Below are 144179 nucleotides of genomic sequence, written 5' to 3' on the forward strand. Positions count from 1 at the left end.
TTAAAACATGTTATTTTTTAAATTGGATGGAAAATAGTTACCAAAAATTAATAGCTGAAATACTGAGGAGCAGGGAAAAAAAGCCAAAACAAGAGACACACATTTCCTTCTGGGCTGACCCTTCAAATAGCATTCCTTCGATATTTTTGAGAGATGAGAAGCTAAAAAAAGCCATTTTAAATTAAATGGAAAAAATTACTTCATCCTAATTTTCCTTTTCCTCTTTCAAAGCAGCTGAAAGACTGTTAAAAAAAAAAAGTAAGTAAAATAGAAATTTCATATTAAAACATTCATAACATCATGATAAGGATGGTTTGGGTCCTTCAAAAGACTCCACATTTGAACTTGACATTAAAAAACAAACAACTAAAAGAGCCACCTCCTGCCTCTCTTCTACTGGAGCTGGAGTTGAGATCCAGCTCTCTTCCATAGCTCAGTCTGCTTTGTGAGACACTGGCCAACTTCTGCTGCCTTCGTTACATTTTCTGAATACCCTGGTACTTCTTCCTCATCCTCATCCCCTCTCCTGTTGACATCACGCTCCCTGTGCTGTCAGCTGGTGACATTATTCTCCACATCCATGGCAGCAGGTGTAACTCTCCCCTACTGGGTCTCTCCTCCCTCTGAGCTCTTTCCCAGACGCGGGTCTGCCAACACTCTTATCGCGGTTAAAAGAACACCTCCTTATCTTTCACCGCAAACCCCTCCCTACCCCAGCCCTCCTTGCTGTGAATAACGCGCTCGTAAGACACTCAAACTCACAGTCTCCGTGTTGTGTTCAACACCTACATCTCCTTCACACCAAACACTCATATCTGGATTGTTGCCAAATCCTATGGATTCTTGTCTGGAATCTCTCCAAAATCTCCTGCCACCCCTACCCACTAAAGCACCCATCTGTTTCTGAGTTAGCTTATCTCCACCTTTATAAACTTCACCAGCTTTCACAATATTATGCAAGGTCTATTCAAAATCCTGCCTATACAATTCTTCATTTTCTGCAACCTGGTGGTTTCCTTCTGGTTTTCCAGGTTGTCACATTTGCACTTGCTACCCTCAGCAGCTCTGAAGATCTTCACCTTCTCCTTTCTTGCTCCTGCCTCACCTGAAGATGACCAGGGTTGGCCAATTCAGCTCACACCTCACAATCCACAGAGTGGAAAGTGGTCAGATGCTACAGTAATAGATGACATGTAAAAGCACAGGGAAAGATTAAGTTCTCCTTGCTCCTGTGCACCTCCCTTGCCCGGCCTTGCACCCATCCAAAACACACAGGTCTTCTAAAACATGTAGGAGTTAATGCAAAGCTTATATAACACCACAGTCATCACCCAGCTCTTCATCACCACCATTCCCCAGCCTACATCTGATCCTGACCTGGATTCAGATGTGAACGCCATCCCATTTGTCCTGTCTCTCACTCAAAGGCAGATGTGATAAGGAGTACCAAGATTATTTATTAAGAGGCTTTGCATGCCTTTGAGGAAGCTTAAAGAGATAGCGTGTTGAAATGAGTAAATGAATCCCCAGCAAAGAGGGAATAGGTCTGGAAAAGTACAGCAAAATATACCTAGGATTATTTGTGCTGATTTTTTTTTCCACCAACTGGCCAGGTGCCACGTTTTTCTGACTTCAGTGTTCACTTTGCCTGAACTTTAATAGCAAGACTATCTGCCAAATGTACTTATGGGCTTGCTGAGGTGTTCATGGAGGGCAAGTCAGAACTACCTCCCCGCAAGACCTCATGGCCAGATCTCAGGGACACAAGATTGGCTTGTGCAGTCAAGAAACGAGGATGACACCAGGTGACTAAACCTGGTCAGCTAATGCAGAAAGAATGCAAATATGAAGAAACCAAGCCACTGAGCAAAACAAACATGTGAGCAGTCTGTGTGGGATCATTCCAAATAAACATCGATGCAGCAAGTAACAGAAAAAAAATTCCACCAAACTGCTGTAATTTATTGAACCAACACTAGTGGCTGTCAGTTATATCTTATATTTAGGACATATCTTGTTATTCTTAGGTGCATTTTTAGTACCAAAAGTTACTGTAAATGTGTTTCTTTCTACTAACTCTAGATCAAATATGCTAAACTTTCAATGTTGCAGGTTATTTTAATCACCTGCCAGAGCCTTACTGCTTTCTGGGCTCTGAGTGTCATGCTCTGCTCTTCTCTGACTCCCAGTGCAGCCCAGCACAGCAACTGGGAGTTAACTGGCACCTGTGCGTATGTCTCCATGAGGGGGCAAAGAGTCCAGTTCTGACTCTCACAGTTTTACGGGCTGATGAAGTCTAAACCCACATGTTTGTTTAAGGAGTAGAGCTGGCACAATGTGGCTCTGGGATGTGAATCAGGTCTGTTGAGTAAGCAGATATCATTTCCACAGAACTATTGCTCCTCTGGATTCCAGCAGTGCTCCAAGGCTGCTGCCGAGATGGGTGATGGTAAATGCACGTGTTAGGACATCCACACCACCAGCCAGCACGGGCCCAGGCTTGCTGTCAGGAACAGACTTGTCTGCCACCATGCAATGATCAGACATGTTTGAGTGACGTCCCACCTGCAGTTCCACATCCAGCTCTGTGGTCCTCAGCACAGGACACACATGGACCTGCTGGAGAGGGGCCAGAGGAGCCCCAGAAATTATCTGAAGCTGGAACAGCTCTGCTGGGAGGACAGGCTGAGAGAGTTGGGCTGTTCAGCTGGAGAAGAGAAGCTCTGGGGAGACCTGATTGCAACCTTTTCGTACTTAAAAGGAGACAATAAAAAAGATGGGGATGGACTTTTGAGCAGGGCCTGTTGTGATAGGACAAGGGGTGATGGTTTTAAACTAAAGGAGGGGAGATTCAAAGTAGATAAAGGAAGAAATTGTTTACACTGAGGATGGTGAGAGCCTGTCCCAGGTTGGCCAGAGAGGTGGTGGATGAACCATCCCTGGAGACATCCCAGGCCAGGCTGGATGGGGCTCTGAGCAACGTGAGCTGGTGAAGATGTCCCTGCTCATGGCAGGGGTGGCACTGGATGACCTTTGAAGGTCCCTTCCAGCCCAATGCATTCTATGATTTTATATGTGCAGTAAGAGGTCACCTCTGCTGTCTGGGTGCTGTAAAGCCAACCAACCTCTCTTTACCAGGCAATATCCAGGTGCTCCTGCATATGTCATCACCAGATACTCAAGCCTGGCTCCTTCCAAGCACGCCATGGGTGCTGAGACCCAGCTGAAGCCCAGCACACAGCACAGGGGGTGCGCAGAAAGCAGACAGCTTGGGAAGCCTGCAGTGCTTAGGCACTCAGAACTGTATGGACACAAACCTAAGTGGGAGTCATGGTTCCCAGAGCACCAGGCAGAAGAGTCAAACAAAACCTCAAATGGAAACTGAGGTACTGACAGACCAAATGACTTGACCCGTAGCACTTATTTGGATATTGAGACAGCACTAGGAACATAACCTTCGCTCCTTGGTCCTGATTTACACTACTTCATTAAAGCAAAGAGGAAGAGCTGATAGAACAAATTTCCAACAAAAGTGCATTGTTTCTGGGTGAACTGCTCTGAAACAAGCATGGAGGTATTTGCATTGCCGTCTCAGTAGCCCACCTTTGCCACTAAGCCTTTAAGTACACATAGGACTCTTCTCATGCAATCCAAGGCACCAACATCAGTGGAAACCCGTAAGAAAGTAAGGCAACAAAACTTAACTTCCATGTCCTGCAGGAGGAGAAGGACTGAGGGTAATACTGGATGCCCACTACCCCTCAGGATGCTGACAATTTTGTGAGGTTTTGCGGAGCAGCAACAAGATGACTGGGGGTTTGGTTAGATGAAGGAGGGAGGAAAAAAAATACTGAAAGCACTAAATATACGTTGTTTGACCAACTAACACCCAAGGGAAAAGAAAAGAGCTGGTAAGCAGGAGGGAGCTGAGAGCCAAGGAAGAAGCAGGGTCTCCATTGTGAAGAGGTCTCAGCCCTTGCAAGTGAACAATGAGGAACGGCCAATTTCTGCAAGCCATGAGATAACTCAGGTTGAGGGGAAGCTGATGAGCGTAGGCACTACACAAGTAGATGAAATCAAGTCCTTTCTGAAACATTTCCAGCACTAGCTGCACCTGAGCCTTGATTTTCTCCTGCGGTTTTCATTCTCTAGGTGGTCAAAATGCTAAGGCGCTAATTCCTCCCAGGCTTGCAGAGGAAACACTTGATGTAGAGCAAGTGGGTATAAATAGATGTGACAGGACAAAACAGAGAAAAGGGCAAGTGAGGTCATTTAGATGGGAATAATCTTCAAATGAAGCATTTGTGGAAGCCCCTTCTCACAGGTTATTTAAAACTAGACTGGGGAGAAAAAAAAAATGGTGGGGATTTTTGTTTGTTTGGGTTTTTTTTTTAAAGAAAGTAGACTTTAGGGGAGGGAAATGCATTGTGAAGAGATGAAAAGATCTATTGTTCGTCTCTCCAAACTGATGTTTTAATATATTAAAACCACCTAAGCTGTGTAAGTGACAGTTTACACTCGAATGTGCAGTTTGTCCCTCTTTTACATTAATGGGCACAAATTACTACTGGTGACAATTGATAGCAATAAAACTCACCTATTGGGCAATGATTCCTGTTTCTGCAAGGCACAACAGGAAGACAGCAGTGATTACAAAGAAAGGGAAGGGAAGGGAAGGGAAGGGAAGGGAAGGGAAGGGAAGGGAAGGGAAGGGAAGGGAAGGGAAGGGAAGGGAAGGGAAGAGAAGAGAAGAGAAGAGAAGAGAAGAGAAGAGAAGAGAAGAGAAGAGAAGAGAAGAGAAGAGAAGAGAAGAGAAGAGAAGAGAAGAGAAGAGAAGAGAAGAAACAAAAAACAACTATTAAAGCTCCAAAGGAGAGCTGAAGGAGAACCAGTGAAACATGGGAAAACAAAACAAAAAAAAACACCCAATCAAACTAAACAGCAAAAAAAACCAGCAAGAAATGGAAACATTATCTCGTGCCCTCAGAGTTGCTGTAAGGAGCAATTTGAGGGAGTAGAAGATTTAGAAGATAAATACCAATCAATCATGATCACAACCAATAATTCAGAGTGATTATAGACAGGCCAAAAACCTACTGTCATTTCAGATGTTCAAGATTAAACACAAATCTTGGTCTCAATCCTGCAAGAAGAGTCACAGTGATGCAGAAATTCCAAGATCGGGAGCACAACTTCCATGGCAAATAAAACCAGGTGAGTTTTGAGGCAGAGGCAACTGAGTATTTCCAGATTCCTCTCTTCAAAAGCTCAACAAGCTCCTGATAAATTTATATCAGTACTCCCCCTTCCATATTAATTCAGCCCCTTCAGATATGTAGTCCTGATGTTTCCTACCACAATGTGTAAAGACCATAAATGAAAGGCCAGAAGCTATGGGATGAAATTCAGTGCCTCATACTATTCAGAGGGGCAAATCTGATTATCTAAATAGCCCTTATGTCATTAACTATATGAACCTATCTTCAGTCCAAGAAATTAATTCATTTTTTTTTTTAATAGTAATTCACTGATGAGCTGACGAGGGTTAATGACATGAGGCTTGTGTTAGCCAAAAAAACCCCACAAGAACTCCGTTTTAGCTTGGGCTTAGAGAGAGAGAGGTGGTGCCGACAAAATAAAAGTCAATTAAAAACATATATATAAAGGCCTTGTGGGCCACTCAGGTCTTTCAGAGCAAATCAGAACAGAAATTCTGGTTTAGTTTCCCATTCAGATTGTGGTGAAATTCACAGTTTCTCCCATCAAGGACTGGTGTTGGAGTAAACCTGGGACCAGCCTGGCTCGCTGCCTGGGCTTGGGATGGGCAGCAATCCCCTCTCTGTGCACAGGAGCTCATATCTTCTTATGGGCTTGATCCACTCAATCTCCTGCTGTCCCTGAATAGCACCAGAGAATTTAAGTGGCCGCGGCAAGTTATATCAGGAAAACTGGAATCCAACTCGAGTCAGAAAGGAGACCTGTTTGCTTGGGAAATGCCTCAGTAAAGATGGACCCAGAGCCCACTGTAAAGCCCCCCAGGTAAACACAAACCCAGCCTTTGGAAATCTTGCAGGGATAACATCTGCATTGCTCAATAGAGCAAAATACAACCACCAGCTATGGCTTGGTCACATCAGCAACCTCCCCTCCTAAGTATAACTCTTCATTTATCATGGGGACCTGTTTCTTCCATATGAACATCAAACACATCCCAGTGGCCTAGTAAGAAACAAAGCTGTAAGAAAACAGAACAGAGCTACTGAAAGAAAAAAAAGCAATCGATACTAACATCAGACCTCCTGCTGCTGCTCCATCACACCGGCATCACCCTTGTTGCTCCTTTTCCCTGCATCGATTTGCAAGTGTATGGAGGGACAGAGAGAAGCAGAGTCAATTCACCACAGCGAAGGTAATCCAGGTACATGGCTTTGCTCAGGTCAATAATCCATCCCAGGTCAGACCTCCCTTGAGCGCTCACAGCAGAGATCAAAAGCCAGGCAGATAAACCTCCCTATATTTTATGTTTCTCAGCCCTACAAATGGAAGATAAAACACTTCTGCTCACTTGCTGCCTACACAAGGGGATGGGACCCCCAGCTCCCTTCCTAAAGCTTTACATTCTCGCAGCTTTCCCCACTGCCATGTGCTCCTGTGCTCAACTGCTTCTCCAGATTAAAAAAAGAAATAAAATAAATAGGCTCTTCTTCCTGGGGTAGCCACTTTGAATGGGATTAAGATGAGCAGAAAGGAGCTTATAGCTGGGCGCCATCTGCAGTGACGATAATTAACTAATGAGGTTTTAAAGAGTTTTTTTTCTTGTTCCTCATGCGGTTCTGATGACTGAGGAATTTGCATCACTGTGTGCATCACGGCCTCTGCTGCTTCACAAGCCTGACCTAGTGCCTCCTTCTCCTCTGTACACATGTATTCGAGTCACGAGCTTGAACAGAGGGGAAAAGCTGGCTCCTGGTGTCAAAGGCTTTCTTGCCTTTTCTGATCATAAAGCCTGTGACATGCAGTAAATAAATCAGATTAAATGGTTGCAAAGGTCCCTCCCAGACTGGAAACAAAAAAAAACAAACACCAAACCAAAACTCATGAATGGCAAAAAGGAAGACTCAGAATCCAGGACAAAGTTTAACATATTCCATGAGAAGACCTTAAAAGGCACTTATAAATAATAAGGAATTACAAAAATCACAACTCCAGAGTGGTGAGGGGAGACATTATTCCTCATTCACCAGTGGGAAAAGAGGCATCTTCAAATTCTGGTATTTTTTCCCGCAGTCAGGCCAGGTGCAGACCCCAAATGTCCCCATGCCTAGCTCAATTCCTTCACCACAGACCATGCTTCCTTGCCAAAAGACTCAAGTTTTCTCATCTAAAAAGCTTATGCTGAGGCTCCATTCATGCTTCCTTACCTGGGCTTCCTCCGGGTTGGGCTAAGAGCATGTGGAGAAGAGGCTGCAAGGCTGAGTGTCACCCCAGCCTTGTACAGGGACTCAGCACAGCTGGAAACTACCTGATTGAATACGAATGTCTACACCACGGACCCTATGAGATAGCGGCGACGTTACCTGCTCAGCATGCTCCTTGGGGCACAATTCCTTACATGATGTCAAAAACGGTTCAGATGATTCACCCTCAAGAGTACCTCATTCTCTTCGAGGAATAAAAGAAGTACAAGATGTTAGCTCAGATACCAACCTCTACTCCATAGACATCTAGAGCTGCTTGAGGTAGGTGCCTAGTCATACAGTGCATATGAGGATAAGCACTGCCCAAAATCTTTCTTTATCCTGGAGTGAAAACAATTAGCTAACCACAGTGTTGAACAACTACCACCCAAGAATTGCTACTATTCTTTTGGTTGTGATTGGGAATCCTAATTGCAAATGCAGCCTCTGTTATGTTTTACCAAAAAAATCTCCAATGATGCCTGTTCTTCCTCTAAAGTGTGAAGCGCTCTTTTAACAACATCTCATCCCACCTCGGATGCAGATCAGCTTCAGCCCAGCAGTGTGAAAGCCAGCAAATCTCAGAGAGGTTCAATACTCTGTTACAACTGAGCCTAAAAACACTCTGTGGGTGCCCATAAAATATGTCAGATTTGTGCTGAAGAGGGAGCGCCATCCCCCTTGGAAGTTGGTGTTGGTTTTTGTTTTCCTTTTGGAGAGAGGGAAAAGTAGGGAATAGACCTGCAAATTTTGGAGTTTCCCCTGGAGGAAGACAGACACCATCAGGTGGGCTAAACCTTATTACAGACTTTGTTGATCACATCTCATCTAAAAGGAACATCATCCACAAAACACATATAGCAAACTGTCTAAGTTAATGCAATGAATCTCACCGTACACAAGCCGTGGCCATAAATAAGTAGTCCCAGCATTTACTACCTACCTTCAGGTGTTTCTGCTTCTTTTACATGAAAGGAGGCAGGGAGAGACTTCAACCAGCTCTGAATTACCCTTGCAGGTGACTATTACCCTATTGGTGACAGACCAGAGGCTGTTTGCAATGTATTATTCAAAGGCTGTAACTAGAGCAGAATCTAATTCTGTGTGGTTTCAATACTCCAAAAGACAAGGTCACAAGAACAGTGTTGTAAAACGATTTTCTTTTTGGGTGTTGCACCCCAGCCTCCATCCTCACCCTGTCCCATCTGAAACTTAAACCACATCTGCAGTGATGTGCAAGTTGTAGCTGAAAACAGGGCTCGATTTGGACATGTGTGAGGACTCCACATGTTGCAGGCTGTAACTTCAGGCAGGTGTCATGTTAAATCTCTTGAGGGATTGATTGCTGTTTATCATCGTAACAAGGGGAATCTCTCCAGCTTTACCCTGCGCAGTAGCTTCCTAAGTTAAAGCTGCACATGATCAGATTGACCTTATGATGCAGTTCTTGACTGTTCTGTTGTTTTGGTTGGTTGTTTTTTTTCCAAAAGAAGATTACACATTGAGTTGCTCAGAGTCCCAGCACTTTTCTCCTCTGAGATTGTCCTAATAATTAATTGTTTATTATCTTTAATTGCCTATTTTACCTGTAAATCTCCATGCAGCTTCAAGTCATTAATGAAAATGGACTCAGCTGCAGAGGTAGCTGAGGATTTTTTTATTAAGTGTTAAGGGAGAATTCGGAGCGGAAAGGCATTTTGGTTTGAGAAAACTCCTGCTGGAAATGCTTCTCAAATTCAGGGCTGAACCCTAGTCAAGCCTCCAAGGGAGAGAAAACACTCAGAGTGAATAGCTATTAACCCAGATTTAAACCTTTTTAATAAATTAAGAATCACAATGTAGGTCCCAGTTCCACACCACAGTAGCTGTCCTGACCCTGTCTCCTCTCTGAATAAAGAGTCCTATAAGGTCTAGTGCCCAAGAAAAAGCTGCGATCTCATCTGCATTGAGAGGGAGAAAGGCAGATGAAATAGCATGCTGAACCTTACACAGCAGCAGGTCATCCAACAAACACAGAAGTCTGTTTTTCCAGTCCCTCTTCTCCATTAATAAACACATCTTGCCCCACAATGGGAAATCAGGCTGTTTAGCAGACCAGAGAAATTTGTTGTTTGGGAGACAGGGAGAACTGAAGCTCTTTGACTCCCATATAACCCTCCTTATGTTTGGATATTCTTAGCACCTGTTTCTAATCCATTATTTAAAGGTTTTACGCTTAACAGCTGAAATTGTTAAGGGTGTTAGGTGTCACTCAGAAAACCCAAGTACAGTACAATTTGGGTTACTTTGGGCAAATCATTTATTCCCTGTTTATAAAGGAATATTATCCAGCACCTTGTTTCCAGGAGGTGCTGTTCTTCCTCTTAGGTTGTCCTCTGCTCAATAGGGCCTTGTTTTCTTTATACAGCTTTATTTTACATGAAAGGATTTCGGTCCCAGCCACCCAGAGGTATTCATCAACAGGTAATTGTGCTGCACAGCAGAAGAGAATGAGCGTAGACTGCCCTATTTGCTTTGATTATCTTTTACCGCTCTCTATCAGAATAACTCCCAGAACTAATAATGCTCATGGCAGCCCCCATGTATATGGTGATGTCAATATTGTATAATTTTAGACAGACTGTACTTAAGGATTGGTTTGCTCAGGTAATCCCAGCTGTGGATGATCAACCTCTAGGAGGGCTATCAAGCCTAGATGTTATCAGGACTATATGAGGACCTCTGGAGAGTCTAGAAACTCAAGAAATAGAGTTGCAGGCAGATATCTGTCCTAGCTACAGCACGTCCTTCTTTCCCATTGACACTAAATTGATTTATTTCCCAAATCTTCTCTTCTTCCTCACCAAACACACGTTCTGCTCCAACATTGCAGGGTCATTTGAAAAAGTTCTTTGTTCATTCCTGTGAGATACAAAAAGAGACATCTGAAAATCAAACAGACTAGGAAACCCAGACCTGTCCTGAAATGCATCTGTGCAAACTCATTCAATTATCAGGGCCAGTACAAGTGAAAATGAAGTTACTCAATTGGCCTCTGCTCATTTTCTTAAAATGGCTCTGAATTTGCACTACTGGGGGTAGTGGGGCAATTTAGCCTCCAGCATCTGAAGGGTTTGTCACATAATTCAGGAGAGGGACAGAAAAAATTAAATTGTTAAAAGGGCACAGGTAAAGTCAACCACGTTGGATGAAGTTTACTACAAAGGTGTTGAGAAGAACCTTTCTGAACTCAGCTCGTTGGCTTTTCGTGCCATGGCCACAGGCAATGGCCATGTTGCCTTCTGCTCCTCAGTAGCACTAAAAAGACTAGACTCACCAAGGTGGGTAGCGGGGAGGCCAAAACCACAGATCTCAAAATGCCGATTGCCTTGGAGGCATTTGACTGGCAGAACAGTGAGATAGCCTGGCTTGGGTCCGTTACAGAGATAAGAGATGGCTGTGAGATCACCTAGCATCTCCCCAGACCTCACCTTCTGCCTGGGGCCCTCTCTAAGACCAACCCCAGGCTCCTGGTGGGTCTGTGACCACAGTGGGAGGTCTGGGCAGGACCCTCCATCATCATCAGCTCTTCTGGGTGAACCAAAAGGAGAACTGGAGATTTGCTAGGTGTTGCTGTTTTTATCTTATCTTGGCTAGAGTGCAGCTCTGATCTATCTTCACAGGTTCATCTTTTAGCACTGTCCCACGACTGGGCAGAGCCTACCGGCTGATGCATGAGGCGATATCTCTGCCTCAGTCCAACACGCCTGCCCTTACCACACTCTCTGTGAGGTGGGCTCTAAGATTAGGATCTCAGGTGGCCGTTGGGAGGCAGATGAAATGCCACAAGCCTTGCTGGTCTGATAACATTCTTCAAGAAGGAAGATGACAAAGCTAGTAGCAAACTAAGCAATGCCTGTAGTCATTTTCCTGGTCATGAGACCAATTTTCAGAGCTGGCAATGTCCACAGTATTAAATTTCCTGCAAAACAAGGCGAATGCTTCCTAACTGTCTGGGACCAGGGATGGACTTTGACACATGCTTTTCACCCAGTCTGGGACTGGGACTTGCTGGGCCTAGACCAAGGCCAGACTACCATTGCCTATGTTGTGCTGCTGATTAATTTGCCATTCTCAGCATGACCACTTGTCTGGATTCAGAGAGAAGAAAAAGTTGGGACCTAAGAGGAAAGAAAGGAACATGATGAAGAGGCTGGAGAGGGCTGAACCTTGAGGCTGAGCTCAGGGAAGTGGTGGAGTCACCATCCCTGGAGGTGGTTTAGTGACAGTGTTGGGTTAATGGTTGGACTCAATGATCTTGAAGGTCATTTCCAACCAAAATGATTCTATGATTCTATGAAGAGGAAAGCTGGCTATGGTCAGTCTCTCAAGTGTCGGAGGAGGTGTGAAACAGTGCAGAAACGCCTCCACAAGGAAATGTTGCTGCATGCAAACTGGGGGCTCCTTACCCATCCAGCGCCTAAACTTGGCCCCCTTGGAAAAACATTTCGGGGGAGAAATTTGTTTACGGCTCTGGGGCTTGGGATATTTGACACATCCAGTGGAAGTGAGATGGATTTCTCCTGGCTTCACTGAAAAGGGAAATGCCTTAACTCCCCAACACAACAACTTTACACTATGTGACCTGAGATTCAAAATCTGCCCACTGAACTTCTGCTCTTGCCAGATCCTCTGTCTTATTTTTCCTCCCTCTCATTTTGCTTTCCATCTTGACTGTCATATTTGGTTTCACTTTCTTTTCCACTGGAAATAGACACTATTGGGGGTCAATAGTTTTCTAACAGGGCTACAGATCTTGGTTCTGCCTTGCCAAAGCCTATCGCAGAGCCTAAAGGCCCCTCATGACCACCACAGGAGCCACTGCAGGGGGATGGAGTGCCATCTCCTGTGGGAGTTCCCAGGGTGGAAGCCCTTCAACCAAGTTTGAGATATGCAGTGCTGTGCCCACCTGGATGTCATAAAGAAGACAAAAGGAAATGGAGAACTGAGCTTCTATGGTTCAGTATGAGCTGTTTTGCCTATTGTGTCTACCCAGGCAAGGGGAAGCTGCAAGAAGACCAACATCTCAAGACCAGCAGGAGAGGAAATAACCCAAATGGTGCACTTTGGATGCACAGATTTCATCTGAGCATTCAGTGGTTTATTACACTTACAGCATGGTGGCTAGTGGGCCAGATCCAGCCCATAGGCTGGCCTCAGCTTACCCTTTGGGTAAGGTAAAAGGAGATGCCTTTAGGCACAGCCCAGCAGCAAGTCTCCTCCCGTCCATCACAAGTCCCACACCTGGACTCCCTATAACAACACTATCCGACCTCTGCAGCCTGGTTATACCCACGTTCATCTCACATACACTTAAGACCTTTCCAAGGTGTCTAAGCAAGGTGTGTTGCAACCTTTGGGTCTTCCCTGCCAATGGAAAGGCAAAGATGCCTCCAGAGAGGTTTTACATAAGGAGCGTGGGATGGTCAGCTCAAAACCCAGCCATAGCAGGTAGATGTTTTTTCAAAGAGACATGTCTACATCGGGCAGAAAAGTCCATGGTGGCTTGAGACCTGCCGCAGGCTGGGAAAAGCCCAAGAGGGAAGGGTTTGTTAGAGTTGCGGTTGCTGGGGACACCAGGAGCAGTCATGCTCTGCTGCGCTCTGGGCAAAATGTCTGGGAGCGCAGCCCAGCAGAACAAGTCTGGTAGGGTTGCTGGCGTATTCATACCGGTGTGATCGGTATGAAATCATGCCCTCACCCTATACCTCCCAGTGAGCTGCAGAAGAGCTTCCCTGTTTTGTAATAAAGATGACGACATCCATCCATCTCCTGCCAAGAGGGGATCTGAGTGTGGTGGGTGAAGATCCCTGAGCTCCCCTGAGGCTGATGGGCAAGAGGGTGTCCTTCCCACTGCTTCTGCTGGTGCTGGGGAGATGGTGTCCACCCCTACACATGCCGGTGGTTTGCTGCAGCAAGCAACTTAATACACACACACTCACCACATAGAGGTATGTGAGAATTTCCTCCTCTAAGCCTGGCTCAAGATACCACGGTTTAGCTCAGGCAATGTGGTTTTGGGCTCGGGTCTCAACACACTTTCTTTGTGTTTTGTCCCAGCCTTTTCAAAGTATACTTACAACACATCCGAAGGGAAAAGTTACACAAAAAAAATGAGACTTCAGTCTTTGGTATAGCAACAAAAATAAATTACTACTGATTTTACTTCTGTTTTTTATTGCTTTGAACTTACACATGTTCTTGGGCATCAGGTCTAGATACAGATTCTCCATCACAGTAGTATTAAATTAATCTGATTAAAGTTGAAGGAGCTACTGTGGTTTTACACCATTGAAATGAATTCAGAATTCAGCCCTTCACTTGATGCTGAATATTATATTCATGTTGAGCATAGCAATCCAAGCAGGAGTGAGAAATTGGCTCTGCTGGAGGGAGTTTTGCAGAAACCTGGCTCTGTCACTGCTGCAAACCCCAGTGCAGATGGGTTCTGCCCAGTGAACAACAGGAGCCTTCATACTTTTCTTCTTCCCAAGCCCATCTCAATGTGTTAAACCTCTACCCCTGTTGCTGTAGGCATGTTGCTGCCTTACCCAGCTCTGACTCTTCTCTGAGGTGGCCCCATCAACTCTTTAATGAGAGCTGTGAAGATGCTCGATGGGGCATTTTCTACTCACTTCCAACAGTGGAGTCCCCTGAGGATCACCAGGAAGGTTCTGGTAAATATAAGGAGTGAATTAGCCCTAAAGGGTGTCTGAGCTTGTGTATGGATGACCAGACTTGAGTCACTGGCAACTTTGGCTACTACTAAAACTAATGACGAGTCCCTGACATGGTTTCAGCATGCACTTGCACCACTGTCACAAACACTTCCCAGGCATGGCTCAGGAGTTAGCACGGGATCACATTTGAAGGTTAAGGCCCAGAGAATAGACAAGGCACTGTTTGCTTTACAGATATTACAATTAACTTTTTCATGTTGCCTCTGCTGGTTGTGGTTTTGTTGGGTATGAATATATGAGTATCTTGAGGGCTTCACCCTGCATGACCCTCAGTTTGCATTGTCTTAGAGGTTTCAGAGCAGACAAAACCACTCAGTACTTTAGTATTTTGAAGTATCTGCATTGTTATGGCCGTTTATAAACACTATCAGGCAGTTTGTTTCTTTCTTGCCCCTACTTGCTGCCAAGAAGTAAATTAGAGTTAATACTTTCCATGTTTGCGTATGAGATAACAGAGTCACTTCACACTTCTGGGTGTGCCCCATGTGTATTTAGCACAGCTCTGAGCAGCAACGGGCAGTCACCTTTGACTGTGGAGCTCGGTGTGAACTTCCTTAGAGCTTCCCTTACATTCAGGGCTGGGAAGAACACCTGCAGCTGGTGGATTGTCCTGGGCTCTTCACAGCATCACAGAGTGATGCAGTTCAAAAGAGACCTCGGGAGGTCTCTAGTCCAGCTCCTCATTCAAAGAAGTGCAAGTTTGAGGTTAGATCCAACTTCAAAGTCCCAACATATTGCTCAGGGTCATACTCAGCTATGTTTCCCCAACATCTCTGCATACCTCCTCCAATTGTTTATTGTCTCCATGGTGGATTTCCACCCCTAATCCCTAAAGTATACCTGGGATTTCTATGCTTGCAATCAAAGTCCAGTCCCTCTTTTCCTTTCACTGTGGACATGCAAGGGGACTCTACCTTCTCTGTACCCACCTCCCATTAGGTAGTTGAAGACAACAATAAAATCCCTCTTAGACATCTCTGCTTATAGCTGGACAAATCCAGCTCCCTCAGGCTCTGCTGGTAAATCCTGTCCTTTAGCCCCCTAACCATGTTTGTGACCTTCTGCCCAACTACGTCCAGTTTGTCAATCTCTTTCTTGTGGAAAAGACAAAAACTGAAAAGCCCGAAACCATATACAGTATTCTGGATGTGTCTTACAAGTACCAGATACTTCCATACAATAAAGTACTGAGTGTTCTATTACACTATTATGCTCTTATATTACACTCCAGAAGGTGTAATAAGGATTATTCTCCTCTTGGGTTGTGTTTCCATCCATCTCCTTGGAATTTTGAAAATCTTTCTTACTTAAATTGAAGCATATATGGCAGGAATCAGATCTAAGCTAAGAGAAGAGGATGATCCCTGGCTCCTCCATGTCTCCATTGAGGATGAGAAGGAGGGAGCAAGTGATGAGAAAAATGAGCAGCAAAGCCACATCAACACAGTTCAGCAGGAGATATCCATGTATTGGATGGAAAAACAATTATTTGCCTATCTCGTGCACTGGATGGAAAGAGAAGAGGGAAAAGCAGCATGGCACCATGTAGTTATACATTATATGCTGGTTGACTTCCCATATCTCTCATCTTTTTGTAGGTGGTCTGTGTCCACTGCATGCTTGGGGAGAGATAACAGGGTTTTGTGCTGGTTCCAGAGAAAACCTGTTTGCCCATTGGGTTTTTTAGAGTATCTGTGAAATAAAATTAAGATACCACTAATGCATAACTCAACACAGCTGGTGTCTGTGCCCAAATACTTGGACTTTGCCAGGCCCTAAGCATCATATTGAAGGTTCAAGGCAAGTCTAAGGAGAATGTGCTACACTGTCTGGTTTTAGACCCTGCATAGGAAAGCCTGAGAGATTAGGTATTTTGATGCTTACAGAGCTGTTTAATCATAAGATAAAGCACAGCCTGTTCACACAAATCAGGGTGGATCCTGTTTGCATAATGTTGATTTCACAGGTGAATTAATCTCACAGATAACTTGTTTCTACCACATGTTTTATCCATTCAGCACATTCGATAGGGAATCAGATCTCAGTCTGATGAAATTGTTGGAAGGTGGGTTTTGAGAGGAAGGAAGGAGGAAAAGGTAAGTGCGACCAGAAAGCACCTTACTGTATAACTGCTCCTGGTTTTCTAGGTTTAGGCAGAATTTAACCAAAGCTTTATAACTTGAAGGGGATCTTTCTCTCTTTCTTGCTGACCCTTCTAATCAGAGGATGCTTAAAAATAATTCATTCCTAATTTGTTTTGCAAATAAAACAATTTCAATCATGGATCAAACATCCCCCCACCAACCCTCCTGCATTTCTTACCCCATCAATCTTACAGTTTGAGCACCTTCCCTACAAACATACATTCACTCATTACTTTCCCGACCCTATACATGATCACAGCACCAATTTTCAAACATTCCCTTTGAAATCAAAATCTATTCAGGACATCGACTGCTTCTTAACAAATTAATTAAATTTTAATTAAGCGTCACTAAAAAATTAAATTTCCCTTTGCAGTCATCGGGGTCGGGAAAGGCCATGGGGCATTCTGACAAAGTTGCAGCTTTTCCTGGCTTTCAGAGGGGAGGGAGCAATGCTGATTCATTCATAATCAGCCCACTGAATAGTTTAAAGCCCTCTCAATAAGTGCTGCTAACTCCTGCCCCAGGATTCTTTTCCCCTTTTAAGATAGGTACATCCCATTTGTCACCAGCAGGCCAGATGCCATGTACAGACCCATGATCAAAAAACCCCAAATTCTGCTGGTGACACCAGCCCCATAGCCAGGTATTGATCTGGTGGGTCTTCCTGCATCTTTCCTCATCATACCCTGCAGCTGTGGTGATAGAGGAGAACACTGCTTGTGTTCCTGATCCCTTGACCAGTCATCCCAAGGCCTTGAAGTAATTCTTGAATTGTCTTTAGTTTTCCCTTTTCAGTTTCATCGCTGCCTGCCTGAAAAATTATTAGGGGATAATTGTCTGAGGGCCTAATGTCTTTTTTCCTGTATAACTGCACAGAGGATGTAGACTCCCTTTTTACGTATAAACCTACATTTGCAAAAGGTTGGTGTGATAGTCCAACTCTTTGCACAATAATAACCTGTTCCAGTTCATCCTACAGGATCCCTGAAAGACTTTCATGCTTAGGCAAGATAAGATGTTCACAGTCCATTCCTGGTGATCCCACTAACACCATTACAATGGCAGGAGTTATTTGTGACCATCAAGCCTGAAGAAAGTTCATGAGATGTGCCTCCAAATGAGATCAATGGACATCAGGCTCCTACATCCTCGTGAAATTACATTCTCTCAGATATTTCCTATCAAAAAAAGGTGTAATTAATCACCATGTTGGTTTATTCAGCATTGCTTTGCCTCAGTTCCCCAATGGGCTTAGCTGTGCTTTTGCCATGCATTGCTGTGGATCTTCTTTCCTAACCAAATATTTTCATGCTAACAATTTTATCTCCCAGGGCTTGGCCCATTACTTATCCCAAAAGACACTAGTCTCTCCAATTCATTACTGTCACCTTGGAGGAAACTGGTAACAGCATGTGTTCACCAGCTCTGTAGGATTTTGCTGAGAATAATGGATGCTCCCAGTTCCCTTAATGGAGGAATTATCATTCCAGTACTGCAGACAGGTCAGCCCGAGCTCATCAAGGTTAAAGGACCTGGCAAAGGACATGTAGCAATTTGGTGGCAGAAGCAAGACTGTAATTGCAGAGTCATGACTCGCTCCATTGCTAATTACTGCCTGCCATTAACATGGCATGACTGTAGGGTTAGAAGCATATCCCCCATTTCCCTCCAGCCTCCAAACATGTATAGCCTCCACACTTGATTCTTAGAAATATTCCCTAAATCCATAGATATCATTTTGCAGCATGGCTGGAAGGTACAGCCAAAGCAACAATAAATAATTGGGCAATCTGAATTGTTCTCTCAGTTTAGGTTTTCATATTTCTTTCTTCAACAGAAAGCTGCCTTTCTGAGAGAAAAAAATAAATCCCATAAAAGTCTTCATTTTTTAAAATATGAAACGTCTTCTCTGATACAGTTGCACTTTGTTTAATTGAAAACAGTAATCTATTAGTCTTGTATGTTTATTGAAAAAACTAATTTTTAGTCAATAAAAAATTTATTCACTTGAATATAGTAAATGTTTAAGTAGAGAGGACTAAAAGAGGCTTTATCATCATAGAATTATGGAACAGTTTGGGTTGGAAGGGACCTTCCAAGCTCATCTAGTCCAACCCCTGCCATGAGCAGGGACATCTTCACCAGCTCACGTTGCTCAGAGCCCCATCCAGCCTGGCCTGGGATGTCTCCAGGGATGGTTCATCCACCACCTCTCTGGCCAACCTGGGACTTCTTCATGTCTCACCTGAATCTCCCCTCTTTTAGTTTAAAACCATTGGAAGACGTTCCCAGCAGAAATGTTGAGCTGGCTTATGATCATTTGATCTCAAAGGGTCTATAACACAGATGTTCCAGTACTACACTTTTCTCTATTGTCCGTAAACAGAGTCTTCTTCTCAGGCTTTATATCTATCAGAGATAAGATATAAGACCTACCCATTCAGGTTCTTTCCTTCCTCACTAATAACTCCAGTTCTTTAACCTTGTAACATCCTTCAGTGCAGAAATCATCCCCAGTTTATAGGCTGAGAAACAAGGATAAGAGAGGCATGGTCTGATTTGCACAGCATCCCACAGGAGGTGATGGCATGACTAGGAAACAGCACCCAAGAGCTTGGGACTTTCTATCTTTTAAAAACTGAGAGTTTTTGAAAAACTGATGATGAGAACAAAGCCTAATTTGACCAAGGAACTGTTAATTATAGCTAACAGAAATAAATAAATACAGTGCCTGAAAAGAAAAATCTGTTTCCTGTGGATGGTCTAGGGGAGCTTGGATATGGCCATGAAAAATGTTACTTAAAAAAAAAATATGCATCATGTCTTTAAAAAAATAAATCAAACAATCTCACTCTGACTGGGCAGTCATCACTTTTAGTTTTTCTTTATGCATGTAGGCCATTAAAGAGGAAAGAAAAGTGAAAAACTTGTGTAAAGTCACGTTTAAGTGAAACTAACTTAAACCTAGAATTTAAGTTTGTTAAGTTGTTATTTTTTTGTTTGTTTGTTTTTTGGTTTTTTGGGTTTGTTTTTTTTTTGTTTGTGTGTTTGTTTTGTTTTTTCTTTTTTTGTTTTTTTTTTTTTCCCCTTGGAAGGATGTTTTCTGCAAGGAAATCATCAATAGAAAATGTTTGACCAGCTGTACTCTTATCTTTAGATCTGGAAACACATGCAATACATGGAAATCCCCACCTCACTTGAAGTTTCAAGGAGATGACTGGATTTTGTGCTCATACTTCTTTAAATATGAGTAAATGTTTCAGTATTTGCTTTTGTTTGCTATCCATCCACTCGAGTCCAAGGAAAAACACAAGAAAATTTCCCCTTTTACCATTCCAGTGTGTGATCACAGTGCGGGGATCTGCGAAGTCAATGTCTCTTGATTTTTTTGCAGTGCCTTGACCAAGACCTCACTCTTGGCTCCTTCTTTCTTCTTCAGGGAATTTTAATCTGGAGATTAACATCCAGCTTGTAGGAAATAACAGAGATGACTTGGATATATCTCGATACAGAGTGCTCATCAAAGCTCAGTCATTTGCACTGCTGTTAGCATAGTCCTTGCTTTGGTTTTGGCCTGAACCTGCTGGCCCAGGCCCAGACTATCCCCAGCCATAGGTCAGGAGATATCATAGTCCAAGGACCATTGCTGGTAGGATGTTTAGATGCAGCCACCTTGCTCTGGAGAGAGTTTGGTTATATGGACTTCACCAGACCAGAACACTGAGGCAGAGCGTGCTCACTGTTCCTGGTTAATTTTTCTGGACGCAACTATTTGGGTCCATCATGGACTAGATTTCTTTCTCTGAGCTTAATGACTCAAGTGCATCTTCGTCCCATGGAGAAAACTAGCAGAAGGGCTTTGTCCTTTGGTGAATATTATCCTACCAAAACCCTTGTCCATCTGCTTTACCTATCAAAATCCTCTAGGCACAGGTTACTAGGCTGTCCTGGAGAATCCTTAAACAAGAACTGGTTTAATAGTTCTTTTGAAACAGCACCTTCTCATCCTCTCTCCAGCTCATGTAGGATTTGCAGGAAATAAAATAATAACTATAAAGGGAAGGAGAAGACTGAGTTACTTTTTCCAGTTGAGAGATTATAGGTTGATGCTAATAGCTGCAGTTTTTAATTCCAAAACAGACTAGCATAATTGTGCATGTTGATAACTGCAGGACTGTTGTAGGCTCATTTAGGCCTGCATCATTCACTCACCTTTGGGTACACAGCTATGTTTCCTAAAGGAGTTTAGCTGACTAGTCTCCCTGTGGAGCTCATGGAAAAAACTGGCCACCCCTGGAATTAAGAAGAATTAAGAATTAAGAATTCAATTAAGAACTCTCCAATCAGGAGGATCACCCTTGGAAGACCCTGTTTCTCTTCAGTAGGCTGAATCTAAGCCTCAGGAGATGTTAGAATCTAGTACCATGTCTAGCCATCTCCAAAGCCCTCCAGGTCTTCTGGGACAAAGGCTCAGCCTGTGAGCTGAAGCAATAGCCACTCAGGATGAGCATCTTGTGCAATCGTTTTTCAAACATTTCCACCTCTAACAGTTCATGATCTGCCAAAAGATAGCCATGGTGGTAGAGCTGTGCCAGCTTCGAGGTCTGTCTGTCTCCATATGTCCACCCACCAGAGGACAAGGTAGAGGTAGAGACTGAAAAACACCTGTTGGGCACCAAGACCTAAAACTGAACCTACGTGCTGCTTCTGCAAAAGGTGAGGGTGGAGAAGAATATCATCCTGAAGAAGGTATATACAGCACTGGAAAACCCAAGAAAGAAGCTGGATATAGAAGTAAAAAAACTCTGTCCTGGGAGATGCTGTTGGTGCAGCTCTTAGAGTGGATTAAAGGGAATAGAATGGCTCCAGCCCTCTGCCACAAATTCATTCTACGACCTTTCTATCTCTTCATTTTTCACCTAGGAGACTAAGAGTGAGGATGAGATATGGGACTTGTCTTCGATATAGAGATCTCATTTTGTTTGCCATCTAAACCTGTTGAGTTTGGAATTCCTTTGTCCCTCTGGTTTTTTGCCATGCTTTGATAGTGGGAACTAATTTATCTGAGGGTGACTTCTAAATCCCACTCGCTGCACCTCCTGCCTATATCCTACAAGGGGACTGTGGAGAAAAATCCTGCTGGTCTTCCAGCACAACAGTGCTCTGAGCAGGAGTGATGGGTTCAGAAAGTCTGTAAGATTTGGCTTTTCTTCATATAGACTGAACTGGATTGCCACCTCTGGTTTTATTTCATACTCCAGCCATGAAGTGTGGGTAACACTTAGGAAAGAAAAAATCACACATGCAAATTAATAAAAAGAAACCCAAAAAACCCCAGACATACACACACACACATGCAGACCTGCTGCAGCTTGTAGTACAGGTTCTCAGCCCTGGAGCAGATCACTTGGGAAATTTAATTAAACTTTAATGAGGTACTTTGATTGTTGGGCTGTACGCCTAGTGGAATTAATGTACAATGAAGGGGTGTCTCGTCATGCTGCTGGCAATCGCTGGCAAGTTCATGTAGAGCAGAGCATGTCATCTTAAATCACCTTTTGAACTCAGGAAAGCAGCAGGGAAGAGCACCTAGGAAGCTCTAATGGGTCAGTTAATTACAGCAGGTCCTTCACTTGTGAGTCCTGTATATTGAAGAAACTCTGCCTGAGTAATTTTTGGGACTTTTCAGGAGGTTGGGGAATGGAGGACAGGCCAGTAGTGGTAGCATGGGTTTTGGGTTTCTTTATCTTCTTTCCCTTGAGTAGGCACAGTGTGGATTAGAGGGAGCTCTGGCTTGGGAGATCCTGGGAGAGTTGGACGGTGAGCAGAGACCTCCACAGACCCTCCACAGGACCTTGATGCACAGCTACCCAATGGAGATGTAGCTTCTGTTTCAGGTGAAGGGCCTGTTCAAGCCCACCTCAACCACTGGAGAAAGGCTCTTTTGTAATGTAAAGCTGGTTTGGAGAGGGCTATTCAACCTCAGGAGAATCACACCTCCTTCTGCCTCACAGCCAGGTCTCTATTTCAGAAAAGGTCATCACAGATCCCATATGGGATCACAGTATCACAGTATGTTTGGGATTGGAAGGGACCTCAAAAGATCATCCAGTCCAATCCCCCTGCTGGAGCAGGAATGCCCAGGTGAGGTCGCACAGGAACAAGTCCAGGTGGGTTTTGAATGTCTCCAGAGAAGGAGACTCCACAAGCCCCCTGGGCAGCCTGTTTCAGTGTCTGTCACCCTTACTGAGAAGAAGTTTTTTCTCAAATTTAAGTGGAACCTCTTGTGTTCCAGCTTGATCCCATTACCCCTTGTCCTATCATTGTTTGCCACCGAGAAGAGCCTGGCTCCATCCTCATGGCACTCACCCTTTATATATTTATAAACATTAATAAGGTCACCCCTCAGTCTCCTCCAAACTAAAGAGACCCATCTCCCTCAGCCTTTCCTCATAAGGGAGGTGCTCCACTCCCTCAATCATCTTTGTTGCCCTACATCTCCACATGTCCCTTACAACCTCAACATCTTTGTGAGAAGCTGCTGCACCAGGCTGGATTTGACTATCACCCACCCTTGGCTTACACGGTCCCAAAGGGACTGGGACTCTGCCTTCATCAAAGTGTGTTTCCACATAGGAGACCCCTTATGGAAAGGATCCCGTTTTGAAAGGGAGACCTCTCTCTAGGCATCCAGGAAGGTGAGTCCCACATGCTGGGAGGGAAGAGAGTTGCAAGGCTTATGGAGGAGAAACATAGGACAATTCATGTTGGCAGGGACCTCTGGAGATTTCCAGTTCAACCTCTCCCACCATCGCCACTCAAGGCAGGGCCAATTAGAGCAGGTTACTCAGGACCTTGATTAGTTGAGCTTTCACCATTTCCAGGGATAAAGATCCCTGACCACTGTGGGACCTTGTCCTCAGCCTTCCAGAATTTCACTTGCTGCAACTTGTGTTCATTGCATCCTATCCTTTTCCACACACCTCTCACAACAGACTCGTCTCTACAGCCTCCCTTTAGGTAGCTGAAAGCAGCAATAAGATATTCCCTGAGCCTTGTCTTCTTCCACCTGAGCAAACCAGATCACACGCTCTACTCACACATGTGTTTCAAGAGGATTACCAGAAAAAAATAACCTTCTGCTTGGACCTGTGTCAGTTTGCCAGCAAGAAGGAACTGTAAAAGGAGAAGCCTCAACCTTCCTGCATCTGTTTGCTCCTTTAGAGACTGGAAAATTCCTCAAGAGGTGATCAGCAGCAAGGTAGAATCCATGCATGAGATTTTCCAGGCTGAGATCCAGACCACCTTTGGGATCCTGGAGCTGAGACTCCAAAAGAAGACACTAATCTTGAAGCCACCTGTTTAAAGTCAGTCCTAGAGATCCCAGTCCTGCTCTGCGCTCAATCATCAGGAAAATATCCCTACCCAAATCCTCTGGTTTTGCAGTGGGACATAGAGCAAGCAAAAAATAAGGCCCAGAGCCAGGCATCAGGTGAAGAGGGAAAGAATACAGCAGGTGCTGCTTATTGAGGGGCTGCGGTCTAAGTTCGGCCATGAAAATGAGGGAAGATTCAGGCCAGAAATGAGGAAGGAATTGTTGACAATGAGGGTGGTGAGAGCCTGTCCCAGGTTGGCCAGAGAGGTGGTGGCTGAACCATCTCTGGAGACATCCCAGGCCAGGCTGGACGGGGCTCTGAGCAACCTGAGCTGGTGAAGATGTCCCTGCTCATGGCAGGGGTTGGACTAGATGAGCTTTGAAGTTCCCTTCAACCCAGACTATTCCATGATTCTATGCTTCTAAATGATGCCTTTGCTGTGTTGTGCGAGTTGGGAGCCCTGCTACCCTCAGATCTCACAGTGGAGGCAGCTGGGCACGCCTGGGAAGTAAATCCCACCTTGAATCACTGATCAGACTTGCCCAGGTCTCTGCAATCTCTGGGGAGGAACCTGAAAGGCTCGGTTAAATGTTAAATCTTGAATCGATGGATCCAAATCTGCCTGTGAACCTGAAGAGGCCGTGGTCCAGGGTGTGTGTGGGAGAAGTTCACATGTAGTCCTGCAATGAGAGCCTTTCACTGTGTGATCACATCACCAGATCTCCTGTAACTCTAGGTCTCCCGCAACGCCTATCACCTAGAAGGAGCAGAGGTGTTGCACAAACATTCTCCAGCCTGGCGTTTCCTAATCCTGGAGCACTTGACTCCGCAACTGTTCAATGCTTCTTCCATCCTAATGTGTGTGGAAGAGGGAAGAGAGAATGTTTTCTAAGATTGTAAAGAGCCCAACAGACAAATCGACCCAAATCACACACTCCAGCATTACCCAAGGACTCCATCTGCATCTACACTCACAGATTAATATGACCAGGATCAGAAGCACATATGCTTCTCCAGTTATTTGTAACCTGCTCCCTGGTGTGATTTTGGTGAAGGCATGGGTGCAACCAGGACCTGGGTACGGTTCAAGGTGAACAAAGACCAGGGGCCATTCACAGTAGGCTGTTTGGGTGCTGTCATCCTCTTGTTGGAGGCTGAGAGGGTTTAGTGAGAAGGATGGACCAGGGGGGCTCAGAGCTGATCTGTTTATTTTTCTGCATAGATGCAGCCACCTGAGACATCGGGGCCTCTGGAACTACCATGTCACAGGGTTACAGCTGGAGCTGTCATCTGTCCCAGGCCAGCTCTGAAGAGGACACTTGGGACATGCACCTTGCTGAGGTTTTCACTTGTCTGTGCTGGCAGCTGTGGAAAAGGAGACCAGGAGACACTGCTTTCCACAAGCCGTGATTAGTCTGACCTCCATCCTCTGACTTGGCCACTCACAAGCAGCCCAGTCTTTTCTTCTCCACGTTGGGTCATTGGTCCCTCTCCTGTCCATTTTCTTAGCCATCCTCTAAGATCTATCATTCCCATCTGGTCCAGCAGATGCTGGTGCTACTCCTCTCCCTTTCCCAGTTCATTCTTCACTCCAGAAGGTTCCATCCACTATTTCTTTTCTCCTCCATCTTCTGGTTCCTCATCCAATGTCCTCATTCCAGTCATGCTCTGTTCCTTCCCAGCTCTACCCCTCCTTGACAGACCATGGTTGTCACACCCACCTCCTCCTTCCTTGGCTGCTTTCTCCAGCCTCTTTCACCATCTAGTCCTGTCCCCAGCAGCCCAAATCCTTGTCTCCTGTCTCGCCAAGACTGGGTCCACCCACTGTCTTCTCCTCTCAGCACGAGTCACCATTCCCACACCCACCCAATATCTCTTGGTGTCTCCTCCACCCAGTCTCCCCATGAATGACAGCTTAAAGCTGTTGAAACTCCACAACGCCCAAGTCTTCCTCTGCAGGATCTACCCCCAGTGCTTGACAAATATTCCTGAAGTGAATAATGAGCAAATCCAGTCTCAGCACTCCCATGGTAGACTGAGACCTAGAGGGAAAGAATGGAGGTCTCCAGGTTGGAAAAGAGATGACTGAAGGGGTGGGACTTTGTAGGAGGATGTTGGTCTATTCTCCCAAGTAACAAGTGATAGGACAAGAGGAAATGGCCTCAGGTTGCACCAGGTGGGGCTTAGATGGGATATCAGGGAAAAGTTATTCCCTGAAAGGGTTGTCAGGCATTGGAACAGCTGCCCAGGGCAGTGGTGGAGTCGCCATCCCTGGAGGGGTTGGACAGATACATAGATAAGGTTCTTAGGGACATGGTTTGGTGACAGTGTGAGGTTAATGGTTGGACTCTATGATCTTTAGGGTCTCTTCCAACTAAAATTATTCTATGATTCTATTCTACAGTATGATACATGGTTACAAAATCACACATGGCCTGAAGAGAGAAAATAACGAATAAGACAACCAGAGAAATATAGCATCAAAAGAACCTGGCAGGTGGTGGGATCAAAGCAACAGAAGGAGATGGTTCTTCACATTGAGTGGGGATGTGGAGACTGTTAAAATTTTAAACCCACAACTGAGCAAAGGCGCAGAAGAAAACCCCACTGATGGTGGGCCAAGACAGAGAGCTCACAAAGCCCTGAGCTGCAGATGATCTGGGGTGCATTGCTCCGCTTACCCTGTTCTTATATTCCTCTTCAGACAAACTTTCCTTGCTCCATCAGAAACAACATCACGGACTGCATCTGCTTTAAGTATGGCCAGATATGACCTGTGTAGATATATATATGCATATATACATATATATATATGTAATATATCCTCTCTGTGTATATATGTTATAGAGGTAGAATTGGGAATATTGGCCACTCCGGACCAAAGCTCCAGGTGCTCCTGCATTCAGAGACAAATTAGACCTCAGGTCTTTGCTACTCTAGAGTGATCTGAGTGATGACAACCTTTATGGTATCATACGATACTCAAGGAAAGAAGTCTGTCCCTGACAGCAGAGAATCAAACAGCTGGTCCCAAGTCAGGGGTGCTGAGAAGCTTGTTTTAATGGAAGGTTTTCAGCATCCTCCCTGGATTTTGGCTGAGGCCCAAAAGGGCAGTGTGGAGACTTTTCACTTGCTGGGGAAGCAAATCCACGCTTTCCCACCCAAGCTGCAGAAAAAAAATAACAACAATTAAAAAAGGCATTTTGTTTCTGAAAGCAAGAAGATAGGGGATGGCAGGGAAGAAGTATTTTTGGTGCCCTAGCTGGACATGGGGGGTTTGGGTCCTGCCGCCCCTTGGTACCCGATGCTGCCTGCTCCTGGGATGCTGGGAGGGAGCAGCAGGATCATGACTCAGCCCCCACGTGAACAGGTTTCCTTCCTGCACCACCAGCCCAAGCTTCTGATGTTTTGTTCGCTGTGAAGCTCTGGGGGCCAAGCAGGAGCTCCTGGAAATCAAAGGGAAAGAACAACATCTTGGGCTTGCTGAGGCGGGGTGCGTCCCAGCAAGCCAGGGGGGTGGAGGGGATATTTGGGGTGCTGAGGGAAGGGCAGTAGGAAAGATGGTGTGAGTGAATGAGTCAGGTCTCCAACATGAACTTTCTTAACCCCAAACAAGCAGCAATGCTCCTCAGATGCCCTTCAGCTGCTGGCAGAGACCCTCCTGGGCTACCCAAGCTCTGAGGAGGAGGAAGGGAAGGGTCTTCCCCATCTTCCTTTTCTTCTTGTTCAGCCTGGAGAAGAGAAAGCTCCAGAGAGACCTTATTGCTGCCTTCCCATACTCAAAAGAGGCCGATAAGGAAGATGAGGATAGAGTTTTTAACAGGGTCTTCTGTGATAAGACAGGGGTGATGGTTTTAAACTTAAGGAGGGGAGATTCAGGCCAAACATGAGGAAGAAACTTTTGACACTGAGGGTGGTGAGAGCCTGTCCCAGGTTGGCCAGAGAGGTGGTGGATGAACCATCCCTGGAGACATCCCAGGCCAGGCTGGATGGGGCTCTGAGCAACCTGAGCTGGTGAAGATGTCCCTGCTCATGGCAGGGGTTGGACTAGATGAGCTTTGAAGGTCCCTTCCAACCCAAACCATTCTCCAATTCTCAGGGTGTCTTCCATTCCTCCCTCTGCCCCACTGGTTGGAAATGGGACCCTCAGAAGTCCCTCTTGTATTGTAATGGTGGTAAGCAAATGTGGGGAGGCAGATCAGCTCTCATTAACCACCTTGGAAGAAAGATTGCCAGATTTTCTGTGTTACCAGACTTGTCTCTTGATACTCAAGACAAAACTCTCAGTCAGAAGTTTCTCAGTGCTAGGATAAAAAGAAAGTCTGTAGGCTCTCTAATAGTGCCCAGACTCAACCATTTGGCACTGAGGTGAGGCCCCTGGGTCTGTATGGCTGCATCCAAACCAGGTGGCTATGTCCAAACCTTCCCTGGGGATGTCCTTGGCTGCCTCTACCCCAGAGCTGGGAGAGGACTTGCTGACCTGGACTCTGTTGTGCTGGAGATTGTGATAATTTCACTGTGTGGACAGTTGCTATCAAGGGCTGAGGTTCTTCCCCGATGTGGTTGCTTGACCAGTGTGACCTAGTGCAGATCTCTCTGTGTCCTTTCCTGTGTTCAGCGATGACCCTGGACATGTACCAGCCTTCAGGCAGTGCAGAGGTTTTAGCTTGAGCCCTGTGAATGATCCCAGAAGAATGGCAGGAGAGCACAAGCTGCATCTAAGAGAGGAGGGTCCAGCCAGCACTGGATTTGACTTATTTGTTTCAAACAGACGGAAATTGTTCGCTGGCTGTAGATCCTCATTTGTCTCACTCCACATCCACCAACACAACCATTCCCCACTCCCCAGCCATCTGGGCACCACTGGGCTGTTGGACTCAACTCTTCCACCCTCTTCCCTCTTTCAACATCTCTGAGTCCCTGGATGACAGAGAGGGCAGGAGCCAAACGTGGTCCTTAAGCCACAGTGGCCTGAGCTCCTGCCTTGAAGGAGTTCTTCAAAGTCCTGACTGGGAGCTGGATCTCCTCCAGGCGGGCACCACTGGTGGTGTACTGGGCTTGGCCAAGTGGGTTAGCACCAAGGCGACTCTGGAGTAATCATATAATCATTTTGGTTGGAAGAGACCCTAAGGATCATCGAGTCCAACCACTAACTGAACACTGGCACTAACTCATGTCCCTAAGAACCTCATCTATGTGTCTTTTAAACACCTCCAAGGATAGTGACTCCACTACTGCCTTGGGCAGCCTGTTCCAATGCCCAACAGCCTTTTCCAGGAAAAAAAATTCCCAGTATCAAATCTAAACCTCACCTAGAGCAGCTTGAGGCCATTGCCTCTGGTCCTGGTGCTTGTTCCTTGGGAGCAGAGCCCAACCCTGCTGGCTCCAAGCTCCTTTCAGGCAGTTCAGAGATCAGATCTCCCCTCAGCTCCTGTTTTCCAGCTGAACCCCCCAGGTCCCTCAGCCGCTCCCATCACACTTGTGCTCCAGCCCCTTCCCCAGCTCTGTTCCCTTCTATGAACTCTAATCCTGAGCCTGAGCCCAGGGGATTGAGTCTGCACTATGCAGCTCCTCCTGCCTTTGCCCTGGCAATCGCTCACCCCAGCCTAGCAGAGAGAGATTAAACCCAGCCTGCCCAGCCTACCCACAGCACTCCTGCCCTGGGGCCAACCGCATCACCCACCTCCATCTCCTCACCCCTGTTTTCCCATTCCCAGCATTTACCCTCCCGCACGTAGCCCTGGGGGAGCCGGAGGATTGTACACAGAGGGAGAAGTTATTTTTCCTTGACATAAACATCCAAGCCTTTCCTCGGCCCCTTCGCTTGAAACGTGGAGGTAGGACCTGGACTCATAACATCCGGCAGGAGAGGCTGGCCTTATCTGCCAGGAAACACTCAGCTCCGGACACATCCTCCCCTGCTCCCGGCACCCCAAGCAGCTCCCATTGGCAGCAGTGGGCAGGAAACCACTCAGCAGCTTGTCTCATTCCCTCCTCTGGAGAGATGGGAGGGAGTGATCCTGGCCTCCCCGCTGCCCGCAGGAGCCGCCGTGGATCCCCGTGGGGTGCGACGGGGTTTGGAGTTGGGATGGGATGGGGGCAAAGAGAGGTGGAGGGGGGAAGGTGTTTACTGATGAGCAGAAAGAAATTGAGAGGGCAAAAGGGGATTTTGGGGAGTTGGTAGTGTCAAGGGTCTCTCCTAGTCTCTGCCACTGATTTGCAGGGTGACCTTGGTCAAGTCTCCTCGCCTTCTTCTCTGTCTCTACTTCCCTCCCCTGCCTTATGCTTTGAGAGCAGCGGAGGGAAAAAAGCCATCTCCCAGTTAATTTCAGCATCCAGAAGCCTTACATAGGGCAGACATCACTTATGCTGAGGGCAGCATGAGCACTTGGTCCTGTTCAAACTCTTGGTAAGAGACAGTTCGTGTCCCAATATCGAACAGAAAAAGGATGGGAATGAAGAAAGGAAGTATTATCTCAATTTTACAAACAGGGAAACTGAGGCATGGAGCAGCCACATGGCTGCTTGTAATTGGGATCTACCCCTTCCTGATGGCTTTGTGACAAGCAAAGGTGGCCGGTGGAGCGAGGACGAAGAGTAACCACCACTTGCTCAAGGAATACAAAGGAAATGGCTCATCGTGGGAGGACCAGGGCATGACACACACCACAGCTCTTGTCCAGCCCGAATCACAGTGCTATCCGGGAAGGTGACCTCATCCCTGCTCCCACTGCCCAGCACTGTGGCCCACACGGCCATGGGGGCCAAGATCTGGCCAGGGCCACCACCACCATCCACACTCTGGCCACCTCTTGGCAAGGAGACACTCTTGCCCTGGCCCAAGCCGACACCCCTGAGCACGAGCCCAAATGTGGTGTGAGGTCATTTTATTCCTTCCTGCAGCCCTGATTTGATCTTCCTGCTGGTTCCCAGCCTGGGGAAAGCAACCCACAAACCACAAGACTCCTCAGTGTGCACAGAGACAGCCTCAGGCTCGTGGGTTTGGGATGGGAGGGAGGAGAAACATGCCAAGAACTGATGCAGAACAAGCTCTGCTTGGGGTGGAGACCCTCCCAACACCCATAAACCTCCATGACTATCAATTCTCTGCAGGGATGTCCACTTTCCAAGCAAAAAAGGCTCCTTCCCACCCCTGTCAGCCACTTATTTTCTGTCTGGTCTCTGCACCCCAAAAACATGCTGCGGGAGGGGTGGGGAGGCAACCCATAGGGTTGCGTTTTCCATCCACGTGGAGAATTGGCGGATGGCTCCGCTCTTGAATTTCATCTCAGCTGCCGGTGTCCCGGGAGGTGGAAGCCGTCTGCTCCCGGCGCTGGGTGTGTGCCCGGATCCGTCCGGCGAGCCCCGGCTCCCCGGGAGCCCCACCTTGCCTTGGCTGCAGCTCCCAGCGCCCTCGGGGGGCCCCGGCTCCCGGTTGGGGCCTGTAGCTGTGCCTGACGTGCAGGGAACACGGGGACACGCTCCCACCACTCCTCACACAGCACCGGCTTGAGCAAGTGGGGACACGCTCGGCTTGCGGGAGTCTCGGCGCATCCCAACCCAGCGGGTTCCTTGGGACTGGGATGCACAGAAAAAACCCTTTTCCTGGTGAAACCACACTCTGGCCATCGCCAGAAACTCTTGGTGTGGGCTTTGCTTCCGCCAACCCTGAATGGGACTCTGTGTGCAAGAAGGGAGGAGGGGAAGAAGATCGTAGGGTCATGGAATCACAGAACAGTTGGGTTGGAAAGGACATTCAAAGCTCCCCCAGTGCCACCCCTGCCATGAGCAGGGACATCTTCACCAGCTCAGGTTGCTCAGAGCCCCGTCCAGCCTGGCCTGGGATGTCTCCAGGGATGGTTCATCCACCACCTCTCTGGCCAACCTGGGCCAGGCTCTCATCACTCTCATTGTAAACAATTTCTTGGGTGTTGGGCTGTTTCAGTTGATCCCATCACTGCTCAGGGCATGGGGACAAGGAGCAGGAGAGGAAAGAGCAGCCAGTGTCCCAGAGGGGTTGGTGATGATACCCAGAGCTGATCTCATTGGGCGGCCAGAACGGCTGAGCTCTCTGTCTCCTCACCAAGGCAGTTTAAAACCTCATCACGCTGTTCTCAGCTGCTCTGGCAGAAAAGGCAACTTACAGAGAACCTTGAGGTGGGTCCCCACCCAATGCCCTGGGCTGGGTGCCCCTCTAACAAGAGCCTGCTTCGAAAGGAGCAGCCCCTGGATTTGCTGCTTGAAAGGCAGATCCAGGTTTGGACATGCACACTTGTGCCATTCCCTGCTATGGACAATTTCTAATGTGCTTCCAAGAAGTCGTGAGCATCCCATGGGGCACCACAGGGATCATGGGCAGAGCAGGAGGTGGGAGGAGCTGGACTTCTCCAGCCCTGCTCCTGCCCCTGCCCCTGGTGTGGTCCAACGTGAGTCAATGCTGCTGGGCACAGAGACCAAACAGGCTCATGGCACCTTCCTCACTCCAGCCCCATCGGGTTGATTCACAAACCCTCTTGGAGAAGCGACACTGACCCAAATGGGCTAGTGCATCGGCCACCTCGGCACCACACCAACCATCACACCATTGTGCTGTGCTGGTGCAAGAGCCACCACAGGCCACAGTGCTGGGAGGACACTCAAAGGCATCCATTTGGTTCCCCCTAAAAGGGAAACGTGGCCAGGGGTGGGTTTGGATGCTGAGTGATGGGCAAAGGAAGAGGTGACGTGTCTCCAGGAGAGCTATGAGTGGGAGACAAAGGACAACCATAAACACAGGACAAGGGCATGTTAGTGCCTCCCCAGATACTTGCTATAGGCTCCCTGAGTCAGAAATAAGTCATTTATGGAAGGCAAGTCAGCTCAGCTGGGTTGGGTTGCCTTGGGTTGGGTTGAGTGACCTCAGGAGATTCCTTCCAGCCAACACACATAAGTGAGCATCACAAAGTGAACTTGCTCTTCCACTTTTTGGGCCCCAGCAAGAGGACACAGCCTGGGACGACACTGCTTTGGCAGGTGTGCATGGCTCAACCCTGAGGACCACAGGGACACAGCCTAAGGTGATGCCTGGCAAGAGCAGGATTTGATGTTGGTCCACAGGCAACAAGAAGGACTAAGATTTTGTCTTCACTAGTAATGCCTGAAGGCCAGCACCCCACATCCACCTACAAGGCTCCCCAAATTTGACCCACACTCCATTTCTCAGGCCTCATGGCCTTGATGTGCATTTGCACCAAGGACCCTCTACGTGACCCTCACACTGTGGAGCATCTTAAATCAGCACGAACTATGAAAGATGGCCTTAAATGCGAATAAAAACACATTCCAGGCTCTGACGCTCACTTCATAAATAAGCAACGTCATTGGTGCTCATCAAAATAGCAAAGTTCTGCCTACTCTTTACTGTAATATCTACGTAGGACCTGGCGTTAAAAGGACATATTCATGAGAGGGCAAAAGCAGGATCAAGGCCACCAAAGTGACTTGCTGCCCCCAAGACACACCATGAGAAGTGACACTTTTAGAAACCAATCCACAATTTATAAACATAACCACAGATCTTTTTTATTAAAAAAAAAACACAATGGAAGTAGAAAAGTTTGGCTGAAAATACCAACATCAAAAAAAAAAATTAAAAAAATAGCACTCGCACGGGAAATGTTTCTGTTTTGAAAACTTTGTCAATAGTTACAACAATTTAAATCATAAAACAATCATTGTATAAAAACATATTTATTTAAATTAAATATTTTATGCAAACTCATATCTACACTCATTCAAAATGCATAGAGTCACACAAAAGAGATGGAATGCCTTAGCTTAAAAATCTGTGAAGTTGTGGGGCTTTTTAAGTATTATTTGCAATTATTATTAATACATGTTTGGGACTGAAACCAGAAAATCATAGCCACGCTACTAACTAATCATTACCAAGTGCCATATAGTAAACACTAAGATTAATCATGTCATATAAGTGATTTAAAATAAAGCTTCATCTTTATGAAAAGGAAGGGAACTCGAGCAAATACAAAATCCGAGGGGAGGAATAATGGAAGGAATAAATCAATGTACAGCTTTATTACAAGCAATAATATGCCAGAGTTAGAGGAGGCATTGGGCACTGCGGCTCGAAACGGGAAGCGTTCGCCTTCAAAGGATGCTTGATTAAAGAAAAACCAACGTATATCTGCTACATCATCACCTCTTGGCCAAAATGCTCATCCCCAGGACCTGTTCCCAGGGCAGCTCATGTGGTCCCTGGTTTTGGGAGGGCTTTTGATTGGAGGCCAAGGCAATGGAACCCAAACAAGAACCTGCTTTTCCAAGCCCTGATCCTACTCCCCTCCAGAACCGACCACCCTCGGCACTGGCTGCCCCTTTACAGCCCCCACATCCCCAGGGCCAGCCCAGCATCATCCTTGGTGTCCCCTCTGGATGTCCCCTTCAAGGGGCTTTTTCCCTGACCAGGACTTTTTTCTGCAGGATGCTGCCACCCTCCTGGCTCCAAATCAGAGCTGGGGTGCCCCAAAATTTGGGGGGCAGCTCTCCCGCACTCCCAGGCGCATCTCTGCTTTGGAAAAGGAACTTGGCCAAAGGGCTTGGCAAGGGGAAATGCCCCCCAAGCTCCATGCGGAGCAGGACACCCAAGGTTTCACACAGATGACGAGCTGATGACCAAAATCCTTTACCTACGCCACCGAGAAGACTCCACGGCCCTTGCGGTTCGGACTCAGTCACCCTGAGGGACGGTGAGCGATGTCCCCGGGGAGCAACGCCTTGTAATACTGTGTCAGGTCCTTCCTCAGCCGGTCCAGGCGGCCCCGGGTCTAGGAGACACTGTAGTTATTGTAGTAGGTGGCCGTGGCATCAGCGAGGACAGAGATGAGGCTGGTCTCGGAGGTGTGGGAGCCACTGGCCGCCGGGACGTGTCCATTGACCAAGACGTGGTGGTCGCTGTGGCCGGGGTTGTTGAGATACTGGTCGAACTCATTGCGGTCCATCTCCCCCAGGAGCTCAGCTTGGCTCAGCTGGTCCAAGGTGTCAAAGCCGTGGTGGTCGGGTGGTGGGGAGAGCTGGCCCAGGTGGGCATGGAGGCTCGGGGGGTGCAGGGAGGGGAAGGCAGGTGTGTAGTAGCTGGGAGGAGGAGGAGGAGGAAGAGAAGGGCAGCTGGAGGTTGGGGGGATCATGCAGGTGGTGGGTTGCGGCATGGGGCTGAGAGAGTGGTGGTTGCACGAGATGGAGCTGCCCGCGTACTCCGGGGAGTAGGTGGCTCCGGGGAGGTGGGAGCGATGATGCTCATCCGGGCAGGGCGAGGAGAAGAAGCTCTGCTCAGGGTCTATGGCGTCCAGCGGAGACATCTCCGGGGGGGTGGGCAGCCCATAGGGGTAGGTGTCCACGCTGGTGCTGCTGCCACTGCCTGAAGCCTCTCGGTACCCCCGGATGGCCGGCAGCCCTGGGCGAGGGGGGTACTCACCCGGCCCCTCTTTCTCCCCCGCAGCCCGGCCGCAGGTCCGCTTCTCCGGCACCGCGTTTTGGTCCCGGGTCAGGCTGCCCAGCAAAAATCCGGGGTCCACCCGCTTGCAGATCCGCTTGACCTGCTTCTTTCTGCGGGGTCGGTATTTGTAGTTGGGGTAATCTTGCATGTGCTTCACCCGCAGCCGCTCGGCCTCCTCCACGTAGGGACGCTTCTGCGGGAGGCTCAGAGCCTTCCAGGACTTGCCTGAAATGGAGAATGGAACTCCCCTTAGCACCCGTGGAGGCCACATCGGGGGGGAAAAGGAGCTGCCACCCCACGCTTGCAGGCACAAAACCCAAGAGCAAGGTAGGGGCTCCCAATATCTGAGCTGCACCCCACAAACCCACAAGGATGTGGCAGTGGGAGGGTGAAGAAGGGGAGTATTGAAGCCACTGTAGGTCCTCCAGCTCCCCCCATCCCAAATGCCAGGCAGGGTGGATTCAGGGTTAACTGAGCCTTGCTGCGAATAAATCAGGGCAAATAAACTCCCCCAGCTCCACGGCCTGATCTTGCAAAGCCTCTCTGGGATGGAAGGGGGACTGCCAAGGCCATGCCCGGCTGAGCAGGGGGTCAGGACGTGGTGTCCCTGGTTGTGTCCCAGCATGTGTCCTGCTGGGACTTGCACCGGGGTGTTCGGAGACCCAGGTGCCACGACCTGCTTGTCTGAGATACAAAACATCCCCAAGACACAGGACAGAGAAGCAGCAGCGGGGCGGGGGGTTGTAACCCATGGTGAGGCTGCCCCAGGCTGCCCCTCAGGGCAGGGGGAGAAATAAGGACACGGATCAAAGCGTTTGACGCTTTCCCCTTGCCAAAGAGGCAGCAGAAATAACATTGAATAAGCAGAGATGCTGCATGGCAAAGCAGCGAGGAGAAAACCCAAACCACCAAAGAAAATACCGCAAAACTGTCCAGGGAAACAGAAACTTTGGGTAAGAGGCTGGACAGCAAAGATGTGTTGCAATTTGGGCAGCTCTTTCTCAGGCTGCCTGGGCTGGTTTTTTTCAGTTTGCCCTCTTGGTTTGACATTAAAAAAAAAGGGGATTGTGGGGAGGGTGAAATAGTGGATGGGGAGTGGGGAAACAAATGTGTATGCAAAATGGGTCGTGATCTCTGAAAAGAAACAGCAGAAACACCACTACCATCCTACCCACTGCCCGGCTATGCAATGTTGGGGTGGGCTAGTGAGTTTGGGGACCAAGCGGGACGGCAAAGACAGGCCAGGAAAATTTGGGGGTCCCTCCTTGCATTGCATCCAGGGCTCCCTGGCACTGGCAGCCCAGCGCTGCAGGGTTTACATTGAGGGATGGTGGTAGGGTGTACACTGCCTGTCTCCTGGGGTGCGGGACACTACCAGACTTTGCACCCCACAAGCCTGCTGCACGTTGCCAGCGGGTGCTGGAACTAGGCAAGATTTGCACCCCACAGCATGGCCATGTGGGTGCCCACCCCTTGTGTGCTGGACCTGCCTGTATCCCCTGGGGTGGCAGGGGGGATGCACAAAACCCAGGGTGCTGCTGCCAGACCTGGGAAAGGCTTTTAGGGTGGGAGGGAAGATGTATGGCTCCCCATCTCCAGGCAGAGTTTGCACCCCTGGGGCATGGGATCTGGACAGGGTTTGCACCCCCGGGGGTGCATTGGTGCGCACCCCATGGTACTGGATCTAGAGAGGTTTTGGACCCCTGGGATGGCTGGGTAGGTGCACGGGTGCCTAACCCTGGGGTATGTGATCTGAACAGGGTTTGCACCCCATGGGATGCCCGGGTGGGTGCATGGGTGCCCACCCTGGGGTACTGGATCCAGAGAGGTTTTGCACCCCTGGGAATGACCAGGTGGGTGCATGGGTGCCTACCCCAGGGTGTGGGATCCAGACAGGGTTTGCACTCCCAGGAATGGCCGATGGGAGTATGGGTGCCCACCCCTGCGATATGGGATCCGGACAGGGTTAGTACCCCATGGGATGGCCGATGGGTGCATGAGTGTGCACCCCGGAGTACTGGATCTGGACAGGGTTTGCACCCCTAGAGCTGACCAGGTGGGTGTAGGGGTGCCTGCCCCCAGGTACCGAATCTGGTTCACAGACGACGGGGCCACGGGCTGTGGGATCCAGATAGGGTTTGCACCCTGTGGGATGCCCGGGTGGGTGCATGGGTACCCACCCTGGGGTACTGGATCCAGAGAGGTTTTGCACCCCTGGGAATGGCCAGGTGGGTGCATGGGTGCCTACCCCAGGGTGTGGGATCCAGACAGGGTTTGCACCCCGTGGGATGCCCGGGTGGGTGCATGGGTGCCCACCCTGGGCTGTGGGATCCAGACACGGTTTGCACCCCCGGAGCCGCCCGGGTGGCTACACGGGCACTCACCCCCGGGATCCCCCGCCCCCCTCCCCAAACCCTTCACCCCTCCGCTCCTCACCGAGCATCTTGCTGAGCTCCGCGTTGTGCAGGTCGGGGTTCTGCACCGCCAGCCGCTTCCTCTCGTCCTTCGCCCACACCATGAACGCGTTCATGGGCCGGCGGATGCGGCTCTCGGAGCTTTTCTCCCTCGGAGGACAACGCGGGGGTTGCGGCCCCGTTCGCAGCCCCTCGGTCCCGTCCCCCTCCAGCCGCTCCGGCCAGGGGAAGGTGCTGAGCAGCGCAGCCATGGCCCGACCCGGCCCCGCCGCCCCCCCGGCCCCCGCCCCTGCCCGCTGCGCTGCCCTCGGGGTCCCCGCGCAGTCCCAGCCTCTTGCCCGGCCTCCCTCGTATTTATGAGCTCCTTGGAAAAAGCCTCCTCCAATGACACCGAAGGGAACTCCGCTGCTCCTCCTTGTTTGCAAACTCCTCAAGCCCCGGACAGGATGGAGCGGGGAGAAAACTTCTCTCCACCCTCTGCCCGGCACCCCCCCGGTGGGGGGGCAGCACCCCCCAACCTTCTACTTCCCGCCCCCCCCCTCCGCTTTTATTATTATTATTTTTTATTGTTTTGCCCACTGAAAGGGAGCTGGAAATGGCCCGGCCACCCCTGCACAGCCCCGGCTGCCCCCCCACCCCTGCACCTCAAAAACTTCAAAACACAGAGGAACAATGACGGCATGGAGACGTTTCGGGGTGGCCCCAAATTGAAGGTCCCTATAGGGGTTCCCCCCAGCCCTCTCCCCAGGCTTTGGCAAGCTGCAGTGCTTCTGTTTGCAAGGGGAAATCAAGGCACGGGTCCCACAGCAACGTGCCCCTTTCCCTCCGCACCCACTGCTTTAATCACTAGTCCAGCCTGGGCTTTGTCACCCTCTGTGGGTTTTCACCCAGTTACCCTGAATTCTCAGGTCCCCTCGCACGGGAGGGAAACTGGTACCCAGTGAACATGCTTGTCCAGCCTGGTTGGGCTCCTAATTGGGTTTGTTGGGTTCACACGGAGCAGGGGCTGCAACATCCCCAGTCGGTCCCCACTGCTCGCCCTTGGGACGCTCGGACATGGGGGACCTGTCTGATGCTTTACGCTCTTTTCCTTGCTGCTGCGTTTCATGGAGCGCTGCCCCGTCCTGCAAAGCCACCCCAGCCCGATTGGGATGGAAGCCCCACCATCACACAATGACATTCCCAGTTCGGTGCTCACGAAGGCAAGAAAGTCACCCCTAAGAGCTTCCCCCACCTGGGACGAACCATCTCCAGGAAGGCGACGAGACCAAAAATCCCCAGCCAGACCCTTTTGCCCAGCTCATCCCTGCAACCTGCCCCAAGGAATATATTTAGTCGCTGGATTCCTTTATGATTCTGACCCCCTGACATGGGCTGCAGCAGCTTCGCCGTGACTGATGGTGGATTTCCGACCCGCGCTGCCAGAAAGCCGATGGGCCAGGGCACAGCATGGGAAGGCATTTCCTCGGGGCCGGCTGGATGTTGCCCCATCTAACCCATGCACGGAGGGGAAAAACCCAGCGCGGATCCCAAGCCGGGGTGTTTGTGCAGGTCGGCAGCGATTGAACCACGTGCCTGGGTGTTCCTATTGACTCTTGTCAGCTTACAAGTGATGGAGAGCACGGTGTGTAAATGTAAACTTGGCGGGTTCAGGATCCGCCTGGGTTTCCTGGTCTCTCCTGCTTTGCACACAGAGTGGGATCTGATTTTTTGTGGGTTATGGTGATTTGGGGGTCTGGAGAGGTGGAAGCCACCAACTTCACTTGCAGCAGGAGTAGCGACTGCCCTTTTTGAGCTTTGCCCCGGGAACCGAATGAAAACCCTGAGGAAACAACAACATTTTCCAAAGGAACTGATTAAATCTATTAAGCTATTTACAAGTGGGGCTCGATCAGAGCCGCGTTATCTGGGAATACAACAGGAAGGCAACTTCTCTTAAATCTAAAAGGCGCAGGAGGTTTCCTGGTCTTGGGACAGATTTATAAACCCTTTGCACATACACACATGCAGACCGGCACATAGCAACCGGCTTTTATCTGTGTTTTGGAGCTCTTGGGGACGGCTCGTGCTGTCCCGGGCTTTGCACAGCGGGCACCGGTTCCCTCCCAAAGTCCCGTCTCAATGCCTTGAAGTGCCAGGACGGGGCAGGGAGGGAGGATGCCAAACCCTCCATCCTCCTTGGAACAGCTCTCCTGGGTGCATTTTGCAGATGTGGCGTTGCTGCGGAGCTTGGCAGCAAGAGTTTGGAAAGAAAACCCATAACATCCTTTTTTATTATTGTTTTATATATAAATATATATAAATTTCCCTTTAGAAGAGGTTGAAGTGCACAGAAAGAAGAGACGGCGAAGTGGCAAGGTTCTATTTTGAATATGGTGTTACACCCCTCAGTGTTATTTTTTAACTCTCAGCATGCATATAGAATCTTAGAATCACAGAATCATAGAATCACAGGATGGTTTGGGTTGAAGGGACCTCCAAAGCTCATCCAGTGCCACCCCTGCCATGAGCAGGGACATCTGCACCAGCTCAGGTTGCTCAGAGCCCCGTCCAGCCTGGCCTGGGATGTCTCCAGGGATGGTTCATCCACCACCTCTCTGGACAACCTGTTCCATTACTTTACCACCCTCATTGTCAACAATTTCTTCTTCATGTCCGGCCTGAATCTCCCTCCTCTCATTTAAAACCATCACCCCTTGTCCTAGTCCCCAAAAGCAGCATCTTCCCTCTGCACTCTAGTGCTGAGGTAGTTTTGCATCAACCCATCTGTAGTAACTCGTGTATGATGATGCCCTTTGGGGTGAACAAGCACATGGCCTGGATATTATTATTATTATTATTATTATTATTATTATAAAAAAACCCCTAAACCTCTATACCCAAGGCCAAAAAATTTTTGGGAGCAGTAGAAGAGTATATCCCCTCAAGGGAAAAGAAACAGATGAATTCCACTCGAGCCCGGTTACACCAATGTCCACAGTGCGATGTGAGGGATGCAGGGAGGATAAAGCCCTGAGCAGGGACGGGACCTTCATCCACCTCCTGCCTTGGCCACAATGGTTCTGGGAACAACTCACCCACTTTTCCTGGTCCTCAATTTTCCCTCGACATCGTGGGGTAACACGGTTTGATCTCCTCCACGTATCACATGTTTGAATCCATGTGGCTTTTCAGAACCCCCCTGCAGCGAGACTGCGACACCCATAGAGCCACAGGACAAAAATACGGCAAAATATTTCTCATTTGTGCAAACAACGATAATAAACACCTTTCTTTTCCTTTTCCTTTCCTCCCCCCTCTCCTTTAGCACCTGGCATTCTGATTGCATTAGTAAGATGGGTTTCATTCTGCACCCGACACAAAATGCTGGTTAAACCTGTCCTGTAGGAAGCTCGGTGTTACATAAAGGCGGCTGGGGCCATGTGAAAATGCCACCTTTTTAATTGTGACCGTATCAGGGTAATTAGCAGCAGTCTGGAAAAAATTAAAAATCAACAAACAAACCTCATCTATAATTTTTACGCGTTACTTTACTTTACAGGGTTTACCTGTATCTGGGGCACAGGAAGAAGCGGAGCTCTCTCAGGGCTTCCAGAGCAGGGAAATTACAGCTAAAAGCTAAAATAGAGCGAGCAGACAAAGGGTGGAAAAAGCTTTGTTCTCCCCATTTTCACGGACGGGGAACAGCGGCAGCAACTCCCATGGGTCGCGTGGCAGATCCGCGACCGAACCCTCTATAGATGAGACCGTCCCCACTCTTCAAATTCAAACATCCCCTTTCGGCATCGATTCGACATCTGGTGTTTTGCTCGGTTTGTAAACGACGGGTTTATTATCACCCTCCCCTCCATTACTCAAATGTGCAAATCCTAAATTAGCTCGATATTCGCATGTTCTTTAATTATTGATGAAACTCTCGCCTCCCAAGGGCGTTTTTTTGCTGGGGGTTCCCCATGCAAGAGCCGGTGGCTCTTGGTGAAGGAGCAGAACCAACCCAAATCTGTTTCCCCCCCACTACTGGGACCATTTATTTGCTATGAAAAGAAATCACAGCTTTCCCCTTATACACCCCACCACAAATAATGTCAACCAAAACCAATTTTCAGCACATACATTCATGGTGCTGAATGCTTCTGGTCTATTTTTAAAGCGTGGCTTTAAGTCACAAAAACCACATATTTTAGTCCCTTTATGTTACAAAAATAACATGTTTTAGTCCCTTTAGGTTAAAGGGGACTAGCGGAATTTCCCTCTTACACTTTAAAATTTATAAAGAATGGATTAAGATAAGAAAAAAAAACACCTCTGAGTGACTCAGAAGTAGAATTTTAAGTTCTGACTTGCTGAGAAATTGAGCTCTGATTTGGCATTGGAACAATCTTCTGCTTCTGCCACCACAAAAGTTGATTTTTACCACATCCACCAGTCACAGAATCCCAGAATGTCAGGGGTAGGAAGGGCCCTGGAAAGCTCATCCAGTGCAATCCCCCCATGGAGCAGGAACACCCAGATGAGGTTACACAGGAAGGTGTCCAGGCGGGTTGGAATGTCTGCACAGAAGGAGACTCCATAACCCCCTGGGCAGCCTGGGCCAGGCTCTGACACCCTCACCCCCAACAAGTTGCTTCTCAAATTTAAGTGGAACCTCTTGTGTTCCAGTTTGTACCCATTACCCCTTGTCCTGTCACTGGTTGTCACCAGAAGAGCCTGGCTCCATCCTCCTGACACTCCCCCTTTCCATATTGATCCCCAGGAATGAGTCCCCCCTCAGTGTCCTCTTGTCCAGCTCCAGAGCCCCAGCTCCCTCAGCCTTTCCTCACACGGGAGATGCTCCACTCCCTTCAGCATCTTGGTGGCTGCGCTGGACTCTCTCCAGCAGTTCCCTGTCCTGCTGGAACTGAGGGGCCACAACTGGACACAAGATTCCAGGTGTGGTCTCACCAGGGCTTGTCTAAAAGTTTGCTTATACAAGTTTGTTTGTCCCTGCGTGGGACAGGTAAAGACATGTGGTTATTGCCCAAATTCTCTGCGAGCTCTGATCCTTCCTGGGGAATCCTTGACCACAAATTAGATTTAAAACCCTTCTCACAGCTCCAGGAATGAGGAAGAATTATGCGCAGGATCATTACAGATGCTCGAAACCCTCGCGGTGTTTGAGGACATGCTATAATAAGATTTTTTTTTGATGCTACGCGGTGTTTTCCAATAGACTTTGTGTGGTTTTCCTCTCTTTTTGGAGCTTCCTTCCTCCTCCTCGTGCTGGCAGGTCCGGAGGTTTCGTGACGTAAATGGTGCCTTTTGAAGGTGGATGCTTCACGAGCTTCAACCTCTTGTGTTTAAACAGGGGAAAATTAGTTAATTACATTGGTGCATTCGGCTAATTTTCTTCGCCCAGGGCTGATTATTTGAAATAAGTCAGCACCAGAACTACCTTTTGCTTAAAGGAAAATTGCATTAATTGGACATGACGCTGAACTGGATGCGTTTCCTAAATTTCCCAAAGCAGCTGCATCTCAGATACTTCCTAATGGACCAAAACTCACATTGACGTAAGGATACAGGGTTCTGAAATCTTAACAGGTTGCCTTGAAACTTGTACTTGATAGCATCACGCATCTGTGCTTTGAAATAATTGCTGATTTTTGTGTAAAGTCTTGGGAAGAAACTGAAGGAGCAGAGCCTGTTCTGCAGAGTCGGACGCAGCAAGATCAAACACTTAAAGCCATAAAATTCATGTGGACTTTGGTCCGATACTGGTAATAAAAGCAGTTTTCCATGGCCTCTGCTTCCCAGGACACAGTTCTGTGCTCACAAGCACAAAAGTCCATATATATATATATATATACGTATAGGTATATTGCTGTGCACGAAATTGCAACTGCAGCATTGCACTGACTATTTATTTCCAGGCTCAAAGCGAAGAACAACGTGGTACCTGCGACAGATGGAAGGAGCTCACGAGAAACCATCATCTGCATATGGCTCCCAATGCAAAACAGGAGAATTTTCTATGTCGCTGGTGATCCGGAGTGATGAAAACTGATAATATTTTAATATCTACGCCGTGTGTGCATCATTCTCCCTTTGGAAGCGAAAGCAGAGCGGAGGCTCTCATTTCTCTTAGTTTTTAGGTTGCAGGTACATCACTTTGTGCCGCAATGTGTGACTGCGATGGACAAATACATAACACAAACCCTGCTGTTTAGAAGTCTTATATTCACTAAAATGAAACCAAATAATTTCTTTGCGCTTACATGCTGCTATTTGCACCATCTGGGTAATAATGTGATTATTTTTCTTATGCTTTTGGAAAAAAACCTTCTCGCCAACGCAGAGTTTGGTTAAAACTGGACTCAAAACCCACTATAAACCAACCAAACCAAACCAAATCCAAAACTATTATTTCTTTGAAGCACGTTCCTGCTGTTTCAATCATCTATTTCACTAGAGAGTATCTGTTGAGAAGAGCTTTTTGTGGAGTAACGCAAAGTTGAGTTACCACTAACACAGTGAATCGCTTGTTTCAAATTCTAGTCTATTCTGATTATTTTAACCCAATAACCCCTATTCTGCACATGCTCTTTCTCTTTGAGCTTGAGGAACATTAAGACCCTTCATTTCCTGGGATAAAGTGAAATTCCCACTCTTTGTACAAGTAGATTCTCGTCTATCTGTAGCTGATACTGCAGCAAGATTTAAATCTTAGGTACACAGTACTTACCTGTAGTAATGCCATAAATTTAAAGATTTACTCCTGCTTTTCTTTCTTCTGTAACTAGTGTTGGAATGCGGCCAAACACTCATAAGAATTAGCACATAGAAACTCGAGGAAGATTAATAGAGAACAAACAAACAAGCCCAGCAGTATTTGGAGAAAGAAACCCTATTCCTTGACCAGCACCTTTTTAAACCAAAATCCCAGAGGGACTGTAAAGTTTAATTGTTTAAGACTTTAAAATCATTTGAAACAGGCTTTTGCTAGCAAACAAAAATCCCAAATCGAGGTGAAATTAGAAAGGCTGCTTTGAAGGGCAACCACAAAACTTGGGATGCTTTAATGCAATGTGAAAATTGATTTTGCTGTCTTTGTCCACTGATAATTAATTTTCACCCCAAGCACGGAGCTTACTCACAATTGTGTAGGAACCTCATGGTATTCCGTGTATTTTGTTTAAGGAAACCAGGGAACAACCCAGCATCATAATATCTCAATATCTCCAGGTTCCAGTATAAGCTGGGGAATGACCTATTAGAGAGCAGTGTAGGGGAAAGGGACCTGGGGGTCCTGGGGACAGCAGGGTGACCATGAGCCAGCACTGGGCCCTTGTGGCCAGGAAGCCAATGGCACCTGGGGTGGGTTAGAAGGAGGTGGTCAGTAGGTCAGAGAGGTTCTCCTGCCCCTCTGTTCTGCCCTGGGGAGACCACACCTGGAATCTTGTGTCCAGTTGTGGCCCCTCAGCTCCAGCAGGACAGGGAACTGCTGCAGAGAGTCCAGCGCAGCCACCAAGATGCTGCAGGGAGTGGAGCATCTCCCGTGTGAGGAAAGGCTGAGGGAGCTGGGGCTCTGGAGCTGGAGAACAGGAGAACGAGAGGGGACTCATCCATGGGGATCAATATGGAAAGGGGGAGTGTCAGGAGGATGGAGCCAGGCTCTTCTGGTGACAACCAGTGATAGGACAAGGGGTAATGGGTGTAAACTGGAACACAGGAGGTTCCACTTAAATCTGAGAAGAAACTTGTTGGGGGTGAGGGTGTCAGAGCCTGGCCCAGGCTGCCCAGGGGGGTTGTGGAGTCTCCTTCTGTGCAGACATTCCAACCCGCCTGGACACCTTCCTGTGTAACCTCATCTGGGTGTTCCTGCTCCATGGGGGGATTGCACTGGATGAGCTTTCCAGGTCCCTTGAAACCCCTCACATTCTGGGATCCTGTGATCTAATACTTATATAGCACTGAAAAGCGAATGCTATTAATACAAGGGTTAAAAACTACTGGCGTGCAAGCCTGGAACAAAGGGAAAGGCATTTTGTTCTCCTTTACAATCAGGAAAACTAAAGTAGTTTTGCTACAATGAATGAGCATGTCCTGAGGGCAAGAAAGGTGCTTTGCAACCCAAGAAATCTTATAAAGGATGAGTTCAGCTACAATATCTGAAGCCATGTGGACCGTGTTGCTTCAGACTGAGTTTCTCCCACTGGACAATAAACATGGCTTAAAGACATTTTTGCTTAATAACATCTGCATCTTGAGGATGTTTTTCAAACCACGTTAAGCGACTCAACTAAGACAATTGTAACGAAAAAAAGGATCCATTATATTCAGCAGAGCAGGCGAATGGGATGTTTTAGATTTACGCTGATGAAACACAGCCAGGCCTAAAGTCAAACAAGCAGCGAATGGATTTGAACTCTGGATTATGCCACGATAACTGGCTGGTTTTTAGGGTCGTGCTGCCAGTTTTCTGTGGCCAAGACCACATCAGAACCAGACTTGAGGATGGCAAACGCGTCTTCTCACTCCACCATTTCAATTTCAAGCTCCCCCATCAGTTCTTAGCTAAACCTTACGCCAAAACCCATCCTGAATATTCAACCTCTCGTACAAAATTGCTTATGTTAGTGCTGAGCTCCAGCATTACTTATTTCCAGGTTTACAAACAGAAACGAGCTCTGATTTGGTTATAAATCCAAACTGCTGATTTTTCAATGTATAAATGGCAATATTAATGCACCTGACCGGCTCTGCTTTTAAAATCTGTTTGGTCCCCTAATTTCACAGACAACCTTGCTCCATCCAAGCCAACCTTTTGAATTCCCAATGCACTCCTGAAGGTATTTGCCTGGGAACCAAAGATTTAGATACGGTTAATAAAGGCACAATCCCTTTAGCTTTGTCGCAAAGTTACAATTGCTTGTTAGTTAACTACAGGCTAGAAAACAAAGGGAGGTTTTTTATTTCATTCTTTAGCACTGACACTTGGGTGTAAACCCTTAATTACACTCTTTTGGTAAGAAACAACATTTGTTTTAAAGGTAAAAGGAGTTAAATGAAAAAATTACACGACTTTGCAAAAACCAGTGAAAAAATCCATACAGCTTTGCAAAACCCCTCCTGTTGCCATAAGCGGAGCTGGGCTATCAGAAGTGAAAACAATGGTGGTTTTAATAATAAAGGCAATAATAGGGTGACTTTTTATCCCCCTTCTCCCTGGATTGAGACAAACTCAGTCTGTACGAAGCAGCAAAACTTTTGACCACTGAAGCTGATGCTGGCCTGTCACCCTTGAAGTTAAGGCCTGTCACCCTTGAATTTAAGGCCTGTCACCCTTGAAATTAAGCCTTGTATTTAAGCCCAGCCTGTGGTTTAAGCTGAGGGTAGAGCAAGGTCAAGACTAAAACCCAACTTGACACCTGGCTGGTGTGTTTACACAGACTTCTCCCTAACGTGCTAAAGTTTTAAATCATCTCAGAGTCCCAGCTTGACTCTTAACTGGTTAAACATGCTTGCAGTGCTTCTTTTTCTTTCTCTGTGCCCCTTCCACCTGCTCATCTGCCTCCTCTTTTTGCTTTTTGTGTTTCTTCTTATGGCGTTTCTTTTGCTTTGCTTCAGAGTCCTTTAGGCCAAGATCTTCCCCATCAGATATTCCCGTAGAAATGTCTCCATTGCCTATATTTTCATCACAATTAATGCTTTCGCCCTCATGCTGCTCTTTATGTTTCCTTTTCTTCTTCCCTGAGTGACATTCATTTAAAAGAGCATCCAGTTCCGTCTCATTCAAGTTACCTGTCTCAGATTGTTTGGCTTTTGGTTTCTCGCAACGCTCTGTACTCTCCTCCTCATCCCTCTTCTGCTTCTTCTTTTTCTTTTTGACTTTGGTTTTCAGTTCTTCTGAAGGCTCCAGAGCTTCTCCAGCTGTTGGGATAGAACCGTCAACCTCCGTTTCTGTTCCATTCTGGGATTCCTTCAGTTTCGCCATCCGCTTCGCAAAATATTCCTGTACGGTGAGGATGCTTTTCACCGTATTGTAACCGTCTGCAGGCTCAGAGAGGCAGTGATTTCTCTGCTCCTTCTGGGATTTAGGATCCATAATATCCTCCTGCAGGTGAACAAAGAGGAGTGAGAGTCAGAAATAACGGCTTTAAATATAACATTTTTTGTTGTTTTATTTTTTTTTTTTCACACTAAAATGAAATAAATATTAAAAAATAATACAGACGCAGAATCACACAGAATGGACTGGGCTGGAAAAGACCTCAGAGATCATCGAGTCCAGCCCTTGGTCCAACTCCAGTCCATTGACTAGATCATGGCACTAAGTGCCATGGCCAACCTCAGCTGAAAAACCTCCAGGGCCAGTGAGTCCAGCACCTCCCTGGGCAGCCATTTCAATGCCTGACCACTCTCTCTGCACAGAATTGCTTTCTAATCTCCAGCCTCAATTTCCCCTGGCAGAGTTGAAGCCCATGGCCCCTTGTCCTATTGCTGATGCCTGGGAGAAGAGCCCAATCCCCACCTGGCTAGAACTGCCCTTCAGGTAGTTGTAGAGAGTGCTGAGCTCAGCTCTAAGCCTCCTCTTCTCCAGACTAAACAAGCCCAGCTCCCTCAGCCTCTCCCCATAGGGCTTGTGTTCAAGTCCCTTCCCCAGTCTCGTTGCTCTTCTCTGGACCCGCTCCAGCACTTCAATCTCTTTCCTGACCTGAGGGGCCCAGAACTGGACACAACTGGATACGGTGCTTTGAAAATTAATTGTAAAAGTATAGATTTGGGTAGAAGTGAGAGGCACCCTTCAATGCAAAGGACGGCGTAGGTTTAGAGAGGGTGCAGCATGGAAGAGAATACAGAACAAGATGATTCTCCGTTGCTTTGAACTTCTTACTGTTTACCCGCTCCTGTGCAACTCATGCAGATTATGTACAATATAATACTATCACAGTGGGTGTATTACATGCGCTTTGCAAAGGCACATGTCTCTACAAGATAGAAAACAACATGAAAAATAACGCAGAACAATCTATTAGCCTGTGGCATAAAGGAAATCCCATGCCTGGAATATCTCCACAGCAAAGCACAAGAACTGGGTGATATACGGAGCAATCGGGCATTGATGCATCTCTTCCATCTTATCTGATCTTTAGAAATGTTTGTTTCGCAGCTGGTTTACTGTCATTGTGTCCTAGATGTTGTTATTTAAACATGCTCCGTTTGATCATACGTTATCAGATGGCAAAACCAACATCGCAGGTTAGGTCTTACAAGGCTTCCGTGTAGATAAAATAAATAGCTGGTGAACTCCAGCTGCAGGTGAATATCTAGAGAGTCTAGTATCTTGAAAGTAAATATAAAACACAAAGCAAAGTATAGCTCTGGAGCTGGATGTTATGTACGGCACGAAGAGAATTGACTCTGAATAAGCAACAAATGCAACGAGATGAAAATACATAACTTGTTAAATTACCTGTGACTTACAAGATAAACAAGCCAAACAGGCAGCTGAAATTCAGACTCGTTCACAAGGATACCGAGACACTCAAAAAGAACCCTTTGCTTGGCAAAATCATGGAATCACAGAATCATTTCGGTTGGAAGAGACATTGAGTCCAACCATAACCTGACTCTAAAAGTCACAAAAGACCCTTGGAGATGTCCTAAAATTCACATTGCTTTTTCTTGAAAGCCTTGCAGGTAACCAAGCACACCCCCCTCGATGGGAAAAGCTGAGCAGGTGTGAATTGTGTAGAATCTTTACCAACACCTGACCTACAACGGAGATAATCGACAGCAATTACAGTCAAATGTGGCATGACAGATAGACTTCACTTTTTTTCCCATTCATAAATGCACAGATGATAAGAGCATCCATTCTATCCATGGATCTCGTATGTGAATCACAGTGACTATAAAATGCAACTAAAATCAGAGCGGGAATATTTCACACCCTCTTTCACTGGCATAAACTGATGCACAGGGTGAAGGCCGGTGGCAAATGGGGAGATATAAAACCACGTATCTCAACACTTCATAGTTATTGCACGGTGTTGGAGATAAGTGATCTGGTTTCTTCAGGGCAGCGTTACACGTGCTTGCTGAACAGGGGTTTATTAGCGTTTGTGAGTGAGGTTTTGCGGGTCCAACTCCCTGTGCATCCATCACCTTCACTCACATGAGCAGGAACGTAAAAAGTTGTGTCACCAGCGATGCGTGATGAGCACTGATTTCCTCATTCATCTGCTTTCAAGAGAGCTATTCCAGTGGAACGAAAGATTCCACTTGAGATTCCAGTAATGTTTGTGTGGGCACTTATAAAAACGAGGCACTATTCTTGCAGGAATACCTTGTCGTGCACTTTCAGGGTAAGTTTATGAACTAACTCAAATGATTTGCTTTCTGGGAAGAGAAGTCTGCAAAGAAGTGTTGAATATGGGTAAAAAAGTGCATATATCTACACGCATCTATATATATATATATATATATATATGTCATATTTGAAAAGGGAAGTTTGACAAGACAGAATCCACAGAATAAATGGACTGAGCTCTGTTTGTAGTTGCTCTCTTCTTAATAAGACGCACCTCCCAGCCCAAGCGAGCGGTGTTAATGTGGATCAAAAATAGATGCCCTGCTAAAGCAGAGTTAAACAGGTCACTCTCTTCTCCTTTTCTTTCTAACCACAGAAGGATTTTGACACCTCATATCGCAAAATGACAAACAGTCTCCCAGGTTTTCTGGCGCGGATGCAGCCGGAACAGTTTCCCTCCCCACCCCAACATGTAAAATGTACTTGAGACCAGAACACCGATTACCCCCTGGCCAAACAGGAAAGGGTTTTCTCATTCCCTTGGTGACTTCAAGTCCTGACAACTTAATTACTGTAACTGAAGGCAAATATTACTTGAACTCTACACATTTCTTTTATAAAATACATTAAGCGTAAAAAAAAAACCCAACCAACCAACCAACGTTCCTTTGGTTAAGCTGTTCAGAAGGTATGCACGATGCCAGAAAATAAGAACCTTGCTCAGAAAACTCCTTTATTGATAAGAATTTTAATAACCACGGGCCACTGAACACAGAACTAACAGGGCACGGAGACAAGCAAAGAGGTGCCAACCCTAGAAAAACCTTTCAGTTTAGGAAAAGCTTATGTGAAACCATAAATCACCTGGAAAGGTTGTTAAAGGCCAGAAATGTTCCCCCTCCCGGGATGTACCTGTCCCAGTAGCCATGGGAACACCGGTCAACTCTAAACACGAATTTTCTCCAACGTCTCCATGGGCAACAAAGGGCAACAAAGATGCTGAAGGGAGTGGAGCATCTCCCGTGTGAGGAAAGGCTGAGGGAGCTGGGGCTCTGGAGCTGGACAAGAGGACACTGAGGGGGGACTCATTCCTGGGGATCAATATGGAAAGGGGGAGTGTCAGGAGGATGGAGCCAGGCTCTTCTGGTGACAACCAGTGATAGGACAAGGGGCAATGGGTGCAAACTGGAACACAGGAGGTTCCACTTAAATTTGATAAGAAACTTGTTCCCAGTGAGGGTGTCAGAGCCTGGCCCAGGCTGCCCAGGGAGGTTGTGGAGTCTCCTCCTGTGCAGACATTCCAACCCGCCTGGACACCTTCCTGTGTAACCTCATCTGGGTGTTCCTGCTCCATGGGGGGATTGCACTGGATGAGCTTTCCAGGTCCCTTCCAACCCCTGACATTGCGGGATTCTGTGTGATTCTGTGGGAGACTCACAATTTCTGCAACTCCTCCCCTTCTTGCCCCAACATACGCAGATAAAAGCTGCAAAGAAAAATAAGATATACATACTTAAATGGGTACAACTCCTGCAACTTCTGAAAAGCAATTGATTACGCAAGATAAAAGACAGAAAGAAGCATTCCACAGAACTAATAGAAAAGGAAAAATGCAACCATGCTGTGAGTGGTGGGAGGTCTGAAGGTTGAGCTTGCGAGGAGATACGTGTGTCCACACCGCAAGTTCCCAAACTGGTGAGAATATGAAGTTTAAAGGAGTTGGGAATACGGGCCCCCAGGGAATTGGAAGGACGGACACAAGCAAAAGAAAAGGATGGCTTGAAACATGGTGTTAAATGTGGAATGAGTAAGAGGAAATAATAGGAAAATTCAAGGAGAGGCTGGGAAGTGCACAGGAAAAGATGAAGGTCAATTATAGTCAGAAGTTCCCCGTAAATATCATCTGTTTATGTAGTTCGTTAAATGTATGGAAAATAATTTGAAGCACATGAAGTACTGTAAGTACTGTTGTTTGTTAATTTTTTTCTGCCTGCTTTCGTCACTTGGGGCACACAATGCTGATTTAATCGTTCGGTGAGAACACTGAGCTTAGAGAGTGAAATCCTGGTTCCCTCAATTCCTGCAGGATCAGGATGGCACCTCTTCAGGCATCTTCTCCCAGACCACCTTTCAACCACAGTTATTTAATGACCAAAAAAACAGGGGATTACGGTCATTTATGCAGAGAAAACAATTCACATCACATCGTGGAAACAGTTTGGCAGTGGTAGAAGCCTGAAGTGGAAAGTATTTAGACACCTCATGAAACCAAATTAGTCTGAAACCCAAAAATCTTTAGTGATTAAGACATTGGGTTGAAGAACTAAAATCCAAAAAGAAAAACTGCACCTGTCTGTTAATCTGGGAGGAAAAATGAGATATAACCAACCAGCAAAGAAAAAGGTGCCAGTACATCTGGGCAGGAACAACCCCAGGTTCCAGTATAAGTTGGGGAATAACCTAGTAGAGAGCAGCGTAGGGGAAAGGGACCTGGGGGTCCTGGGGACAGCAGGGTGACCATGAGCCAGCACTGGGCCCTTGTGGCCAGGAAGCCAGTGGTACCTGAGGTGGGTTAGAAGGGGGTGGTCAGTAGGTCAGAGAGGTTCTCCTGCCCCTCTGCTCTGCCCTGGGGAGACCACACCTGGAATGTTGTGTCCAGTTGTGGCCCCTCAGTTCCAGCAGGACAGGGAACTGCTGCAGAGAGTCCAGCGCAGCCACCAAGATGCTGCAGGGAGTGGAGCATCTCCCGTGTGAGGAAAGGCTGAGGGAGCTGGGGCTCTGGAGCTGGACAAGAGGACACTGAGGGGGGACTCATTCCTGGGGATCAATATGGAAAGGGGCAGTGTCAGGAGGATGGAGCCAGGCTCTTCTTGGTGACAACCAGTGATAGGACAAGGTGCAATGGGTTCAAACTGGAACACAAAAGGTTCCACTTAAATTTGAGAAGCAACTTGTTGGGGGTGAGGGTGGCAGAGCCTGGCCCAGGCTGCCCAGGGAGGCTGTGGAGTCTCCTTCTGTGCAGACATTCCAACCCGCCTGGACACCTTCCTGTGTAACCTCATCTGGGTGTTCCTGCTCCATGGGGGGATTGCACTGGATGAGCTTTCCAGGGCCCTTCCAACCCCTGACATTCTGGGATTCTGTGATAAACAACAGAAGGACCTTGGTTTAATTCAGTGAAGTTTCCCTCCTCTTCAGACTTAAAGTGCTTATATCTTAGCACTTGAACTTTAGAATAAGGGAATTAAAAAATCCACTATACCGTCTCAGATCCACCACATATGAAGAACAATTACTGAAGTAATTTCACATACCTTTGCTTCCTCATTTGCAAATGAGGGGATACTAATTCATAACCAACTTTGTTAGCTCACATTCACAAAAATGACACAAAAGGAAAAGTACAGAAGGGGTGAGCAGAAAGGCAGAATAAAGCCAAACTCTAATTTCAGTAGAGTCTCCGTTAAATTACAGAAAATGGTCTAGATGAATTAAGCAGAGCCTAAACCTCTAGCCTGAGTTACAAGGCAATCGCGCGATCATCCACAGCTTTAAGATGCAACAACCCCTTTCTGTGGTCTGGCTGAACCACAGTGATTAGTTACTTGCTTGTTGAGAAACCAGAATAATAAGATTAATATAATCCAGTTCTGTTTCTGCTACTTCAGATCCTCACCGCAGAGCCGCGTTGGTTTGACCCCCGTGCAGCACACAAAATGTGATAGGCGACAACTGAGGGCACCCCTGTATCTAAGCCAGGTCTAACTAATGCAGAAAGTCTCAGATTATTCACAAAGAGTCACTCTGGAGTTTTGCAGACACTGACAGAGGTTTTCTTAAGGAGATGACATCTTAAAGTGAAATAAGAGCATAAACATTTAGATTGGGATTAAACAGGCAAGAGAGTGAACAAAGACCTGTAGCACGATGAGTTTAGGCAGGATTAAAATAAATACATGCATAAATAAGGCCATGTACCATCAGTTCTGAAGTCAATCCTGGCACAAGGATGGGTACCCAGAAGGCTGCAATGTTTTAAATTTACCTGATTAAGATTAGTATGCTTACAAAGAACTAATGACAATAAACTTCCAATACAGAAAGGGCTGATCAAAGAGAGAAAGGGACAATTTCCCCTGTTCTTATGATGACCAGATGTGAATTGCCAACATGAAACTTTGTTAGTAGGACAAATCTATCAGTATATATGTGAAGTCTCAACAATCTCAGGGAGTCTTGACCACTGAAAGTAATTTAGACAACTATCAGGAAAGCGTTTGGTAGAGTTAATACTTGTTTGGAATGGAAAATGGACGATCTGGGCTCTAGAAGCATCTTCCAGCCCTCAAATGCTTTAAAAACTTGGAGCTACAATTTGACCTCCTGGTAATAAAAGAGGGTTTAATGGAAGAGATGAAAAGCAGGAACACTAAACCTGGAAAGAGATGGTAAAAATTCAGGTCACCTGCAATTTCCTTCTTTTGTTGACCCCAGTATTCCAACCACCAGGACACCTCACATAAGCGGAGCAAGGTTTAATTTTACTACTATTTATACTGAGTGCCAATATAGCGAGGAATCCACTTATGGGAAATGGCATGAAAATCCTGAATATCTAATACCTGGCTTGGCTATATGACATGATAGCACTTTTAAAAAGAACAAGTTCCAATTACTAGAGAGAAGCGCTTTCCTGTTTGACTCCATTAAAATCTGTGCTAGAATACACTGAAAAACCAGCTGCTATCTTATTAACTATATTAACTATTATATCCCACATGAACTACCAGCTTCACCTCTTACCCAGCAAGGACAAGGAGAGAGGTTAGGAGGTAACTAATGGAAAAGGGACAAGGAAAAGCCTGTTTTAAAAAATCCAACTGTTTCCTCCATGGAATTATGAAGACTCATTTTTGCTACACCTGCCTCCATCTGCAGCTACAAACAAAGGAGCTTCCAATTAAAAATGCCACAGAATTTTATTGTAGTAAATCTCTGCTTAGGATAATTTTGGGGTGATTCACAGAATCACTGATTGGAAGTGACCTCTGGATTTATAGAAACATCCAAAGACGGAGGTTCCACAATCCTTCCTGACACCCCTTCTGATGTGGCATCACATCCTAGTGGGGAAGTTTATCACCAAATACCAGCAGGCAATTCATTCTGCTGCATAGATCTACAGGTGCTTGGTTTTCAAGTACATTTACCTTGTATCTGCTGACTCATTTTTTAATTTCAGTTTCAAATTTCATTTTAAATTCTGAGGTGATGTGTTTCTAAACTGCATTCAAATTCTCCCAGGCTGTCTTGTAATTCTATTTCATATTTTTGCCCAAAGCTCATCCCTCAGCAAGTGACCAATTTTAGCATATTTCTTTATTCTTATAATTCCTACATTACCACTGCTAGCATAGAAAGCCACCATCTCACTTGCTGAATGCGATCTTTAGGTCTCCAAAATGCCGTTTGCTTATCATATGAGTACTTTCACCATCGTATGATGTACTAGATCCCAGCCTAATCCCAACAATGAAACGGGAGCCGTAGAATAAGCCGGGTTTTGCCTTCAGCCCGAAACCAACAGCGTAACAGGAAGCAACAGGGTTGCAAAAGTGCAGCGGATTAAATTTTGGCCAGAGACTTGATTACAAATGATAGTCCTGGGGATTCATTCCAGCTGTCAGGATCCTGGTCGCTCCTACAGTACTAACAGTTACAACACCTGGATTTCTCATGTGGGCTTGGGAACCCTGACACCGCGTCGCATAGAGCACACAAACTTCCTCCTACTGTTCTTACACTTTTCAGGAAAAGAAAGACAACACATTATAGTTTTAGCAAACAAAGGCAGCGAGTAGAATCCACAAGCAGAAGGCAGCCTGTGAAAGGTCAAGGGAGAATAAATACAGCGAGATAACGTGCCAGACTGAAGGCACATAGGGAAAGAGTTAAAAAAAATCAGAGGAGAAAAATCCTTTTCATATCTTGAGAGACACTTCGATATCCTTGTGACATCTCATTTCACTCCAGCTACACTGCTGAGGCCAGCAAAACCTCCATTCCTTCGCATTTCCTTACAAATTACATCTCCGCGTTACGCTGAATATCAACGAAACTAAAGGAAGAGATTTCCCCTAGGATCTCTCTACTGGCACGATGCAGAGATCCAAACACAGTGACTTCATCTTCCCAGAAGCACCTAAATCAATTCTAACCGTCCTTTTCTCACCTTGAATAACAGAGGAAATATGGTCCGGTAAAGCGAGCACGGGACTGGGAAGGTCACGTTTCCCAAGTTCTCTTCCCAGCTACAAAACAGAACCCTGGAGAAGAAGTTATTAATATTCCCTCCAGCTGGACCACAGGCTATCAAAGCGCAAAACACACATTATCAACTATATGAAACTCGCAGCGGGGCTGAGAGTTTCATTAAGTGTTTGTAAAGTGTTTTGAGATCCTTCCAAGAGGTCTCATGGATGTGCAAGGCACTTTGCAAGTACTGAGATAACCTCTGCTCACCTGACACTGCTCTGTGGCTGTGACCCTGAACAGCAGACACATTGTGATTTTTGTCCGTTCTGTGATATATATAATCACAGAATCACAGAGTCCCAGCCTGGCTGGGGTTGAAGGGACCTCTGGAGATGCCCCAGTCCAACCCAGCTGCTCACACAGGGTCACAGAGCAGATCACACAGGTGGGTCCAGGTGGGTTTGAATGTCTCAGAGCAGGAGACTCCACACCCGCTCTGGGCAGCCTGGGCCAGGCTCTGGCACCTCCCAGCAAACAAGTTTCTGCTCATGTTCAGATGGAGCCTCCTGTGTTTCAGTCTGTGCCCGTTGCCCCTCACCCTGGCGTTGGGCACCACTGAACAGAGTCTGGTCCATCCTCTGACACCCACCCTGACATATTGATCCCATTGATCACATCCCTCTCAGCTTCTCTTCTCCAGCTCAACAGCCCCAGCTCTCTCAGTCTCCTCATCACAAAGATGCTCCAGACCCCTCAGCATCTTTGTGTCCCTCCGCTGGACTCTCTCCAGTAATTCCTTGTCCTTCTTCAACTGGGGAGCCCAGAACTGGCTGATCAAATCATCAGGAGATTCTCAAATACAGTATTTTAAAGGAGTGGATGAGATTATAATCAAATGCATAGATGAGGTCCTTAGGGACATGGTTTAGAGGTGGACTTGGCAGCGTGAGGTTACTGGTTGGACTCTGATGATCTTAAAGGTCTTTTCCAACCAAAACGATTCTATGATTCTATGAAATCAGTGCAGACTGGTCTTTTCATCCTGTACCCATACTCTAAATGCCAATGTCTTCCATGTCCAGGACATTCATTCCATAACGTAGGTATGATCCACGCAGCCATAGTGCTGTAAGGCACACTCAGAAGTAATCCAAGTCTTCTCCACATAGTAGTTTACTTCTGTCATGTCATTCCCTGGGCACTTTCATTACCCTTTTTGTAACACGTGGAATAGGCAGCTGCTGCTAATCCTTGATAATCAGGATTCAGAAGACCAAAACCTTGTTGATTCTTGAGTTCAGGATTTCTTCCTACACCCCACAGCTACAGAATAAACTGTATGGACTACATGAGAAGTACCAAGTGGGCTTGGCCAGCCAAATTGTGAACACAAAGGTATTAATTAAACAAGGGCTCTGAAGATTTAAGATGCTGAGATAAGACACTGAGAGCAAGGATGCAATAAAAATCATGGGAAGTACCCAGAGAAGAGAAAGCAGTACTGGTAGAAAATCTAAGAGCAAGCACAGTCAGCATCATAACTTGGCTTCTGGTGGAGGAAACTACATGTTTGAAATCTGAAAATAACACCTGCCTATATAAAACATCACTTCCCTCTCTTTTCTAATAATAAAACCAGAAAAATGTATCTGTGTCTAAATAAAGTGCTTCTAGGAGCATGTGAAGCAGATAATTTAAATGGCCAAATCTTCGCTTCTTTCCCCTTCCCCTTAGAAAACGCTTCTCAGAAGGAAAATACACACTCGAAACTCTTCCGCTTCTCTGCTCGGAGAGGGGGAGATGCAAGAGAGCCGACCCACGTATCAAAACCCAGCCAGACCTCCGTGCGAGGGCACAGACGTTTCCTGTTTTTCAGCACGAGCAGCGGCCGAGGAGCTGCCGAGAAACACCTTCTTGTGTCACTTTTTAGTCACTTATTTGTTAAGCTGTGCCTTCATCACAACCCGGTTCCTTTTCTCTAAGCAGGTGCGAAGAAGCAGTCGCAGCGCAGGAAAATGAATCAGAACGCTGTGATTTAGAGGAGCGTGGACCATAAATACAAGCGGAGAACTCTTGCCTGAAAGCACGAAAACTAAAAGACAAATGCAGAAAAACAAGGACAAACAGCAAGAATGAGAACTGAAATATGAAACACAACTGCACCGAGGTGTATGCACGTTTTTTTCCTTCTCTCACATTTATGAGGGTGTGAAGAAAAGAGTTTTTCTGAGGAAATGGTTCTGTTTTTCAAGGAGTATCACTCCTCTAGTGTACTTATGGATCTTGCTCTTGTTTTCAAGAATTCACATAGTACAGCCCTGCAACTATAAGCAAAACCGGCACAATTTCCCTGCAGCCTTTTCATAAATTTCTGCGTTTTTTCTTTATTGCTCCCGTTAGTTTTGGTGCTTCCCTCGCACAACTATTCTGATAAGTCAACTCCTCAGATTAATTCAAATTAGCACTCATTCCCTCCCTTACAAACCAATCCGACTCTTCTACACTACGTTTCACAGAATCACACCGAATCACAGAATGGACTGGGTTGGAAAAACCTCAGAGATGATCAAGTCCAACCCTTGGTCCAACTCCAGTCCATTGACTAGATCATGGCACTAAGTGCCATGTCCAGTCTCAGTTTGTGCTCTGCATTGGGGAGGCCACACCTGGAGCATTGTGTTCAGTTCTGGGCCCCTCAGCTCAGGAAAGAGATTGAAGTGCTGGAGCGGGTCCAGAGAAGAGCAACGAGACTGGGGAAGGGACTTGAACACAAGCCCTATGGGGAGAGGCTGAGGGAGCTGGGCTTGGTTAGTCTGGAGAAGAGGAGGCTTAGAGGGGAGCTCAGCACTCTCTAGAACTACCTGAAGGGCAGTTCTAGCCAGGTGGGGATTGGGCTCTTCTCCCAGGCAGTCAGCAATAGGACAAGGGGCCATGGGCTTCAACTCTGCCAGGGGAAATTGAGGCTGGAGATTCAAAAGAAATTCTTCACGGTGAGAGCGGTCAGGCATTGGAATGGCTGCCCAGGGAGGTGGTAGACGTTTCATAACACTATTCCATTTTCAAACACAGACGTAAGTGTTTAACTAACCATATTGCCCATGTCTTACCTTACCCTTTAACTCTCTGATATATGTACCATCCTGCCCTTGTTCTGTCCATCATTTTATTGTAAGGTCTCTGGGGAAGCAATTAGCCCACATGTGAGCACTACATAACATAATTAACAAATAATAACCACTGAGAAATGTAGGCCAAAAAAGCGAAGTTATCAGAGCAACATTTCTGCAGAGACTTGTATTGTTCTGTACTCACTTGCAGCGTTCGCTTCCAAGTTCCTGGAGGCACATTTTACACTCCAAGCCGCAAAAAAGCAAAGGTGAACACTGTGCTTTAAAGAAGACATAAGATGTTCTGACTTTATTTGGATTTACAGGCTTTGCTATTTTTTTCCTCATTCATTAACGCTACCAGTAGTAGCTGCAGTCAAGGAATTCCAGAATTCAAGGTGAAAAGCTTAGAATTTGGTTCTAAACGAATTTTGGCAACAAAAGTATTGAAGGAAGGAAAGACAAGATGACTGTAACCATGAGCAAGATGCAACACAAACTTTGTACGTGACATCATTTGGTGTGGAAAAGATTACTTGAGGATGCAAGGACAGAACCGCCGTTGTTGGGTATCCATCCCCATGCTCCACAGCAGCTGCAGGGAATGGCAGCAGTTGTTGCTGTCCCAACAGAGGAAGAATAAAAACTCCTTCTTATTTCAGCAGGAAGCAAAATATTTCCCGTTCTTGAGGCTTCCTACTGTAGGACGGGTATTTCACATTTGCTAGAGAGTGTAGACTTGAGTATCCCTTCAATGCTGCCTCTATCCCCTTGATACTGAGAAATAAGTCTGGTAGTTAAGGTGGCAAAGCAATTAGACAAAGGTTTCTAATTAGGCTGAAGCAGACTTTCCACTCCATGGGGACCTGGGGAGCTAAGGAAGGATGAAAGAAGGGAAGAAAAGGAGAAAAGCATCAGTTTGCAGTGGTTATTGGAGTGAAGAAAGTTGACACTTGGGATGTACAGAGGAGGAATAATGTTCAGGAAAGAAGAGGGCGAAAGTATGTGATAAAATACTAGAACAGGTTGGCCAGAGAGGTGGTGGATGAACCATCCCTGGAGTCATTGCAGGCCAGGCTGGACGGGGCTCTGAGCAACCTGAGCTGGTGAAGATGTCCCTGCTCATGGCAGGGGTGGCACTGGAGGAGCTTTGATGGTCCCTTCAACCCAAACTGTTCTATGATTCTATGATCTCCACATTTCTCATCCTTGAGTGTGTTAGCAATGGAGACCATCCTCTGAAATACTGATTTTAGATGCAGCAATAGCCGTTTTTATCTCGAAACACAAAATTAAAGTGGTTCCCACTAAGGACATGGCAGGGAACAGAACATTTCGGCCACAAAGCAGGTGGAAAACCTGTCATCAAGCTGTTGTCACTACACTGTGGACAATCTCTGGAGACAACAAGTGCCAACATGACCCATGCAGCCTTATAGCCTGAGCAAGACAGGGCATGTATTCCATGACCTGTAACAAAGCTGCTGGCTTTGCATGGTCAGTTTGTGAAATCTTTAATCTTTGGCAGAACTTTGGCTCTATCAACCTGCAAAACAACTCATCTGTTTTAACCTATGTAAGTAAGCCATTTGAGAAGAGAATAGCTTAGATCAGCATGTATGAGATCTACCTTACCAATGCTTCAATGCCAAAGAGAATCTTAATTATCCAAGTGAAGAAGGCAGATCTTGGGCTTCACAACCTATAGACAGCCATATGATGTTGAGACAGTTTGAACCCTCACAGTCAGGGTCTTATCTCAGCGTTTCTGCTCATAGGCAACCCAGCTCTGATCTCGCAAGCATTAAAGGTGAAAACACCTTGTTAATTTGTGTTTCACATCCGTATCTATCCAGACTGCTCTTAGCTTTGTATCACTTCCCTCCCCTGAGATTCAAGAGCCTCACTCTCCACCTTCAAAACCCTCCTCAGACTTAATTTCCTTTGGCTTGCTTTCCATAGTTGACCTTTGTGGTTTTGCTCTGCTTTTCTTGCCTCCCTTTGACCCTTTGACTTCTGCACCTTGCAAACCATCACCTTCATTTCACACTCTTCTTTGCTGTTTCCCAACCTCCTTTTTTCTTTTTGGTGATGGTTGCTACTATAATTTTGACCTGAATGAGTTTTAAAGAGACACGTGTCTTTCATTATGCTAAGTATTAGCTTTATGGTACTGTATAAAGATTTAGCGGTAATATAAAAAAATGACAATGAGAAAATCCCTGCGCCTGTAATTCCAAATAGATTTCCTAGGATTTTATAATTAACACTTTGTGTAATGCCCTGCGGGGAGTGAAGTGCTCTATGGTTGCCCAGTGAACCACACAAAACACATAATCTGTGCCTTGCAGGTTAAAGCTACGAGTGGGTACAAAACAATACAAATAATTGCCAGGTAGGCAATCCTGCAGGCAGCGTGAGTGTTCCAAGCCAGAATGTCTCCTGGCACGGGAGTTTTCCAAAGGAGCAGGAATGGGATGCTCATCACAGCTTAACAGCAAACTGCTCCAGGAATAAGCAGAACAATGAAGACTCCGAAGGAAATGTCAGATTAAAGACCAATTTGTTCCCAATGTCTCACTCGCTCCTAATACTCTGTCTACAGCTAAGTAAAGGTGCAAACCAGAGTCGCTGTCTACAGTCCCTGTGCTGCGTCGTGGGAAGCTGTTCCGGAGAGAAACGGTGCTGGTTGGGATGTCAAATCCCTAGTGGAAGGCTGGGAGTAGTTCACCCAGATGTCCTGAGCGTACTGAAGCAGAAAGAAACCAGACCATAGAATCATTTTGGTTGGAAGAGACCTTTACGATCATTGAGTCCAACCATTAACCTCACACTGTCAAGCCTAACAATGTCCCCGAAACCTACTCTATGCATCTTTTAAACCCCTCCAGGGATGGTGACTCCAGCACTGCCCTGGGCAGCCTGTTCCAATGCCCCACAGCCCTTTGGGGAAGAAATTGTTGCCCACATCCAACCTCAATCTCCCCTGGTGCAACTTGAGGCCGTTTCCTCTGCTCCTGGCGCTTGTTCCTGGGGAGCAGAGCCCGACCCCCCTGGCTCCAAGCTCCTTTCAGGCAGTTCAGAGATCAGAAGGTCTCCCCTCAGCTCCTGTTCTCCAGCTGAACCCCCCAGGTCCCTCAGCCGCTCCATCACACTTGTGCTCCAGTCCCTCACCAGCTCCATTCCCTTCTCTCCACTCGCTCCAGCACCTCAAGGCCTTTCTTGCCCTCAAGGGCCCAAAACTGCCCCCAGGGTTTGAGGTTTGGCCTCCCCAGGTCCCAGCACAGGGACGGTCACTGCCCTGGGCCTGCTGGCCACACCAGTGCTGGTACCAGCCATGATACTGGTGGCCTCTTGGCCACCTGGGCACACACTGGCTCATATCCAGGACACCCCCAGGTCTTTTTCCGCCGGGCAGCTTTCCAGCCACTCTTCCTCAAGACGACAGCACAGAAATTCCTGCTTTACATTGACTAAGAGGTTGTAAAGAGGAAAAAAGACTCCTCCCCAGCAGACCTGAGCGGTCTAGCATTTCACAATAGCCCAGAAGCTTTGAAAGATTTCGCTTGGCCCCAGTTACACTCAAACAATCCACGCTTAAAAGCTGCTTTCTGCTTTTGCTTTACCTCCTTTCAGTCAATGTCCCCGCTGCCCTGCTCCCCTTTCATGAGGCGAGCCCTGTGCTAATCCCTCCTGCTACCTGCAAAGGCTGGGAGGTCCCAGCCCCACCACCGCGTCTCAAATCTCAGCCGTGACTCAGCAGTGCCAGCTCAGGTTTATTTCTTCCCTTCGTTACCACACGCTTAATGCCATAAGAAAAGCAGCAGGGTGGAGCCACGGAGTTTTTCAATAAGGCATTCCAAGCACAGATGAAGGTCAAGGCTACTCCAAGATCTGAGCTCTTTTTTTCGTTTAAAGAAGGATGGTTGTAGTAATTCTCAAGCAAAGCAACTTGGCTTCCTGTGGTTTTGCATCTTGTGGCTGGATGACCCCGTATCTAACGAGGTGCAAGTTCTGACAGAGGTTGTTCCTGTGGTTACGGCATTTGCAACGGTTTGCTCTGCGTGGATTCTCTGATGTCTAATAATACAGTTGAGCCCAGCTGGGCAAACAATTTGTCTTTCCTTTTTATGCGACCATTTATTTTCACAAAGAGTAGGACCTTCATATTTGCAAGGCTGCTGTCTGCCCATGTAATGTGGTGGATATTAGTTAAAGAGAATCAGAGAATCATAAAATATCCTGAGTTGGAAGGGACCCACAAGGATCATTGAGTACAACTCCTGTCCCTGCACAGCACAACCCCAAAATTCACACCATGCTGTGGCATTGTCCAGCTGACAAATATAAAGTAATGCACTTGGGTGAAAGATAAATTAACTTGAAATAGTATAAAAATTAGGAAGTCAGGACATATTTTGGCAGTGCATCCATTAAAAAGACATTCCATATAACGCTGATTAAAGAAGTCCAAAATTCCCAGAAGTGAAGTGTGACAGGCTCGATGAGGAACAGGCAAACAATAGTGATAGGATAAACCACCACTAAAGACGATTTAGAGTAACTGGTTGATTTTGTGCTGAAGCAGATGAGAAGCTGCCACAGAGTCTGTTCCACCACCTTTGCCACTGGGGAAATCACCTCTGGAAAAGGGGCAACACAGAAATGGAAGTGGTGAGGGTAAGGTGCAGATGGCAACCATTAACGCGACTATTTTTGCAGCAATCAACACCTCTTGAAGAAAAAAGTCTAAGTCATAGGTGGTAAGAAGCCAACACATCACTGAAGAGGAGGAATTGTTCAATTATTATGCTGGGTATGAGCATTGCAAACGCAGGCACCAACATCCATGTTACAACCTGTTATCAACCGCAGCATGTTGAAGGGATTAAAAGCCAACATTGCACCACCATTCCTCCTAAAATCCTGTGCCAGGCCAGGGTCTTCCAATTTCTCAGCTTAAATATCCCTGGAGTTGCAACATCAGACCAACTTTGTTCCTAATGAAAGACGCGATTCAGTTCCTTTCAAGGAGCTACGCCGTATAATGTTGATTAAAGCGCAAACTGCCCCCCAAATTTAAAGCAGAGGGAAAAAGAATACAAAGTGAGGCGTAAAAGAAGATGGGAGTCGAGGGGAGAATCAAAGCAGAGAATTCACCAGGAGGTAGAGATTTTTATCAAAGTGATTGGTTCATTAGGCAGAAAATTTGACTGTGCATTAACACTGTGCTGTAGTGTTTTTTGTTAGTGAGTTCTTCAGGGCAGACACCTCTGTCTTTATACTTGTAAAACACCAATTAGTATCTTGGGCAGACTACAAACAAATCAACATTAAAACAAAGCGGAGAAATAGAACCATTTGTATATCTTGTTATGCCTGGAGTCACTAGGACAGATTTAACTCTCTGGAGAGAGACCATATTCTCTTTAATAGTCTTGCCCATGTGTGCAGCACGTCTCTGGTAGTTAAAAAGCACAAACTTTTGATTTATCTCTCTGCTTCAGTTGAGAAAGAGTTCACCATAGGATGCCGCTCTGGGAGTTCTTATTACACTTTTTGTGTACATGTATTTAAGCTGGTTTAAAATTCCTAAGAGTCTACCTGCAGAAGCAGAGTCCTCTGCAAGCTGCAAAGCCCACCCAGGACCCTGTTAAATATTGCACGAGTCAGCCCTGTAGCATCACTGCTTTCCCAACATGAACCTCAGGGTGCTTATGCACATCTTCCAAAGGGAGATGGGCACACTTGGGAGTTTAAAGACAGCAGGAATGGTACTGGAGGACTATATAGGATGGAAGAAGCCAGCTCTGGCTCAGTCTTTACCATATGGTGGAACTGGGAAGGGTCCTGGGCACAAACCATCTCCAAAGGTGCTAAGAGGGTGGTTTGTCTTGGGGAGATTTTGAAGCACAGCCTGGAAGATGACATGATGTCATCTACATGATATGTAGATGACACAGGAGGGAAAAGGAGTACCAAACTATATGACAGACTGCAACAGGTTGTCCAGAGAGGTGGTGGCTGAACCATCCCTGGAGACATCCCAGGCCAGGCTGGATGGGGTTCTGAGCAACCTTAGCTGGTGAAGATGTCCCTGCTCATGGCAGGGGTGGCACTGAGGGAGCTTGGAAGGTCCCTTCCAACCCAAATTATTCTATGATATTAGCAAAAGTATACATGGAAACTCAAGAGAACTTCACCCAAAGCCACAGCAAGCTTCCCTTTCAACCTGCCCTACCCAACCCCGCATCTTCCCCCATGTCCCACACACAATTTCTGAAGCAGAAAAGTCATTTAATATTGTCTATCTCCTTCAAATATCTCCAGAGGAAAGGTCAGGCAGGAAAAATCCATTGGTTTAGGGTCATGATAATGGTTCAGATCCTGTATTACAAAATCAGAGTCTGAGCCTTCTCCTCATTCACACTAAGGGCTGGCCAGGTTGTACTTACTTTAAGTAGAAAGATGGTAATTTAGACTTCTAATGGAAAAAACCTGAAAATATGCCAGTCACATCTCTGTCTGGCATGCCAGAAGCTACTAAAACCCTCACCAAGGCTAAAAAAGTAGGAATGTGCAATTTGGGGTTTACGATTCCTAGAGCAACCTTAATACCAAAGGTTGGAAAAGAACAGCAACCTTATCTCCATGTTCTGCTCGCCATGGTACAGAAGTAATGATCCTAAGTAGTGGCAACAGAGATTCTTTTTTAAGAGTTGGAAAAGCTTTCGTATGTTTAGTCAAGCACACAACAGGCTCTGAAGAGTTTGTGGGGTTCATGTAAGAGAGACTATTTAGTGCTTTATAAAAACCACATCTGTCAAGACTCATGCGAGCTGAGCTGATCCTTCTTAGAGAAAAGGTGATGGATTTGATGAGCTCTTAGAGTCCTTTCCAAACCTACCTCCTATGAAAAGAAACCTAATGCACAGAAACACAGAAGAGAAGAATTAATAACTGCATCCTACGAGTGGAAAATGGACCTTGTCCTGAGAAGCTCTGGTGGACACCAGCTTGGTAACAGAAAAGGGGGAGATTTCACAGAATCACACAGAATCCCAGAATGTCAGGGGTTGGAAGGGACCTGGAAAGCTCATCCAGTGCAATCCCCCCATGGAGCAGGAACACCCAGATGAGGTTACACAGGAAGGTGTCCAGGCGGGTTGGAATGTCTGCAGAGAAGGAGACTCCACAACCCCCCTGGGCAGCCTGAGCCAGGCTCTGACACCCTCACCGGGAACAAGTTTCTTCTCATATTTAAGTGGAACCTCCTGTGTTCCAGTTTGAACCCATTACCCCTTGTCCTGTCATTGGTTGTCACCGAGAAGAGCCTGGCTCCATCCTCCTGACACTCATCCTTTATATATCTGTAACCATTAATGAGGTCACCCCTCAGTCTCCTCTTCTCCAAGCTAAAGAGACCAAGATCTCAGGATTTAGAGATCTCAGGAAAGAGTTAAATCTTCAAAACAGGCAATATCTGCATTTTGAAAGAATTTGGCCACCAGAGCAACACTTACAAGAAGCTGCTGCCAATGTTAACATCAGAAGGCAGATACTGACAGGTTTTTTTGCCCAGTCAGATGCCAGTATTGACACTCATTTAGACAAGCCAGTACAAACACGTATAAAAAGGACATTTTCTATAGCAACGGCTTCTCAAGTAACTAAGGAATTCACCGACAAGTCATGAAACCTCTGGCGGGCGGGTGGAAGGAGCTGGGGTGAAGCTTCCCAAATGTCCTGGGGCACGGAAAAGCTGATGCGACTCACGTAACAACGGTTCCTACCGAAGCCTGAGGAGCTTGAGAGATGAGTGACAGCCTCCCCGAGCCCTGCAATAACGCAACAGGAATTCTTGAAACCCAGTAACGTGTCCTTTCCGAGGGTGGCCAAGTGATGTGGAGGATGGGTAATAAATTAACAGTTGCAGGTCCGGCTTCTCATGGAAGAAATTTATGCGGAAACAACGCTAATTGAATTTTTCTTTACACCAGAAAGCAAACGCCATGTTTCCTTACACAAGAGTTACTGACCAGCTGTTAAAACTGGAAGCAATAAATAGTATCCTTTCCACGTGAAAGCCTCAAAATGCTTTGTCAGTGTGAGACCTGAACAGGACCAAACTATTGTGAAAAAGGGAGTCTTGCAAAGAAATACAAGTAACAAAGGTGTGGGTGTAATTACCGTCCAAATTTCTGGCTCTGCATTTTATGCCCCAGCTCATAGCACATACTGTGCTAGTGCAGAAAGTAAAACTGATTCAGAGAGAGGAAGCTGAGCTAATTCTGCAAAGTGCAGGGGAAGGGTGAGCTGTGCACGAGGTGCGGCGTGTTCCTTGCAGACTGGCATCTCCACGCCCCGTGCTCAGACCAGTTTTCCTTTCTTGAAGAAAAAGTGGCGTGGGTCTAAGATTGGAGCTGCTCTGCTTCTCAGAAGACCAGCCTCAGCGTCCCTATATTTGGATTTTCCATCCAAAACTCTCAAAATTCACGCCTGGTTTGAAGGCAGAAGGAAAAACTTAGTCTCAAGAAACGCAATCTGGTCTCAGATTCGCAGCACTTCAGGAAAAGATTCTGTAACTTTCGCCAGCAGTTGGGGTTTTGTCTTTAAAGCAGAGTGAAAATAGTGTGAAACCTGGAGAGCTGAGAGCCGTGTGAGGAAGACGTGAAGGGTTCCACAATGATTTTTTAAATAGCAGAAGAGAAGGTCTGGATAGGTAGCTGACAGTCCGCTGTAGATGACACATTAGCCAACTCTACCGGGTACAATTTGCATCTGATTCATGGGGACTGGAAGAGAACTAGAAAGTTGAGATTATAATTAGATTAATCATATGACTCTAGGGATCCCATTCATCCTGCTGCTGAACGGTCCTAGAGCTGCGTTGTACGATCTGAGCTGCATTTGGGAAGTTATTTGAGGTCTGCTGGGACAGAAACATCTGATGGGAAGGAGGGAACAGATAAAAATTTGCTAGTTTTCCAATCAAAGTTACGTGACCATGAGCTGAGATTAAGGACTGTAGTAAAGCTCAAGTTCCAGACTAGGGATGAAAAGCGTTGAGATTTAATGCTAATAATTCATATGGCTCTTGCATTTAGCAGGAGGAACCATTCTGCATCCTGAAACAAAGGGAAAGAATGAGATCATACCTATTTCTTCAGCCTCGGTGAGGTCTCCACGTTAACACATGAAACGGATGAGGAGCCTCAAGTTAGCAAGGCACACCAATGTCATCGCAATAAATAAATGTTCGAATAATAAGGCTGATGTGGCAGCACAGCACACTGCTGTCAAACCCGGGTGAACCGCATTAGTCCCCGGATCCTTGGGTCACTGAAGACCTGGCACCATGCTTACCTGGACGTAGACTTCAAGGCACAGCCACTATATAAAGTGCTGCGTTGCCAGGTTAATTAGCAGAGAAATACACTTGCAAAGTTTCTCTCCCACTGCGATCTTCTGTGTTGAACTTGGCATTATCGTGGAGTTCTTGGGCTGTTCTACCAGTGGGGACACCAAGGCCCGGAAAGCAGCAAAACAGTTTGCCCCAAACTGTAAAGCATCAATATTTGATGTGGGGGCTCCTGGTTTTGTACCCGGATTTGTAGCCCTGGGCTTTGGCCACTGTTTTTTTCCGCATGTGGCCAGAGGAAGAGCTGCGAGCCGGGGCTTCTTGTGCTCATCTTAATGGCAAAAATTAGGAATGAAATCTAACTATGGAGTGTAACAGAAATGAGCTGGTTTCATCAATTCATAACTATGTTTATATTTTTCCAAGAACTGGTTACTAACCTAGAGTGACAGCCCAGATCCTGGCTAAGATCCTGGTGGTAGGTCCTCTTTGCTCTAATTCACATTCCCTTTGACTTAGACCCTTCATTTCTAGGTCACATCAAGACAATACATAAAAGAAAACCTCTGATCTTTGTCTGTAAAGACAATCTGTCTAAATAATAACCGCTTCTTTGAGGACCAGTTTTGCCTGACCTTTGTTTCAAATCTGATAGCACAACCCTGAGTTTTGTAAAACCCTCTTAGAAAAAATGGTTATTTTATTTTATTTTTAAAGCTTAATTTACTTTCTGGTAGAAGTCTAAACAAACAATTAGGAGCCATGATGAATTTATGCCCTTTATAAAAAACCAAACCAAAACAAAACCCAAAACCACACAACACTACAATGACTAGAGCGATGTCAATTGACCCAGCAGTTATCAGAAATGTGCTTATTTCTATTTTCTGGCACAAAACCAGCTTTCTAAACAGCCAGTGACCCACTTTCACCTAGTTGGCCTCTGAAGTTGAGAGAAGATTCATACCCTGTAGACGTTTAGGGCTGTGTTTGAAGTCCCTGCTGTCAGGAGATGGTCAGTTTACGTCTCCTGTCCTAGGACAGGAAAAGGATGCACTCTCAGCTCCATGTGTTGCGGCGAGATAAGCGCAAAGATTTCTGTCCTACGCTCTTATCAGCTTTTCCTGCTGCTCTCCAGAACAGACACCACCAAGACTGGCAGTAAAAATTCAACTTGCTTAAGCAAAAGGAAAGAAAAGACTCATGTGTTTCTCATAACTGTAAGCCAAAAGGTTGAAGTTTTGGGAAGAAAATCATGTTGGGGGTTTTTGGGAGCACAGAAAACTGCCTAAAATCTTCTGTATCCTCAGTATAAACTGATCTTCTCTGACACATTCAGGATGACTTGCAGTTTAAACCATATCTCACTAGTTAAATACAAGTCTTTACTACATGAAAGACACAGATATTCCCCTTGCAAATAAAACCAATTAGCTGGCAAAAGAACATTGCTTGCATATGGAAATTATGTCAATAACAATTTTTCCTCCATGGTTCCCTTTGCTTTTCATTCTCTCTCTGCTGCTCCCTCGTCCTCTCACGTTACTTCTGTCCTTCCACCTCAGTTTCTTAGCATGTAGGACCTTGGTTTATCTCTTACCTTTCCATCACCTGTCCACATATGACTTAATTTATGGGTGCCTCGGTCTCCACCCTGTATAAAACTGGTGTCACTTCTTGTCAAAACATTGTCTTCCACACGTGAGATGGACTCAACCTCACAGCAGCACATCGGTCCAATAAAGGCATTTCACAAAGTTATTTTTCTCACCTTGTGGAAGACTCGGTTGAGCTTCCCAAATTCTCCTCAAACTTTAATCTGGTGGGTGAGCAGCACTGTCAGGATCCTACATCCAAGCCTATATATACATATATATATATATATATATAGATATAGATATATATATATATGTTGTGGTTTTCACATCTGACACCTTCCAGGGATGGTGCAAACAGCCTGTGCAGTACAGGTCCAGGAATCCAGGACACCACCACAGGATCACAGGATGGTTTGGGTTGAAGGGACGTTCAAAGCTCATCCAGCATCACCCCTGCCATGAGCAGGGACATCTTCACCAGCTCAGGTTGCTCAGAGCCCCGTGCAGCCTGGCCTGGGATGTCTTCAGGGATGGGGCCACTGGTTTTACACCAACCACTCAAGTGACACCAAATTGTGTTGACTTTCATCACCCCAAGCGGAAGTTTAGGGATTGGAAGGGACCCCAAAATATCATGTAGATAAATATCCCAAGTGTCCCTTCAACACATCAACACTGTTTTAGGAGGCATCCTCAACTAAGACTTGAACATATGGGTGATAAATAAACCTTCCAGATAGAAACCAAGTTCCCAGTCTCTCTACAAAGCCCCATTTTCACCTACCAGTGTATATAAAACCAAACACCATTTGGCATATAGACAGATATCGTAGCCACAGGGTATATTTTAGGAACATCAGCCCTTCCCCAATCCTCAATAAACATGATTAAATGTATAAAATGATGACTGCTCACTATCTATTATTGCCTTTCTGCAACACCAAACCCCAACCCATTCCTGCACACAGAAAGGAAATAAAACAGAATGGTCATTTAAACAATTGTAGCAAATACACCACACTAAATTGCAGCAGCTATTAAATACACATCATAAAGTCACGGGGCACCACAAGAACCCCATTGAGTAGTTCAAGACTCCTGACTTCTAGACTCACTTCTGCCAGTGATTTCTTGTAGGAAAATGTATTTTAAGTACAGTTTAAAAGAACAATCCAGCTTCATTTTTAAAAGCACACGTATTAACCTTCCAGGTGACTTAAAGACCTACCTATGGATCTCTACAGAAGAACATCTGGAGCTTTAAAATGAGCACAAGCCACTGAAGCTATAATCCATCTATTGGTTCTTTGGTCTAAGCAGGACTTTCCTGTTAAGTAAACAAAGAAGCTTCTAAAATGTTGCTTTTCAAGTTAATAAGACATTTTACCTTCAAACTTGACTCAATATCCTCATTGAAGTGAAAAAAATAGTATTTCCCCACATCCATAGAACCCAAAAACGTAGTTTGCTACTCTTACTGCTATTGAAGTTTAAAAATGGAGATATTGATACATTAGAATTTTTCTAAGTCACTCTGACATTTCTCTTTAAGTTCTATTACAATAAAGAAAAAATCACTCCCTTGAATCCCATGCAATAATAAGAAAATATGGAAAAGATTGATGATTGATCCTTGGGCAGGACAAGAACTACAGCGATAGCATCAAAAATGTCAAATACTGTAATGAAACAAGTATTTTAAGACCCTAATCACACGAAACCAGCAGCATTGTGGATAAAACAACCTATGTGTGTATGTGTCCGGGTGTGTTTATCCCTAGATATCAGACAGAACAGGAAAGGAAGAGCAGCAACACTTGTCCAGCAAATCCTCTCAAAGCAAACACAGCCAGGACAAATTTAGCAGCTTTACTTAGCTGAAATATCAAAGGCAGCGTTGACTGTAACAGCAACCAGGTCTCAAGAACGGCAAAATAAACTCAGACAAGTCTCAGGAGGAAAACGCCGATCGGAGACTGGATATTGTTAAGCACTGCTGTTTTGGTTAAGCGAGGTCCTTTCTGACACAACTAAGATAGTCTTGTCAAAGAACAACAAAAAAAGAAAAGCAAAATAATAATTAAAAAGAGACAGACAACAGCCTTTTCGGGGGGAATCTGGTTTGGTCAAGCGTGGCTTTGAGCTGGTGGCTGAAGAAATAGAACTCGGAATGAACTTCCTAAACCATTTCTTTTTAATCTCCTTTGGAAAAGCACTACAGGGCCTTTTAAAAATTTCTGTAGTCTGATGGGCAACTTCTTGATCAAAGCAAAAGTCTCAAACACATCTGACAAAGATTTTCTGAAAGTAACAAAAAATAAGGCATTTCATGCTCAATTCAGAAGAAAGTTTCCCTAGCAGAAACTAGGCTATTTGAATGTAGTTTTTTTTCCCAAAAAGGAGGTTTCCATCAAATAAAATGAGCCAGATGTGACAAATTTTAATAAACTCTCTCTTAAAGACATACAGGTTACATACCCATTAGCTTAAAGAATCACAGAATCCCAGAATGTCAGGGATCAGAAGGGACCTGGAAAGCTCATCCAGTGCAATCCCCCCATGGAGCAGGAACACCCAGATGAGGTTACACAGGAAGGTGTCCAGGCGGGTTGGAATGTCTGCACAGAAGGAGACTCCACAACCCCCCTGGGCAGCCTGGGCCAGGCTCTGACACCCTCACCCCCAACAAGTTGCTTCTCATATTTAAGTGGAACCTTTTGTGTTCCAGTTTGAACCCATTGTCCCTTGTCCTATCACTGGTTGCACTGAGAAGAGCCTGGCTCCATCCTCCTGACACTCCCCCTTTCCATATTGATCCCCAGGAATGAGTCCCCCCTCAGTGTCCTCTTGTCCAGCTGAAGAGCCCCAGCTCCCTCAGCCTTTCCTCACACGGGAGATGCTCCACTCCCTGCAGCATCTTGATGGCTGTGCTGGACTCTCTGCAGCAGTTCCCTGTCCTGCTGGAACTGAGGGGCCACAACTGGACACAAGATTCCAGGTGTGGTCTCCCCAGGGCAGAGTAGAGGGGCAGGAGAACCTCTCTGACCTACTGACCACCCCCCTTACATACATACAGTTTACACACCCATTACCTTAAAAGATATACAGTTTACACACCCATCACCTGGATATGATACCAGTGTGCTGATACAACAGTTTGAATTTTCTATACAGTGTGATTTGCTAACATTACACTGAAGAGGATTTACCCTGGACTCCAAAAAAACATCCATATCTCTTCTTCTACAGTAACCGTAATCTCAAACTTACGCTCAGAAATAGTGCGCGTTTAGATAGAAGCGGCCAAAATAAATGAAGAAACAGAATTCTGAACTTGGTTAGCAGCATGTCTTGAGGCTGCTGCTCCTTCACCTGGGGAAGTCTACCTTGAGGATTTAGTAGAAGCAATAAAGCATGTGTGTCAACAGGATCTATACCATCCAATGGATAAAACTGGCTTCGGAATTCACCCGCGGAGTGCCAAACACCCGCTGTCTAAATATTCAGATATTTAAGTGATGTCAAGCAATTTCCCTTGGCTTAAAGTAATGCCAGCAGACAGACACTCTGACGCCAAGAGAGGATGATGGCGAGATAGTGCGTCCCTCTCATTTTCACAAGAACTCGAGGGAACGGCTCTCCTATCTTTTGCAGAATTAATCAAGATAAGTTAATGTGTGATAACATGTATCTTGAAGCGTTCCGAAGGGAAGAAAACCTGAGCAGCTTCTGGCTCTCCAAGATTGACTGTAACAGCTCTCCAAGAAACAAAACGCTTTCCTTTTTTGCCCTGATCTACCCCCAAAACTGAGTTCATAGTGTAGAGTCAGAAATGTTGAGGATGAAAGTAGGTGTGTCATAGGAATGCGACATGATGGAGAAGCATCTCGTAATATAAAAGCATCAAAATGTTATTGATGCTTTTGCACCCTGACCTGTAAATATTCCTCCTACTGTTACTCTTAAAACACAGCACAATAAATAAATGGTTTCTGCGTACACAAACATGAAAGCTTTGAGATATTTTAGAGGGGTCTGAACTATATTTTATTGGTATGTTACAAATGCGAGGCATTTTATATGAAACGCAAAAGTCCGAAACTATTGGAACTTGTGGGGAAGGTGGGAAACTGGAAAAAGGCTTCGGTAGCAATCACATAAACTGGGGCATAAAGAAACTACAATCTCTGTGCACACAAAAGCACAAGTTTACCAAGAGATGATATTTGGACGATATTCTTTTTACTCCTCTGAAAGCTCTTTTCGTGAAAAGAGAAGGAAAAAACGAGCTCGGCTTCTACTCGCTGTGTAACCAAGACGTTCGCAAGCTGGTTTGTTAGACATGGGGAGGTGGGTGATTGCAAAACCCCCCGTGCAATCCATTCCCTTTGCGCTCAGCTGACGGGGACGAGTCGCTGCACGCAGGCACAATTCCCCACAGCGGTCGGTGCCTAATTAAAAAGCTAACTGAAACAGTAAAATGAGGGTTTGTAAGATAATATGGTTTTGCTTACTTCAATATAAAACTACTTTGGTCCCTCTCTCCACCTCCCAGCTGCCAAACACTTGGAGGTGAGATAGTCTGCAGGATATTTCTCTCCAAGGGGTTTGTGGTCCTTTGATTAAGAGCTTGAGAAGCACGTCCCTCCCCAGCGTAACACAGCAATTAACACAGTTCTGAGCCGGCTATCAGTGTCTAAAGACTGTGGGATCTGCGTAGCTTTATTCATCACAAATGAGGCACTTTGCAGATTCAAGTCTCCCAGCCACATGACAGTAACTAACGCACCAGGAATCGCATGCCGGCAAGCAAATATCTGCACCGAACGCTTTGAAGTGTTCACAGGGAATTCCCAATGAGCGCAATGAATTAGATCTAATTAATAAACCATGCTAGCAAGACATATTTGTGCTTGCGATCACTTGTAGGCACACACAGGCATGGACGTGGTGGCAGGGAACCACCAGGCATGTGTACATTATACACAATATAGAGCTAGATAGCTAAAGGCATCTAAAAGCGTTATCTAGTCTACATTAAACACAAGGACGTAATATATGGAGAGTTAGATAGCCAAAGGTGTCTACAAATATTATCCAGTGTATCTAGAGAAAACACTATTTGAATAGAAAGCTCTCATGCTCCATTTTCTCACCTGCACCGTTCACAAGGTGACATATATAAGAAGCATCCCTGATGGCATGGATTAATAGAGCAACTTCAGAGGATGAGTTTCCAGCCAGGTATTTATGTCACTTCCCATTGTGAGTGAGCTGACTGCATTTATATGAGAAGCTGTAACCCAAAAAAAGGCAGAAGTGTCAATGCATCAAAAAATGAAATAAGAAAAAAACCCAAATTTGTCTGTTTTGCGTGCAGACATGTTGGATACGGAATAGGCTTCTAAATGAAAGGTGGTTTGACAAGTATGTTTCCCTGAGGAATAATTTGCCCCTCTAATGAAAAAAATAACTTCTCACTGTACAGTCATGAATAATATCTCCTGAAATAATGCCTATCTCTTTAATCCAGGAATATATGGCACAATAAAAAAAAACCATTCCTATGTATAATGAATGAAAAACAAAGTAGCAGGGCTGACATCAAAAACTCTCTCTTCTTCGGTACTTCAGAGTTATTCTCACCAGAGATTCATAGTGAAAATTCTTAGTCTTCCAGCTCCAGGTGTATAATCCTGAGTTTTGAAACCTTTATTAGAGAGAGACAGTTTTCAGAGGTGAACACTAAACAGTCACAGAAGTCTATGGAGGGTTTACTATAACTCATATTCACAAGAATATTTAGGTGGCCAACCCTTTCAGCACCTTTCTATTTTTGCATCCCAACAGCATTCTAACTACGTAGCAACACGTTGTGTTTTGCACAGGACCCCCCCCATGCACTGAGCAGGATTTCTGCAGAGATGAATCCCAAGTTTGCAGTAAAGCAAGCTGCATTCTTCCCAGAGAGTACTGGTCAATGGCACAATGTATGGATGGACACCGGTGACAAATGGTGTCTCTCAGGGGTGTATATTGGGACCAGCACTGTTTTACTATCTTCATCAGTGACACACACAGTGGGATCGAGTGCTCCCTCAACAAGCTTGCAGATGACACCAAGCTGAGCGGTTCAGTTGACACGCCTGAGGGACGGGATCCAGCCAGAGGGACCTGGACAAGCTCGAGAAGTGAGGCCATGTGAACATCATGAGGTTCAACAAGGCCAAGTGCAAGGTCCTGCACCTGGGTTGGGGCAATCCCGGTACCAGTACAGGCTGGGGATGAAGGGATGGAGAGCAGCCGCCAGGACAAGGATGTGGGATGCTGGGGGGTTAAAGATTGGATATGAGCCGGCAATGTGCGCTTGCAGCCCAGAAGGTAAATCGTATCTTGGGCAGGATCACAAGGAACGTGAGCAGCAGGCTGAGGTTGGTGATTCTGCCCCTCTGCTCCGCTCTGGTGAGACCCCCCTGCAGTGCTGGTCCAGCTCTGGGTCCTCAGCACAGACACACATGGAGCTGCTGGAGAGGGGCCAGAGGAGCCACAGAAATGATCCGAGGCTGGAACAGCTCTGCTGGGGGACAGGCTGAGAGAGTTGGGGTGTTCTGAAAGGAGCTTGGAGCCGGGGGGGGTCGGGCTCTGCTCCCCAGGAACAAGCGCCAGGAGCAGAGGAAACGGCCTCAAGTTGCGCCAGGGGAGGTTGAGGTTGGATGTGGGGAACAATTTCTTCCCCAAAGGGCTGTGGGGCATTGGAACAGGCTGCCCAGGGCAGTGCTGGAGTCACCATCCCTGGAGGGGTTAAAAGGCGTTTAGACGAGGTTCTCAGGGACATAGGGCAGTGCTGGCGTTGGGTTATGGTTGGACTCGATGATCCTGAGGGTCTCTTCCAACTAAAATGATTCTATGGTTCTATGGTTCAGCTGGAGAAGAGAAGCTCCGGGGAGACCTTAGTGCGGCCTTTCTGGACTTAAAAGGGGCCGATAAGAAAGATGGAGACAGACTTTTTAGCAGGGCCTGTTGTGATGGGACAACAGGTGATGGTTTTAAACTAAAGGAGGAAGATTCAGGCCAGACATGAGGAGGAAATTGTCTGTGCTGAGGGTGGTGAGAGCCTGGCCCAGGTTGGCCAAGAGATGGTGGATGAACCATCCCTGGAGACATCCCAGGCCAGGCTGGACGGGGCTCTGAGCAACCTGAGCTGGTGAAGATGTCCCTGCTCATGGCAGAGGGGGCACTGGATGAGCTTGGAAGGTCCCCTCCCACTAAAACTGTTCTATAATTCTACAGGACCACATCTCATCTGGAGCAAAACGCATAGGCCCAAATGAACAAGGGTCTTGTAATTAAATTAGCTGAATGCTGACCTGAAAAATCAATGTTACTTTGGCTTTGGCCACAGCACATACTGATCAGAAGTCATGTCTTTAGTTTCTGCTTCTCTTTTTACAAGTGCCTATCAAAAACCTCAAGCTGAAAAGCATTCAGAGCTTTTCTTAAGAGCAGTAGTACTGTGAACACTGCAACTCTACCATTTGAAGCAACAACAAAAAACCAAACTGAGGTCTCAGGTATCCCAAGCTGCAAACCTAAAATCAAGTAGACATCTGTACTGCATGATACAAAATGGGGCAGCTGCACCCAAATTACTTCCTAAGATCCCGATATGTGCTAGTTTCCTAAAACAGGACGGAGTATTGTATGCAACCATCGTTTGGTCAAGGACTGTGCTCCCAGTTTAAGAGCACAGAGAACTGGAGGCCAGTAAACAGGCTGGTACCCCAGTCTTGTAAGTTCAAAAATACAGGTTTTGAACTTTATTGCCCATCAGAAGGTTGGGGTTGTATCCTCTCCATCTCATAGCAACACTGTGAGAACTCAGGTAAGGGGGAATTCTCCTTGCTCAGCAAACTCCTCCAGATTTTGACTCATTAATACCTCAGGATATAACAAACTGTCCTCTACAAGTACCTGATCTCTTCCCCTGACCATGGACAAAACGCTGAAAAGAAAGGATGTAGATTCTACAAATGATGTGGAAAGCCAGAAAGAATATCCATAATTCTGCCTTCTGAGCAGCATTTGAATTGTATGTAGTAAATAAAGACCAAGGCCACACCTTAAATGAAAACAAAATACTGAATAGTTGTTCATTGTGTGAGCGCTATTTCCAGATAAACGAACAGCACATAATTATGCAATTAACAATTACGATTATCTAAATAATCTCATTGTAGAACTGGAGCGAGTCAAGTTCCGCGATCCATCTCAGATTCAGCATTTCTAGGTTTTCAGTACTTACACAAATACCTATTTGAACCAGGTTAGTATTTGAACTAAGTTTCTCCATTGAGAAATGATATTATATAGGATGAAATAAAGGTCTCTAGGAGAGGCAGTCGGATCCACTTCAACCCACGCAGGCTATGGGCAAAGCCAACTCATATCCACTCAGCACCAGCCCAAACTCTGTCTGCGAAAACAGGCAACCCCAACCTTATGTAAACACAGGCATGAAATTCAGTTGACAACTTCAACATTCCTTGTGTGACATTCACACGTGTCCTACATCTTGGGGAAAAAAATCCCCCAAATTTATGGATTTTTAGTTTTTAATTCAAGTGCTGTCAAGACAGCCCAGTGAAATACACGGGGACTTCTTAGAGAATCCACTGTCAAACCTTTGCCATAAACACTGAGGAGCAACATCATCTCCCCCACATAATTTTCAAACACAGTGATTATCAGACCAGGCAGTAACTGGGAAACATTTTGGAATTCTGTGTACATTCAAAACTCCAATGTATGCTTACTAAAAACTAACAAAACAAATATATATATATATGTATATATATATTGGATTGTTTGACTCTTTTCACTGTGAAGCTCAAGTATTTCAAACACACAGAGACTAAGAATGCTGCTAAATACCAACACAATATTTTATCTGCACTGAAATTCAAGAAGCCGTCTTATATATGTTATGTTAAAGCAGTAATGGTTTTTACAAGTAGATATTTCATTGTTTGCCTTATGCGTGGATTCTTTTTGTCAAATGCCCCTTCAAGAGTTTCCTAAAGACAATTAGATTTTTAGTCTTATGGCCTTCGCTTCGGAATGGCCAAAACCCAACATTTCTTCCACATCGAGCCAGCTATTCCTCCAGGCGATGACATTACCTCAGAACCATCCAGACAGGTGCTGAAATCAGTGTTGTAGGGCTTGCAAAACAGAAAGTCACTTCCCACTCAGACGGTTAAAACCTGTTTGTAGCCTGTTGGGCTCCTCAAAGCAACTGGATGCTCCAATAGTTTTGGCAATAGACGTTCCCAATTTCACCGGGGTTAACCAGAACGAGATTAGACCACATTCCTGTTAGCCAGTCTACGCTTGTGTAATCTCGGCTGAAGGCAAAACCACCTCTGCAGCTGAAGGTAAAACCACCTGCAGCGAAAAGAGCAGCTCAATGAATAGATCTCCAGAGAATGGCAGCCCAGGGAATAGAGAGTTCAAGGTCATCGGCTTCATACTTTGTTTCAATTTTAGAGATGATTTCCACTATCGAGCATTTGTGGCTTTTAGTCTCTACTGCAGTAGGGAAACTCTCAGTTGCTGGAAGGAAGCTTTTGTATTTGTATTTTTTATTGCAATAAGATCCTGGCAATGGAATTCATCCATTCATCCATCCATCCATTCATCCATCCATCCATCCATCCATCCATCCATCCATCCATCCATGAAAATGCAACTGGCTACAGTTGCAAGAAAACCACTCGCACCTTTGAACAGCTCAGTGGTTTGTTCACACATGATCAGGAGTAACAGGCAAAGCGGGAGAATAAGCTATTCCTTTTCATTTCATGAGGAAGAAGAATTAAAACTATATTAAAATGCTTCGAAAACACTCAAGGATGGTTTAAACAAGAATTAGGGGCAATCCTCCAACTTCTGGAAGCTGATCTCCCTCCAACCAGAGAACAGGTGCCTGACAGGTATCGACTCTAGTAATCTCTTGAACAGAAAGCTAACCAGTAGTATTAGAATAACATATAGCAAACCCTATTGATACTTTTAAATGTGCCTTTTTGCTTATGTATTTGCAAGATGATTAAACAGCTTGGGTCCATTCCAGCTGGTTATAGGGTGGGGGCAGAGTATACAGCTCTATCCATCACAAACCTTTTAGTAATTTTAAAAAACACTATGAAAAAGATAGTTCTAGTTAAAGCGAGAACCACCAGCTTTCAAAACAATTACTTTCAAAAGGCTTTTCTTGGTTTAGAAGCCACAGTCTCGTGTTACGAACTCTGAATCAGTCTCACATCTACATTCTCTCAAGCATCTTCCATTCAGGGAAGTTCAGGCAATTAAACCATCCTGCCTCAGTTTCCCTGACTGGAGAGAACGGGGATCTACATTACTGGGATATTAAAGAGTTAATTAGGTAACGCTTCGTGCAACACAGCTTCACTGTTTCTACAAGTCTCCATTAACACCTAATTAATAAATCTCTGATGAGCTGTTTCTTAGAGAGCTGGTACACCACGCAAATCTTTACCAAGCAGTTATGATGTCCCTGTTGCCCCTGGGTGAGGATATATAGTGATTTTTCTGGCTGCCTTTAAGCTGTCATTCATCTCTTCCCCCCCAACCCCCACTAAAAAAGTTTATTTACTAAACTTTGGAGCATTTGGTACAAAGCAAAAACCAGCAAGCTACATCAAAGCCGCCCTATTATCACTCCCTAGTGAACTGTGAAAATATAAATTCAAAGCTGACAAGCTAGTTAGACTTTTAACTAAAATCGGAGTGCAATTAACTTTAACCATGCCACTCCACTACTGTATTTCTGGCACCGACTTGGAGAAGTGGCCCAAATTCTTCTGAGAAACAGAACAGAATAGAAAGACCATTTATCTAGTGTATTTATTCAGGGCAAACCTCCTCCTCGGTGTCAAGCAGGGAACGTAGCGTTGCTGACTGACTGGCAGTGATAAAGGAGCTGGTATCATTTTCAAATGAGTAGCGTGTCCTGCTTTCCCAAATGTTAGAGAAAAGTGAATAATATGCCCTCCTAAATAAGAACTGGCTACCGATTCAGAGATGCACACTGGGGAAAAGGCGCCTATAAATTGCTGGACATATAGAACTATTGCCTTAAAGTTTAAAGGTATTTTTGTTTGCAAAACTTAAGGAAAGTAATTGAGAAAGACGGAGAAAAGGATCATTTGTTTACAGTAAAGTTAGGAAATGGCATTAATTTACAGAATAATCTGTGTACACGTTGTCCCTTCCAAGGTTCCTTGAGGTCCTGTACACTTTTTGTGTACTGAATCATTTTAGTAGCACTAAATCCATAAGACAGAAACTGTTACAAACATACTGCCTTACCTAAGCATCCAGATGGAAAGGAAACTAATATAAAGCTTTTATATATTTGCAATATATGTATATAAACCAAGAGCTATGTACCCAAAGCTCAAACCATTCCAAATATTTATATTTTAGAACGGTAGCTTTAAATCTGGAGGCCAAAATCATCATATTCAATGGAAAGAGGTGACCCTCAGATGCACAGGTCATACCTTAAGTGGGTTAAATGGCCCTTCTCTGGTGCTTTTCTCTTCCCCTGCTTCTTACATGTTACATCACTATATTTAACCTCTCAGCTAGGATTAATCTCCCTCTACTTTAGGCATCGAGCTTAACTCTGAAACAATTGGAGAATGTTGTCTTGACTCCATCATTATCAGCAGATCTCCACAGCAACAAGATACCCTGAAGGACGAAACAAGAAAGCGAAGTGGGTACTTCTTGCATGACGCCCTGAAGATGATTGTGTGTCAGGGCCCTTAAGTGGTGACAAACTCATGTTTTCTTTCAAGGACGTCAGACCCAACAAGAGAGAAAATTCTCCTACCAGCCTGACAATACAGGTTCGAGAAATAACGCTTACTAATTAGGACAAGAGAGTTTTGATGTTGGGAAAATAAGTACAAAAACTACTTATAGGTATCACAACAAAATTTAATATCTTGTTGCCTGACATCAAGATAATTTTGCCTAGTTACCAACCTCACAAAATTCCTCTGATAGTGCTACTGGTTCCCATCCCTTCAGCCATCCTTGCCATGTTCCCTTGCTCTTTCTTTCAAGAAATCACCTGGATTTTCCGACTTTGCCCCACAACAGCCCAAGGGCTTTGACAGGTGAGCACTGGCAAATCTTGCAGTTGAAGATGTCATGAAACCCAGCTCAGCACATCTCTTTGCTGAAGGCTGCTGTTGTCTCTACATAGCAAAATCAGCACTGAAGAATATATATAGCTGGAAATAGGTCAATCTAGTGCAAACCTACCTTGCCGATATGTTATATCGCACTGTATACTAGTGGCTGGGCACATATATGCTGTTTTTCTTCAGCTGACTGTAGCAGGGCAGGTTCCTAGGAACAGAAACATCTTAGATGCCCATAAATTTACCCAAGCTGCTCTGTGCTCAGGTGAAGAGCATTTTGTTCCACTAACACACAAAAGGCTGAGGGAGCTGGGGCTCTGGAGCTGGACAAGAGGACACTGAGGGGGGACTCATTCCTGGGGATCAATATGGAAAGGGGGAGTGTCAGGAGGATGGAGCCAGGCTCTTCTCAGTGACAACCAGTGACAGGACAAGGGGCAATGGGTTCAAACTGGAACACAGGAGGTTCCACTTAAATTTGAGAAGAAACTTGTTCCCAGTGAGGGTGGCAGAGCCTGGCCCAGGCTGCCCAGGGAGGTTGTGGAGTCTCCTTCTCTGCAGACATTCCAACCCGCCTGGACACCTTCCTGTGTAACCTCATCTGGGTGTTCCTGCTCCAGGGGGGGATTGCACTGGATGAGCTTTCCAAGTCCCTTCCCATCCCTGACATTCTGGGATTCTGTTTAAGTTCACTCATGGTGTGAACTGTGGGTTGTCCTGTGCAGGGACAGGAGTTGGACTTGATGATCCTTGTCGGTCCTTCCAACTCAGGACACTCTATGATTCTAAAGAAAGAAACTTCAGGGCTAACTGAACTTTAAAGTCTGTGATTTCAACAGTATCTGCAATAGCCCTGCAAGGCTTTAGATATTCTCAAGCCTGTGGGGATGCTAGGCTTTGAGGTACTGAAGGCATCTGGGACCAGATGGGTTTTACAACCCATATTCCACCACCCAGGGACAGCTCAGGGGGTTAAAGCAGAAGGACAGCATCACCGCTACACTGGAAGATTCCCAGAAAGCAAGCGCAAGCCATGACTGGGCACGAAGCCCTTTATTGTTATCAGTGTTTTCCTAAAGTCAGTTGCCAGGAGCGACAAACCTCTGTTTTCTAGTAGCAAGTGTTAAAATCAGAATACCCAGACTTTTGTGGCTGAAGAGCAAAGGGCTACAGCGATGGGCGTCTCTTGGAGACGCCCATTTCCCTACGACAACGGAGGGAAAAAGGAACGGGCCATATTTTGTGCCTTTGGATGCGATCCATCGCAGTTGCTACACACAGCATTCCTTCGCCGTTTGGTAACTGAGAAACACAAGGCTTATTAAAAAGGAAAAAGAGAAAACAACCCTGCAGCGCTCTGGTTGGTAAGAGGAGGTCTGTAATGAATGGATGTCGGAGAATCAGCAGCCCAAATGATACATTAAGTACTAGCTGTCAAAACAAGGGTTGCTGCCTCACTGACCAGCAGCAAACATTTATACAAACACTCCTGCAGGTAGACGGTTCTTCCCTTTTCTGCTTGATCTCAACTTTTCAAGATTCACAGATCTGCAGGTTTACAAACACTCAACCTCAGCTGTGCAAGTAACTTGGTTCCCTGGAAAAAAACTCCCTCCTCCCATCCAGATTTTATGTAAACAGCCTGGCTTTTGCACAGGTTTCAGAAAAGCCAGAGAAAGTCACGCTTCAGGAAGCTCCGAAAGTTTAATTAAGTTACAATGTCTTAAAACCACAAAATAGCTTTTATAGGCGATATGGTTGTAAAGTTCAAAAGGTAAACAGAGAAGCACATACCGTACACTGGACAAGGGGAGGTTCCAGTATAAGTTGGGGAATGACCTATTAGTGAGCAGCGTAGGGCAATGGGACCTGGGGGTCCTGGTGGACAGCAGGGTGACCATGAGCCAGCACTGGGCCCTTGTGGCCAGGAAGCCAATGGTACCTGGGGTGGGTTAGAAGGGGGTGGTCAGTAGGTCAGAGAGGTTCTCCTGCCCCTCTGCTCTGCCCTGGGGAGACCACACCTGGAATCTTGTGTCCAGTTGTGGCCCCTCAGTTCCAGCAGGACAGGGAACTGCTGCAGAGAGTCCAGCGCAGCCACCAAGATGCTGCAGGGAGTGGAGCATCTCCCGTGTGAGGAAAGGCTGAGGGAGCTGGGGCTCTGGAGCTGGACAAGAGGACACTGAGGGGGGGACTCATTCCTGGAGATCAATATGGAAAGGGGGAGTGTCAGGAGGATGGAGCCAAGCTCTTCTCGGTGACAACCAGTGACAGGACAAGGGGCAATGGGTTCAAACTGGAACACAGGAGGTTCCACTTAAATCTGAGAAGCAACTTGTTGGGGGTGAGGGTGGCAGAGCCTGGCCCAGGCTGCCCAGGGAGGTTGTGGAGTCTCCTTCTGTGCAGACATTCCAACCTGCCTGGACACCTTCCTGTGTAACCTCATCTGGGTGTTCCTGCTCCATGGGGGGATTGCACTGGATGAGCTTTCTGAGGTCCCTTCCAACCCCTGACATTCTGGGATTCTGTGATGATTTTAAACTAAAAGAGGGGAGATTCAAGTGAGACATGAGGAAGAAATTGTTGACAATGAGGGTGGTAAAGTAATTGAACAGGTTGGCCAGAGAGGTGGTGGATGAACAGTCCCTGGAGACATCCCAGGCCAGGCTGGACGGGGCTCTGAGCAACCTGAGCTGGTGAAGATGTCCCTGCTCATGGCAGGGGTCGCACTGGATGAGCTTGGAACATCCCTTCCAACCCAAACCATCCTATGATTCTACACTTGCAACAGCTACTCTGTTTCTCCAGAAATAATCAGAGAAACTGAAAGTGTACGATATACTTTGCACTTCAACATTCTCACTTATAACATAAATATTTCAATGGGCTTCAAAAAGAACAACACACTTTACTCAAATTAGGTTAACACCTCCTACATGGGCCACCTGAGTCATTCCCGGATTTACTGATTGCGAAACTGGGATGTGGAGAAGTAATTTGACCCAATGTGTGAATAGGACAGCAGTGAAAGGGAAGAAAAGAGCCCTGAGTGCAGGTTTGCTGCTCCTCACCTGAGCCACATTCTCCTGTGAGGTGATATCCCCTACAGACAAACCACACGGCCAAATCCAAAGGGGCTGGGAGACGGGGGTTTAAAAGCAGCGATTAAGAGAAGGCTTAACACGGCGTAAGTTAAAACAGGGACATTTTCGCCTTCTGACTTTATAGCGTGCAAGTTAAAACAAAAACTTCCTCTTCCAGCCGTTTGCTGACGTGTGAGATTACGCAATTTTCTCTCATCACCTCCAAGTTTGGCCGAGGGTTCTCACTGCTTGTGAGATGAAATGTGAATGGATGCCCAGAGCTTTCAGCATTAGCACAGTCACTGATATTAAGAAGCTGAAATTAGGTCACTTTGGCCAACATCGAATCCCTCCCCACAGAACACATTCTCCTGCCCCTCTGCTCTGCCCTGGGGAGACCACATCTGGAATCTTGTGTCCAGTTGTGGCCCCTCAGTTCCAGCAGGACAGGGAACTGCTGCAGAGAGTCCAGCGCAGCCACCAAGATGCTGCAGGGAGTGGAGCATCTCCCGTGTGAGGAAAGGCTGAGGGAGCTGGGGCTCTGGAGCTGGACAAGAGGACACTGAGGGGGGACTCATTCCTGGGGATCAATATGGAAAGGGGGAGTGTCAGGAGGATGGAGCCAGGCTCTGCTGGTGACAACCAGTGATAGGACAAGGGGCAATGGGTACAAACTGGAACAGAAAAGGTTCCACTTAAATTTGAGAAGAACCTTGTTGGGGGTGAGGGTGTCAGAGCCTGGCCCAGGCTGCCCAGGGGGGTTGTGGAGTCTCCTTCTGTGCAGACATTCCAACCCGCCTGGACACCTTCCTGTGTAACCTCATCTGGGTGTTCCTGCTCCATGGGGGGATTGCACTGGATGAGCTTTCCAGGTCCCTTCCAACCCCTGACATTCTGGGATTCTGGGATTCTGTGAATGTTTTTGGGTAGAAGCAAACCTGAGAACTGGATAACCCAACATTCGTGTTTCATTACATCACTGCCCCAGATTCAAGCCGAGTAGCACCAAAAGTTTATATAAGCAGAATATTACAGTGGTCTTCATGAAACAATTTTGAGTTTTAAATTGATATCGTTACTGAACAGACTGACAACATAGAAAAAGGAAGATGTTTAGAAAACTTAATAACCCACTGGGCTAAATGTATTGTTTATTAACCCATTAAGGACTTGATACTGGGATGAGCTGAGCCAGGCAAGTAATAAAGATTTAAAGCCCTGAGATTATTTGAGAATTGTTGGAGGAAACAGCTTTTGCATGAACGCGGCAGCAGGGACATATAGAGTTAGCAGCCCCCCCATATTCTGTGCATCAAAGCAGAATTCAGGACAATGTCTTTGCTGCGACACTTTCTATACTCAATTCCATAGTGTCTTAATACATTAATATTTGCATTAGTCCTGCTTTTCAGAGGATTTTACAGTTATTTACTGGATGGCACCTAAACCGAGGAAGTGTTCCATTCCCTTGGAGTGTTTGGTACAGATTAAGGTGCTTTTTGAATAGAGTTAAGTGTTAAAGGAGTAGATGAGAGGTGGGAGGATCAACGCAAAAGTCCTGCTTAATTACTTATGCTGTTCCCCTTTTTCTCCATGAAACATATGAACCATATTCATATGAGACATCACAGACATACACAAAGGCTTAACTGAAATAATAACTAAAACTGATGACTTTTCCCCTCATCTAAGATTTTCACTCCATTAAAAGATATAGTGGTCTCATGAACAATAACAAAAAGCACCTACAAGCTTGTACTTGACCACAAGACATTTGTAGTAATTCCTACTTTTCTAACTGCAAATATTCCTAGCAAAACATACAAGTTGACTATTTGAAATGAAAATAACTTTTTAGAAGTGTTCCATAGAAAATTGATGGTATTTTCTGTGAACTAGAAAGCATTTCCTAATCAGCATTAGCATTTGACTAATTTGCTGCACTCCAGTAGCTTTCTTCTACTCCCAAGCTTATAGAAATTTCTTTGCATAAAAAACATTGAGAATAAATAATTTTCTTTCAAGTATTGAAGGACTGAGTGACATTTAAATTCTTCAAAATTCTGGAAAACAGGATTTTAGGGCAGACAATATTTTTGATCTTCTCTTCAGTTGTTAAAAACCAACCTGAAACATGCAGGTGACATTGGATTGAGCCTGAGCTGGGTTCGATTCTGCTGCTGCCAACATGTCCCAGCACTCGGAAGGAATCAGCTCATGGTGAGAACAGAGCAGGTTTCAAATGAATCCCAGCAAAACAGAAATAATAAGGAAGAACTAAATGATTAGAAGTCGTCGGCCCTGTGGATAGTCACATTTCTCACTCTCTGTCCCCTCTGCTATCCCATGTCAAATCAACCCTGGTCTTGTCTTTTTCATAGGACCTTAAAGATCAGCGTAACAGAATATTAGTGCTTAACTTCGGCTGGGTTAAGTGAGAGCTGGTGACCAAAACAGCCCTGGTCAACCTTGATTCTGAAGGACACGAGCATCTTCTACCAGCAAGTTAAAACGTATCTAAGTAGAAACTTCTGGAGGTCCATCGCAGACTTCTACGGAAATTAATTAGCATGAACAGCGGCATCATCTGCTCCAAAGCCAGAGCACACTTCAACTTGTTCTCACTAATACCCACTGGGTTCATATTACCGAGCCTCTGCCAAATCAAAACACTTGAGTGCACAACCCATTTCCCCCCCGAGGAGAGAAAGAACAAATTATGCACAACAGATAGACGTCACATCCCTTAATCCAGTGCGGGGAAGAGTTCAGACACTGTTACATGCCCAGAAACTTCAGAATTGGTACCCAAACGCTTTCCAATTCCGCAAAACTCAGGGTTGCTTGAGCTCCCTTCCATTCTCTTTTCTTCTTTCTATTCATCCTTAATATGAAATCTGAGGTCCTTTCCCAAAAGCGTTCTGTGAGGTAGATCAGCAAGCCACCACCATCATCATCATCATCATCATCATCATCATCACTGAGATCCGGGCAACTGAAGGATCATTTTAAAGATGCTGCTGAAGCAACCAGAGCGTGGAAGGTACCTACTATCCCACTGCATGATCATTTTCTCCATCATACTCTTCCTTTTTTCTTAACTGAGGGATACAGGCACTTATTAGCAGATGGTCAAATTAGTGATATTAGTCAGCAGGTCACACAGACCTATACATAAATATATATATGGTAACAACACAATCATTCAAAGGAAACACACTAATAGTTTGCACAGTCTTCACTCTGTAGAACAGGGGCGTCAAACTCATTTTCACCGGGGGCTGCATAAGCATTGTGGTTGCCTTCAAAGGGCCGAATGTCATTTTGGGATTGTACAAATGTAGGAGTTCTAAAATCACAATCCTAAAATGACATTCGGCCCTTTGAAGGCAACCGTGAGGCTGATGCGGCCCCCAGTGAAAATGAGTTTGACACCCATGTGCAGATGTAGGGAAGAAGAGACAATGAATTTCTTGACCTTGTCTTATTACTTTGAGAAAAATCAAATGAGCCCAAATTAACTTCAAATTGCCAAACTTTTCAAATACATCAGGCAGCTGAAGGGACGGCAGAGAGAGGAGTGAGTGCCTCATCTTCTCCCAAGGTTACCTTGATGGGGAAGTTTACCATTAAGTCGCACTCCAGCAACAGGTATTTCTCCTGATTTGAGAGGGGAAAAAAAGCAAATGCTTACAGCTAAAGAAAGACCAATTCAGAAGAGAAGTCAAAATACAGGACCAGAGGTGGAAATGCTCGTTTCTTTGATTTTAAGCGCTTTCTCAAGCTGAATCATTTATTTCGCCCCAACTTCTGTTTTGCTTACAGAATCACAGAATCGACTGGGCTGGAAAAGACCTCAGAGATCATTGAGTCCAACCCTTGGTCCAACTCTAGTCCGTTTATTAGATCATGGCACTAAGTGCCATGTCCAATCTGAGTTTAAAAACCTCCAGGGCCGGTGAGTCCACCACCTCCCTGGGCAGCCATTCCAATGCCTGACCACTCTCTCTGCACAGAATTGCTTTCTAATAGCCAGCCTCAATTTCCCCTGGCAGAGTTGAAGCCCATGGCCCCTTGTCCTATTGCTGACTGCCTGGGAGAAGAGCCCAATCCCCACCTGGCTAGAACTGCCCTTCAGGTAGTTCTAGAGAGTGCTGAGCTCAGCTCTGAGCCTCCTCTTCTCCAGACTAAACAAGCCCAGCTCCCTCAGCCTCTCCCCATAGGTCTTATGTTCAAGTCCCTTCACTAGTCATGTTGCTTACCCCATCTGAACCAAGCAGCAGTTTCATAATCAGTTTGATGAGCCAAAATCAGAAGACACCTGTCACGGAGGCACCCCGAGGTTAGTTTAAGAAACAACAGGGTCCAAAACAACTTTTATTAAACCGGTGAGAAACAGGGTTTTAGCACTCCAGAAGTGACTTGAATACAGGTTCGGATATCAGTTGAGGAAAATTATTAAGGGGTAGCAACTAATACAACAGGAGGTCCACAGTGTGCACGAACATGGCTTCACCCAAAACAATGCTGGAGCCGTCCCTGAGTCCGGAAAGAGTCCACACTTGCCTGAGCATGGTGTGGGGTTATTTTAAAGGGATATACGTACTCATAGTGAGTATGGAAAGTGTACACTCGCAATTCTGCGAGGGTAAATTTACAATACACTCATAATCCTGTAAGGAGAAATATATGTGCAAGTGTGCACGGAATATTACACGAGCTTATGTGGAAGCACGGGAGGAAAATACACTCGTGATTACGCGAGGATTCATTTATACATGTGCTCGTATTGTGCACAGAAAATATAAATACACGTGCAAATGTGCACAGAAAGTAGATACACTGGCAATCCTGCGAGGGTTGATTTTACTCACACACGTGGCAGCAGGGCAAGCGGAGTCTCTGTCCTGGGTGGGGGGCAGTGGCGCCTGGCGGCAGCGACTCAACTCATAACTCCAAGAGGTCGCGCACAAGGGGCACGTTTTGACGAGAGTCCCGTTTTTTATAGGCTGATCAGATCTGACTGTAGGCATTCCAGAAGCTTCTCTGCACCCCCACCCTGGCTGTGGGTGCTCCTGAAGCTTCCAAACATCCCCCACACTGGCCAGTGGCTCCCTGGTTTCTCAGCACTCCCTTCTCCTAATGGCCCTGGCCAGGGGGCTCTGGGGTCAAACAAAAGAAGCTGTTGGCCTCAAGTAGCAGAGAGAGAGATGTGTCTACTCCTTCCACATCGAAGGAGGGAGGGGGGTTTGCATTCTGCCACAACACCTTTGGAGAAAGGTTAGACACTCTTACATAACTAAAACTGAGGAATAATAAGACTGTGCTATGAGCATCCAGGACCATCATCTGGGCACTGTGCTCCACCAGCAGAAGGTAAAACCAGGGACAGAAGGGCAGGTAATAGCCTACGAGATCAGCTCATCATCAAGAACTTGCCCACCTGGCTTTAAATACCAACAGGAAACCACCTGCTTGGTTCACACTTCCATCTACAAATCCTGTTATGACAGGATCAAAAAAAATGGACTTTTTCTTGTTTTGTACTGGATTTTTTTTTTTTAAAGAAAGGTCTTTGATCACACAAATATTTTTAAAAGGAAAAATAAAACAAAGCCGTCCTATAAAAGCACAGGCCCGTGACAGGGGTTGTTTGGGAGGAAGGGATTACATATGACAAAAATAAGGTTAAATTTATTCTCTAGTACTCAAACCCATATTCTTAGGTACTGGCATGATACTTTCCCACAGTATGCACACAGTTAAAGAAAAATAACCCACAGGATTTGTTTTGTGCACCCGGTTAAGCAGCTACACCAAGCATCATTGTTTTACCGTTCCTTACATGGTTACTCTGCTTTAACTTTTATTTACACACCCCATGTATAAGAGTTGTTGAGGATCACATTTTTATGCAATTTAATTCGAGTTGGATTTCACCCCCCTTTTATTTTTCACAGAATCCCAGCATGTCAGGGGTTGGAAGGGCCCTGGAAAGCTCATCCAGTGCAATCCCCCCATGGAGCAGGAACACCCAGATGAGGTTACACAGGAAGGTGTCCAGGCGGGTTGGAATGTCTGCACAGAAGGAGACTCCACAGCCTCCCTGGGCAGCCTGGGCCAGGCTCTGACACCCTCACCCCCAACAAGTTGCTTCTCAAATTTCAGTGGAACCTCCTGTGTTCCAGTTTGCACCCATTGCCCCTTGTCCTGTCACTGGTTGTCACCAGAAGAGCCTGGCTCCATCCTCCTGACACTCCCCCTTTCCATCTTGATCCCCATGAGTGAGTCCCCCCTCAGTGTCCTCTTGTCCAGCTCCAGAGCCCCAGCTCCCTCAGCCTTTCCTCACACGGGAGATGCTCCACTCCCTCCAGCATCTTGGTGGCTGCGCTGGACTCTCTCCAGCAGTTCCCTGTCCTGCTGGAACTGAGGGGCCACAACTGGACACAAGATTCCAGGTGTGGTCTCCCCAGGGCAGAGCAGAGGGGCAGGAGAACCTCTCTGACCTACTGACCACCCCCTTCTAACCCACCTCAGGTACCATTGGCCTTCCTGGCCACAAGGGCCCAGTGCTGGCTCATGGTCACCCTGCTGTCCCCAGGACCCCCAGGTCCCTTTCCCCTACGCTGCTCTCTAACTTTAAATTCTCAGTGAAGAATCCCATTGGGGATCCACCTTTTGAGGATAAGGTGTTATACAGCACACAGGTGACAAAATTCAGTACATAGATGCTAAAAGCCTGTACTGAATCAGACGAGATGAAATCTTTTCCCAACATGGACCTGCATGTTCATGTATCTTCTTCCATTATTTAATTAGACTGATTTATGGATGTCAGCTTTTCTCATGCAGGGCCTAAGGACCAAATATGAAAGTCTCAGTATGTTCAAATGATTAGAGACCTACTCAATCTCAACACAAACCATGACAATGATTTCTACACCCTTGTGGAGGAAGACACCCTTGAGGATTTTGATTTTCCCCAATTCATAAAACAGAAGAACTAAAAACCTTAAGTCCTGTTTGGGCTTTTCCTCTTAAAAACTTCCACAACCTAAAAACTCCCACAATGCAAAAAGCAAGGGCAGCAAAAATACGCCTCCAAAAAAAAATGCAGTGCAGCTTTCACACAAAGTGTAGTTAAAAAATGACTAAGTTTTCTTGATATATGAATTTGTGGGCAAACCATTTATCAATGACCTGCTTACCTGCGCAGCAGAGTCCCTCAAGCCGAGGGCCATGTCATTCCCCTTTGACTGATTAATTAGCCAATCAAGGGATATTTTTCACCGCGAGGCACGATGGTTTATTCCAACTAACGCACGGTCTCTAATGGTAACACATTAAAGCCAACTCGGCTCTTTAAGCCTATCGAAGTGACCAAAAGGGAAGGAGAGAAGATAAATCAAAAGAGCCCTCCTCAGTTTTGTTTCTGCTCCTAACAACACCCCCAAGGAACTAACACTGGAGGAAAGACCATTCTCCAATGAAACGAGAAGTAAAAGCTCAATTTCTTCCAGATGAGGAGCCATCTCTTCCTCTCCCTCTCTCTGCTGATGCCTCAACAGCAATAATTTATCCTCGAGTTGATTAACAAGGCGCTTATAGAATAGGCAAGAAAACATCGATACTTTGCTCTTCCTCCTTTTATCAAGAGCGCCACTAGGACACTGTGCTGGGTAAAGTGATTTTTAGCGGTTCTCCTGGAATAATCTTCTCTGCATCGAGAAGCATTAAAAATATGGCCTGAATTAACATCTTAACACCTAATGCATTGTTTTTCTGACTTGACTTAGATGGTGTTACAAGCTACCAGCTCAGAACAACAGGATTTTTAGATCCACTTCTCACTAGTCCGTGCTGCTAGATTTGCTCTACCTGTACCACTTGTGTAAGCTGGAGATGCATTTAGCCCTTGAGTTATATTGTCATCCCCCTTAGGTGTCACCAACCTGTCCCAGTTGTCCCTCAAGCACAGGCAAAGGCCTCACAGTGGTAACTCCTGCCAGAATCTGTGTTATGGTTTGTTTCTGTCATCTGTTTTGGGTTTTTGCATGTGTTTTGGCTGTTAAGAGTCCAAAGAGCAAAACTGGAGAGGCCAAAGAATGAACTGAAGTATTACAGAAGCAGTAAAAAGCCCTGGCGAATGGTAATTTTAATATATTTAATTCAAAAGGTAAGAAAAAACAAAACAGCAGGCGAGCACACAAACTTAATGTATCCTCTAATACTGATGCTACAGAACACAGCGAGCTCCCATTGAAGTCAAGGAGAACTAAGCCACTCTAAGCTGAGTTTTACCATTCTCTAGATCACGAGTCTAAAAATCCATAGCAAGTCAGTCATGCTGGTCAACAGAGCAGTGAAGTAAAGGGTGACGGAAACTTTTCTAGTGAGAAGCAGGTTCCTGGGGATACCAAATGCATAAAAAGCACCATTATATTGTCTTGCAGAATGTGCCACTAGGTCACCAGCCAGTAAAAAAACTTAAAAACACTTTCAAAATGCAGCCTTCCCACGAACTGAATAGCTCAGGAGGGTTGAGCAGTAATCACATGAATGCAGCTTTTGCACTGAAACAGAATATACTTGGAGTATAACTTTTTGGATAGGATACACCTCACTGTTATATGTCCCTTATGATTAGGGAGGAAAGAGGCACCTATTTCTACAAAGGGTTTGGCTTTATACATCTCCACTATCTTTGGAGACAGTGAATGCATCTGTTTGGCACTTGTGCCCAGATCTTCTACCAATAAAGCTGGGTGGGACTAAATGCCACCTTTCGTTTTCATTTGCTTTGATTCTTGGTAAAACTTACATTCACTCTTCCCAATAACACACAAGACATTACATGAGTCTGTGCTGAAAGGGACAAGTCATATATAGGAATAAGCAATCCGCTGTTCTAAGTTTTAACCCCAAATCTGACAAACTCTGTAGACTGGAAATAATTATAATACCTAGGCACAAGATACTCAGTGCCTTTAAATGCAATTACTTTCTCTGACAATAAATGTATAATAAAAAAAGAAGGAAATATGTTATAGATACCATCTTGGTGTTTTCCTGCTGCCTTCCTCTGGAACACACTGACTACAATTACATTTTTACACTGATTTCTTAAGGAAGCAAAGTTTCCACAATCATTCTGCACAGACACTTGTGTACATCATGCACTCCAGCAACTTTTTAATCCATCCTCAGAGAACCTGAGAGGTTTCAAAGATATTAAGACTCTAAAATATTTCACGAAAACAAGCAGCTGGACAGAGAAGGCCAACAGATCAGCGTGCACATGGACAGGGATTTCAGCACAAGTTCATCACCTTTAGTCACACAGTGACAGGTTCCAGTATAAGTTGGGGAATGACCTGTTGGAGAGCAGTGTAGGGGAAAGGGACCTGGGGGTCCTGGGGACAGCAGGGTGACCATGAGCCAGCACTGGGCCCTTGTGGCCAGGAAGGCCAATGGTACCTGGGGTGGGTTAGAAGGGGGTGGTCAGTAGGTCAGAGAGGTTCTCCTGCCCCTCTGCTCTGCCCTGGGGAGACCATACCTGGAATGTTGTGTCCAGTTGTGGCCCCTCAGTTCCAGCAGGACAGGGAACTGCTGCAGAGAGTCCAGCGCAGCCACCAAGATGCTGAAGGGAGTGGAGCATCTCCCGTGTGAGGAAAGGCTGAGGGAGCTGGGGCTCTGGAGCTGGACAAGAGGACACTGAGGGGGGACTCATTCCTGGGGATCAAGATGGAAAGGGGGAGTGTCAGGAGGATGGAGCCAGGCTCTTCTGGTGACAACCAGTGATAGGACAAGGGGCAATGGGTGCAAACTGGAACACAGGAGGTTCCACTTAAATTTGAGAAGCAACTTGTTGGGGGTGAGGGTGTCAGAGCCTGGCCCAGGCTGCCCAGGGGGGTTGTGGAGTCTCCTTCTGTGCAGACATTCCAACCCGCCTGGACACCTTCCTGTGTAACCTCATCTGGGTGTTCCTGCTCCATGGGGGGATTGCACTGGATGAGCCTTCCAGGGCCCTTCCAACCCCTGACATTCTGGGATTCTGTGACTTGTTAGACACACAATGAGATGTTTTACTTAAATCAATCCATCTTTGCCCACTCCAATGGCTTTAAAAGTGTTCAATTTATTTCTTTTCCTTGCCGTCCCTTGCTAAGGAGCTGGGATTTCCCTTAGGAGACTCTTCACTGTCCCGCTGACATCACGGCGAGGAAGCCTGTCAAAGAGTCAGCTCGTGTCTTCCTTTTCCTAATTGAAGTTCTCACCCCCAGCACCACTCTTGGCTTTTGCCTGCCCTGATTACTATCCCTTCCCTTCCTCTGTTCCTCCCTCCCCCGACCCCCAGATATTTATAGGCAGAGAGGTCACCTTTTTCTGCAACTTTTCTGAGATGAACGTCTCCAGTTCCTCCACTCTCTCCTTCTAGGACATGCCCTCTAACCCTGTCGCCCATTTTACTAAATCCTTTTGGACGCTCTCCAGGTTTTTGATGTCCTTTTTTCTGTTCTGCTTCTTGGTCCCAAATACCTCACGCTGACTGCAGTCTCCAAAGCAGAACCGTGAAAAAAACCCCAAACAAGTTAATTTTTAACTCATTTTTCTCTTCTGCAGTTTTTTGTTCCCTGACCGTGCCAAAAAAAAATAGGAAATAAATCTGTGCAATAGAAGCTTTTGTCACAAGTAAAAAAACCCAGACTAAACTTATAAATCGCCTAAAAGTCACAACTGTGAAACCCACAGACGTGAATATGATGATTGGTATTTTGAAGAGAGAAAGTTGAGGTGAAGGGAGTGACATCGGTTTACCCGGAGCTTTGGTGAAGCCACGGCAGAGTCAGGCTTTAATGGATTTTCAGTCCTGTCCCTTAAGATTAGCCAACATGCTTTTCTGATAAGTGCTGGGAAATGTAAGTCAGTTGAGGAAGTTCTGCAAAATGTGTCAGAAGACAATTTCCTGATTTAAAAAAAAAGAAACATAAAGTGAAAAAGCAACAAGGGCGGATAGTTACATTTCTAATGACTAACGCGGAAGAAATCGCTACTAACTTGAGACGTTCGGGCTACTTGGATTAGGTGGTTTAAGGGAACTTACGCAGGTTTACATCCAAATTGCAAAAATTTGGAGGAAGCAGATTACTCTTGAGCACAAGCCCTATGGGGAGAGGCTGAGGGAGCTGGGCTTGTTTAGTCTGGAGAAGAGGAGGCTTAGAGCTGAGCTCAGCACTCTCTAGAACTACCTGAAGGGCAGTTCTAGCCAGGTGGGGATTGGGCTCTTCTCCCAGGCATCAGCAATAGGACAAGGGGCCATGGGCTTCAGCTCTGCCAGGGGAAATTGAGGCTGGCTATTAGAAAGCAATTCTGTGCAGAGACAGTGGTCAGGCATTGGAATGGCTGCCCAGGGAGGTGGTGGACTCACCGGCCCTGGAGGTTTTTCAACTGAGATTGGCCATGGCACTTAGTGCCATGATCTAGTCAATGGACTGGAGTTGGACCAAGGGTTGGACTTGATCATCTCTGAGTTCTTTTCCAACCCAGTCCATTCTGTGATTCTGTGATACTCATCAAAAGGCCTGAGACATGGAAGCGAGATGGATGCAAAACATTCTCTGCATCTCAAACAGAGTCATTACAAACGCGCCGGCAAATCAGAATGACTCCCCCAGCCCCCAAAGCGAAATCAGTGCCAGAACTATGTTGTTCAGTGAGCAAGTTGGGACTGTCTGTAACTCATTCCCAAATCCTCAGTCTCACTCAGGAGCATTTTCTCCAGTGATAAGGCTTCATCAGGAAACACAGCTGGATGGAGGAAGGAAATTCTGAGAAGCAAAAAAAAAATAATAAAAAATAAAATAGTGGGGGTTCCAGGAAGTTCAACCAGATAGGAACTAATGGAATTTGTTTTTCTGTCTCCCCAGCTCCCAGTGTTCCTAAGCAAGTGCGAAAATCACAGGGAAAGTCTGGTAGATCTTACCCTGCAAAACAGGTCCTCAGTGCAGGTCTCCAGAGAGGATCATAATTACAATTCAATATTTTCGATCGCTTACTCTCCCTGGGAAAAAACTGCAGACGTTTTCAATTTAGGTCCATTCTGAAGCTCGCCTATTGTTTTCTTCTCCCCCAGTTTTTTGAATTGTATTTATTTTTTAAACAAAGGTCCCTGTGTAGTTTATTAAGGAGGTTTTAGTTGGACACTTGATTTATCAAAAATAAGTTGAAGAAAAAAAAAAAGTACTATTATGTTTAACATTCGGGGCAGTTAAAGGTTGCGAGTGCCTATGATTAGTAACACATATCCCAGAACCATTAAAACAATAGATTAAAGCAGTATCTTGGTCTTATTTCTTCTAGAGAAACTCCTTCAGACCCTGCAAGCAGCATTTCCTCCCATATCCTTTGCAATTCCACTCTTCTGCAATCTTTACAATCCTCTAGGCAACTCCCTCTTCCTTTGATAAGGTAGATAATCCAAATTTCAACATCCTCACTTACCGTAGTAGTGTCAGTGTGAAACAAGAGAAAAGACCCATTAGCCAGGGCTGTCCTAGGCTACCGAGACAGTTTAAAAGTGAGTCTGAGATCAGCTCTGCAGTTAAGACAGCTCAGACTAAGGTAGCACAAAACATCTCCTGCCAAAGGCAGGTCAAGATCACAAAGCGATTACTAATAACCACACTAGAAAAGACTGAACACGACTAATTGGAACAGTGTCTCTTTGACATATCTGATTTGTTGAGACACCATTTATTACGGCAGCAGTTCAGAGGCGACGTATTTTTGACAAGTTCTCCAGAAGAGCCAGGATTATCTTATTGGTCCAGAGACCATGTCACTTGGTTTGAGCCCTTCCACTAGTTTCCATTTGACCATAAGCATAGGTGGAGTTTCCTGGGTTTTGCTTTTTCCTCCCCTCCTCTAATCTTAAGATCTTTGTGCCTTCCAGATGTTCTTTAAGAACAGTTTGGTATAATAGCAACCAACCAGCCAGCCATAGCACGACAGTGCCAATGAGCATCCACATAATAACCACTGCCAGTGTCTACTGCACGTGAGGTCATTTGTAGGAATAGAAAAGTTCAAAGGCCATGGGTAAAACGGTTCTTAGTAATAACAGAAGCTCTGCAACTCACTCAGATGAAAAACTTGGCCATAATGCCATCAATAGCATCAATCCTTAAACATTTCCATAACTTCCACCATGTCTCTGATGCCTACAGAACTGCAAATGATCACCCAACTGAGTCCGTTTACAATGTGTTTTGTTATTCAAAAATGTCCCCATGTTCTGCTCCTTAAGTGACCTCTCTCATCCATCCACTGAATTTTGTCACAGGCTTTAACTGGAGCTTTAAGGGACAAATAGTCAAGGTACTGAGCCTCTTGCTGTAGCTGATCCTGCTTTGAGTTTGGTTGATCTGGAGACCCCCAGAGGTCTCCTCCAATCTCAGTATTTCTGTGAAAAGCAGCTCCTGCACCTTTCCATGAAGTTATATCCAAGATGGTTCTTGGATTGAAACAATCAGAAGCATGGGAAACAGAATTATGCTGAATATCTTTGTCAAAAGATGACAACCCTACTGTGAGCTGAGGACAGATCGTTCAGTCCAAATCTAATCTGTATTGAATGCTTCTCAAACCGCGCCCGTGAAAAAAAGAGGAGGAATCTAATACCTCGGAAAAAGCCTTAAAGATAGGACTTAAAGGATTAATACATCACTGGTACTTCCTTGTATCATCTCAATTGCAACTACAACTGGGAACCTACAGTCAGATTAATTGATAATACCAGTTCTAGCACCTGTGGAAGCATGGAAGATGTGCTGATCTGCTCCGAATAGGGACAGCAGCAACCAACTAATGGTTGCAGGGGCTGCAATGAAAAGGGACTGTGCCCTAAAGACAGACCCCCAGGGCTCTGACGGACACCAGGACTCTTCCTACGTTATCTTTACACAGGAACAGATATGAAGAACTCGCTTCCAGGAGAATGACAGCGCTTTCCTGCTCCTGTGGTGCGCTCTCTGCCACACTAGGGAAATGCCCAGTGCCTGAGGATTTCAAACACGCACAGAGAACAGCACTGCAAATCCTCCATTTGTGCCACCTTAAGGACCGAGCTCTGGAACATGATGGAAAGGGATCAGGAGAGTTCATGGGTGCAATGAAATGAAATTGCTTCGAGCTGGAGGGCCTGAGCAATGCGTTTTTGTTCTGTGCAAACTCCATAGATCTCTGATCCATGAAGAAAAGGAGAAAGAAAACAAAAAGCAATTGTGCTGGCTGTGGCTTTCTCTCCCTGTGGCTGCTTAGCAGCAGACGGTAGCCAGAAGATGACAATGCAGCTCCAAATTACATTACCTCCTGCCTGTATTTGCATGTGGAAATCTGGGTGCTTACCAGGGAACAGTCCGTGACTTTTTGCCAGAACTTTGGACCATCAGCTCAGTGTTTAGTGAGGGGAAAAAGGAAATGTGCACCATAGTCATCAGCCAACCGCTGCATCGGTGAAGGAATTAGCAAAAGCATGAACCAATTTATATACCTTCTACAATCAGCCACAAATGCACATTATCTGCAGCGTCCATTAACAAAGGAACAAGATGCTCCGCAGGATTAAGTCCCAGAAGGAGCAACAGCACTTTGCAAACTTATATTCAGTTTCAAAAGATGCAGAACACACAGAGAGAACAAGACCGACTATTTGGGCAACTCACGGGTGGGCAAAATCTACTCTCTTAACTAGAATGTTCTTAGAAGAACTAAGAACATCTAAGATCTCATGGGCCTGAAGTCCCCAAATGCTTATTTCAAGTAAGTTAAGACGGGCCCTGTCATGGCTCTCCCAGGCTCCTTTCTTTCAAGCCAACAAAACAAACTATGTGTTTTGTAACAAATATTCATAGTGTTTTTCGCAGTAGCAGAAAAGACAGGACAGTTCTTAATTTAAATTACTTCTAACCTTCCAGTTTAATTAACTGTAAAAGTACTTTTGTAGTTTAGAGAACAGTGCTCAGAAAACAGACTATGTTTTCCTGTCCTACCGATAATTTTAAAACCTACAGCCGATTCACAGAAATTATAACGCTATATGACATAACGGCAAAACCAAATCCTTAACTGTTCAAGACACCCCACTGAAGTATTCATTTTATAGTACAAGTTTTTCCAGTGAGGAATCCCCAGTCAGTCAATATTTGCTCTTCACAAGCTCCCTTATCATCCCTTAGCATTTACACAGCTACAAGCCTTATATTCCTTTCACTACTACCCAGATCCCTTAGCACATTCTTCACTCTATTCCTCTCCTCCCAAAACTCACAGTGGCCTAAAGTGAAGTTACAGAGCAATTTCGAGTATTGCACGACCAGCAAAGCATCAAACACAGGGTATTTCAGAAATTTCCGCTCAGTTTCAGGCCACATCTTTAACTACAAGAGACTCCAGAGACTTCTGAACTATCAGTGTTTGCAGCATCTTCATTTGTGCATTCCAGATGTTATCTTTTCCAAAGATATTTTCTGGACACATCAGTCACGTCGCAGCGCAAGTCTGTTATTTTATACACTGATATAGCAGGACTATTCTCTGCAAGTGCAAAATGTTAATGAACACATAAATAAAAGAAACACTAATACAAACCTTGATCTCATCACATAAAACTGAGGAAAATTCTCCTTGTTAAATATTCACCAGTGTTCAAGCCACCTTTGAATCCTTTCTTCAAAGATGAGCAAGTGTTTGCAGCTGTTCAGCCTTTCCCAACTCTTGTGAAAACAAGAGCAGTTTGTCAACTTTGGCCAGTTGCTACTCAACGGCAAATTTTATTTGGGATACTTATGGATCTTTCAGATCAAGCAAATTTCTCTGCTTTGTGATCTGTGTTGTCTAAGAAGCATAAAATTAAAATACTGACTTTTCCGAACTCTGAAGAAGTTGCATCACGTTAATTCACAAAGATATGTATTAAATCCACTCGTTTCCTAGCAGTTTAGGGCACAGCCCTCCACCTCCAGCCTTCACATGGAAACAACAGTCATTTCACAGGTAGAAGACCCTGTGCTTTTGATGGGCATACAGTAATCTCATTAGCAGAAAGACATTTAAATACGGTTTTGTTACAAGGGAAAGGTGAAGCCTCTTGTTTACCTGCGTCTTCATACTCTTCTGTCGCTTCCCAAATATGCAGGACAGATCATCTTCACTGCGCAAAGAGAGATCTTTACCTGAAAGGGGTAAGGGAAGGAAAAATAACACCACAATTTCACATCTGGTGATGACAGGTATGTTTTGATAATACAAACTGTGACCCACGCAGGTAGAGAAATTGGTTTGGGAAGTGAAAAAAGATCAGGAGGAGAATGTTAAAGACACTAAAGGGCTGACCATGGCTGTCACATACTGTAGGAAATGTGTGTGTAGGGAAAGGCTGGTGAGGAGACAACCACAGCTCGTGGTTGCCCACGGGGAACCAAGGAACAGCAGCTTGTTTTCCCCCACCTGATGCTGCAATTATCATAGCAAGACGAGGGACGCAGCCTGCGCTACGCTAAAGGGGAAAAAGAATTGTAACCTCCTACACGGAAGAAAAGTTCAAGGAGAAACCGCGCATCTTTGGAGTCTCATGAGAATTCCCCATCTCTGCCAGAGTGAGGGAGTTTATAAATCCTTGATACAGTGGAAAAACAAATCCACCTTTACTCAGTGGGGGCTTGGCTTTGATTTGTGAAATTGCTTCTGAAAAGCAAAACCTCCATCTCTGCAACACAGTGGATGATTCCAACTGAAAACAATTTCAAGGGTGAAGCAAAGATTCCTCTGAGGTCCAGTAGGACCTTTATTCCCATCTGACTTGTGGGGCCAGCTGAATATCAGACACAGAGCCGGGGGGGAAGCAAAAGGGTGTGATGTGATATTCTGAGATACTGGCAAAACCTTCGCTGATTACACAGTGCAGCAGCCTTTCTATTGAGTTGTCCACAGCTTGTCTCAGAAAATTCTTTGAAACAACAGTCAGCAAAAGTTAACAAAACAAAATTAGTCCAACTTACTAGGGGTCTCACTCCATTTGACTGTGTGATTCCAAAATCACCGACCTCGAAACAAAAACCAAGCATTTGTAATGGATTAAAAACAAATAAATCTGATTATTCCACCTGCTGCTGCTTCTCAGGATCCTTAGTTGCCCACAGAGAGTAAGGAGACACATCAACCTAGAGGAGAGAGCGTTACCCGATTTTCTGGTATCTCATTGTATGGCCTCTGGACGTCTTCTTCCAGGCAAGCTGGATGACAGTGGTGGCTGTTTTCAGCTTTATCTTGGCCATGGCTTGGAACACGAGACTTAAGTTTCCTGATGCTCCTACTCTCACCTTATGCTTTCTCTCCATGCCTTCCCCACCCCCAAAAATGTACATCCCCCACCCCCTTTTTGCATTCTCTAATAGAAAACCAATGTAGCTGATGGTAATAGAATCATTTTGGTTGGAAAGGACCCTCAAGATCATTGAGTCCAACCATTAACCTCCCACTGGCACTGACCCATATCCCTGAGAACCTCATCTCCACATCTGTCCAACCCCTCCAGGGATGGTGACTCCAGCACTGCCCTGGGCAGCCTGTTTCAATGCCCCACAGCCCTTTGGGGAAGAAGTTTGTCCTAAAATCCAATCTAAACCCATCACACTTGTGCTCCAGCCCCTTCCCCAGCTCCATTCCCTTCTCTCAACTCGCTCCAGCACCTCAAGGCCTTTCTTGGCATGAGGGGCCCAAAACTGACCCGAGGATTTGAGTCCAAATCCTTTGCAGCATCGCAGTGGAACAGTTACTAGAAAAGCAATTAAAATCACTGTCTTAATCTCATCTCGATGGGTATTTCCCAGCTCCAAGCGTGGCTGCTAATGCTGTGTGTGGAGCCCACGTTCCTCCAGCAGCCAAACTACAGAACAGCACCAGGAACGGAAGCTGCATTTTCTATCGTCGCTGCTCCCTTCTCCCGCTTTTGTGGGAGCTCGTCTTGTTTAGTCTAAAAGGAAGCAGGATTGGACTCGAACAAGGGCCATAACAACAACAGCCTTTTCAAGCAACTTTTCCTCTTTCCCTGAAAAAGGACAATTTCCCTATTTTAGACCACAGGGGGTACAATCAAACAGATTGTACCTACCTTATAGAAGCCAAACAAATAAGGGATATTGTTAATCTGAAAGCCTTGCTCCATATTTTACATGGTCAAAAGACACTTCTTTTTTCTCTATATTTAGTAAAAGGTTAAATCCAAATCAAAATAAATCCTCTTTGCTACTACCTCAAACAGGCCATGGCCTCTGTACTTGCAAGCGCTGAATCAAATTAATTGTTTAATGTCGTAAAGCGGCAGGGTCATGTTAACACGTGTGATTCTAGGCTGAATTATTTAATATTAAAAAAAACCCAAACCCCAATATCAGAATTTGGCTTTTATTCTGACGTGAGTTACTTCTGGGTTAGCAGAGGTATTTGTTATCAGAAGACATTACATGGACCTTTAAGTACAATAAATTAGCCATTAGTGGAAAGCAATCCTATTCATATGGTAAAATGCATAGATACACACAACGTGTGTATATGGATGCGTGAACGGGAAATGCAACCAGCAGAGAAATAAGAGCAAGGGATCAAATAATGGTCAAGTGCCAAAACCAGGGAGAGCTGAAATGTCATCACTCCAAGAAAGAAAGAAATGACTAAACTCCGTGAGTTCTTGATACAGTTTTTCCGGCCACCAACCACTGTCCTAATTTATCCAATAAAGCATCTGATAGATGTAAGAGGGCTTTCCTCTTCCTGCATTCAAGTTTAATCTGATCTTATCCACATGATCTCTTAGCAGGGGTTATTGGAGATTGCGGGGGGTAGTGCAGTGCCCAAGTAACTCTGGCATCACCTTTGTCCCCCCCTCCCACCCTTGGCCACACACGGATCACTCAGAATATCCCCTGGTCCTTTATTCAGCTGATGAAACTGTTTGATTCAACAATATCAGCCTAAACCCATTCAAAATTGTCCAAAATAAAGAGGAACGGCGTATTATAGCTTTAAGTAAGCTGCTGCAGGGGGTATTTCTAAACCCAGATTTTACTTGCCAAATTTAGACCCCAGAAGCAACGGATCACCTTGACACTCTTTTTTTTATTCCCCTAATCTTGGCTAGAGCTTATGAAACAACAAAACTCCTCTTACCTTTCGCAAACTTCATATAATGGACACGTTTCTTGGAAGATTTGGATTTTTCTTCGAGACTGAAGGTCTTCTTCTGATTATTCGCTGGGGGCTCTAAAAACAAACCAAACCAGGTTCAATCACCAAATTCAAACATCAGTGTATTTAACTTTCTTGCTCAAAACCAAGTCTCAACAACTTACCACAATATATTACTGAAGAAAACACACTAAGTTTTGTCCGAGACATGTTACTGCTCCATTTTCTTTTTTGCCACATCCCCTTCCTTTCCCATTTCCAATCTAATGTAATTTGAAAAGGCAGGTACAAGGCAAAGTCAAATTTAGCACCGTTTCTACGGTAAGAAAAGAATAATAGGCCTGGGTTTATTGTGCTGTTTGTTACAAAATATGTCCAGTATCGAAGTCTGAGAAAGATTTAAGAAATAGCACAGACTAAAATACTGAACCTGACTGGGTAGAAGGAAAATATCACACAGAGAGGCTTTCCACTTTAAATCCCAGGTTCACTCCAGAGTTGTTTGGGAGGATGTTCGCTCACCCAGGTCAAAACCATGTGAAGGATTAGTGTGACTGTTTAATGGAAGAGATATCAAGCTCTTGTGCTGTGGCAGGTTAATTTACTGGTACAGACTCTTTGCATCCTGCTAATTTCAAATCAATTCTCAGAAGGAGGAAGCTGCTGTGTGGTTAATAACTACTTTATTAGTCCTGCCCTGAAAAGAAACAGGCACCACAGATTCTCCGCTCTGTCAATCTAAAAAACGCTACTCTGGTGTATTTGTTTCTTCCCAGTAGCAACTGGGATGGGAAGGGAAATCAACCCATAGCCCGAGGCCAAGCTGAGTCACCTTTCTCATATGATCCCACCCCTGAAAGCTCTGCAGACCAAGTTTTTTCTGACACTTCACTGTTTGATAGATAGTGACACCTGAGGATAGAGCCACTGACCTAAAGGTGAAATCCGCAGCCTGGAGAGTGACAGCGGACGACCAAAAAGCAGCCTGAGATCTACTCTTCATTTACAAACTAAGTCCTAAAGAGAAGAGGAAGGACTAACAAACCCAGTTTTAACCAGAGTTCGCAATCAAGTCGAAAATTCTTAATAAAAAGGGTCTATGGGGAAAGGAAGCACCACAACTAAAGTATCTTGAGCAGAGATGAGGCACTTTTGAGTGCTCTCCAGTCCGCTCGTACTGAAAGGAACATTATACAGCAAAGGATTTCCACAGGGTTTCCTCCTCTGCTTTGCTCTTCCAGTGAAAGGGGCAGCAGCTCCGCCTTGTGCCTTCGAGGGGGAATTTCACTACTGAGACGTGCTGGCACTTGCAATGAACAGGTAGGTACATCCCCGTGTCCTCTGGTGACTGGTAAATCCCCTGACAAACCGAGCAAGCACTGCTGGAATATTAATGTGCTTTTTAAAGCAATTTAGTTATAGCAATAAAGCCACGCATCATTTCTACAGCAAACCTGATATAGATGAATATTCTAAAGCACGTTACAGACACAGCCAGTGTGTCATTGCCTCATTTTATGAACAGGAAAGGGACAGTCAACATCACTTAGTGTTGTAGCAAAAGAGCCAAGAATCAAAACTTCTCACTGGGTGCTCAGCTAGTAAAAAAACAAAATAAAAAGAAAGCCCAAACCATGCACATGAAGGATATTTGAATGTTGGCAAACGAACCACCATAGGGCCCTTCCGTTCCGATCTCTAATTGCAATCCAACTCTGGCAATGCCACCAGTTGTTTAAGAACAATGAAGTTTTTCAGCTGACTTTTAATGCAATTTGGAACTGGATGATGGCCAATAATGTAACACTCGATCCTGTAGCGCAGCTGCAGGCAGAGTTATCTGGATGAGTTTTGCCAGCTTAAATGATTGCCAAAAAAACAAGTTTCAGAGCAATGCTTGCAGTCTGCAAAATCACCCAATGCGATTTTGACTGGGAATTTTCAACGCGCACCCAAATTTGTCCTCTGTGATTGAAAACGCTTCTCCCAGCTATTAAAAAGATCAAGGAAAAACAACTAAAACAAGGAGAAACATGATTTTCAGGGGCCACTTTGCATTGGATGACCTGGGGAACGCTGCGCAGCTTTAGGAAGGAGCAGCCTTGCTCAATGAACCTATTTCTGTGCTGACTCACGGTGTCCTTGGGCAAGTCGTTTCAGCTCTCTGCTCACCAGCTTGCAGCTTTCCCACCAGTTCCACCTAACTGATCTTCCCAGGGCTCAAGTTGGAACTTGGGCATGAGTTATAAAGGTAAAAAGGAACCTTTGGAATTTCCCTACAATACGCTCTTCTACCTCTCGAGTGCTTCTACTACAGCACCTAGCGCTGTGTGGCCTCAGACCATGACCAGGGCTCCAACACACAAGGGTAACTTGTAATTCAACAAATTTAACAAAAAAAAAAATTAAGTAACAAGGAATTAAAAAAATACCTGCATCAGCTTCAGAATTTTAATCCTGGTTTACTAATATTAGAAACAAAGTTTGATTCTTCTTGCTAACTCATTTTCCTCTTTCTGCGTTTCCTCTCCTAGAAAATGTTCTGTGCTCAGATGTTAAGAATAAATGAATGAATGAATGAATGAATGAATGAATAGTTGCTAAATTCACACAGTTGGTAATTCTGCCACCAGCAGCACATGGACAGGCTGCTGTGTCCAAATAAGCCCCTTGGTTTAACAACACTCCACAGAGAGTTATTTAGATACACGATCAGTTTAAACTTGAGACACATATCAGTCTAACTAGAGGAGAAATTATAAACCCTTTGATGTGCATGACTCTTTCTGTAAGCTCACACACACCAGTTTAGCGCAACTTCGCTTTTACAAATCACGGTCAAGCTGTACAAGGCTTTTTGAAATCAAAAGACTTTATAAATAGCCCTTTTGGGAAAGTTGTGCAGTTTCCCCACTTGTGGGCTCTACATCAGGGCTACAAAAAATGCCATTATACCACACTCCAAACAGATGCATAACTCTGAGTCAAAAGCTAAGAAGCAGCTCTCTGAGGACAGGAAAATAGGTATTTAAGAAAGCACCAGAGTGCAGAAGCCAGGTGGGACAGTTATTTGTAAAAGGAAGGCAAATGCATTGCAATGGTGAATGAGTGTGTCATGAGCCTTCATGCTGGCTCTGGTTGCTTTAAAAAGAAACAAGTGCTGCTGTAGTATATCCCAGCAAAAGGTCCCTTGTATTGCGGTCCTGGATAAAATAAACGAGTTCAAGATTCTATGTTTGCTTTCCCCAAAAAAAAAGCGTTTAATAGAGACCGAGAGCAAAATAGGTCCACCAAGATCTACACATCCAGGTGGACAAACCTGATCGTGGTCATGGATGGCAACACGTCCTTCAGCTCCTACTGATTTTGGGAGAGAAGGGGAAGAAGGAGTTGTCAGCCCCACCAAGCTGATTATCAGCAGCCCAAAGGATTAGGCCTCAGCTAGGCTTTTAAGACAAAGAACTGAAACTCCAGCTTCCAGCATCTGATTGAGAAAAACATGAACCTACCTGTTTTACCCTGTCCGTGGCAATCGTTCAGTTCAGCCAGAAGCTGGTTGAAGTCATCCTGATGAGCAATCCAGTTGTCCTGTAAACATCACCCACATGAATACAAGGCGAGTTTTGAGAGCTAGCAGAAGCTTTGCTAAAACAGATGCTAAGCCTCCACACTCTAAGAAATAACTTCATTGCAAATACTCAATCTTTGTTGGTGGGAGGGATCCCGAGCAGCTCCACAGGTGGCAATGCTAACAACAGCTCGCTACGGTCACTTCAAAGTGTAGAAGTGATAAGGGTTGTGTTTGTAAGTCCTTAAACAATACTGAGCTGCTCCCGGCTCTGCGTGTCCCCCATCTGTGCAAGATGTTTTCAAAAGCAGGCAGGAAATACTAGTGTGATTTTCTTTTTTCCCAGCAACAAAGTTATTTAAGACGTTGATTATGAGACAAGCAACTTTAGGGTCACATTTTGCTCTGCCTGTGTACCTGAACTCCAGTCACTAAAGGGACTGTATCAGGAAGAAGGACAGAAAGCATAAAGCCAAGCTGGGTAGAAGACATAGGGAGGAAATAAGTATTTCAGTAATTTGTTTGGAAGCAAACAAACAAACAAACCAACCAAAAAAACCTCATGCTGAACAGCCTTCACTGTAACTCTTCCAAGCAGGTACTTACTCCTAAAGCACTCAGAACTGAACTCCAAGCCAAGAGTTTCTGCAGAGTTGTTCACATAGGTATGTGCTGCCACCAGGTGTGACAACAGATTTCCCCAACGTCCCACTACAAACATTGTGCCTTAGTAGAAATGGGAGACATTTCCTTACCTGGGTCTAGTGCTCACCTCGTGATTGACAGTTGCTCCTAACCCCAGCATGTTGTTTTTCACCTGAACCTTGATATGTTCTGTATTTCCTTGTTCCTGAGCTCCAAGACCCTAATGAGGATTTAAGGGTAAAAATGGATTTTACAGTGGTGACTACGCCAACTAGAGCTCTTTTACTGTAAGAGAATTTGCAATGAAATACAGCAAGAAACCACAACTTACTATTTATTTGCAAGTGAATTCATTCAGAGGCATTAGCACATATGAGATATTAAAGTTTTTTTAATTTACTACTTAAGCCTCCAGCAAAGTATTATAAACACTAAAACAGCAACAACATTAGGTAGTTGGGTGAGTAATCAGGAAGCCACCTGACACTCCCAGGCAAGTCCAAAGTGCTTATCATTTTAAAACAAGACGCTACACAAGAAGAACATGCCTCTCACCAAAAATACCTCCGTCATTGGGAAAGCAGCTGCGTGGTGGCTGTAAAATAGATGCCACATGGAATAGAATGTACAATACAGAACGAAGTTAAATGGGAGGGAAGGTGGTGGTGGGGAGGATCACACTGGAGCTAGCAGGACATGAAGAACTTCTTCCATCTCATTCACACTCATAATTTGATGAAGATATTGAGATGGGTTCGCTTATCCTAAAAACCATCATCATCCAAATCCAGGAAGCAATCTTTAGGCCCAGTATTATCTTTCCTAATTGTATGGTCAGGAGACAAAAAGGCAAAGCATTTGGTATTCCAGGTATTTACTCACTTTTTCCCTAATCTGTCACCAGTAACAAATCACCACCCAAGTGTACGGACATCATAAATATGAACATGGTGGAGAGAAGCCCTGGAAATCGAATATTTGAAGCAATGAGGCATATTTCAAAAAGGCTGTTGCTGTTACAAATCCAGTAGAGTTTATTTAGTCAGTGGGGTGGAAAATTTGCCTTCAAACTTCTGCTAACCAAAAAGTATGGAAGCAAGCACGACACTTGGCTCCACATCCTGCTGTGACCCAATTCCAACCCAACTAATAACAGGACTAAGTGTAAGCAGCATAATTTCACTGCCCAGATGGGCTTTTGCCCATTAATTTGATCAAGCTAAGGTTCCATTTCTCTGAGTTTGTAGTAAAATGGAGACATAAAGCCTTCTCGTACAGCTATAACTGTCGTAAAGGAAGATCTGGCAGCTCAAGTAGGAAAATTATTGTGAAGAAGATGCAGGGGTATGACAGACAGAGAAGCTGGCTGCCCCAAATACAATCACAACATTTAACAGCATTTTTTTCTACTTTGGTTTACATATTTCTTTTGATCTTAGACACGTAAAACACCTACGCATATAATTTACTTAAAAAGTACTCAAGCTTCATTATATCTATCTATCTATCTATCTATCTGTAAGTACTCAAGCTCCATAAGCTCCATATATATAAGTTGGGGAATGACCTATTAGAGAGCAGCGTAGGGGAAAGGGACCTGGGGGTCCTGGGGACAGCAGGGTGACCATGAGCCAGCACTGGGCCCTTGTGGCCAGGAAGGCCAATGGTACCTGGGGTGGGTTAGAAGGGGGTGGTCAGTAGGTCAGAGAGGTTCTCCTGCCCCTCTGCTCTGCCCTGGGGAGACCACACCTGGAATCCTGTGTCCAGTTGTGGCCCCTCAGTTCCAGCAGGACAGGGAACTGCTGGAGAGAGTCCAGCGCAGCCACCAAGATGCTGAAGGGAGTGGAGCATCTCCCGTGTGAGGAAAGGCTGAGGGAGCTGGGGCTCTGGAGCTGGACAAGAGGACACTGAGGGGTGACCCCATTAATGTTTACAGATATCTAAAGGGTGAGTGTCAGGAGGATGGAGCCAGGCTCTTCTCGGTGACAACCAGTGACAGGACAAGGGGCAATGGGTACAAACTGGAACACAGGAGGTTCCACTTAAATTTGAGAAGAAACTTCTTCTCAGTGAGGGTGGCAGAGCCTGGCCCAGGCTGCCCAGGGGGGTTGTGGAGTCTCCTTCTGTGCAGACATTCCAACCCACCTGTACACCTTCCTGTGTAACCTCATCTGCTCCGGCAGGGGAATTGGACTAGACAATCCTTTGAGGTCCCTTCCAATCCCTGACATTCTGTGATTCTGTGATTTCAAAAGTCTGGTCTAAAGCCTATTGAAGTCAAGGCCAGATCCTCGACTTTGCCAGCCTTTGAATCTGGTACCACTGCTTGTTCCCTAAATTAGAGGCAGTTAGAAGCCAAATTTATAGGTGCTAACTGCAGGCCAACTGAGGCAACAGCAGGCTACACTAAAAAATCCAAGAATCCATTTCTTTTCCTAAGTTGTAATGCATTTAGGGAATTGAAAATGATCCTAATTTTATTCCTTTAAAAAAAAGACTAGGAGAGGAATTAAATAAATATAGCGGGGGGGTCTGTGTGCATTCACTTCATTAAACATGCTGTGGTGCAGATGCAAATCTCAGCTTTGCTGAGGCACCTTTGTGGAAGTTAAACTGCTTTTAAGAGGCAGCTGAGTAGTCTGCGGCTGTCTATGCTGACCTAGACATTATTCTTAGAGGTAGAAACCAGTCACCTCAACCCAGAAGTACAGGCTGGAGCCGGGAAGAAATATAGCTCACATAATGCTGCATTTTGGCCATCCAGAGAACAGATCAGAACTAACATTTAAAAACAGGTAAAAGATTAAAACAGGTTGTGGAGTTGCTTTAAGCAGGACCAAAAGCCAGACAGAGAACTGAGGGCATAAAGACAACTAAAGCCTTTAACCACCGTCTGATTTAAGGTGTCAACTCCTGCTCTTACTTGGAGACATTACCTTATCAAAACAAGCGGAGAAAACCCAGAAAGCAGGACAGGCATAAAATCACAGCATCCCAGACTGGTTGTGGTTGAAGGGACCTCTGGAGATCCCCCAGTCCAACCCAGCTGCTCACACAGGGTCACAGAGCAGATCACACAGGTGGGTCCAGGCGGTTTGAATGTCTCAGAGCAGGAGACTCCACACCCGCTCTGGGCAGCCTGGGCCAGGCTCTGGCACCTCCCAGCAAACAAGTTGCTGCTCATGTTCACATGGAGCCTCCTGTGTTTCAGTCTGTGCCCGTTGCCCCTCACCCTGGTGTTGGGCACCACTGAACAGAGTCTGGTCCATCCTCTTGACATCCACCCTGGAGATACTGATCACAACATTTATCAGATCCATCTTAGCTTCTCCAGCTCAACAGCCCCAGCTCTCTCAGTCTCTCCTCATCACAAAGATGCTCCAGACCCCTCAGCATCTTTGTGTCCCTCCGCTGGACTCCCTCCAGTAATTCCTTGTCCTTCTTCAACTGGGGAGCCCAGCACTGGACCCACAACTGCAGATGGGGCCTCCCCAGGGCAGAGCAGAGGGGGAGGAACAACCTCCCTGACCTGCTGCTCACACTCTTCCTCATGCACCCCAGGTCCCATTGGCCTCTTGGCCACAGGGCACATTGGTGACTCACGGTCACCCTGTTGTCCCCCACAACTCCCAGGTCCTTCTCTGCAGAGCTGCTTTCCAGCAGCTCAACCCCAACCTGTGCCGGTGCCTGGGGTTGTTCCTCCCCAGCTGCAGGACCCTGCACTTGTTCTTGTTGAACTTCATCAGGTTCTTTTCGGCCCAGTCAGGCCTGGCCAGGTCTCTCTGGATGGCAGCTCAGCCATTGCTGGGTCAGCCCTTCCTCCCAGTTTGGTCTCATCAGCAACACAAGGCACAAGCACCTTTTAAACAAACTGTAGAAATCTAAAATTGCTCAAATTCTCTGTGCACTTAGGAAAATAAATGAAATAAGCAATAACATAGCTGTTTTAAACACTAAGATCAAGAGTCCACCGGCAGTGTTCCACCTTTCAGTAGACAACTCTCCATTAGATCATACCTTTCCTTTGGACCAGCCCATCTTTTCCAGCATCTTCTGACCAAACTTGGAGTCATCCTTACTCCAAGCGCTGTTTCGTGGATCCACAGACCACTTCTGCTTTCTGCGGGCTGGAGTAGAAAGGAAAAAAATTCAAACAGGCTCTGTTCATGTTGTCACAGTGTTTTCAGTATTTTTTTTTCAATTCAATAAAAGTTCTTCATTAAAAAACAACAAACCAACAAAAAAATAACAAAACAGAATCTGTGCAGGATCAAACACATTCTGGAGGTATAAGTTTCCTAAACCTTATATTGCAAAAAAAAAGAATCCAGCAAAAATTTTAATTATTAATGTGAAGAATACCAAAGTAAAATTGCTATGGAAGTGTCATTTCCAAGGATGGGCTGCAATTCAGGGAAGGCTTTAAGGATTACCAGTTAGGTGTACAGGCCTAAATTCCATATTTATTCCAACTTATTTTTACAGAATCACAGAATGGACTGGGTTGGAAAAGACCTCAGAGATGATCAAGTCCAACCCTTGGTCCAACTCCAGTCCATTGACTAGATCATGGCACTAAGTGCCATGTCCAACCTCACTTTAAAAACCTCCAGGGACGGCGAGTCCAGCACCTCCCTGGGCAGCCATTCCAATGCCTGACCACTCTCTCTGCACAGAATTGCTTTCTAATAGCCAGCCTCAATTTCTCCTGGCAGAGTTGAAGCCCATGGCCCCTTGTCCTATTGCTGACTGCCTGGGAGAAGAGCCCAATCCCCACCTGGCTAGAACTGCCCTTCAGGTAGTTCTAGAGAGTGCTGAGCTCACCTCTAAGCCTCCTCTTCTCCAGACTAAGCAAGCCCAGCTCCCTCAGCCTCTCCTCTTATGTCTGGCTTCAACATGAAATCTATAGGGGGTGAGACCTCAGCACTGACTTTCCCAGTCCTGGACAATATCCACTGGCCAGCCTTCCTTTAAACCAATAGATATAAGTTTTTAATATTTGCCTTCATAACAAATGGCAACTCCAAAACCAAACATAAGTGACTAAGAGAAGCTGAATTACAGAACACAAACCAGTGGGATTTCAGCTTTTGGATATGCCACAGCGTGGTTTATTTGGAAACCTGAAAATCACCGGAAATTATTGCAGGTGTTAAGAGATCCAAAGGAGAATCGCGGCTCCTTTGTCTTGTGCCGAGTATTAAAAAAATGACAGTCCCCCAGGCCCACGTGCGTGCGTTTGCCTCTACCAGCAGGAATAACTTCATTGAAATCAAGGAAAAAACGCTAACACAGCTAACCGGTCCCTTTACGTGTGCACCTAAACAGGAAGACAACCTAAATAAACAAGACAAAGAATGGGAGACAGGAAGATTACAAACTTAATTAAATACGATGGGAAACGCCGGATCAAAACGGACCAGTTAAGCCAAGGCCACACAAAGTCAGTGAGAAGCCAAGTCCGCTGAGGCACATTCAACATCGTCATCCCTCAAATGCAACACTTAGTATTTGGGCCAGAGGGATGGAATATTACAGGGATGTTTGATTTATTTTTTGCCCAGTTTTGTTTCATTCTTAAAGATGAACTAATACTGTCAGAATGCATGATGGTTGCTCTTTTTTAACATACTTCCAAAGCTTTAAAGCTCAGAATAGGTGCTCTGTAGTAGCCCCCCAAAAATAATAGTCTGATAAAGAATTCCATAAAACAACAAACAGTCCATGAAGAAGATATTACAGTAGGTTAAATGACTGAGTAGTGCAAGAAGAATCGACACAGCCTTCGCTTGGCTCATGTCTCTACCAAAAAACAACTTATTTCCAACAGGCAGCCTTCAGAGAAGCATCTACTAAAAGCCCAGCCTGTGCTGCTAATAAAAGGTGGCAAAATACCCCTGTTCTGAGTTTAATCACCCAAGAAAATGAGGGTTCACTGCTGCCCCACTGAAAACAAAACCCCAGGCTCCCTTAATGAGGTGGCTCATTTCACTCATTTGTTGAGGGGTTTGAAACATGGAGCTCGGCATCTGGGACAATGAACGTGCTTTTAACTTGATGGAGTTCAACAAGGGCAAGTGCAGGGTCCTGCAGCTGGGGAGGAACAACCCCAGGCACCAGCACAGGTTGGGGTTGAGCTGCTGGAAAGCAGCTCTGCAGAGAAGGACCTGGGAGTTGTGGGGGACAACAGGGTGACCGTGAGTCACCAATGTGCCCTGTGGCCAAGAGGCCAATGGGATCTGGGGTGCATGAGGAAGAGTGTGAGCAGCAGGTCAGGGAGGTTGTTCCTCCCCCTCTGCTCTGCCCTGGGGAGGCCCCATCTGCAGCTGTGGGTCCAGTGCTGGGCTCCCCAGTTGAAGAAGGACAAGGAATTACTGGAGAGAGTCCAGAGAGGGACACAAAGATGCTGAGGGGTCTGGAGCATCTTTGTGATGAGGAGAGACTGAGAGAGCTGGGGCTGTTGAGCTGGAGAAGCTAAGATGGATCTGATCAACGTTGTGATCAATATCCCCTGGGTGGGTGTCAGAGGATGGACCAGACTCTGTTCAGTGGTGCCCAACACCAGGGTGAGGGGCAACGGGCACAGACTGAAACACAGGAGGCTCCATGTGAACATGAGCAGCAACTTGTTTGCTGGGAGGTGCCAGAGCCTGGCCCAGGCTGCCCAGAGCGGGTGTGGAGTCTCCTGCTCTGAGACATTCAAACCCACTTGGACCCACCTGTGTGATCTGCTCTGTGACCCTGTGTGAGCAGCTGGGTTGGACTAGGGGATCTACAGAGGTCCCTTCAACCCCAACCAGCCTAGGATTCTCCGATTTAACATCTTCCCTCACTCAAGGCGCAAATAATCTCTAAGGATCTGGGTTTCCAGTGCTTTGTGGGAGGGATGAATTAAAAAGCTATCAGGCTGGCAGCAAAGGAAAGTCCTATAAAAACATGGAATGCCTTGGTTGTTGCTTTTGTCCATAGCTGACAGTGAAAGAAACACCATAAAGACAATGAAAAGCATCAATTTAATAGAAGTTTTGCTGCCCAGCCAAGCAGCAGCCCTCTGTTTCAACCGTATTTCTTAATTTGTCCCTCTGTTTGAAATCTCTCGATGAACATCAGCTTCCCCTCACTCAGTCACCAAAAATTAAATGTTGTCTTTTTAAAAATCTAACAATAACAACAGTTTAATTATGCCAATGTTCTGTTATGCTCTCTGTAACTAGTTCCCCAGGTGGTGACTTTGCAAATCCCATCAATTCCATTCAGTGTAGCTCTTACAACTGTAAAGCCACTCTACATATGGAAGGATTTGTCTACACAGGAGAGTTAACCCCTGTCAACAGAATGTGTGAATTCAAATTAACTTCCAAATTGAGTTGTTTGATGTAGTTCAACTCATACACTTTAAAAGTTAATTTCTATTAATTTTCCTGAATATCTCTCTATAGAGAAGCCCTAAGATGTTTTATTCCCAGGAGGAGCCTGTAAAAAAACACAAGGGCAACTAAACCAGAGATTTCTCAAGCTTGAAGTTTTAAGAGACCTTTCCTTTCCCAATATTCTCAATCCAAGTATTTCAAACCTCTTAACTACCATTATTGGATTAATCCTTTGATTTCAGTCAGGTTAACATTGCCAAGTAAGACACAGGAAAATAAAGAAACTTGCCTACATCTTTAGAGAACTATTTAAGAAAGTCAGGAACAACTTCATGCTACATAGAACAACCATAAATTCACCTCTTGTCTCCAAGCAAACAACAAAAAAGACTGTTTAGTCAACAGTTTATCAGGAATGTTTGTTCAACCATGTCTTAAGAGCAAGAAAAGAAACAACATACTATATCTCAGCTAAAAAAAAATCAGCATAGAAATTAACACCAATCTTCTGGGCTGCTCAGAAAACGATGCTGGAAATGGTAACGCAACCCTGGGCACGCAGCACCATCTAGTGGAGAAAAATGTAGTTTCTGTAGATACTTCACCCAGATACTCCGTGATTTGAAAAATATTGAGTATTAAACTCTTTTATCAAGGCTCATTCTGTGCCTGGAGTCTGTGTTTAACTACCATTTCTGAAGTCCCTTATCAGATCGCACCCCAACTCTGGTGTCTGCCCACATAGGGTGAGAACATAAAAATAATAAACAGGTTACCTTTCTCTAACTATGAACCCCATTGTTAACACATTCATTTTTTGTTTATTTGTAAGTCTTTTTAACTTTAAATAAATTTTGGTTAACCATCTTATTGGTGGTTATCAGGAAAAAATGAAAGCTAAATCTTTGGCCATTTCTTCAATTGATACTTTTGTTTAAAATCCAAACTATGTAAGCACAGAATGATTGAGTTTGTCCTTTCTCAGTTTAGTTCACAGCATCACAAAAGGTGGGGCAATCTCTTGAGGTCATTTACTTCAACCCTTTGCTTAAGCAGGTTGTCTAGGACCATGTCCAGTCTGAATATCAGCACAGGCTGATATTCCACAGCCTCCCCAAGCACTTTGTTCCTCCTTCACAGTAAAAACAAGATGGAATTTCTTGTGTTTCAACTTGCAGTCACTGCTTCTTATCCACTAAGCAGTTACTTTAAGTCCCTGACACACATGCTTTCACAGCTGAAGTAAAACCAATTAACTCCCCCAACTTCTTCTTAGGATTAATATGAATAAGGGCAGCAGAACTTGATCTGGAACTGCAAACAAAAAGGTACGTGTGTAACACGGCTTCACACTTGTAACTGCAGCTGAAGGATGAATAAAGGGATAGAATTCTGCAAAAAGGGTTCTCAGCAACTATTTCATTTTTTAAGGCATCTGATTTTAGAATTTTCTATGTATAGAGGGCACATTAACACACAGGCCCAGGTTGCCCAGAGAGGTGGTGGATGCCCCATCCCTCCAAAAGAGAAGCAACAGAGCCATGCAAATCCATAACCAGGCACTGCAAACCTGACAGGGACTCACAGAATCAGAATGTTGTCCTGAGTTGGAAAGGACCCACAAGGATCATGGAGTCCAACTCCTGTCCTTGCACAGGACACCCCACAGTTCACACCGTGTGTCTGAGGACGTTGTCCAGTCTCTTCTTGAACTCTGTCAGGTTGGGGCTGTAATGCCTCCCTGGGGAGCCTGTTCAGTGTCCAGCAGCTCTGGGTGAAGAACCTTTTCCTCATGTCCAACCTAAACCTCTCCTGGCACATCTTCCTGATATTCACAGCTTTCAGAGAATGTCAGGGGTTGGAAGAGACCTGGAAAGCTCATCCAGTGCAATCCCCCCATGGAGCAGGAACACCCAGATGAGGTTACACAGGAAGGTGTCCAGGCGGGTTGGAATGTCTGCACAGAAGGAGACTCCACAACCCCCTGGGCAGCCTGGGCCAGGCTCTGCCACCCTCACCCCCAACAAGTTTCTTCTCATATCTAAGTGGAAGCTCCTGTGTTCCAGTTTGTACCCATTGCCCCTTGTCCTATCACTGGCTGTCACCAGAAGAGCCTGGCTCCATCCTCCTGACACTCCCCCTTTCCATATTGACCCCCATGAATGAGTTCCCCCTCAGTGTCCTCTTGTCCAGCTCCAGAGCCCCAGCTCCCTCAGCCTTTCCTCACACGGGAGATGCTCCACTCCCTTCAGCATCTTGGTGGCTGCGCTGGGCTCTCTCCAGCAGTTCCCTGTCCTGCTGGAACTGAGGGGCCACAACTGGACACAACATTCCAGGTGTGGTCTCCCCAGGGCAGAGCAGAGGGGCAGGAGAACCTCTCTGACCTACTGACCACCCCCTTCTAACCCACCCCAGGTACCATTGGCCTTCCTGGCCACAAGGGCCCAGTGCTGGCTCATGGTCACCCTGCTGTCCCCAGGACTTCCAGGTCCCTTTCCCCTACGCTGCTCTCCAACAGGTCATTCCCCAACTTACACTGGAACCTGGGGTTGTTCCTGCCCAGATTCAAGACTCTACACTTGCCTTTGTTCTATTTCATTAATTTTTTCCCTTGGGTTATATTGTTGGTCACCAGAGAGAAGAGCTCAGCCCTGCCCCTCCTGCTCCCCTTGTGATGAAGCTGCAGCACCATGAGCTCTCCCCTCAGTCTCCTCTTCTCCAGGCTGAACAAATCCAGTGACTTCAGCCGCTCCTCATGTGGCTTCCCCTCCAAACCCTTCACCAACTTCACAGCCTCTCCTGGACACTCTCCAGTTTTATACCCTCTTTACCCCGTGTCCCCAGCCCTGCACACAGCGCTCCAGGTGAGGCCAGAGCGGAGCGGGACTCTCCCCTCCCCGCCCGGCTGGCCACGCTGTGCTGGGCACGGGTCCCTCTGGGCTGCCAGGGACACCGGTGGCTCATGTTCAACCGGCCGCCGACCAGAACGGCAGAGAGGGCGGTGCGGAGGGCCCGAGGCAGCCCAGGCCGCCCCCCAGGACACCGGTTCGTCCCCCCGAACCCGCCCCGTTCTCAGGGACCCCCCGGCAGCTCGTCCCCACACTCACGCTCCGCCAGCATCGCCATCTTGGGGGCCTCCTTCCCGCCGCGGCGCGTGGCGAGGGAACGCCAGCCGTGCCCCCGCCTCTATGCCGCACAGCATAGGCGTCCAAATATATGCCTAATTTATAAAGTTCTAGAAGCACGGCCGCATAGCCGCCACCGTAGCAGGAATAGAGGGTGTAAAACTGCTGGAATTCTACTAAACATCTCAAAAGGCGTGTTGGGTTGTACACGGGCGACTCTCGCGCGTTTCTCGGCGGATGTGGGACAGGCAGTTTTGAGGGCAGCCGGAGAGCGAGCATAGGCAGCGCCCGGCTTATCCCGGGCGGTTCGGAGCCTCTGAAGCCGTCGAAGGCGTTACTAAGAGCGCTACTAAACCTGTTGTTAAACCCGCTGCGAGTGGGTGGCGGAGCCCCTTAGGGTATTTAACCATCCCCGCAGGGTGAACTTGGAGCGTTTGGAAGTGGTGGAAAGTGGGGGAACCACACACGCCTTGTGCGCTTCTGGTGATCACAGAATCACAGAATCAACTGGGTTGGAAAAGACATCAGAGGTCATCAAGTCCAACCCTTGGTCCAACTCCAGTCCATTGACTAGATCATGGCACTAAGTGCCATGTCCAACCTCACTTTAAAAACCTCCAGGGACGGCGAGTCCACCACCTCCCTGGGCAGCCATTCCAATGCCTGACCACTCTCTCTGTAAAGAATTTCTTCCTAATCTCCAGCCTCAATTTCCCCTGGCAGAGTTGAAGCCCATGGCCCCTTGTCCTATTGCTGATGCCTGGGAGAAGAGCCCAATCCCCACCTGGCTAGAACTGCCCTTCAGGTAGTTCTAGAGAGTGCTGAGCTCAGCTCTAAGCCTCCTCTTCTCCAGACTAAACAAGCCCAGCTCCCTCAGCCTCTCCCCATAGGGCTTGTGTTCAAGTCCCTTCCCCAGTCTTGTTGCTCTTCTCTGGATCTGCTCCAGCACTTCAATCTCTTTCCTGACCTGAGGGTCCCAGAACTGAACACAACACTCCAGGTGTGGCCTCCCCAACGCAGAGCACAGGGGAAGGATCACTGCTCTTGTCCTGCTGACCACGCTAGTTTTGATACAGGATAGGATACCGTTGGCCTTCTTGGCCACCTGGGCACACTGTTGGCTCATGTTGAGCTTCCAGTCAATTAGTCCCCCCAGGTCCCTTTCTGCCTGGCTGCTCTCCAGCCACTCTGTGCCCAGCCTGGAGCGCTGCAGGGGGTTGTTGTGGCCAAAGTGCAGCACCCGGCACTTGGCCTTGTTGAACTTCATCCCATTGGAATCAGCCCACTTTTCCAGTCTATCCAGATCCCTCTGCAGAGCCCTCCTGCCTTCCAGCAGGTTGACACACCCTCCCAACTTGGTGTCATCAGCAAATTTGCTGATGATGGTCTCAATCCCCTCATCTAAATCGTCAATAAAGATGTTAAACAGGACTGGACCCAACACTGACCCCACTGATAGAGCTGAACTTGTCACAGTCACCGGATGGTTTGGGTTGAAGGGACATCAAAGCTCATCCAGTGCCACCCCTGCCATGACAGGGACATCTGCACCAGCTCAGGTTGCTCAGAGCCCCGTCCAGCCTGGCCTGGGATGTCTGCAGGGATGGTTCATCCACCACCTCTCTGCCCAACCTGGGCCAGGCTCTCACCACCCTCATGGAGAAGAATTTCCTCCTTATGTGAGAAATGCAGTTGCGATTCGTGCTAAGACGTTTAATGTTTACAGATATAACCAAATGAAGCACGGGCTCTGAACCTGGAAAAAGGAAAAGGTGGTTAAGTTCTATGTAAAAAAGTTATGAGACTTGTTTATGAAGTTATATTGATAGAGGGAACTAACGTTTTAAGGGTTAACCAACCACATAATAAGGGTCTACTAACGAACTAACACTTTAAGCCACATAATGAGTTTAGAGCTGTATGTAACCAATTGTGGTAAGAAAGAAACAGAACCTCATCGAATGCCGAGATAAGAAGTTTTACAACACCAGCTGTAACCTTGAGGAGACAAGATAGCCAAGATTTACAGCAAAAAGAGGGCACCAGTCTGATTTCGGTGGACTTGGCAGCTTGGGTTCAAGCCAATTCATCATAATGAGCCAAAGGTACAAAGTTCACTGTGATGAAGCTGAAGGAGCCTTCATCCAAAGACCCCTCCTCAAATCACCAAGTGACACTGTGTGGGCACAACAGGGGAGGGTCAAGGAGGAGACTATGAAAATGGTTATCTGAGACTCATTTTAATAAGAAGAGAGGAAAGGTTATGAATATGTATAGGCATTCCTGGGGTTATTATGAATATGTAATACCTTACTGTATTTAAGCACACTTCTTATTGTTAAAAGTTGTGCGTGTTGGGCGGGAGCGAACCCCCCACGCACCCAGCGCTGTTTTGCTTATGCTTTAATGAACACGTGTTTAAGGAATACAATTAAGGAACTGGATTAAACATTGCTTATGCATAGAAAAAGTGTAAGTTATTTATTTCACTTGTATCTAATCTAAACCCACTTTCTTTCAGTTTAAAGTAATTATCCTGTATCCTGTTGTAAGGAACATTGAACGAAGAACCGTGGTTTTTACATAACTGAGGACCTGACGCCTGACCCCAGCACAGGGGAAGGACCGAGAGACATCAGACTATGAATCCTTAATGTAAAACAAAGTCTCTTCCTAGAATATATACTGATACCTGTATTTACAAGTTAATTTAGGGGGAAGGGTAGCCAAAGTACCAGGAATCCATATTTTAAATAGATTGATAAGGGGAAGGGTATTGTTAGAATTAGAGGAATAAAATATGTAAGCTGAGGCAGGTGTCGGGTAGTCTGTAAACCCTGAAGTACCAACCAATGATGAACGGGGGCGGGAAATTGCAGCTGGGATTTGGGGGGATATAAGCAGGGGCTTTTTGCCCTATTGTGTGTGCCTGCCTTTAAGTAGAACACTCAGTGTTGCAATATCGTTATTAAAAACAAAATTACTTTGCTGAGAGATCCTTCCTGAGCCTATTATATTTGCAAAATAATTGTTTCCTACACTGTCCCTATATACCCTTGTAAAAAGTCCCTGCCCAGCTTTCTGGTAGGTGTCTTTAGGTACACAAAGGCTGCACTAAGGTCTCCCCGGAGCTTCTCTTCTCCAGCTGAACACCCCAACTCTCTCACCTGTCCCCCAGCAGAGCTGTTCCAGCCTCGGATCATTCCTGGGTCTCCTCTGGCCCCTCTCCAGCAGGTCCATGTGTGTCCTGTGCTGAGGACCCAGAGCTGGACCAGCACTGCAGGTGGATCATGTCACCATTGTGTCCTGGAACAGCCCTTGGTAACTGATCAGAGATATCTAACAGCAGCAACTTGAAGCCTCCTCAGACAAATTGCATCTTTATTCTCTTTTTCAAGAGATTTAAGATTTTGCAATGAAGCCAGATATTCCTTCCTGTCCTATCAGCTCGGCGCTTCTTGTCTTATCCACCTCCAATGTGGAAAACTGCAACAAATTTTACATATTTGAAGACTGAACACAACTCCTCCTTGATGTTTACTTGCTGAATCAAAGTACCACTATTTAGTAGTCTTTTCTTGCAGTCACTTTTTGAGCCCTTGGTCATTTATGTTTCTTGGGCTTTTTTTAGCCACTCTTCAGTTGTTCCTTGTTTTATTTGAAGTGTGCACCCAAAATATACCAGGTGATGCTGCCGAGTTCTTTAGGCTGCTCCCCTATATCTCCTCTCTGGCTGTATTTTGTATCTGAGTGTAATATTCTGTTCTCTAACCTCCATATCCCTTTCAGAGAAGTGCTACGTAAGGGGGTTGTATTCTGTATTTGTGAGGTGTGTTAATCCTGTCTTTTGCCCTTATTGAATCAATAATTTAATTCTGTGTTTCCATTTTATTGTATTGTTCTGTATTGCAGACCTTTGGTGTCTCTGCTCTCTCTTTCCCAACTTGAAGTCACCTGCAAGTGTCCTAAGTGCACTCTATATCTATATTTTATACCCTAAATCAGGTCATTAATAGGAATATTGAGTCCTATCAGGATTGGAACGAGTCGCCCACAACTCTTTCTTGATTCATCCATTCCATTACATTTCCCTGTTTGCTTATGCTGTGCAAGACAGTTTCTAAAGGCTTTATAGACCAAACAGAAATTACAACTGTGTCTTTTCCTCTGTAAAACCCATTCTGTCAGTCAGCGAAATTAGACTGTTACGATGGAGCTTGTTCTCTGCAAATCTATACATTGAAAAATAGTTTGTTGATTCATTTTTTTAATAGTTTATATTCAGTTCCTATTATACTGACTGCTCTGAGTGCCCCACTTCTTCCTTCAAAGAAGGGTGTGAACTGGTCCTTTCATAGTCTTCTAAACCCACATCCAGCCGTCCGAAATTCTCACCGTACAGTCTCACTAGGGTTTTTAAGCCAGTTCTCTGTGCATTTTCAGGTCGTGTTCCACAGGCTTGACTGACCTGAAACCAGAGAAATACTTTCTAATCCTTCACTGCCTGCGAGAGAGAGACCTTTCTCTATTGCCTCTCCCGTTAATTGCATTAACCACTTGATTGCATCTGATCCTTTTAGTGAGGGATGGATGAATCGTGCCCTGTTCCCTCTGCCATGTACTATATGTTTGTATGCGTGCTGCTGAATAGGCTTTACATTTACTTCTTGTGTCCTGGCTTGCAGCCGAGTGTTGTGCGCTTGTCATGGTTTAACCTGAGCTAGTGATATAACCATGATAGTTGCTTGCTCGCCCCACTTCCCCACCCCCCAAATAGGGGAGAGAATTGAAAGGAAGGGAGAAACTTGGATTGAGATAGACACAGTTCAATAAAATAACAAAATACTAATACACCACTAGTAAATATATATAATAGAAATAGAACATAAAAGATACTCAATGTAATCCTCACGATCTCTGTCCGCACCAAGCAGCCGGTCCCAGGAAGCAGCACCTCGTCCCAAACAGCCGATCCTAGAGAAAGAGGAAAGGAGAAGGCAGAAAGGAAGGAAAAAGGCAGGAAAGGCCCAGAGGACTCTGCAAAACAGCAGGATGGTAAAAGGCTGAACTAACGAAAGTCCCAAGCAGAATTCTCCCAAACAGGTCTCTGTCTCAGCTCCAATAAAAAGAGAGAGAAAAAGAGAAAACGAAAAGATCCCGACTCTCCTTAAATATAAAGTGTGACACTAATGGGCTGGAATACTCTTATTGATCAACCTGGATGTCAGTCAAGCTCTGCCCCATCTCTGCCCCCCTTCCTCAATGCCTCACACCTATGGGCAGAGCATTCAGAATGTCCTTGGCTCTCAGACCAGAGCAATTAAAACCATTAACTCTGTCCTGGGGTGTTACCTCTTGTTCTCAAACTAAATTCAAACAACTACTGTGCCAGCTATGAGAAAGGAAAACTTTCTAACTGCGTGGATAAAATTTAACTCGTTTGCAGTCAAACCAGCACAGCACTAATGCGCTTATTAGTGTTAGGTTAAGGAATGACTGCTTTTAATTTATAAACCAGGCTTCTAAGAGACTGCCTGATCATCCTCTGAGGTTCCTGAGTCTACCTGAAATCTGTCGATGTTTTCTAGCTCCTTGTCCTGGTTTTGTTAAAAACAAGTTTCTCTTTTAGTGATTTTGCCTGTCAGCTAAAGCTTCATATTAGCTGCACTTTCCTGGAGAACGAGACACATGTTTTGGTAAACCTAGCAATGGAATGCAAACCTATTGATAAGCACGAATGGACATCTCACGAGAGAGGGAACGAGAAATGGGTGACCAAGAAACTGACCAACTGTGTATAACATTCCATTCACGTGAATACTTCATATAAAAGTGGGAGATCACGAGGATCTCGTTCTCTTGCCCTTTTTGCCTTTGTTTTTTCCATTCTGCTTATGGCCGACATTAGGAGAGGATCTTGCGAGTCCTTCCTGCGAGTTGAGGCCAGTGACAGACTGAATCCAGTTCCATTGGCTTCAGAGTCCAGTCCAGGACTTTGGTTGCCGGCTCTGCAGTTGCTGAGACTTTCAAGATTGGTTTTGTATATTTTGTATTATTTTCTCTATTCTTATTAGTAGCATTAGTAAAACATTGTTAATTTTTCCAACTCTCTTCTCTCTGTCCTTCTTTCCCTCCTGATCGCCTGTCCTGAGTGGGAAAAGGGGAGAGGGAGGGGCAAAAGGGGGAAGTGGGGGGGTGGAGAGGGGGTTAACAATACATCTGCCAGGGTTTTATTGTCACCCCACAATCTTAACCCTTGACACTCCTCTATTCTCCTGCCTTAGGAAGAGGAGGCATCATTTGCACCTAGAAATAAGCAGGCATGTGGTGGCTTTCAAGCTTTCACTTCATGTTTTCCTCCAGGAGGAAATCCCTGGAGATCAGAGTCATACACAGCAGAGACCTCCTTGCACGGTCCAGGACATGATCCCACTCACCTCCATCACAAGCAGGGCTGTAACCTGAATTCCTAATGTCCATTTTCTTCTAACCCAGAGGGAGTTTAGATACATGGCTGATTCTCTGATAGCTCTAGTTGAATCCCATCAGCCCTGTTCTGTTCCGAAGGGAGGAGAGGCCAGATGAAATTTAGATTGGATATTAGGATAAACTCCCTGGAAAGGGCTGTGGGGCACTGGAACAGGCTGCCCAGGGCAGTGCTGGAGTCACCATCCCTGGAGAGGCTTGAAAGATGCGGAGATGTGGCACTAAGTGACATGGTTTAGAGGTGGACCTGGCACTGTGAGGTTTACAGTTGCGCTCGATGATCTTGAAGATCTTTTCCAAGCAAAACAATTCTGTGATTCTCTGTCACCCCCAGCTCTGTGATGCTGGTAGTTATCAATCTCACACCCCGTCTGCTTTCTAGTGCTCACAGGTCACCCACCAGGATTATCCTCCCCTTTCATCACCCACCAGGATTATCCTCCCCTTTCATCACCCCCAGGAACTCAGCAGTGGCTGCTCTTTGCCTGTCATCTGGATCTGAAGCACAAGGTGATATATCCTCACCTCCATCATCCCTCACCTGTGTTTCCTCAACAAACTACTCCTGGCAGTAACAGCCATTTCTGTGAATTATCCCTCGGAGGTCTTGATTACATCAATTAAATTCTAGTGTCATCCATGCGCTAAGTGTCCAAATTGTCTCTTACTTGCATGAGGTGTTTCATACCAACAAAATTCTGCTTCCATTTTTGATTCCAGAGAAGTGTTAAGTCTGCTAGCTGAGAACTGAGTGTAATATTTGGTCACCCCAGTAGGCAGCAGCATCACACGCATTCGAGTCAGCTTCGCTGTGCTATAAAGACATCACTGCAGGTGGATGAGTGGAAGTAATTTCTGTTAAAGGTTGCCTTGAGGTTGAGATTTGTTTCTTGTTTGGTTTTGAAACTCATTTTTTGACTGCAACAGAGCGCTTTTACTTCCAAGGCTGTTTTACTCCCCTGCTTGCAAAGAATCACAGCTCAGAACAGATGAGATCATACCAGCTTTAATTACTGCTGACTGTATTTGCTCAACAATGGGCTTGAGGTCAAGGTCTAAATTATTCTACACAGGTGTAGACGCAGTTCTTGCAAATTAAAAGCTTAAGGTGCTGATCCTAAAAACATTTAAGCACATGAATATGCACAGCAGTAGTGAAATTAAACAAAACACACGAAAGGGGAAGGTTCCATCCAGGGTCAATTATTGTATTTCCCAACTACATATATGAATAAAAGTTGGTGTCTCAGAAAATCATAATATTTATATATATGTGTGTGTTTGTATATATTTACCAAAAGAAAGAACAGCTGATACGGGTGATTATCACCCTCTAAGAAAATATCCTGAAATCCTGTTTCTAATGTGCTTGGAGTGGTTGAAATGTAGCTCTTCTCTGAAAAATAATGCGATCAGTGTGCCCGGTGGGCATTACATTCAGAGTTCTCCAGCGATTCCTCCCAAGGGTCTTAGCTTGAAAAGTGGTGTTTCCCGACAGCCAGCACTGCAAAGACCATTCAGGGCTCAGAGATCTGAGCAGGGTATTTTCCTCCTGGCACATCGTTATCGATCGCACGGTGGCCGCAGCGTCGGCTCCAAAGTCCCGCCAGGCTTTGGGGAATTTCTTTGATGCCACTCGCAGGCTGAAGTGTCTGGGTCTTGGGGAGAGATCCAGCTGGGATGAACAGAGACAACGATGCAGAGAAATTGAAAAGGAAGATAAATAGAGAGGGGTTGCAAGTGCATCTGAGCCTGGTTCCCACCTTGCTGGTACCGTTCCACCCAAGGAAGACCTGTGGAAGGGAGGAGTTACATTTCCTAGCAAACTAGCAGCTCATACCAGGGATGGGCTGATGCCACAGAGAGCTCTACACCACAGAATAACAGAATCCCAGGCTGGTTGGGGTTGAAGGGACCTCTGGAGATGCCCCAGCCCAACCCAGCTGCTCACGCAGGGTCACAGAGCAGATCACACAGGTGGGTCCAGGCGGGTTTGAATGTCTCAGAGCAGGAGACTCCACACCCGCTCTGGGCAGCCTGGGCCAGGCTCTGGCACCTCCCAGCAAACAAGTTGCTGCTCATGTTCACATGGAGCCTCCTGTGTTTCAGTCTGTGCCCGTTGCCCCTCACCCTGGCGTTGGGCACCACTGAACAGAGTCTGGTCCATCCTCTGACACCCACCCTGACATATTGATCCCATTGATCACATCCCTCTCAGCTTCTCTTCTCCAGCTCAACAGCCCCAGCTCTCTCAGTCTCCTCATCACAAAGATGCTCCAGACCCCTCAGCATCTTTGTGTCCCTCCGCTGGACTCTCTCCAGTAATTCCTTGTCCTTCTTCAACTGGGGAGCCCAGAATTGGGCACACAACTTCAGTTTCTTGCTACCTGAGGACACCACAGTAGATCCATGAACGTATTATAAACCCATTGGAGTTGATGGGGAGGCAGGCACTCGCAGGTGGGGTTCAGGTCCCCGAACATGAGATGCCTGTAAGAGATGTCTTGATCTGAATGCATCACCCTGAGCTCAAATGGAGAAGAAACAGCATCAGTCAGAACATCCATTTTTCTCTCTTTATGCCCCACGCAAAAGCCCCATCAGCAAGAACAGTGTGAGGGGGAAGAGGAGAGTCTGCCAGGGAAAGAAAAGAGGAGAAGCAGGGAAAAAGGAGTTAAAAAGCAAGTAAAGAAATAAGATGTGAGTCCTGGCTGTGCAACAGGTCATTTGTGAGGCAAATCAGCCACTGTTGTGCGATAAATGGCCTGAGGCCAGACTGGAAATGCTTATTGAGCGAGTCCTGGGAGAGGTGTGATGGAAGCACTAGGGACAAGGACTGCCTGGAGACCTTAAAATGAAAAGACAGGTTTGATTTAGGACGATGATTTGAGAGAACACGCGGATCAGAGGTGAGCTCTGGTCTAAGGCTGCATTAGCTGAGCAGAGAAGCTGCCCATCAAGTGCCAGGCGGGGAGCAAGAGATTAACAACGTCTGACCCACGGAGCAAAAGATGTCAGAACGAGCGCCCGCAGCCAGGAGACGAGGGGTTCAAAGAACAGCTACTGGGGCGGGCGAGGAGCAGAAACAGGCTCAGGGTGAGGGGGTGATGTTCCTAGAAATGCCGCCAGCCAAGAGTTCAGCAGCAGCGTGCAGTGCCGGGCAGGGGACGCTGCAGGGAGCATGGGCAAAAAAGGCAGCAGACAGAAATCCAGATAATTTTCCTTCTATTCCATGAACAGAGTGTGTTTTTATTATTATTGCTATTGCTGTTGTTATTGTATCAATCTGGGATGTGAGGGTGAAGTGCTTCCATAAGCAGTTTGTTATCCAGAAAAAGGTTTGTAGAGAGGGAAACTGAGGCAGGGATGTGATGTGATAGTCAAGGCACTAAAGGTTCTCCTTCCCCTCTACTCTGCCCTGGGGAGACCACACCTGGAATCTTGTGTCCAGTTGTGGCCCCTCAGTTCCAGCAGGACAGGGAACTGCTGCAGAGAGTCCAGCGCAGCCACCAAGATGCTGAAGGGAGTGGAACATCTCCCGTGTGAGGAAAGGCTGAGGGAGCTGGGGCTCTGGAGCTGGACAAGAGGACACTGAGGGGTGACTCATTCATGTTTACAGATATATAGAGGGTGAGTGTCAGGAGGATGGAGCCAGGCTCTTATCGGTGACAACCAGTGACAGGACAAGGGGTAATGGGTACAAACTGGAACAAAAAGGGTTCCACTTAAATTTGAGAAGCAACTTGTTGGGGTGAGGGTGTCAGAGCCTGGCCCAGGCTGCCCAGGGGAGTTGTGGAGTCTCCTTCTGTGCAGACATTCCAACCCGCCTGGACACCTTCCTGTGTAACCTCATCTGGGTGTTCCTGCTCCATGGGGGGATTGCACTGGATGAGCTTTCCAGGGCCCTTCCAACCCCTGACATTCTGGGATTCCGTGATTTTAAAATATAAAGGACTACCAAAGAATTGGATGCTGCTGAGGAATTAGACTCATGTTGATGGACACAGGGTAGAGTTTTCAGTGTTTCTTTTTGAGGCTTATTTTTTTTGGTTGTTTTTTTTATTATGACTCATATTTTGGCGATTATATCTCCTGGCTGTGCTATAGTGAACACAGGTTGGAAGCATTGCTCTGAGCTGCAGTCATGGAATCATAGAGTCATTTTGGTTTGAAAAGACCCTCGAGATCATCAAGTCCAACCATTAACCTCACACTGGCACTAAATCATATCCCTGAGAACCTCATCTCTGCATCTGTTCAACCCCTTCAGGGATGGTGACTCCAGCACTGCCCTGGGCAGCCTGTTCCAATGCCCAACAGCCCTTTGGGGAAGAAATTGTTCCCCACATCCAACCTCAACCTCCCCTGGCGCAACTTGAGGCCGTTTCCTCTGCTCCTGGCGCTTGTTCCTGGGGAGCAGAGCCCGACCCCCCTGGCTCCAAGCTCCTTTCAGGCAGTTCAGAGATCAGAAGGTCTCCCCTCAGCTCCTGTTCTCCAGCTGAACCCCCCAGGTCCCTCAGCCGCTCCATCACACTTGTGCTCCAGCCCCTCACCAGCTCCGTTCCCTTCTCTCCACTCGCGCCAGCACCTCAAGGCCTTTCTTGGCATGAGGGGCCCAAAACTGATCCCAAGATTTGAGGTGTGGCCTCCCTAGTCCCAGCACAGGGACGGTCACTGCCCTGGGCCTGCTGGCCACACCAGTGCTGGTACCAGCCAGAATGCTGGTGGCCTCTTGGCCACCTGGGCACACACTGGCTCATATTCAGCCACTGTCACAATATCCCCAGATCCTTTTCCACCGGGCACTTTCCAGCCGCTCTTCCACGAGCCTGTGGCACTGCCTGGTCAAACTTGTCATGGATGGTCTTTTTTACCTGACCACAGAATGGGGAAAGGAGCTTGGTGGCTTCCCAAAGGCTCCTCCACTTCACGCAGTTCTCCATATCTACTGCTTTATGAATCGATTTAGGAAGCCCTCTCAGAACTCATCTTTCCTTGGATCTGATGCAATTTCTTAACCACAAAACCAATCCTGCGCTCCTTACTTTTCCGTAAAGTGCAGTTTACTTCTGCACAAATTGATGTGTCCCATTTAATCCCACGAAACACTCGCTTTGTTAAAACCGAGATGGGAAAGGGGGAATAAAAAAAGTATTTCTTGCAGATGCTAGTTCAGATTTAAAAATTAATTCCCTTCTACCATCTTATGTTTATTTTCTGAGAAGCAGCAAGGCAGCAAGTTTTATTTACACAACACATTTGTCACCAGCCAGGTTCAAGCATTGTTTAACACACACAATGAGATAAGAATCAAATGATACTTTTGTAGATATGAGAATGGCTTCTCCGGTCTGGAATCAAGAAAAGGAGTAGGTGAGCAGCACATAAGGCTCAGTTCCACAGGATCCACAAAAAATATTCATGATGAAACTGCTGAAATAAAAGAACATTCCTGTCACAGACATCAAATCCTTATGAATTTGCAAATGGTTGCAAGGGAAGTTCACTTACCATAAGGAGAAGAGAATGCCAAGCTGTGAGATTCGGTCCAAAGACGGAGCAGTATTTGCCTGACCATCACCATCAAGAACTTAGAGAACTGAAGCTGAGACCAAAAGAACCCATGGACAATGAATTGGAGAGAGGCCCGAGGAGAAGCATTGTATTGAACTGTTTCTCTCATACGGGGTGGCTTCTGCTAATAATGGCTGCTGTGTGGACTTTGCCTGCTTCTCCAGCCAAACCAGCCCCCACCTTCTGAAAGCTATTGTGATGAGGGTCTCTTGGACCTAGGGACAACAGCTGCCGTCCAGAAGATGTGTTCTCACCTGCAGCCTCAGTTACACGTGTCCCTCACCTGCTCCCCCAAACAATGGCCAATGACAAGGAGCACGCCCAGAAGCTCGCCAAGGGTCCTGAGGTCACCCAATGGACCAGAGAAAGACCCCTGAATGCTGGACACATAAGCGCTGGCAAAAGAAAGAGTGAATCTTTCTAGCCTGTGCAGTATGAGCCTGGGCTGCGAAAACAATGGGAGCAAGAGGGGGTGAAGAAGCATAAAAGGTGACTCCAGAATGGACACCGTTGAAGATCTTCCCACCAGAGGATCCCGAACCACGACGGAGGACTGGCAGGACTCCATGGGACCGGAGACCAGAGGGAGCTTCTGGAACTGGACTGGTGATAAACGCAACCCCATTTCTCATCTTTACTTTTACTTTTCCCCATTTCTTTCCCCTTTCTCTTTCTTACTCTCTCTATCACGTGCTGCTTTACGGGCAAATTAATAAAGTAACACTGCTTGATTGAATCATAACCCCTTGGCATTTTGGTCGCCTTAATTTTGCGCTCTGAGATCAAGTTAAAAGAATCATCACGAGTCCATCACCGAACGGACCGTGGCACAAGCCCAGTAGAATGTGTTTGATATATTATTAATAAGGAATTGTATGCTGAGGACTAGTCAAAATCCAGCGGCAGCAAACAGGGGTCAGCAGTGAAGAAAAACAAGCAAATAGTTCTGCAACAGTTTTTAAACTGATTTAAAGCATCCAGTTTATAGCCCGTTTTATTCATTAGCCCTGGTTGTCTGGGAAGTTCTCGTGGCAGGATGGAGGTTACTTCTGAAGAATTCAGCACCAGCATTGCTCACAGTCTCAGCAGGGTTCAGCTTTGTAAACACAGCAAATGAGATTGCAAGCTTTTGAACAGAAATATAAAGGGAAACCCACAAGGACATTGCTCACTTTTCAAAGCGTAGCTGCACTTTCAAGGCTGACCCAGTACTGTCATTTTGGGGCTGTTTGAGCAACCACTGGAAAAGAAAAGAGCACTAAAAATAGCCAGCACTGGCTCATTAGCTCTTTAATTAGACATTGGTTTTGCTTTCTCTCATCTACACTTGCAACTTTGTCCTGTGATCTCACCACTGACATTGATTGAGGAATGCCAGGAGGTACCTTGGACTGGCGGACATCATTAATCTTCTTATCCTTCCCTTTTCCACAGGTTAGAAGAATGGGATTCCCCCATGAGAAGACAAGCATCCAGGAACAGAAAATACAGGGAAAACAAGGTGGGAAGTGACAGTAACATCCTGTGAAGTGCTCAGAGCTTGTCCTGGTACATGAAATCCAGGTGTGTCTTCAATAGGAGGCACGTATTAAAGAAGCAAACATGAGTCCAGCTAAACAGACATCCATGAAGCTTGGGTTACAGCAGTGCCCACATTCACAGAGTCACAGGATGGTTGTGCTTTAAGGGACCTCTGGAGATCCCCCAGTCCAACCCAGCTGCTCACGCAGGGTCACAGAGCAGATCACACAGGTGGGTCCAGGCGGGTTTGAATGTCTCAGAGCAGGAGACTCCACACCTGCTCTGGGCAGCCTGGGCCAGGCTCTGGCATCTCAGAGTAAAGTTTTTTTGTCATGTTCAGGTGGAACCAATCAAGACCTCTGTCAACCTACACCTTTTCTGTTTGCAGTGCTGACACAGAAGCCTCCTGTTTGCCACCATTCCCTCCCATATCACAGCTGCTGTTATGGTTGGACTTGATGGAAGGAGTTCAGAGAAGGGCAACAGAGCTGGGGAAGGGGCTGGAGCACAAGTGTGATGGAGCGGCTGAGGGACCTGGGGGGTTCAGCTGGAGAACAGGAGCTGAGGGGAGACCTTCTGATCTCTGAACTGCCTGAAAGGAGCTTGGAGCCAGGGGGGTCGGGCTCTGCTCCCCAGGAACAAGCGCCAGGAGCAGAGGAAACGGCCTCAAGTTGCGCCAGGGGAGGTTGAGGTTGGATGTGGGCAACAATTTCTTCCCCAAAGGGCTGTGGGGCATTGGAACAGGCTGCCCAGGGCAGTGCTGGAGTCACCATCCCTGGAGGGGTTGAACAGACACAGAGATGAGGTTCTCAGGGACATGGGTTATTGCCAGTGTTGGGTTAATGGTTGGACTTGATGATCTTGAGGGTCTTTTCCAACCAAAATGATTCTATGATTCTGTGATTCTATGATTATAGCAGACAAAGAGATGTGCAAAACAGAAAGATCACTCCAGACTTACCATACGTCTTACATATTTTCCTGCACATCAGCTTTTGGCCACTGTTTTAGGCCATGTGCTGGGCCAGGCAGACCTTCAATTTGATTGAACATGATCACTCTTCTTTTCAGATGTTACTGAATGCAGGTTAATGGTGCTTTTTGTGGAGCTCAAAGACAACAAACCAGTTGGTTTTCAGAGAGTATTTGTTTTGGTTGCTCGGGTCCATGATTCTGCTCACTCCCGATGTCTGCCCGTGTTACGTACCTCAGTGGGGTGGCAAGCTGGGCTACAACAGCATTCTGACCTACAACAGGAACAATAAAACAAACGAACGCAGGATCTCACATTCTTGTGGCTTCCCCAGCAGATGGGAAACACTCAGCACACCACACAGTTGAGGACATTTGTGTTTCAAACACTGCAAACTTTTAATTTCCACATGCTCCTTGTAAAACTGGAGCCGTGCTGGAGCTTTCATTTGTTCACTCATCGTGGAGTCAATGAGCCAGGGAACGTACCACGGCACACTTATCCCACGAATGCGTTCAAATCCACATCTAGCGCCAACAGCAGCACTAAGAGTGCTTGTAGTGTCAGTTGCTCATCATTCTCCGAAGCACTTGGGAAAGGGTTCTGCTTGAAAAGAAGATCTCCGCTTTAACTCAGCACTCGGGTCCCAGCTTGTTCTATGGAGAGAGAGAGATTTACACACAGGTAAAATTCACATGCACACACGGTGAGATGTTTTGTTAAGCTTTAGGCAAGGAGTTGGACAAACCAAGAGCTTAGTCTACTGAGGTGTACCTCTAATAAACCCTTAAATAGTGTCTACCTTCCTGATGGTGCTTAGAAAGCAGGCACTGCTTGAGGTCAGGAAGGGATCAGTGCTCCCTAAGCCTGATCTACTAAAGTGTGTCTAACCCCTCCTTCATCTCCAGTTGTGAATGCACAGCTCTCATGTAGATAACCAACCCACTGTTGACTTATCCCATCAGAAGAGAGTTTCTCCTGGTATCTCGCCTCACGCTCCTTTTCAACCTGAAGTCCATTTGCTCTCTTTTTCCTCACTGTTTGTTCGGGTTTTTTGATGCTTTTGTTTTGTTTTGTTTTGTTTTTTCTAGACTGTTTGTTTAATCACAGTAAGATCTCTTAAGCCACCCTTGCTCCAGGCATTGTATGAACACACTGATCTTCATTTAAACAGTCCTGGCACTCTTCTCTGTGAATATGAAGATGCTGGTGTCTGGTCCCTGTAACTCTACTTTTATTTGCATGGTTTCTATCCAGATCAACTACCCTTAGTTTCTAGACATGGTTTCAACCCAGGACAACTCAGCCAAACCATCCCCAGGTGCTACTAAGGAGTTAACACAGGGCATGTGTCAGTCCCAACATGCAGTTTGGGTATGGCCATGTTGACCCTCTCCATGGGTCCATGGGCATATGTGCCTCAGCTCCTGTGAAAGAAGCTACTTCCAAACCTTTCCGTCAAAACAAAGACTGGGCAAGTCTCCAGAAAATTCAGATTGAAAACTTGGTCTAGGTGGAGGCAACTGCTACCTACCTTGTGCTGTAACGTGGCAGGAGTCCACTCTGCAGGCAGGTGAGGAACAGCACAAAAAGCAGTCAAGTTGTAGACTGAGCTGAAGTTGTCCTCTCCAGAAGCTGGTTTTTAGTAGCAAGCCGGGGAAAAGTATTAAAGAAAGTGTTTAAAGGAAACTTGGTGGATAGATGAGAGGGAACATGGAGCCTGTTTCGTCAGAAGAGTGTCCTGGGAGGGGTATTAGGAGGAAAGAGGGCTGTGTAAAGCAATTTCTTCACTTGTTTTTTCCCCATTGTGCTAGGTGGAAGACTGTCTTTCCAGGATTGAGGAAGGTGACTCTGCCCCTCTGCTCCACCCTGGTGAGACGCCCCTGCAGTGCTGGTCCAGCTCTGGGTCCTCAGCACAGGACACACATGGAGCTGCTGGAGAGGGGCCAGAGGAGCCCCAGAAATGATCCAAGGCTGGAACAGCTCTGCTGGGAGGACAGGCTGAGAGAGCTGGGGTGTTCAGCTGCAGAAGAGAAGCTCCGGGGAGACCTTAGTGTGGCCTTTCTGGACTTAAAAGGAGCTGATAAGAAAGATGGGGACAGACTTTTGAGCAGGGCCTGTTATGGCAGGACAGAGGGTGATGGTTCTGAACTAGAAGAAAGGAGATTCAGGCCAGATGTGAGGAAGAATTTGTTGCCCCTGAGGGTGGTGAGAGCCTGTCCCAGGTTGGGCAGAGAGGTGGTGGCTGAACCATCCCTGGAGACATCCCAGGCCAGGCTGGACGGGGCTCTGAGCAACCTGATCTGGTGAAGATGTCCCTGCTCATGGCAGGGGTGGCACTGGATGAGCTCTGAAGGTCTCTTCCAAACCATTCTATGATTACTGCTCTGCTCTGGCCCCACTATGTGTTAAACCCCCTTGGCATTATTCATGGGCAGTTATTTCTGCCTCCCTTCCCACCCTGAAAGGTGTCCTGGCTGTTTTTTTTCCTTCCCCTAGGTCCCTTCATATCTTCTCCCACTGTCTCAGGATCTCTGCAGCCTCATCCCTATATCCTACTCCTCTTTTCTCCCTTCTCCTCCACATCCCAGCCTCAAAGACCATACTACTAAAACATTTACCCAATACTCGTGATCCAGATTTTTCACTGTATGTGGAGAAGTGCAGGGATCTCATAACTTTTGACACATCTGGGGAGCTGAGAGCATGGAGGAGTAAGAAGAGATCCTCTTTGCATCACAAGGCTGATTACCCAAGCCCAAGAGAATAGTTTGGTAGCTCCCAACCTTCACTTCAGCCCTGTGCTGCAGAGCACAGGCCATCATCCCTCTAGTCCTGGCTTAAGAAAGGAATGGTCCCTCTCCATTCTGCTATAAGTGTCTTTCTGCCCCTAAAAGAACAGGTGACACCACATTGAGTGAGCTACAGGGTGCAGAAGCTGGAAAGGGAAAGGCCTTCACACAAACTTAGGACAATGGTGTGAAAATTTGTCACAGACCACAGGATCCCAGAATCCCAGAATGTCAGGGGTGGGAAGGGCCCTGGAAAGCTCATCCAGTGCAATCCCCCCATGGAGCAGGAACACCCAGATGAGGTTACACAGGAAGGTGTCCAGGCGGGTTGGAATGTCTGCAGAGAAGGAGACTCCACAACCCCCCTGGGCAGCCTGGGCCAGGCTCTGACACCCTCACCCCAACAAGTTTCTTCTCAAATTTAAATGGAACCTTTTGTGTTCCAGTTTGTACCCATTACCCCTTGTCCTGTCACTGGTTGTCACCGAGAAGAGCCTGGCTCCATCCTCCTGACACTCCCCCTTTCCATCTTGATCCCCAGGAATGAGTCCCCCCTCAGTGTCCTCTTGTCCAGCTCCAGAGCCCCAGCTCCCTCAGCCTTTCCTCACACAGGAGATGCTCAACTCCCTTCAGCATCTTGGTGGCTGCGCTGGACTCTCTGCAGCAGTTCCCTGTCCTGCTGGAACTGAGGGGCCACAACTGGACACAACATTCCAGGTGTGGTCTCTCCAGGGCAGAGCAGAGGGGCAGGAGAACCTCTCTGACCTACTGACCACCCCCTTCTAACCCACCCCAGGTACCATTGGCTTCCTGGCCACAAGGACCCAGTGCTGGCTCATGGTCACCCTGCTGTCCCCAGGACCTCCAGGTGCCTTTCCCCTACACTGCCATGCCCAACACAAGTTCAATGAAAATCCCATCTCCTTCGTGGTGGGATGCCAAGAAAGATGCCCTGTAATAGCCAGCGTGTGCTGCACCGAGTTACCTCCACCCCAGAAGAAATTATCTCCCTGTGTGCATCTCCTTAGAAGTTCTCTTCTCCTGGAGTGTGGCTTTTCTGGCTGCGACCTATGTCCTCTGACTGTAAGGAACTCCAGCACAAAGGGCAACTCCCTTTTGGGAGATATAATCCATAAGACTCATTCTTCTCTCTTATAGTCATGGCAAGGGTGGGCTCCATGGCTCCTCTCAACTCATGCCATCTTTCCAGATAGTCCATGCTGGACATTCCCAGCTGTGTAGGGCTAGCTCTGGAGTCCTGTCTCCTGCAAACTATGGCAGATGCAGCAGAATGATTTACTCTTTGTATCATAAGGAGTTTCTTAAGATGAAGCTGATACCTTCTGGAAACATCAGTATACAAGAAGTCCACTTTCCCCTTCATCTCCCAAGAGTCAGGTGTTTGACAACAGAACTGGTACCATGAAGCATTTTTATTTTTAGTGGCCTGGCCAAGTTTGAGGAGGAACCTTCCTGGAGTCTGTTTGTACTGAGCGTTTGTTCTGCTCTGAAATACAGGAGTGGAGACATTGCACGTTCATATTCCCATATTCCTACCAAAACCTTCTCCAGAGTGAAGAGAGCAGCAGTTTCTTGAGGGGAACTGCTATGTATTTCAGTCATGGAGAATATTATCTGCTTTTCCTGGTAATACCCAGAAGCTATGACCAGAGATCAGCACTCCACCGGGCCTCTGTAATGAGTGTCCACCCTCCCTTGTCATTAATGTGCTATGCAGTCCAACAAGTTGGTGTGACGATCCTCACTCCTTATATCTATAGCAGTAAATCAAACAACTCCTCCACAGGTTTACAAGCACACTCCTGAGTACAGTTTTGGACCAGGTCAGCTGGAAAAATCCCACATAGTCCTTGGACTTGACTCAGAACAGACCATTCTCAATAGGTGGTTTGGATGTTAGCACCCTGCTCTGGAGACTGAAGGAGTTCAGTAGCATGTACCTGGCCAGATGGTGCCTTAAAGCCAAGGATATAGTCAGTATTTATCTCATGGTCATAAGATTTGCTCTCTGTGCAACAACAGCCTCCAACACCAGTACAGAGGCCTCATGAGCAAGTTTCTCTCCTTGCAACTGGCACATCCTTGGTGGCTGTAGGTAAGAGTTAATACTGCATGATAGACCTACATCACAAGGAGGACAGTAGGCTTGCACAGCCTACTTCATACATGGGCTTTCTCTATGAAGTGGTGGATCAAGGGGTCAGTTATTAACTGGGCTAATTGTGTGTTTGGGTTGTTCAGGGAGCTGGGAGAGGGACTCAATAAGAGGCACCAACCAGAGCCAGAAAACTGGAGCAGAGAAGCCAAAGAACAACTCATCGCCAGCAAGAGAGATATGTTCCTCTGTGTGTGTGGAGGGTTCGTGCAACATCGTGGGCATGGGGGAGCAGGAGGTGACGATGGAGGTGAATGATGAAAATCAGGAACAGGAGCTGAATTTGAGGGTTTGACGGAGGAGACAATGAATCCTTACTTACGGATTGAGTGGGGATGAGGAGGGACAGGACAGGTATCAGCCAAACTCTCCTGGGAGTCTAAGTGCAGGGGTAACACCACTGCCAGAGGATGCAAACAGCTTCCCCTGCCATGGTGCACATAGGAGACATGGTGTGGTTGAGTCGTTCCCTATTTCACTTCCCTGTAGGGCAGTGACCATCCCTGTGCTGGGCACTGGGGAGGCCAAACCGCAAATCCTGGGGGCAGTTCTGGGCCCCTCACGCCAAGAAAGGCCTTGAGGTGCTGGAGCGAGTGGAGAGAAGGGAACGGAGCTGGTGAGGGGCTGGAGCACAAGTGTGATGAGGCGGCTGAGGGACCTGGGGGGTTCAGCTGGAGAACAGGAGCTGAGGGGAGACCTTCTGATCTCTGAACTGCCTGAAAGGAGCTTGGAGCCAGGGGGGTCGGGCTCTGCTCCCCAGGAACAAGCGCCAGGAGCAGAGGAAATGGCCTCAAGTTGCGCCAGGGGAGGTTGAGGTTGGATGTGGGCAACAATTTCTTCCCCAAAGGGCTGTGGGGCATTGGAACAGGCTGCCCAGGGCAGTGCTGGAGTCACCATCCCTGGAGGAGGATGACAGACGAGGAGATGAGGTTCTTAGGGACATGGGATAGTGCCAGTGTTGGGTTAATGGTTGGACCTGATGATCTTGAGGGTCTTTTCCAACCAAAAGGATTCCATGAGACTGTGATCTGGGGACTCCACAGGGATGTCACATCATCTCGAGCAAACAATTATATTTCCAGCTGCATGGAAGTTTGTTCTGATCCTGGACTCTCCTTACCCACCAAGTCTTCTGCTCCTTAGGCTACCTCGCCCTGTGGTTTGACCCAGTGCCCATTTGGGTTTCCTGGACCATCTTGCTAAAGACACTCTTGCTTTGGTTTAAAAGAAACTCAGGATTGCCAAGATTTGAACTGTTACAGATCTGCTTTTGGTTTCATTGGCTTTGTGTCCAGTGTGGAGCAGAAAGGAAAGAATAAGAAAGAATAAAAAGACACAGCACACTACAAACATGTTATTAAAATGAACTGTTTATATTATCTCAGTTGAGTCAATACATTATAATGTATTAAAATGGAAAGGTACAAAATTGAAATAAATACTTTCTGATTCATGTATAAATCTTTTGTCAAGATGACATTTTGTTTGTTTTTTTGTTTTTTTTTGTTTTTTTTTTTCATCAGTACATGTTTCAATAAAACATTTAAAATGACATTTAAAGTATCATTTAAAATATGGTTCATGGAAGAAAAGGTTGAAATCAAACAACTTTTGGCTTGTTTTGGCATGAGATCTTGACACAATCTGGGTTCCCCAAAACCACGTAAATGGTGGTAAAATATAAATGCTCAAACTTATTTAAAAAAATAAACAGGCTTTACAAAACCCTCTGATCCTTGACTTAGCCACTTTTCTGTATAGTCTGCACTTACGATATATACATTCATTATTGTCCAAGGGAAGACAGCCACTGACGTTCATTTAAAGAGCTTGGTGGAGAGGCCTAACAAACATGATGCAGCTGACTACAATTAACACAGTTTTAAAAACTCCTGATAGTGCAAAAAAAAAGACCCAACAAAAATTAAAACAGCTCAGAAATCAAAGCGCACAAATGGGCCAGGGAAGAGGCAAGTGCACAAGCCCCAGATCCGATGCAAAGCTCTAGGTGTTTCGGCCAGGTCTAAGAAAACAGGTTTTGCTAGGATAAGCCAGCTGGTCAGCTTTTCCTGCAAAGTTCTGCTGGCACCCACCTAATGAAGACCTGAAAATCAACCTGTTTGCTGAAAAAAGGTTGTTTCAGGCTCTCCTGCAGCTCCCAAGGGTGTTCGTGCTCCTGGGAAAATCACCCCTTGGCACACAGGGACCTTCTGCAGAGGCTGTTTTGTTGTTTGGGGTGAATGCAAGAGCCGTGCTAAGCAGAATAAACTGGGGTAAGCCTGGCCTGGGAGTGGGGGGTGATGTCTAGATGAGAACTTGCAGAGCGGGAAGGGAGGAACGAGGAGTGTGAATGTGGGTTTGGGACTTTTGAGGAGAGGAATTCACTCCTAGGCAGCGGTTTTTATCAGGATTACGGAGCAGGCTTGTTCGTGTGCTTTAACCTTAACAGTGTGCTTATTTCTTTGTCGCCATGGGCTGTTATGGTCCCTTTAACCTCTACCATGTGCTTATCATTGTGGGGCAATGGACAAGGTGCTTCTCAGGCCAAGGAGCATGGACTTCCCTGTTGGATAATGGTGACTTTTTCCAAATTTTAGTAGTCCAGGAACTTGTCAAGTTTCACCCCAAAGGGGAAAAGAAACACGGTTGTATTAAAAATAGAATTAAAGAGAATCTTCCTGCCAACCTCTAGATTAAACTTCTCAATGCCTGGTACAGCTCCTGCGGGTCGTATTGCTTCCAGCAAGTTAAACTGCATAAACTAAAGAGCAGATTTGCTTTGTTTGTTGTTGTTTTTAAGGCAGTAGATGATTTTATCACCTCAGGAAGGAACAACAGCCCTGTCCTGGTTCAGCTGAAGGTCAAGAAGGGCTTGAGTCGGTGCCTCCTTGTTCTTGGTGCTCTCCAGGCTGAGGGGGACAAACTCCTCTTGGGTACCTGGTTCTTCACACCCTGCGAGGGAGGATCTCATGGTACAAGCTGTTTATGATGCTCAGAACGTTGCTGCAGGCGCCTTTTCCTGTTGGAAAATACCATAGCCATGGGGAAATGAAGGACGTGATTGAGGCTGTTGGATGTCTTCTTTGACATGTTTTTGTTGACATATGCATTGTTTTGCGTATTTTTGTTTCATGTTTGCTGTTAGCACTGAGGTTTCCGTGTGGGCTGGAAAAACAAATTCACAAAACTCTTAAGGGATGGAATATTCTTTCCTATCCAACTCCCCCGGTGCAGAAAACTTGGTTCACCTTAGCTAAAGTTCTCCTCTTCTGTATTTTTGAGTTTGTGACTCAGCTTTCAAAGGCAAATGAAGCAGAAATTATCTGAGTCCTGCTTTCCAATGTGGAAGATGCACTCCAAAAATTTCCATGTACCACTGTGGGTGAGAAGACATAATTCATCCTGCAGTTAGCCAAATTCACATGGTGCACAAGAAGGGTCTTGCATGGGCTCCTTTTCCATGTCTTGGAGGATAATTTGCACTTTGAATATCTATTTATTCATTTATTTTTACCGTTTTGTGTCCTAATCCAATCTTCTATAAGCTTTCAAAGCCCATCTCAAAGAAGGTTCTTAGATTACTGGCTTTCTCAAAGGAAGTAGCAGAAATTCCTGCATTTGGACGGAACAGTTTTCACTCTGTTGACCATTCATTCTGCTTAAGATGAAGCTTGGGATAAAGTAGCATCCCAGACTGTGTCACAGAAAGCGGCATCTCATGTGCAACCAAAATGTTCCTTTGCATGATTCTCCAGCGAGATTTTTGTAAACCAAAGACTGAGTGTTCATGGTGACAAAGAGACTCATTAGGTGGTTGTTGGAGGCTTTGGACAGGATGGGAAAAGAAACTCTTTGTCCACGGTTGTGTTGGTAATTTTAGTTGTCTCAAGAATAAGGGCAGAGCTTCCCATATCTGATCTCCTCCACATGTCATATCCAGCCTTGCCTCCTCTCTAAATGCCCCAAAACGTGGCACCAGAGGAAAGCAATGAATAAAAGGACAATATTGACTTCTGCCAACACTGATGTCTCAAGAAATTGTACAGGGAACGCTGATGAGCTAATCTATGAACAGTGGGCACTTCTAACCTACTTTTCAGACAAGGATCTCAGTAACAGAGCCTCACAACACCCCTGTGAGGTAGATACTATTATACCTGGGTGGGTAAACTGAGGCACGCATAGACAAAGTAGAGAGTGAAAGCTGAGATGAGAATCCAGAGATCCTTGGTGCCACCAGTTGCTCTGAGTAGCATTTCCTCTCTGAAGAAGAAGACACTTGGCTCTCTGCTGGAAGGTGGGAGACAGATCAATGAGATCCTGGGACAATGTATCCACATTTGTTTTCCTGGTTGGAGTTCAATATTCGGCTTGTTAAAGGTCAAAAAAAGACACCGGGCGTAACACCAGTGAAAGAGAGAATCCAGAATAGGAAAATAAAACAAGTTGGGAGGGGGACATGAACAAAAGCACAACAGAACGGTCTCTCCAAAGGGACATCTGTGGGCTCTCCATGAGAACACCCTCAACTGAAGTGTGTTGGAAAGACCAAAGGGATTTGCTTTCACAGATTCAGTGGCTTCCAGTGAACCTTCCACCTCCTCATCTCACAAGGAAAATAGAGGGAAGAAAGAAAGGAAGGAATGAGGTAAAGAGAGAAAGATGAAGAAAGAGAATGAGAGAGAGAATGAGAGGGGAGGAAGATAAAGAGATGAAAGCAAGAAAGAGAGAGAGAGAGAGAGAGAGAGAAGGAAAGGAATGAAAGGAATGAAAGGAATGAAAGGAAGGAAGGAAGGAAGGAAGGAAGGAAGGAAGGAAGGGAGGGAGGAGGGAGGGAGGGAGGAAGGAAGGAAGGAAGGAGGAAGAAAGGAAAGAAGGAAGGAAAGAAGGAAGGAAGGGAAGAAGGAAGGAAGGATGGAAGGAAGGAGGAAGAAAGGAAAGAAGGAAGGAAGGAAGGAAGGAAGGAAGGAAGGAAGGAAGGAAGGAAAGAAAGAAGGAAGGGAAGAAGGAAGGAAGGATGGAAGGAAGGATGGAAGGAAGGAAGGAAGGGAAGAAGGAAGGAAGGATGGAAGGAAGGATGGAAGGAAGGAAGGAAGGGAGGAAGGAAAGAAAAG

The 144179-nt window shown here is 46.0% G+C and overlaps 2 protein-coding genes across 2 annotated transcripts; both read right to left on the reverse strand.

The window, feature by feature from the left end:
- Window positions 1–34582: 34582 nt before the first annotated feature.
- On the reverse strand, window positions 34583–37915 carry SOX7 (SRY-box transcription factor 7; the record flags this gene model as incomplete). Its single annotated transcript, XM_080342596.1, has 2 exons — window positions 34583–35475; window positions 37687–37915. 2 exons carry the CDS (start codon window positions 37913–37915, stop codon window positions 34583–34585), a joined length of 1122 nt encoding a protein of 373 aa, XP_080198722.1.
- Window positions 37916–46991: 9076 nt separating this feature from the next.
- Window positions 46992–119544, reverse strand: PINX1 (PIN2 (TERF1) interacting telomerase inhibitor 1; the record flags this gene model as incomplete). The annotated part of the gene is made up of 7 exons (XM_080342883.1): window positions 46992–47757; window positions 101749–101825; window positions 104818–104910; window positions 108345–108423; window positions 109176–109268; window positions 113066–113175; window positions 119526–119544. 7 exons carry the CDS (start codon window positions 119542–119544, stop codon window positions 47155–47157), a joined length of 1074 nt encoding a protein of 357 aa, XP_080199009.1. The 3' UTR covers window positions 46992–47154.
- Between the last annotated feature and the right edge of the window lie 24635 nt (window positions 119545–144179).

The sequence above is a fragment of the Nesoenas mayeri genome (assembly GCF_963082525.1).
Source record: "Nesoenas mayeri genome assembly, chromosome: 3".
Lineage (NCBI taxonomy): Eukaryota > Metazoa > Chordata > Aves > Columbiformes > Columbidae > Nesoenas > Nesoenas mayeri.